The sequence below is a fragment of the Gobio gobio genome, assembly GCF_949357685.1.
Source record: "Gobio gobio genome assembly, chromosome: 21".
In the NCBI taxonomy this organism is placed as follows: domain Eukaryota; kingdom Metazoa; phylum Chordata; class Actinopteri; order Cypriniformes; family Gobionidae; genus Gobio; species Gobio gobio.
In genome coordinates this window covers 49,321,176-49,465,354 of record NC_137117.1, presented here as the reverse complement: position 1 = coordinate 49,465,354, position 144,179 = coordinate 49,321,176, and the positions used below count along the sequence as shown (strand labels likewise).

The 144,179-nt window shown below is 39.5% G+C and overlaps 2 protein-coding genes across 2 annotated transcripts; one reads left to right on the top strand and one right to left on the bottom strand.

Moving 5' to 3' along the window:
* Window positions 1–8,481: 8,481 nt before the first annotated feature.
* LOC307117400 (uncharacterized protein) lies at window positions 8,482–11,944 on the bottom strand. The gene is made up of 5 exons (XM_079802222.1): window positions 11,535–11,944; window positions 11,217–11,365; window positions 10,895–10,939; window positions 10,502–10,534; window positions 8,482–10,261 (listed from the first exon to the last, which is right to left on the bottom strand). The coding sequence occupies exons 1-5, from the start codon at window positions 11,676–11,678 to the stop codon at window positions 9,199–9,201; spliced, it is 1,434 nt and encodes a 477-aa protein (XP_079658348.1). The 5' UTR covers window positions 11,679–11,944; the 3' UTR covers window positions 8,482–9,198.
* A 31,431-nt stretch (window positions 11,945–43,375) lies between these two features.
* On the top strand, window positions 43,376–88,646 carry LOC307117946 (neoverrucotoxin subunit alpha-like). The gene is made up of 6 exons (XM_079803221.1): window positions 43,376–43,626; window positions 59,614–59,726; window positions 71,395–71,487; window positions 71,583–73,286; window positions 75,972–76,007; window positions 87,293–88,646. Exons 2-6 carry the CDS (start codon window positions 59,621–59,623, stop codon window positions 87,913–87,915), a joined length of 2,562 nt encoding a protein of 853 aa, XP_079659347.1. The 5' UTR covers window positions 43,376–43,626; window positions 59,614–59,620; the 3' UTR covers window positions 87,916–88,646.
* The last annotated feature ends 55,533 nt before the right edge of the window (window positions 88,647–144,179 follow it).

Sequence of the window (144,179 nt, the reverse complement as noted above, 5' to 3'; positions counted from 1 at the left end):
TTCTCGCTCTCGTGCAGCCTCCCTCTCCTCCATCTGCCGGATTAGCTCCACAAAACTTTTTCTCTTTACCCCCCTCACTGGCTCAGGGCTCACCGAGGATGAAGAGCCACAGCAACATCCGGGCCAGATGAGGCAATAAGGGCAGTTGGAGTGATGGAGGGTCTGGCCCCAATTGCCTCATCCATGGCACTGAACCACTTCCAGGAGCTTCTGTGGGCTCCCCACCCTCAGTGCTCACCCTTCTGTGGACATTTCAGATCCTGCAGAAATGTTCATACACAATACAAAGTCACTAATTTTAATTACACAATTTAAATAGTCATTAACTGTTGCATTAGTAGTAACAAAAACATTATACTTTATATTTCTGTTTTAGGTTTTCCCTTTTTTTTTTTTTTTTACAAATGTGGCCACTACTTTGCCCTTCAGGCCCTGGTCCACCACAAAAGCTCTGCAACAAGTGATGAGAGATCAAGAATCAAAAAGTGCTGTAATAACTCAAGTGCTGAAATAAATTAAATTATTTTCTATGGTATACTTACTCGAAGCCTTTTATTGCAGCATTTCTCTTTCCAGTGAAGAGGGCTTCATTAGCCACTCTCCACTGGATAAGGCTGCGTGTGTGTTCATCAGTCCCTGTAACATCCAAACAAGATTTAATGTTACATCTGTCATTTATGTGATAAAAAGTAAATATATATCAAAAGGTTGATGTGTATACTTTGATAGCGGACTTGTTATTTTGTATTTCATCCAACACAAACGATCCTAAATTGGTCAATAGACAAATGAAATCTAAAATGCATCTTCAGATGTGTTAATCTGTTTCTTTAAATCAGTAAAATAAGCATATATGTGTGTAATGCAAAGTGCTGACAAAAGCTTAGGCCAATCCATGACACGTCTGACCGTCAAATGTTAAACGCACATTTAGGAAACGTCTATATTGCATATGGTTACGAGTGCATTCACACATTTACTTTAAACAAACGTTTATCAGGTTCTTGTACACAGTTAAAGCAATGCTTTCAAGAAAACGATGATTAACAAATCTTCAGAAGTATGTGTGCTTAATGAAGCACGACTGGTGCGTTAGCTATATGAAAATGAAATGTTTTACAGCTATTTAATATCTTTAATATATCAATATTTACGTTTCCTCGTCGGTTGTCAAATATGTGAAATTTAAATACAATTAACAGCGGTTCAGTTTGTTGTACTTACACTTGAAAACAGCTGCGTCTCCGTCCTCCGACATGTTCGAAAATGATGATTCCCCGTGGCCTCATGGGATATTAAAGTGTCCATCGGATGCACACTTCAGAATCTGGGCGGATGCAGTAGACCATCCGGGGATTTCTCGCCTATACTGTTTTATAAATACTGAGGTTTCGGACATACTACTCCATTCACGTACTGTTTTCTCCTACTATATATTAGGTATGTAGGCATATTCGGACGCAATTTAAGTACACGCGCGTCCGAATCTCGCCAGAATTAGTTCATCCGCCTGGTAGTTCTCGCCTACTCTTTTATGAATACTGAGGATTCGGACATACTATTCGCTCGCCTACTGCTTTTTACATACTATATAGTAGAGAAGTATGCGGTTTCGAACGCAGCCAAGAACACATGAGGGCATGGGCATAACATGACCAGGAAGTGCATGGCACTGAACATGGCAAAATAAGAAACATGACAGTGAAAAAAAACTAATAATTAAATAAATAATAGAGATAAAAGAAGGAAAAAAAGGAGACGACAACAAATGTAAAAGCAGTAGAATTTCAACTATGATATGACGAGTGATCGGCACAGGGTGACAGGATATAGCCCAAGCTACACAAGTTACAAGGAAGGGAACATTTCTCATAATTTATGACAAAGAGGAATCAGTTCTCCTGTTTAGGTATTGAAAAAGAGGGGATCAAGTTTGTTTGAATGAATCAATATTATATGCAAATGCAGTTCATTGCTCCAAGTTTGAGTGTTAACAAGAATGAGCCATTGATTTATTGAGAGTTCTGTTCTGTCTTTCCAATTAAGTAGAATTTGTTTCTTTTCCAAGGTCAGTAGGATGAATAGAAATGGTTTAAATGGTTATAAATCTGTAATGTAGACATGTCTCCCAGCAGAGCTATTATGGGACAAACCGGGATGCTGAGCCCAAGGATATCTGAGAGCCTGTTCATGACCTCCGACCAGAACGACTGAACAAGTGGACACTGCCAGAATGCATGAAAATAATCATCAGTGGAGGCTGGGCTGTGTGGACACTGGTTATTATTAATATATCCTATGCGCTGCAGTTTGGATGTTGTGATGTGTGTTCTATGTATAATCTTATATTGAATCAACTGGATTCTGGTATTGCAAGCCAGAATAAAAATTATTGCAAACTTCTTGCCAGTTGATATTTCGATCTGTACTTATGTCATCTGTAGACTTTAAACATGTTTATATTTATGATAGTATTATAATTGGTTTTAAAGATTTAATAGTTTGGTATATAGAAGAGTTACAATTCTTCAGAGTTCCAGGACCAATTGATTTTCGTATGAATGTAATTCTCTCAGAACTCATGGCCAGGATGGCAGAGATGGGGACTCGAGTTTGAGACTCGGAAGACTTCAGACTCGACTCGGACTCGAGCTGCGGGACTCGTGAACAATGTTTATTTTTAGGAAACATCTGATGAGCTCGCTGTTATTCCCCTCCCTACGGTACCTATAACCAGCCACGTAACACGTGATGTACTTCATATCTGCTGCGCGCGGCCACACATTAGAGGAGAACGGACAGTCATGTCGACGGCACCTGCCGCTGCTGTGCCACTCATCATAAGTTTTGGGTTTAAAAACTTCCAACACGACGGCCCAAACAAAAGAAGCGCTCAATGCAAAATATGCGGTCTCAAGATAAAAGATTCTGGCTCAACCACATCTAATTTTATCAGGCATCTGAAAAGGCACCCTGACAGGTCAGTAAACATGTTTAGCGCATTGCCCATCAACCGTTAGCTTGCTTCTTGCTTTAGCTACTACCTAACATTACGGGAGGTTAACTCGGTTTTCTTTATGAAATATAAATGAGTGTTTGTTTAATGTTAACCCTTGTTGTCCTACAGACCTGTTTTCAAAAAGTGGGGAAAAAACGTTTTTAAAAGTGTGTGTGTGTGTTCTTGTATATGGTTTATGAGGACACAAATGTGTATAATGACATGGGCATTAAAATAAAACGTAATCATGGTTCATAATCCAAACTGCTTAAAAAACTTGGTGCTTGCTGCTTGGTGTTTTTTGAAAAAGTTTTTTGAAAAAGTGTTCTGTGATTGGTAGGTTTAGGGGTAGGGTTAGTGTAGGTGGATGGATTATACCATTTGTACATTAGTAAAACCATTACGCCTATGGAGAGTCCCCGTAAACCACGTGTGGGAAGTGTGTGTTTGCTTGAGTGTGTGTGTGTGTGCTCTTTAAGTGGAAAAAAAGTTTGTTATTGCTTATAAATTTTGCAATGTTTTCGTGATACCCTGAGTACCATTTTTCAGTTCAGAACCTTGTGGTTTCAGATGTGCTTTGTTGCTTGCACATAAACTTGTTAGCTATTAGATAAGCATCTTACTTGTTGTCTTTTCATATTCATTGATCGACATCTGCAGGTTTAATGAGTTCAACAAAGAAAGGGGCCAGTGCTCCTGTTACATGCCATAAGTTAGTCAGTTGCTTCACTCACTCTAAAAATGTTGAGTTTAAAAGTTGTGCTGTCCAGCCACTAAGTAAATAACAAATAATTGAGGATTCTCTATCATAAGGAAGTGTAGTGTGTTAATTTGGTGGATAGTATATTTCAGATTGTTTGATTTGTTGCAAAAGTGTTTTGCATTTAGCTACAATGTGATGTTTTGCACCAAATTTGTTTTACAACTTTACTCATTTTCTATATTTGGTCTTATGGCCCCACAGAGCCAACACAATAGGAGCTTTTCATTATAATTCACGACAGACAAGGGAGTCTTTTTTCTTCAGAACCTACATTTATGGTCTGTACTGTAGGCCAACTGTGCGTTCATGCTACAAGGCAAAATACATATATTATCTTAAAAGTAAAGCATTCTTGGTGTTTTTGTCATGTTGCAATAGCCTGCTTACAGTTATATAGCAAAATCAAAGCTGATACGATATGTTAATAGAGAAAGGTGTCAAAATAATATATTACATGCTTTGAATTCCTTATATAGCTTTGCAGTTTTCTACACAGCCTGGATGGGTCGCCGTACGTGATGCAGCACTTATATAACCAGAGACTTATTATAATTAAGAGACTTGAGACTTGACTTGGACTCTAGCTCAGAGAATTGTGAGCATCTCTGCGGGATGCACAGAACTATTTTTCTCTAATCCTGTTTTACAAACTAACTTTAGCCTATACAGAGAGAGACTTTAGCCTCTCTAAAAAACTATTTTTTTTGTTTATACGAGTTTGTCTTTTTTTGTACACAAAGTAAATGAAAATGAATCAAACTGAAAATAAAATTAAACAAAACAAGTATGATTATAATTTAAAACGAAAATATAAGGTCAATAAAATGATTTTTACAAGCCCTGTTGATGTTTCAGTACGTGCTGCACCTAGGGATGGCAGACGCGAAACAGACGTTTCGGGGCTTTGCCGAGATCCCGAAGCACAGATGTTTTGAAACACTGCTCCGAACTGTGATTCGAAACACCCATGTCACGTGACTATGGCTAAATGAAGCTTCAAGTGTTTCATCAGGTGGCGCCTGTCGAAACTGCGTTGATTAAAGGGGGCGGGAACAAACCACACAGTCACACATCTGTATAAACCTCATTCACCACAGTTTAAAAGTGAAGTAAATCCATCTTCACCTCGTGGGTTTTTGTGAGAGGAGAGAGATTTTGTGATAGCAGTGATTTTGTGATAGCAGTGAGATTTATAGTGCGCTTTGGTTAGTTATATTTAGGCTAGATTTAAATTAGATATATTGACTGATAGGTATAGACAGTGACATATAGTTAGGATAGATATAGTGACACATTCATATAGGCTAAGTTAGAAAGTGACAGATAGATAGCACAGCATAAGTTAGATATATAGAATTATATAGATTCATAGGTGATATATAGATAGATATATTAATAGAATATATAAAAATGGAGGCTCCGCAAGAGATGCCGTACATCTGTGGCGTGGGAGCATTTCCATTTGGAAGCACCAAATAAAGTGAGATGTGTGTATTGTGATAGGCAGCTAGCCTTCTGCAAAAATACATCATCCATGTATTTACATCATCCAAAAATATTTGTGCATGCCAGCAACAAGTGTCCCTTGTGAGAGGATTTTTTCAAAGGCTGGAGAAATTATATGTAAAAAAAGAAGTCAGCTGAGTCCTTCAACAGCAGAGCAATTCATATTTTTGAATAAAAATGTTTTGTGACAAATGTGACACATTGTGGCTTTATTTATTTTATTAATGTTCATTTTGTATAACAAACAAAATATATATAGTTCTTTACAATGACGAGGCTACAGGTTACAAAACCAAGATCATGTAGTTGTCAGACAGATGTTAAAAAATTTTTTTTTACATGGATCATTGTCAAGGTATTTCAGATCAACACATGGAAGTGACCACTAGATGGCGCCGTAGAGACGGGTGTCGGATTGATTCGAAACAATACGCCTTATTCAGCCGGCCGCCATTTTGAATCCAGAACGAGGCTGTGAGGGGAAACCGGAAATATCAACAACAGGACATGGCCGTGTGGACTAGCAATTTAACGTTTCTTCCTCCTCTTACGATCAACCTAGTGGAGTCATGGGCGGACAAAGACTCAAAAATTCCTAGGTCCATCCTCCTGAAGGGATACAGCAATTGGATTGAGGGGTATATCCACGATGTTGAAGGTAAAATCTACTTTTTTGGCTTTCTTGTATACTTAGCGAGCTGACGGAGCTAACAGAGCTAACGTAAATATTGTCTGACGGGATTTAAAATTATGCTGAAAGTATGTAACGTTACCGATTGTATACGTGATGACAATATTAGCCCGTTTATAAACAGTTAACGGTAGTATTTGATGTATGTGATGCATGTGGTTTACAGTGAAGAGAAATGAAGCAGGATCTAGTGTTAGGGCCCGGTCCTTTCGCTCGATGCGAAAGAACGAGGTGCCTTACACCATGAAGGTATTCTGTATTGTTGTTTGCAATGTTCTGCACCCTCCACGTTCAGGATGGGTTATATTAAGTTTATTTGCAATGTTCTGCACCCTCCATGTTCAGGATGGGTCATATGAAGTTCAAAGTTTTAGTTCGTTTTTTCGACCTTTTGTGTTGGTCCGTGCCTAAATACCAGGTTTTTCGGGTATGACGAGTCATTACAGAGTCGAGTGTACAGTTGATATTTAATATAGGTTATTGATATGGATATGTGGTTGTTCCAATGTGGTTTTTACAAGTATTATAAGTAAGTTAGTGGAAAAAACAGGTTAAACTTGAACCAGCTAACTCCAAAACACAAACTATCAGCTGAACTGTTTTTTCCCCCCACACTTATTTTTACTAATATAAATGCATGTACTTGTATACATTTAAACAAACACATACAGTGTAATGTAAATTGTAAACCATTACCAGGGATGTAAACAGTAGCAACAGGCTGGCATTTCCTGTTTTACTATTTTAATTTCTACATTAAAATGATAAAAAAGCTCCACACATTTGATAGTAACGTTATGATAGTCATGTTAATAGAACTGCGTGCCTCCAACTGTTGTTTGGAAAACAAACAGGAAATGTTCATGGGTTAGTGACATAATAATTGTATTAATAACCTAAGTCATTACTCTGAAAAACTCTGATATTTGGCAAGTCCTGAAATGTACTGAAGGGGTGGATTCAAGAATCCATCCCTTCAGTGCTAATACTGACTTTGTTACTAACAATGTTTTTTACTGTTTTTTGTTTTTTTTTGCAGGTGGATCTGTCTTCCGAAAGCCCATATATCCAAGACACCCACTGCACTTGTAAAGCAGGATTGGGGCACTGCAACCACCTACTGGGACTACTGTACACACTGGTTCACTACCTAAAAATGGGGCACAAATCTGTACCGCCCAGAACAAGTAAAACCTCATTGCCTCAAACATGGCATGTGCCATCAAGAGCATTAGGACTGAAGCCAAAGTCAATCAGCAGAGTATCAGTTTCCAAAGTAAAACCACCAAATGCAAATCCCCTAAGAGTTAACCGGACGAGTGCTGGAATTCTCCCAAATGTTTATTGCCCAGTTCCTCTTCCATTGCCCTGTAGTGAATTTGAAGATAACCTGAGGGAAAACCTAAAAGCATTAGGAAGCAGAAGCCATATGTTAAAATTATTAACAGCTGGAAAGCAACAGAAAGAACGGGTCTCCACAGCATTTGGTGAGCTACCTTTAGGGTCTGTTTTAACCTACCAGTTACCCCAGCAGACAGCGTCCTTTGAAGAGCATCCTTCACTGCCTCTGCCTCCACAACCACTCTCATACACAACTGTTTTAAACCAGAGAGAACATGATTTCTATAGTGGTTTGATAATTACACCAGAGGAATCACTACATCTGGAAAGTGGAACCAGGGACCAAAGCAGCACCACTTGGCATCGACTACGTGCAGAGAGGATTACATCAACATCTTTCAAGCAAGTCTGTTCTAGAGTAAAAGACTTTGAAAAGTTAGCTGCTAACATGACTGGTAAACAAACAGTTCAAACAAAAGCAATGAAAAGAGGCATACAACTTGAACCTGTTGCTGCTGCAGAATATGAAAAACTTACTGGCAACAATCTGTTCCCTTGTGGCTTAATTATTAATCATCATGCCCCACACCTAGGAGCCTCTCCTGACAGGAAAGTAGTTGACCTGACAGCAGATCCAGTCCATGGACTTCTTGAGATCAAATGCCCAAACAAAGACAGTTTCAAAGACTGCTCATATTTGAGAAATTCAGCAGGGAACTACACTTTAAAAAGACCCACGAATACTACTATCAAGTTGTTGGACAAATGGGGATTAGTGGGTTTACATGGTGTGATTTTTTTGTCAAATGTAAAAATGATAACCACATTGAACGCATCTATTTCAACAGAGATGAATGGGAGGAGATGAAGGGTAAACTTGATTTTTTCTTTTTCAGCTGTTTCTTACCTGCTTTGTGCAACAAGAGAGTGTAAACAGAATCAAAACAACCTGAACAATCCCTTTTAATGTAAATTATATTGTATTGTATTCTTTGCTAAATACTCACCTTATGCCAGTAACTTCTGTCTGTTAAACAATTTTTTTTACTTAGTGTGTAAATGTTTAAATCTTTACAGTGTAAATGTGATCAAAAAATGAAACCGTCAAGTAGAATGCAGAAATGTTTTTTATTGTTTTAAAATATTTATATTTTCAATTTCAATATTATTTAATATGATTTTATATAATTCTTTAATGCAAAAACGTCCATAGAGAAATGTCTTTACAAAGGGAAAAAAATAAATGAAAGGTAAACATACTCCGTTGAAATGTGTATTCTTTATGTAAACGTACAGGGATAGTTCACCCAAAAGTGAAAATTCTGTCATAATTTACTCACCCTCATGTTGTTCCAAACCTGTATGAGTTTCTTTCTTCTGCAGAACACAAAATAATATATTCTGAAGAATATAGGTAACTAAACATGTGATGGTCCCCATTGACATCCATAGTAAGAAAAAAAAATAGTCAATGGGGTCCATCAACTGTTTGGTTACCTATATTCTTCAGAATATATTATTTTGAGTTCTGCAGAAGAAAGAAACTCATACAGGTTTGGAACAACATGAGGGTGAGTAAATAATGACAGAATTTTTATTTTTGGGTGAACTATCTCTTTAAGAATTCTAAAAAAAAATGTGCATGGCACTAAAGAAAATTTAAAAGGAGGTGAACATTTATTTTATTTTTTTACATACACAGTCTAGTCAAAAAAATAAATAATTTGAATCCATGTGCACTGTCTGCAGAGTTTAGCTCCAACCCTAATTAAACACACATTAACAAGGCAATCGATGTTTTCAGAATTACTAGAGATTTTTATCAGGGCTCAAGCTAAACTGTGCAGGACAGTGGCCCTCCAGGACTGGAGTTGCCCATCCCTGCCTTAAAATGTTCACTCAAAACAATGGGCCATGAAAATTAGTGAGTATAGCACACACTGTCCAGAGCTGATTTACAGAACCAGCCAATGACAGAGGAATCACCCGATCAAAAATGTGAAATTCCTTAATTCGTCGGATGGCCCGTTCAATGTGGATTCTCAAGCGAGCGATGTTTTGTGTGCGTGCAAGTTCCTCATTGTTAAACTGCCCACTTGGGCCAAGAAAAGGTGGAATAACTAGTGTGGCATGAATTTCATCCAGTAGGTCTTTGATTATAAACCCTTTGTCCACCATCACTGCATCACCCTCTTGCAGAAGATCTAGAATGCCAGATGACTTGGTTATCTCTTTATCAGAAATGCATCCAGTGTAAAGACTGCTAACAAAAGTCATGCTTCCATCAGGTGAAATTCCAACCAGTGACTTGAGTGTTGTTGTGCCTTTGTAGTGTGAATATGTTTCGGAGTTCAGTACCTTTGAGCTGGCTGTTTGGACTCGGATTTCAGTACAGTCTAAGATGACTCTGGTTTTGGGATAGAGAGACTTAAAATGTTCCGGCATTAGCTCATTAACTGCAGCTCTACTAGGCCATATTGGCAGACTCCCCAACATGAAATACAAATAATTTGCCCACGTAACACAGGTTCGACTAACTGTACTTTGTGAAACATTGAAACGAACAGCAAGGTCTTGTTCAAGAAGGCCCTGTCTAATGCGGCAAAGAAACATGAAAAACTGATTAAACAGTGAGAGATGTTGTGCTTGGAATCCCAGCCTCAATGTATGTTGGTTGGTTGCACTAATTCTTTGCACTTGAGCCCATGAGGCCATGCTCTCTGCTGTGGGCTGTAGAGCCAAGAAAACAGTTTTCAAAGTGTCATAGTCAGGGAATCCTGTGTAAAACTGGACGAGTTTTTGATTGTGCTGAACATTTTGTATACCAAACTGTTGGCTTTTGAGCATTTCATTTTCAGCAGATAAACGAGAAATTTCCTCCCGTGCCGCCAAAAGTTGCTCCTCAGAAGTCATGGACTCCACAGAGTAGTCGTGATCAGGATGAGGGATCTCTGTAGCATGACTGTGTGTGTGTGTGTGTGTGTGTGTGTGTGTGTGTGTGTGTGTGTGTGTGTGTGTGTGTGTGTGTGTGTGTGTGTGTGTGTGTGTGTGTGTGTGTGTGTGTGTGTGTGTGTGTGTGTGAGAGAGAGAGAGAGAGAGAGAGAGAGAGAGAGAGAGAGAGAGAGAGAGAGAGAGAGAGAGATGAAAGTTAAATCTAATGATCTAGACTATATTTGTCTTTCTAGGATAAATTTGTACTCACCATTCTTCATTGCTTGGTCCATAATTAGTAGAACTGCAGAGAGCAGAAGAGAACATTAACATTAAGACCCGTAAATATAATGGCCTGGTTTCACAGCCAGGGTTTAAATTAAACCGTAGTTAAATTAGGACATTTAACTATGTTTTATAAACGTGCCTTAGAAAAAACATTACTGCTGTGCATCTTGATTTCAGCTAAAACAGCTCAAACATGCATTTTAGCCTGAGACTAGATTTAAGCCTTGTCAATATCAATATAGCATAACTTAATTGTTTTATTTGAAATATACTGCTTATATACCACGTTTACTGACACAAAATTGATCAAAGAAATGCAATTTACATGTTAAAACCACTTAGTAGCAATTCACTCAGTTTCCCTATTTCTGCTTACCTTTCATCTTCCTCACGTTCTTCCTCTAAATTACATTTTCCTTGTCTAGAGCCGAACAGAAAAAGAAGCAGGATTAATTCCTAACAAAATAATAACATCTTGTACATGATTATGAGATTTTACCTCTGACAATGGGTAACGTACACAATAGGCTAAGCTGTCACATTGTTTAAATGATTGATTAAATCGTAAATAAAATGTTTATCTTAATCCCATAAAAGGCATGAACAGCAATAACGATTGTAACTAAATAGTCTTTTAACAAATTATTAAACAACTGTTGCTATATAATATCTTTGTAAAACATATCTTATCTACTTACGATCGCATGGATGTCCTTTCACGCGAATGTCGAGTCCAGGTAAACACTGACGGGACTGAACCGTCTTTTAGCTTCCTGATCCCAGTCAATGTTCTTGAAAAACTTTCCGGAGAAAAATGCTTGGAACACACTCTTGTGTTTTTTGTAATCTATACGAATAGGAGATATTTGCACTTAGTTGTTGTAAAATATAATGTTGTAGCAACTAGCAATGTATTAGTGTTTAACTTAAGGTAAACAGAAATTAGCGATTAAGTTAGCCAACAGGCTAATATGCTGAACTGATATTATATAAACAATTCAGTAACTTAATCTTACCTGAAAATTAGGTCCAATGTCACGTCTGATTTTAATAATCCATGTTTTCCGAAGGTCTTTGTCCTGTGGGAATTTGTGAAAAGATGTGTTTTCTTTATTTTGACGGCTGAACGACCGACAATCAGGTACACAACAGTACGCCATTGCGAATGCTCTATCCCTCACAGCCTCGTTCTGGATTCAAAATGGCGGCCGGCTGAATAAGGCGTATATGGCACATTTGCTTCAACTGCTTCAGTGCTTCACGAAGCCTCGGTCTGCCCATCACTAGCTGCACCTTCTTCAGAAAGGGCTTAAATCAAAACGTGAACATTATTGTGGAAATCTAATGTTTTTTTCTCAAAATGAACTCAATCTCACGGAGGATCTGTTTGGCGTGCCGGCGCGCACTCTGGAATGCAGCGTCTGTGCACGCGCTGAAGGCGCGCCCCCGTATATAGACGAGCTGAGGGGGAAACTAATCAACTAAACATCGCCATAAAAGGCTTACAATAAGTCAAAACTAGAGTTTAAAACAAAGAAAAGTGAGTAAATATGCCCCTTTACATGTGTTTAAAAAGACTGAGTGTTAAAAAAGAAAGATTTAAAAGATATATCGAGTTTTATTCGTAATGACGTCACTCTCTCACTTTTTCAGTGTGTAAACAATATTTTCCCTCAGAGAGTAAAGTATATATTAAATGAAGGCTTTAATGAATAAAAGTCAAAGAAAACGATGATTCCTTGTTCCTTGAACTCCAAACATTTTTTTAAGGGTGAAAATGATTTTTTAGGTGCTGTGAAACGGTAAGTATGAGTCCAAACAATTGTTCAACCTCATGGTCTTTCTAAAATGGCTTCCTAACTTCTACAAAATGGAGAATCTGTACTGAAATGTTAACACTGAAGTCCCATAAAGTGAAATAAAAATATTCCACTTATTATCTTTCCTCCTGGTAAGTATGCGAGTAAGATTAAATCAAAATCATATCAATTTATTATTTTTAGGGTGAAATGTACTTTAAAGGGATCATCAACTGATTTTATATGTTTATTTAATTTACAATCATGATGTAAACCGTATGTTTCTAGATTTTATAATGATTCCCCTTCTGATTTTTAAGTCACAATGTACTTTATCCAACTTTGTAGATTATCTGTCGATGTTATATTATTAATGTGATATAAAATATATGTTTTTAACTTGAATGTTTCTCTCTCTTATATTGAACTTTGAGATGTGGAGGAATCATTAACTTTAATGTGTTTTACTTGTACAATATATGTTTTTTTTTTTTTTTTAGCTCTGATGCTCCCTTTTAAACGTATTTGTATTTACTTCATGTATGTTTTTAATTGTTTTCATGTTGTTTATTTCATATATGACCATCTCATACAGATATGTATGTATTAGTAGCTACATCTTGAAATCAATCTTACTCAAACTCAGAATCATGTGGAAAATCAAATCTGCTTAACTTAAATGCTTCTCTCTCTTATATTGAATTTTAAAATGTGTTTTTTGGAGGAATCATCAACTTTAATGTGTTTTAATTGTATAATATATGTGTTTCTTAGCTCTGATGATCCTTTTTATATGTATTTGTATATACTTCATATATGTTTTTAACTGTTTTCATGTTATTAATTTCATATGTGATAATCATGCATATAGATATTTATGTATTTCATCTGGAAAACAATCTTGCTCAAACTCAGAATCATGTGGAATATCAATTGACTGGTGTATGAATAATCATGTGTATCTTGTATATTTCTCTTTTCTATGTATTAAATGACTTTCTAATGTATATTGTCTTTTCTGAACTCAAATTAATATGGAGCTTTCACACAATGAGGAGAGCGGAGATATGAGTGACCCCAGATCTGACCCATGCCCACCCAAAGCTCAGAGGTGGAGGCACTGGCTGGTTAGCAATGAGAATCTCCAAAGTCCGTCTTCCAGAGGAAGTCAGAAATGGTTAGGCACGGTCCATCCTCCCGCTGACCATTAAAGGCAGTAACAGGACAGAGCTAGGGTCAGGACCCACACCGCTCAATCTATGACTAGTTATTCAATAATATTTATAAGAAAAGAGAAGAGAGAGGGGTGAAAATGAATTTTTAGGTGCTGTGAAACGGTAAGTATGAGTCCAAACAATTATTCAACCTCAGGGCTGTGAACAAAGACACTGGTGCGTTAAGCTTACTTTGAACCAGCATGTCCAGGAAGTTCTTATATCCGGTGTATGCTAGACATTTTCCAAAGTTAGATTTAACCGCTGTGTTCAACTGCCTGCTGAGACTTGAATAGTGTGTCACCAAGGGGATAATCTTGTCCTTTGACCTCGTGTCCTCCGAAGGTTCGACTGCTGGCTGTTCAAAAGTTCTAAATATCTTTCTGAGAAAGGAGTGAGAATATCCACGCCAAACAATTGCTCAACCTCAGAGCTGTGAACAAAGTTTCACATGCTTCAGGAAGGAAGTGTTTTCTGTACAGTTTCTCTTGAACCTCAGTAATTGTGATTTTACTATCCCCTTGAATGTGTGTTTGAAGTGAAAGCTGTGTTTGTGTAACAACGAGTGTCAAGTCAAGTCAACTTTATTTATATTATTTTATATTATTTTACTTTATTTATTTGGTTACTGATTCATAAAGCTTTGAAGCTTCATGATGCTGTTTTTTGAAATCGGTCATCACTATATAAGTCGTTATTTAGGTTTTAGCACAAAAACTATTCTGGTCTCTTCATAAAGTTATTGTAGAGCCGCTGTAGTGAGATGGACTTTGTAACGACGTCTTTAGTGCCTTTTATGGGTCTTGAGAGTGTAAAGTGCATTGAGCCAATGGAGGCCTTTCTGACCCATCGAATTTCAACTAAAATATCTTCATTTGTGTCTGAAGATGAACGGAGGTCTGACGGGTGTCCAACCACATGAGGGTCAGTCATTAATGACAGAATTTTCATTTTTGGCTGAACTAACCCTTTAAGAGATTGCACTTTGTGCATTGGAAGCACTCAAATGTCTGTTTTGTAAAGCTACCTCTGTAAAACAGGAAGTTATTTATTCATTTTTTCAGAAGTTGTAGCATATTCCTTTTGTAAAGCTACAGAACTTGTTTGACTCAATGTTTTGTAAGTTTGAGCCGTGTGTTTATTAAGGTCTTCAATAAAACAAGATGAGAACTTAAATATTCCCAGCACTTTCTGTGATGTAGTGCTTTTTTCTCTTTTTCATCAAACCGCAGTTTTTGCAAGTTCCCGCAATTTTATAGCATAAAATTGCATAAAAATCCCGCATTTTCCATCGCATTTTTTAAGAAAACGTGCCGCATAATCAAGGATTTTTGCCCCCAACAATCACAAAAAAAAAGTCGCATTTTTCTGGAAGGACTGACAAACAGCACTGAATGCTCTTTGGCCGGTTCAACTGAAATATTATTATCATCATAAACCTTAAAGAAAGGATGCAAAATAAAAAAACAGAATAATTAATCTGATGTCATCATCTTTACCTTAAATTCGAAATACAACGTACTTCCCTTAGTTTAAAACAAATTTTTTAAATTTGTAATCCCAAATGTCCTAACTTCAAACCTTTTTGAAATCCAACAATAAAAATCACAGTACAAAAAGCCTTTTTCGAGAATGCCGTTACATGTATTAATTATACAAGACGAAAAGCAGCGACGTTTGATGGTGGAGAGACTTTTGGAGGACCCAGAGGATGTGCTGCGCTTTGATGATAAAACACTCGTAAATTACAGACTTCCACGACAAACGATATTGCAGTTATTTGAGGAATTACAACCAACATTACAGAGGCCAACGAGCCGTCACAGAGCATTACTGGTCATTCTTCAAGTGACTAACACGTTTCTTTTTTGTTTGTTTGTTTTTTTGCATAAGGCGATTTATAAAAAAGGCTTTAACTTTTCAACAGAGCTTCGGAGCAACGGAGTGAAATCACTGAAATTAAAAGCACACCGTTGTTTCTCCATTTTGATTTTAGGTCTACCTCAGAAACAGTTTGCGCGTTGTTTGTTGCCTGATAACAGACCTGACAGTTGATTACTGAATTCGATGGAGCGGTTTAAGAACTACAGAAAAAATGAGATTTTGTAAGATAGGATAAGAATCCTAAATCAAGTTAAGATTTGTTTCTGTAATACAAAATTGTGAAAAATCCTAAATTAACTTGTATCTTAAATTAAGACCTAAGATAGAAAGTTTTTTGTAATATGCCCCCAGATGTCCAAAAATACTTCCATAAAATAAACAGTCAGGGAGGCTCACGGAGAGCCTAACTACCTGACAGCGCTATCAGAGCATGAGCTCAGAGGAAGAGAGAACCTGAGCAAAAACGACACTCAGAGTGAGAGGGCATAACATGCTCCATAGAAGGTCAAGTCACCTTCATTTCTATAGCGCTTTTTACAACACAGATTGCTTCAAAGCAGCTTTACAGTGATGATATGAATTTATTTCGTTTTTGAAGAAAAGTTTCTGATTAATTTCTGTTGTAAAAGCTGATTAGTTATTTAATTTGGTGCCATTTAAACAACACCATCTTCAATTAAAACAGAAAACCCCCAATGCGTTCCAGACCCCATCCACACGGCAACAGCATATGGTGGCCCGAGAACGCAAAATATGAAATAGTTTTGAAACTATACCATCATCTTCCTCTCACAACACCTAAAAAGGCGAATCCGTGAAAACAACGACGACATGTACGCAAGTGTTCAGCCTATAGGCAAGCGTGTTTGGATACGTATGTGTGCATGTGTGTTTTTATCTGTACAGAAGGGAAGAGTCTAGATGACATGGTCTCTGCTGTCACTTTGGCGTTGGTCATGTCTAGGAATAGGTCCACCATCTGATCTGTATCCGGCTGACTACAGTAAACCTTGGGATAAACAGAGTGTCATGATCAACAGTGGGAGCTGCTGTGGTGGTCGTCTGCTCCGCCATGGTGGTTAGCCCTTCTACCCGCTTCATCTGCCTGGCCTGCTCCGCCCAGGCTGCCTGCTCTGCCTCAGTCTCCGGGCCCTCTTCCACTCCATGGGCCAGGCCCTCCATCCCGCCCCTGGGTTCGCCTCCGCTCCACCTCCCTCCAGGATAATTATATGAGTGTCTGGAACCCACTCCTCAGGAGGGGGGCTATGTCACGATCACCAGTGAGAGTGGCCGTGTAGTCCACGAGAGGGCACTCCACCTCAGACTATTGCCATATCACCACAGACTACATTACCCACAATACTCACTGCCCGGACACATCATTCCAGATTACATCCACCTGTCTCATTTAACTTGTTAGCTCACCCTATAAAAGCCTGGTCTATTCTGTCACTCATTGCTAAGTCTTGTCTAGTGTAACACTGCAATTCTGAGCGTTCTTCCCGGTTTCATGTCTTTTGGTTTTTGAATTTCTTGCCTGTTTCTGGATTGTGTGTTTGGACTGCCTGCATGTGTTTTGACCTTGCCTGTACTTTTAACTACGATTGTGGATTACCCTCTTAATAAAGCTGCGTTTGGATCCTCAACCTTTGTCTCTCGGAGCAGTTCCGTTACACAGAGAGACTATCATTAGCGTAGATGCCATTCTTCTGATGATGTAACGAGTACATCAGGTGTTATGGGAAGTGTTCCCGGTTCCGGCTGACCTAGTTAATGCAGCCTAACAATCATTTCATTGAAAAAGTGTTTTATGTGTATGCCACAGTAAAGAGGTGAGTTTTAGTCTAGATTTAAACTTGAGTGTTGAGTGTGTCTGCTTCCCGTACAATGTTAGGAAGACTGTTCCAGAGTTTAGGTGCTAAATAGGAAAAGGATCGAGCGCCTGCAGTTGATTTGGATATTCTCGGTATGATCAACTGGCCAGAGTTTAGAGACCGCAGTAGACCTGATGGAGGATAATGTGTTAAGAGCTCGCTCAAGTACTGGAGCTAAACCATTTAGTGCTTTGTAAGTAATAAGCAAGATTTTAAAATGTATGCGATGTTTAATAATGAGCCAGTGCAGTGTTGACAGAACTGGGCTAATAGGGTCACACTTCCTGGTTCTAGTAAGAACTCGAGCTGCTGCGTTTTGGACCAGCTGGAGTTTATTTATTAAGCGAGCAGGGCAACCACCCAGTAGAGCATTACAATAATCTAACCTTGAGGTCATGAACGCATGAACTAACTGTTCAGCATTTGACACTGAGAGCATGTGCCGTAATTTAGATATATTTTTAAGATGGTAGAATGCAGTTTTACAGATGCTAGAAACGTGGCTATCAAACGAGAGATTGGTATCAAAGAAAGCAGAAACTAAGGAGGCTCACTGAGAGCCTATAACTTACTAAACTGTCCAACGTCAAACAACCAATTCACAACCATCATAGGTCCGACTTCAGGGCCAGATGTAAAAGTGCGTCAGAGCCCCACCTGACCTCAGTCCGGGGATGGAAGGAAGGCAGCAGACGTTACACTGACATGGGGAAACAGCTCAACTATAAACAGGACAGGGCTGCACAGTGCGATGTATATGTTGCACGTGCTACGAAAAAAGTAAATTGGGCTGTACGATGAATATATTTACCACAGTAGCATGCAAGACAGAGCTTGTTTGTGTGAAGTGAGAAATTGTGTTGTGCTTGTGTGAGGTTATCTAGGGCTGCACGATTGCCTGAAATTAAACAAAAAGAGCGTTTTGGCTTAGTGAGATTATGAAATCGCGAAGGAACTGTGCCGAGATTTGTGTGAATGTGACTCGGGTGCGCACTTTTTAGCCGATTACGATGTTTTTGGTTCAATAAAACACATATGGTATGATTTTGGGACAGCAGTGGCTCAGTGGTTCATGTAGGTTGTCTACAAACCGTAAGGTTGGTGGTTCAATCCCCGGTTCCACCTGACCAAGTGTCGAGGTGTCCATGAGCAAGAGACCTAACCCCAGCTGCTCCCGACGAGCTGGATGGAGCCTTGCATGGCTGACACCGCCGTCGGTGTGTGAATGGGTGAATGTGAGGCAATATGTAAGCTTTGGATGGCCATGGATGGTCTGTTGAAAGCGCTATAAATGCAGTCCATTTATAATTTATTTGCCTTGGATATGAGTGTATTCACGCATAGCGATTGCAAACAGGGTGACAAATGAATGGCAATCCACTGTCTCCGCAAAAGAGTTTGCCTGAGCGACACAGGTGAGTAGATATGCTGAAGATGGTTGCCTTGCGTGTTTGTATGCAGGTGCTGAATCGGAGAGGAAGGCCTTCCAGGATGTGACGATGGATGACGGGAATAGTAGATAAGGTAAGTGGTATAGGTAAGTATAGCCACTGGAGTCTGTTGCGTATAGTAAGACGAGACCAGACACTGATGTGAGGAATGGTGGTGAATATACAGGGCGTGTTGATGAGGAAGTGCAGGTGCAGGGAATCAGTATTCTACTGACTGGGAACAAGTGGGCGGAGTCTGGTGATCTGGAGGCGTATTACAGAAATGTTCTATCCTAGGTCTTAACTTAAGATATGATAAGTTCATTTAGGATTTTTCACAATTTCGTATTACAGAAGCAAATCTTAACTTGATTTAGGATTCTTGTCCTATCTTACAAAATCTCATCTTATCTGTAGTTGGGAAATCTTAAACCGCTCCATCGAGTTCGGTAATCAACAGTCAGGTCTGTTACCAAGCAACCGACAACATGCAAACTGCTTCTGAGGTAAACCTAAAATCAAAATGGAGAAACAACGGCGTGCTTTTAATTCCAGCGCGGCAGAAATTTACATTTTGATAAGCTCCATTGAAAAGTTAAAGCCTGTTTTATAAATCGCCTTTTGCAAAAAAAAAAAAAAAAAGTATGAGGCGTTAGTCATATTGGTTTGGTGTTATTAGGCGTTCGATATGCGCATATTTAGGGGCCGTCCCTAAAGTTACATACGACATTGGTATACACGTTTCTAACTTCAATAGCATTTGAACGGAATAATTTATAGTATCAACTGTAAAGTGTTCATCTAGGTGTCAGCTAAGATAAACACATTTTACATATTCCGTTCAAATGCTATTGAAGTTATAATTGTGTAAGTTCCAATGTCGTATGTAGCTTTAGAGACGGCCCTAAATTTGTGCATATCGAACGTCCATCGTCAAACCAACTTTATGCCAGTAAAGAACGAACGGTAATATATATATAATAATAATAACCAGCGCCTCCTCCACCCTCAATACCACGACTGAGGTGAGACCCTTGAGTAGGATGACCCCCAACTGCTCCCCGGGCCATGCAGCAATATGGCTGCCCACTGCGCCGTGTGTGTGTGTGTGTGTGTTCACTACTGTGTGTGTGCACTTGGATGGGTTAAATGCAGAGCACAAATTCCAAGTATGAGTCGCCACACGTCACTTCACTTCACTTCAAAACCCTCTGGAGCACCAGTGCTATGTGCAAAAATAAGTTTATGTACAGCCCTGCAGGACCTAGACCAAAAGGGATTAACGCTCTTCATTCAGCAAACAACATCCTTTCCATCTATTGTTCATTTCCTGAGTCAACATCACCAACAGCCGCTTGGAGATTTCTTTGCAGACTGATGTGCACTTAAGTCCTGTTTCATCTCACACTCACTTCTCCAAAGACTGACCTCTTGGTAGACAAAAATGCTACTGTGAAAGTCTGACCTATTTAGTGTTTCCCTTGCAACTCAATGGCTGTGTGTGTTATGTGCTTGCTGACTGTCTGCTGATTTGTGGCTCACTATTTGTTGAGGGTTAACTTTATAGACATGGCTCATTGAAATATGGAAGTATCTGGCCCCTCAGTTTCTTTAAGCAGCATCATAGCAATGTTCTTAAAGCTGGTGTTACGGTTTGTCATGAAGCTCAGTGAAAATAGTCTATGACTGTGTGTTCTGGGTTCTTCACCTCTGGTCCTCGAGGTCCTCTGTCCTAATCAATCCTTGTGAACTTAGCACTGCAAATGTGTGTTGTGACAGAGAAAAAGATCAATATTTTGCAGAAAACGGGTAAAACATTAACAGAAAAATCGCCTCGGTCACAGAGGACTTACAGGATGAAACATACGGGAATGTGCGGATTATCATAAATACGACACATTTATAGGACATAAAATATCTCTGCAGCCAAAGCTAAAGTACAAGCAGGTGAAATATTTGGAACAGCAAAGCATCAGTTTTACTAAAATGATATATTGAAGTTTATATAGCCCACTTAGCCTTGCTGTTGTAAAAATGTTCAAGCTTCAGCTGCTTGAGTCAGCGCAGGAGCTGTAGGTTTACCACAGAAACGTAAAGGCTGATTTACACTTCCGCGTCGGTCTACGCCGCAAGTTACGTGTTGGTTTTCATTTATACTTCTGCGCCGGCCTACGCCGTATCCTCTACGCTGCAAGTTACGTGCTTACACTCGACGCAGAAGTATAAATTGGGCTTAAGTGGTTTACCTTTGATTGCTCTCGTGACACTCACATAAAGCACTGAATGCTCTTTGGCCGGTTCAACTGGAAAATTATATATTTTCACAAGTTAAGTGTACATTTTGAAAACTCTTAGTACAGAAATCCAAACTGATTACTCATAACACAGCTAGTCATTCTTTCACAACCTGATCTCATGCTTTCATTTTAGTTGTACATGTTTCCATTCTACATAATCAATGTTTCAAACACAAGATTATTGAAATGTGTAACGAGGACATTTGGTTTAAATCACCAAAACACAACAGGATGATCTTCTTTCAACTGAGTACTTTTAACACTCAGTTCCTTTAATAGCAAACAATGCAAGATACATGTTTCAAACCACCCTTGTTGCTGAATTACAGTAACACAGGCTACAGTTGCCACATTAGAAAATACACTTACATTACCTAACTTACATAAATCCATAATGTTTCTAATGGTATCTATTCAGTGTGCCATATGACTGAATCTATACTGTAGTTGACCTTTACACACTTTTGAATTGCTTTGGTGTAATTTTCACAAGCAACTGGTACATTCAGGACCGGCCCGTGGCATAGGCGGAATAGGCATGAGGTGATAGTGATGAGGAGTTTACGGGGAGAGATGAAAAGGAGGAGGAAACTGAGGAGGACGAGGATTAAACAGAATTGGAGGATTTTTTTTTTATAACTTCAAACCAAACGAGACAGGAATGGTTAAACTTTGGAGCGGTAAGGTGTCTGTTGCCTTTTGTTATGAATCAATAACCTAATAATCACCGTGTATGGTTAAGTGTTTACAATGCACTTCCGGTAGCCTATGTTTGCTACGTTTTTGTTACCATATTTCTACACTGGAATTTAGCCTGAATTACCGGTATTTGTTGTTAATGTTCTGTATGCATACCATAATGTTATGCTGTACGTTTTCAATAAATGAGCCTAGTATTTTATAGGTTGAAATAGACGCAAAATCTCATTTTTAGTCATTCTACTGGTAGTTTGATTTGCTCAAATAGAAATTGAGGCCTGCCTCTAATTCTGGCCTCCTTCCAATAAAGGCCTGGACCGCGATGCGCTTGAGTAAAATAAAGGCCCGAGCCTATATTAGAGGATTTACGGTAAGTGCCCCGCCTCTTCCCGGTCCGCCACATCAATCTACCCCGCCAAGCTACTTGAAGTGCGTCAGAAATATAACGCGCGATCAGTTTAACGTTGGGAATTTGTTGTGTCGCGTCGCCTCTCGCCGCATCTAATGTAGACAGGATTGCTTTCATTTTTTAGGGTGCTTGGCCGCTCGCTCCAGGTGTAGACACGGTGAAAGTTTCCTGATAATTTATGACGGATGGCCGAATTGTAGTGTCATAAAAAACAGAAGCCCTCTGATGCAGGCAAGATAAGGGAAACACTGCAAAAATGCTCTTCTTATTTCGTATTTTTGTCTTGTTTCCAGTCTAAATATCTAAAAATTCTTAAACCAAGATGCATCTACTAGATAAGTAAAATAATATTTTTTCTTAAGTGAGTTTATGCTTAAAACAAGCTAAATTAACTGCCAAAGGGGTGAGAAAAATAATCTTGTTTCTGATTGAATTCTTGTTTCTGTCCCAAACAGAAATAAGATAATTTTTCTCACCCCATTTGGCAGATAATTGTGCTAGTTTTAAGCTAAAACTCACTTCATTTTGATTTTTTCCCTCAGAAAACAAGGAAAAAATTATCTAATGTCATTTTACTAGTTAATACATCTTGATTTAAGAATTTTTTGATGTTTGGACTGGACACAAGAAAAAATTACTAAATAAGAAGAGCATTTTTTGGAGTGTAAAGACAGACGTAAAGTGATGCAATGAATGAACAGTTTATTTAATTGCATAGTAGTAAAATACTAATGTACGCTAATTAATTCCTATATATATATATATATATATATATATATATATATATATATATATATATATATATATATATATATATAGTATATAGTTTAAGTTTTACCTTAAACTATATTCAAGCAGCTGTTCTGGGTTCTCCAGTGGCCACAGATAGTGTATTTTGTAAAAAAAAAAAAAAATCATATCTGTTTTTTTTAAACGCATGTAATATCAATTTTTTAATGCCTAATGTTTTTACTCTACAGTTGTGCAGTTTTAAGGGGACATATGGACATTTTAAAATGTATTTGCCGAAATTAGTAATGATATTTATATACAGGTTTATTTAAAATAGCAACATTTTATGTAAATTTCACATTAAATATCTAACTTTCTCAGTTTATTTCATGGTGAAAACATGAATGTGCATATTAGTGGAAGTTTGCTGCCATCTACTGGAAAACAAACACTTTTGCTAGTTCTCAATAGTTCGTTTTTGAAGAAAAGTTTCTGATTAATTTCTGTTGTAAAAGCTGATTAGTTATTTAATTTGGTGCCATTTAAACAACACCATCTTCAATTAAAACAGAAAACCCCCAATGCGTTCCAGACCCCATCCACACGGCAACAGCATATGGTGGCCCGAGAACGCAAAATATGAAATAGTTTTGAAACTATACCATCATCTTCCTCTCACAACACCTAAAAAGGCGAATCCGTGAAAACAACGACGACATGTACGCAAGTGTTCAGCCTATAGGCAAGCGTGTTTGGATACGTATGTGTGCATGTGTGTTTTTATCTGTACAGAAGGGAAGAGTCTAGATGACATGGTCTCTGCTGTCACTTTGGCGTTGGTCATGTCTAGGAATAGGTCCACCATCTGATCTGTATCCGGCTGACTACAGTAAACCTTGGGATAAACAGAGTGTCATGATCAACAGTGGGAGCTGCTGTGGTGGTCGTCTGCTCCGCCATGGTGGTTAGCCCTTCTACCCGCTTCATCTGCCTGGCCTGCTCCGCCCAGGCTGCCTGCTCTGCCTCAGTCTCCGGGCCCTCTTCCACTCCATGGGCCAGGCCCTCCATCCCGCCCCTGGGTTCGCCTCCGCTCCACCTCCCTCCAGGATAATTATATGAGTGTCTGGAACCCACTCCTCAGGAGGGGGGCTATGTCACGATCACCAGTGAGAGTGGCCGTGTAGTCCACGAGAGGGCACTCCACCTCAGACTATTGCCATATCACCACAGACTACATTACCCACAATACTCACTGCCCGGACACATCATTCCAGATTACATCCACCTGTCTCATTTAACTTGTTAGCTCACCCTATAAAAGCCTGGTCTATTCTGTCACTCATTGCTAAGTCTTGTCTAGTGTAACACTGCAATTCTGAGCGTTCTTCCCGGTTTCATGTCTTTTGGTTTTTGAATTTCTTGCCTGTTTCTGGATTGTGTGTTTGGACTGCCTGCATGTGTTTTGACCTTGCCTGTACTTTTAACTACGATTGTGGATTACCCTCTTAATAAAGCTGCGTTTGGATCCTCAACCTTTGTCTCTCGGAGCAGTTCCGTTACACAGAGAGACTATCATTAGCGTAGATGCCATTCTTCTGATGATGTAACGAGTACATCAGGTGTTATGGGAAGTGTTCCCGGTTCCGGCTGACCTAGTTAATGCAGCCTAACAATCATTTCATTGAAAAAGTGTTTTATGTGTATGCCACAGTAAAGAGGTGAGTTTTAGTCTAGATTTAAACTTGAGTGTTGAGTGTGTCTGCTTCCCGTACAATGTTAGGAAGACTGTTCCAGAGTTTAGGTGCTAAATAGGAAAAGGATCGAGCGCCTGCAGTTGATTTGGATATTCTCGGTATGATCAACTGGCCAGAGTTTAGAGACCGCAGTAGACCTGATGGAGGATAATGTGTTAAGAGCTCGCTCAAGTACTGGAGCTAAACCATTTAGTGCTTTGTAAGTAATAAGCAAGATTTTAAAATGTATGCGATGTTTAATAATGAGCCAGTGCAGTGTTGACAGAACTGGGCTAATAGGGTCACACTTCCTGGTTCTAGTAAGAACTCGAGCTGCTGCGTTTTGGACCAGCTGGAGTTTATTTATTAAGCGAGCAGGGCAACCACCCAGTAGAGCATTACAATAATCTAACCTTGAGGTCATGAACGCATGAACTAACTGTTCAGCATTTGACACTGAGAGCATGTGCCGTAATTTAGATATATTTTTAAGATGGTAGAATGCAGTTTTACAGATGCTAGAAACGTGGCTATCAAACGAGAGATTGGTATCAAAGAAAGCAGAAACTAAGGAGGCTCACTGAGAGCCTATAACTTACTAAACTGTCCAACGTCAAACAACCAATTCACAACCATCATAGGTCCGACTTCAGGGCCAGATGTAAAAGTGCGTCAGAGCCCCACCTGACCTCAGTCCGGGGATGGAAGGAAGGCAGCAGACGTTACACTGACATGGGGAAACAGCTCAACTATAAACAGGACAGGGCTGCACAGTGCGATGTATATGTTGCACGTGCTACGAAAAAAGTAAATTGGGCTGTACGATGAATATATTTACCACAGTAGCATGCAAGACAGAGCTTGTTTGTGTGAAGTGAGAAATTGTGTTGTGCTTGTGTGAGGTTATCTAGGGCTGCACGATTGCCTGAAATTAAACAAAAAGAGCGTTTTGGCTTAGTGAGATTATGAAATCGCGAAGGAACTGTGCCGAGATTTGTGTGAATGTGACTCGGGTGCGCACTTTTTAGCCGATTACGATGTTTTTGGTTCAATAAAACACATATGGTATGATTTTGGGACAGCAGTGGCTCAGTGGTTCATGTAGGTTGTCTACAAACCGTAAGGTTGGTGGTTCAATCCCCGGTTCCACCTGACCAAGTGTCGAGGTGTCCATGAGCAAGAGACCTAACCCCAGCTGCTCCCGACGAGCTGGATGGAGCCTTGCATGGCTGACACCGCCGTCGGTGTGTGAATGGGTGAATGTGAGGCAATATGTAAGCTTTGGATGGCCATGGATGGTCTGTTGAAAGCGCTATAAATGCAGTCCATTTATAATTTATTTGCCTTGGATATGAGTGTATTCACGCATAGCGATTGCAAACAGGGTGACAAATGAATGGCAATCCACTGTCTCCGCAAAAGAGTTTGCCTGAGCGACACAGGTGAGTAGATATGCTGAAGATGGTTGCCTTGCGTGTTTGTATGCAGGTGCTGAATCGGAGAGGAAGGCCTTCCAGGATGTGACGATGGATGACGGGAATAGTAGATAAGGTAAGTGGTATAGGTAAGTATAGCCACTGGAGTCTGTTGCGTATAGTAAGACGAGACCAGACACTGATGTGAGGAATGGTGGTGAATATACAGGGCGTGTTGATGAGGAAGTGCAGGTGCAGGGAATCAGTATTCTACTGACTGGGAACAAGTGGGCGGAGTCTGGTGATCTGGAGGCGTATTACAGAAATGTTCTATCCTAGGTCTTAACTTAAGATATGATAAGTTCATTTAGGATTTTTCACAATTTCGTATTACAGAAGCAAATCTTAACTTGATTTAGGATTCTTGTCCTATCTTACAAAATCTCATCTTATCTGTAGTTGGGAAATCTTAAACCGCTCCATCGAGTTCGGTAATCAACAGTCAGGTCTGTTACCAAGCAACCGACAACATGCAAACTGCTTCTGAGGTAAACCTAAAATCAAAATGGAGAAACAACGGCGTGCTTTTAATTCCAGCGCGGCAGAAATTTACATTTTGATAAGCTCCATTGAAAAGTTAAAGCCTGTTTTATAAATCGCCTTTTGCAAAAAAAAAAAAAAAAAGTATGAGGCGTTAGTCATATTGGTTTGGTGTTATTAGGCGTTCGATATGCGCATATTTAGGGGCCGTCCCTAAAGTTACATACGACATTGGTATACACGTTTCTAACTTCAATAGCATTTGAACGGAATAATTTATAGTATCAACTGTAAAGTGTTCATCTAGGTGTCAGCTAAGATAAACACATTTTACATATTCCGTTCAAATGCTATTGAAGTTATAATTGTGTAAGTTCCAATGTCGTATGTAGCTTTAGAGACGGCCCTAAATTTGTGCATATCGAACGTCCATCGTCAAACCAACTTTATGCCAGTAAAGAACGAACGGTAATATATATATAATAATAATAACCAGCGCCTCCTCCACCCTCAATACCACGACTGAGGTGAGACCCTTGAGTAGGATGACCCCCAACTGCTCCCCGGGCCATGCAGCAATATGGCTGCCCACTGCGCCGTGTGTGTGTGTGTGTGTGTTCACTACTGTGTGTGTGCACTTGGATGGGTTAAATGCAGAGCACAAATTCCAAGTATGAGTCGCCACACGTCACTTCACTTCACTTCAAAACCCTCTGGAGCACCAGTGCTATGTGCAAAAATAAGTTTATGTACAGCCCTGCAGGACCTAGACCAAAAGGGATTAACGCTCTTCATTCAGCAAACAACATCCTTTCCATCTATTGTTCATTTCCTGAGTCAACATCACCAACAGCCGCTTGGAGATTTCTTTGCAGACTGATGTGCACTTAAGTCCTGTTTCATCTCACACTCACTTCTCCAAAGACTGACCTCTTGGTAGACAAAAATGCTACTGTGAAAGTCTGACCTATTTAGTGTTTCCCTTGCAACTCAATGGCTGTGTGTGTTATGTGCTTGCTGACTGTCTGCTGATTTGTGGCTCACTATTTGTTGAGGGTTAACTTTATAGACATGGCTCATTGAAATATGGAAGTATCTGGCCCCTCAGTTTCTTTAAGCAGCATCATAGCAATGTTCTTAAAGCTGGTGTTACGGTTTGTCATGAAGCTCAGTGAAAATAGTCTATGACTGTGTGTTCTGGGTTCTTCACCTCTGGTCCTCGAGGTCCTCTGTCCTAATCAATCCTTGTGAACTTAGCACTGCAAATGTGTGTTGTGACAGAGAAAAAGATCAATATTTTGCAGAAAACGGGTAAAACATTAACAGAAAAATCGCCTCGGTCACAGAGGACTTACAGGATGAAACATACGGGAATGTGCGGATTATCATAAATACGACACATTTATAGGACATAAAATATCTCTGCAGCCAAAGCTAAAGTACAAGCAGGTGAAATATTTGGAACAGCAAAGCATCAGTTTTACTAAAATGATATATTGAAGTTTATATAGCCCACTTAGCCTTGCTGTTGTAAAAATGTTCAAGCTTCAGCTGCTTGAGTCAGCGCAGGAGCTGTAGGTTTACCACAGAAACGTAAAGGCTGATTTACACTTCCGCGTCGGTCTACGCCGCAAGTTACGTGTTGGTTTTCATTTATACTTCTGCGCCGGCCTACGCCGTATCCTCTACGCTGCAAGTTACGTGCTTACACTCGACGCAGAAGTATAAATTGGGCTTAAGTGGTTTACCTTTGATTGCTCTCGTGACACTCACATAAAGCACTGAATGCTCTTTGGCCGGTTCAACTGGAAAATTATATATTTTCACAAGTTAAGTGTACATTTTGAAAACTCTTAGTACAGAAATCCAAACTGATTACTCATAACACAGCTAGTCATTCTTTCACAACCTGATCTCATGCTTTCATTTTAGTTGTACATGTTTCCATTCTACATAATCAATGTTTCAAACACAAGATTATTGAAATGTGTAACGAGGACATTTGGTTTAAATCACCAAAACACAACAGGATGATCTTCTTTCAACTGAGTACTTTTAACACTCAGTTCCTTTAATAGCAAACAATGCAAGATACATGTTTCAAACCACCCTTGTTGCTGAATTACAGTAACACAGGCTACAGTTGCCACATTAGAAAATACACTTACATTACCTAACTTACATAAATCCATAATGTTTCTAATGGTATCTATTCAGTGTGCCATATGACTGAATCTATACTGTAGTTGACCTTTACACACTTTTGAATTGCTTTGGTGTAATTTTCACAAGCAACTGGTACATTCAGGACCGGCCCGTGGCATAGGCGGAATAGGCATGAGGTGATAGTGATGAGGAGTTTACGGGGAGAGATGAAAAGGAGGAGGAAACTGAGGAGGACGAGGATTAAACAGAATTGGAGGATTTTTTTTTTATAACTTCAAACCAAACGAGACAGGAATGGTTAAACTTTGGAGCGGTAAGGTGTCTGTTGCCTTTTGTTATGAATCAATAACCTAATAATCACCGTGTATGGTTAAGTGTTTACAATGCACTTCCGGTAGCCTATGTTTGCTACGTTTTTGTTACCATATTTCTACACTGGAATTTAGCCTGAATTACCGGTATTTGTTGTTAATGTTCTGTATGCATACCATAATGTTATGCTGTACGTTTTCAATAAATGAGCCTAGTATTTTATAGGTTGAAATAGACGCAAAATCTCATTTTTAGTCATTCTACTGGTAGTTTGATTTGCTCAAATAGAAATTGAGGCCTGCCTCTAATTCTGGCCTCCTTCCAATAAAGGCCTGGACCGCGATGCGCTTGAGTAAAATAAAGGCCCGAGCCTATATTAGAGGATTTACGGTAAGTGCCCCGCCTCTTCCCGGTCCGCCACATCAATCTACCCCGCCAAGCTACTTGAAGTGCGTCAGAAATATAACGCGCGATCAGTTTAACGTTGGGAATTTGTTGTGTCGCGTCGCCTCTCGCCGCATCTAATGTAGACAGGATTGCTTTCATTTTTTAGGGTGCTTGGCCGCTCGCTCCAGGTGTAGACACGGTGAAAGTTTCCTGATAATTTATGACGGATGGCCGAATTGTAGTGTCATAAAAAACAGAAGCCCTCTGATGCAGGCAAGATAAGGGAAACACTGCAAAAATGCTCTTCTTATTTCGTATTTTTGTCTTGTTTCCAGTCTAAATATCTAAAAATTCTTAAACCAAGATGCATCTACTAGATAAGTAAAATAATATTTTTTCTTAAGTGAGTTTATGCTTAAAACAAGCTAAATTAACTGCCAAAGGGGTGAGAAAAATAATCTTGTTTCTGATTGAATTCTTGTTTCTGTCCCAAACAGAAATAAGATAATTTTTCTCACCCCATTTGGCAGATAATTGTGCTAGTTTTAAGCTAAAACTCACTTCATTTTGATTTTTTCCCTCAGAAAACAAGGAAAAAATTATCTAATGTCATTTTACTAGTTAATACATCTTGATTTAAGAATTTTTTGATGTTTGGACTGGACACAAGAAAAAATTACTAAATAAGAAGAGCATTTTTTGGAGTGTAAAGACAGACGTAAAGTGATGCAATGAATGAACAGTTTATTTAATTGCATAGTAGTAAAATACTAATGTACGCTAATTAATTCCTTTATATATATATATATATATATATATATATATATATATATATATATATATATATATATATATATATATAGTATATAGTTTAAGTTTTACCTTAAACTATATTCAAGCAGCTGTTCTGGGTTCTCCAGTGGCCACAGATAGTGTATTTTGTAAAAAAAAAAAAAAATCATATCTGTTTTTTTTAAACGCATGTAATATCAATTTTTTAATGCCTAATGTTTTTACTCTACAGTTGTGCAGTTTTAAGGGGACATATGGACATTTTAAAATGTATTTGCCGAAATTAGTAATGATATTTATATACAGGTTTATTTAAAATAGCAACATTTTATGTAAATTTCACATTAAATATCTAACTTTCTCAGTTTATTTCATGGTGAAAACATGAATGTGCATATTAGTGGAAGTTTGCTGCCATCTACTGGAAAACAAACACTTTTGCTAGTTCTCAATAGTTCGTTTTTGAAGAAAAGTTTCTGATTAATTTCTGTTGTAAAAGCTGATTAGTTATTTAATTTGGTGCCATTTAAACAACACCATCTTCAATTAAAACAGAAAACCCCCAATGCGTTCCAGACCCCATCCACACGGCAACAGCATATGGTGGCCCGAGAACGCAAAATATGAAATAGTTTTGAAACTATACCATCATCTTCCTCTCACAACACCTAAAAAGGCGAATCCGTGAAAACAACGACGACATGTACGCAAGTGTTCAGCCTATAGGCAAGCGTGTTTGGATACGTATGTGTGCATGTGTGTTTTTATCTGTACAGAAGGGAAGAGTCTAGATGACATGGTCTCTGCTGTCACTTTGGCGTTGGTCATGTCTAGGAATAGGTCCACCATCTGATCTGTATCCGGCTGACTACAGTAAACCTTGGGATAAACAGAGTGTCATGATCAACAGTGGGAGCTGCTGTGGTGGTCGTCTGCTCCGCCATGGTGGTTAGCCCTTCTACCCGCTTCATCTGCCTGGCCTGCTCCGCCCAGGCTGCCTGCTCTGCCTCAGTCTCCGGGCCCTCTTCCACTCCATGGGCCAGGCCCTCCATCCCGCCCCTGGGTTCGCCTCCGCTCCACCTCCCTCCAGGATAATTATATGAGTGTCTGGAACCCACTCCTCAGGAGGGGGGCTATGTCACGATCACCAGTGAGAGTGGCCGTGTAGTCCACGAGAGGGCACTCCACCTCAGACTATTGCCATATCACCACAGACTACATTACCCACAATACTCACTGCCCGGACACATCATTCCAGATTACATCCACCTGTCTCATTTAACTTGTTAGCTCACCCTATAAAAGCCTGGTCTATTCTGTCACTCATTGCTAAGTCTTGTCTAGTGTAACACTGCAATTCTGAGCGTTCTTCCCGGTTTCATGTCTTTTGGTTTTTGAATTTCTTGCCTGTTTCTGGATTGTGTGTTTGGACTGCCTGCATGTGTTTTGACCTTGCCTGTACTTTTAACTACGATTGTGGATTACCCTCTTAATAAAGCTGCGTTTGGATCCTCAACCTTTGTCTCTCGGAGCAGTTCCGTTACACAGAGAGACTATCATTAGCGTAGATGCCATTCTTCTGATGATGTAACGAGTACATCAGGTGTTATGGGAAGTGTTCCCGGTTCCGGCTGACCTAGTTAATGCAGCCTAACAATCATTTCATTGAAAAAGTGTTTTATGTGTATGCCACAGTAAAGAGGTGAGTTTTAGTCTAGATTTAAACTTGAGTGTTGAGTGTGTCTGCTTCCCGTACAATGTTAGGAAGACTGTTCCAGAGTTTAGGTGCTAAATAGGAAAAGGATCGAGCGCCTGCAGTTGATTTGGATATTCTCGGTATGATCAACTGGCCAGAGTTTAGAGACCGCAGTAGACCTGATGGAGGATAATGTGTTAAGAGCTCGCTCAAGTACTGGAGCTAAACCATTTAGTGCTTTGTAAGTAATAAGCAAGATTTTAAAATGTATGCGATGTTTAATAATGAGCCAGTGCAGTGTTGACAGAACTGGGCTAATAGGGTCACACTTCCTGGTTCTAGTAAGAACTCGAGCTGCTGCGTTTTGGACCAGCTGGAGTTTATTTATTAAGCGAGCAGGGCAACCACCCAGTAGAGCATTACAATAATCTAACCTTGAGGTCATGAACGCATGAACTAACTGTTCAGCATTTGACACTGAGAGCATGTGCCGTAATTTAGATATATTTTTAAGATGGTAGAATGCAGTTTTACAGATGCTAGAAACGTGGCTATCAAACGAGAGATTGGTATCAAAGAAAGCAGAAACTAAGGAGGCTCACTGAGAGCCTATAACTTACTAAACTGTCCAACGTCAAACAACCAATTCACAACCATCATAGGTCCGACTTCAGGGCCAGATGTAAAAGTGCGTCAGAGCCCCACCTGACCTCAGTCCGGGGATGGAAGGAAGGCAGCAGACGTTACACTGACATGGGGAAACAGCTCAACTATAAACAGGACAGGGCTGCACAGTGCGATGTATATGTTGCACGTGCTACGAAAAAAGTAAATTGGGCTGTACGATGAATATATTTACCACAGTAGCATGCAAGACAGAGCTTGTTTGTGTGAAGTGAGAAATTGTGTTGTGCTTGTGTGAGGTTATCTAGGGCTGCACGATTGCCTGAAATTAAACAAAAAGAGCGTTTTGGCTTAGTGAGATTATGAAATCGCGAAGGAACTGTGCCGAGATTTGTGTGAATGTGACTCGGGTGCGCACTTTTTAGCCGATTACGATGTTTTTGGTTCAATAAAACACATATGGTATGATTTTAGGACAGCAGTGGCTCAGTGGTTCATGTAGGTTGTCTACAAACCGTAAGGTTGGTGGTTCAATCCCCGGTTCCACCTGACCAAGTGTCGAGGTGTCCATGAGCAAGAGACCTAACCCCAGCTGCTCCCGACGAGCTGGATGGAGCCTTGCATGGCTGACACCGCCGTCGGTGTGTGAATGGGTGAATGTGAGGCAATATGTAAGCTTTGGATGGCCATGGATGGTCTGTTGAAAGCGCTATAAATGCAGTCCATTTATAATTTATTTGCCTTGGATATGAGTGTATTCACGCATAGCGATTGCAAACAGGGTGACAAATGAATGGCAATCCACTGTCTCCGCAAAAGAGTTTGCCTGAGCGACACAGGTGAGTAGATATGCTGAAGATGGTTGCCTTGCGTGTTTGTATGCAGGTGCTGAATCGGAGAGGAAGGCCTTCCAGGATGTGACGATGGATGACGGGAATAGTAGATAAGGTAAGTGGTATAGGTAAGTATAGCCACTGGAGTCTGTTGCGTATAGTAAGACGAGACCAGACACTGATGTGAGGAATGGTGGTGAATATACAGGGCGTGTTGATGAGGAAGTGCAGGTGCAGGGAATCAGTATTCTACTGACTGGGAACAAGTGGGCGGAGTCTGGTGATCTGGAGGCGTATTACAGAAATGTTCTATCCTAGGTCTTAACTTAAGATATGATAAGTTCATTTAGGATTTTTCACAATTTCGTATTACAGAAGCAAATCTTAACTTGATTTAGGATTCTTGTCCTATCTTACAAAATCTCATCTTATCTGTAGTTGGGAAATCTTAAACCGCTCCATCGAGTTCGGTAATCAACAGTCAGGTCTGTTACCAAGCAACCGACAACATGCAAACTGCTTCTGAGGTAAACCTAAAATCAAAATGGAGAAACAACGGCGTGCTTTTAATTCCAGCGCGGCAGAAATTTACATTTTGATAAGCTCCATTGAAAAGTTAAAGCCTGTTTTATAAATCGCCTTTTGCAAAAAAAAAAAAAAAAAGTATGAGGCGTTAGTCATATTGGTTTGGTGTTATTAGGCGTTCGATATGCGCATATTTAGGGGCCGTCCCTAAAGTTACATACGACATTGGTATACACGTTTCTAACTTCAATAGCATTTGAACGGAATAATTTATAGTATCAACTGTAAAGTGTTCATCTAGGTGTCAGCTAAGATAAACACATTTTACATATTCCGTTCAAATGCTATTGAAGTTATAATTGTGTAAGTTCCAATGTCGTATGTAGCTTTAGAGACGGCCCTAAATTTGTGCATATCGAACGTCCATCGTCAAACCAACTTTATGCCAGTAAAGAACGAACGGTAATATATATATAATAATAATAACCAGCGCCTCCTCCACCCTCAATACCACGACTGAGGTGAGACCCTTGAGTAGGATGACCCCCAACTGCTCCCCGGGCCATGCAGCAATATGGCTGCCCACTGCGCCGTGTGTGTGTGTGTGTGTGTTCACTACTGTGTGTGTGCACTTGGATGGGTTAAATGCAGAGCACAAATTCCAAGTATGAGTCGCCACACGTCACTTCACTTCACTTCAAAACCCTCTGGAGCACCAGTGCTATGTGCAAAAATAAGTTTATGTACAGCCCTGCAGGACCTAGACCAAAAGGGATTAACGCTCTTCATTCAGCAAACAACATCCTTTCCATCTATTGTTCATTTCCTGAGTCAACATCACCAACAGCCGCTTGGAGATTTCTTTGCAGACTGATGTGCACTTAAGTCCTGTTTCATCTCACACTCACTTCTCCAAAGACTGACCTCTTGGTAGACAAAAATGCTACTGTGAAAGTCTGACCTATTTAGTGTTTCCCTTGCAACTCAATGGCTGTGTGTGTTATGTGCTTGCTGACTGTCTGCTGATTTGTGGCTCACTATTTGTTGAGGGTTAACTTTATAGACATGGCTCATTGAAATATGGAAGTATCTGGCCCCTCAGTTTCTTTAAGCAGCATCATAGCAATGTTCTTAAAGCTGGTGTTACGGTTTGTCATGAAGCTCAGTGAAAATAGTCTATGACTGTGTGTTCTGGGTTCTTCACCTCTGGTCCTCGAGGTCCTCTGTCCTAATCAATCCTTGTGAACTTAGCACTGCAAATGTGTGTTGTGACAGAGAAAAAGATCAATATTTTGCAGAAAACGGGTAAAACATTAACAGAAAAATCGCCTCGGTCACAGAGGACTTACAGGATGAAACATACGGGAATGTGCGGATTATCATAAATACGACACATTTATAGGACATAAAATATCTCTGCAGCCAAAGCTAAAGTACAAGCAGGTGAAATATTTGGAACAGCAAAGCATCAGTTTTACTAAAATGATATATTGAAGTTTATATAGCCCACTTAGCCTTGCTGTTGTAAAAATGTTCAAGCTTCAGCTGCTTGAGTCAGCGCAGGAGCTGTAGGTTTACCACAGAAACGTAAAGGCTGATTTACACTTCCGCGTCGGTCTACGCCGCAAGTTACGTGTTGGTTTTCATTTATACTTCTGCGCCGGCCTACGCCGTATCCTCTACGCTGCAAGTTACGTGCTTACACTCGACGCAGAAGTATAAATTGGGCTTAAGTGGTTTACCTTTGATTGCTCTCGTGACACTCACATAAAGCACTGAATGCTCTTTGGCCGGTTCAACTGGAAAATTATATATTTTCACAAGTTAAGTGTACATTTTGAAAACTCTTAGTACAGAAATCCAAACTGATTACTCATAACACAGCTAGTCATTCTTTCACAACCTGATCTCATGCTTTCATTTTAGTTGTACATGTTTCCATTCTACATAATCAATGTTTCAAACACAAGATTATTGAAATGTGTAACGAGGACATTTGGTTTAAATCACCAAAACACAACAGGATGATCTTCTTTCAACTGAGTACTTTTAACACTCAGTTCCTTTAATAGCAAACAATGCAAGATACATGTTTCAAACCACCCTTGTTGCTGAATTACAGTAACACAGGCTACAGTTGCCACATTAGAAAATACACTTACATTACCTAACTTACATAAATCCATAATGTTTCTAATGGTATCTATTCAGTGTGCCATATGACTGAATCTATACTGTAGTTGACCTTTACACACTTTTGAATTGCTTTGGTGTAATTTTCACAAGCAACTGGTACATTCAGGACCGGCCCGTGGCATAGGCGGAATAGGCAAATGCTAGGGGTGCCACTCATCCATAGGGGCGCCAAAATGTATTACTGATACTATTTTATTCATATTAATTTGAAATATTACCAAATAAAGCGCAAAAAAACTTAACTACCGTAAATCCTCTAATATTGGCCTGTATTCCATTAGCGGCCGGGTCTCCAACATTGGCCGGTCTCGCTGTCACCGAAGGTAAATAAAGGCCGGTCTCTAATAGAGGCCGGGGCTATTATTAGATCCAACGTTTTTCTGGGCAGGCCTCAACATTATGCTTGCTTGTGATAGTAACATGCAAGTACCACAGGGTACTGGTCATGTCAATCACCCAGACATCCCAAGTCTCCCGCATTTTTATAGCGGCTCCCTGATGCCCGCAAATTAGTAAAATTCTCCCGCAATCTAGAGCGAGCGAGCAAGAGCGCGCATGCGAGACACAAACTGTGCACGCGCGCACGGCAGAGAGAGAGAGAGAGAGCGAGAGACCTTACGTGTGTGTGTGGTGTGTGCTAGTGTGCACCTATTGAAGCGCTTGTAAGACGGAGAGCATCCTGATTGGCTTGTTTCGGTAAGTCAACCAATCAATTGTCAGTGTGGGCGGGCTTTTATCTCTTCTCTCGAACCGAATTAATCAGTTCAGTGTATTTAGAAACTGGAGCGCCATGGCAGAGGGAGAGTGCCCCAAAAAACGAAAGTATAAAGTATAAACATAATGACAATCTTGCACGCTCTACAGTTTGTAACTAACATGTTATGGTTGAGTTAAACAAGTTTCATTTCATGTGCATATTTTTCAGGTCGGCTAGTTGCCAAGGCTACATGAAAACAACAAACTCCTTAGACCTGTTTAAAGTTGCAATGAAATATAAATAAAAGCAGTTTACATAAATAGTATAAGCAGCTTATGTAAATAGTAAAAGTGATCTACATAATTTTAGGAGAGATACCTCCCTGAAATGACTTTTTTCAGGTTGGGATGTCTGATCACCTCACTCTTGACTCGCATGTGAGACTTCAGTCACCGGGTCCGGTAGGCTAACGTTTACGGCGCGAGGATGAGAACAGACGCGCAGCGGTCAGCGGAACATGAGGACGACGAAGAGGAGCTGTACAATAATTAACTTGTAGAGGCTGGCGCGAGTGATGAGGAGTTTACAGGGAGAGATGAAAAGGAGGAGGAAACTGAGGAGGACGAGGATTAAACAGAATTGGAGGATTTTTTTTTTATAACTTCAAACCAAACGAGACAGGAATGGTTAAACTTTGGAGCGGTAAGGTGTCTGTTGCCTTTTGTTATGAATCAATAACCTAATAATCACCGTGTATGGTTAAGTGTTTACAATGCACTTCCGGTAGCCTATGTTTGCTACGTTTTTGTTACCATATTTCTACACTGGAATTTAGCCTGAATTACCGGTATTTGTTGTTAATGTTCTGTATGCATACCATAATGTTATGCTGTACGTTTTCAATAAATGAGCCTAGTATTTTATAGGTTGAAATAGACGCAAAATCTCATTTTTAGTCATTCTACTGGTAGTTTGATTTGCTCAAATAGAAATTGAGGCCTGCCTCTAATTCTGGCCTCCTTCCAATAAAGGCCTGGACCGCGATGCGCTTGAGTAAAATAAAGGCCCGAGCCTATATTAGAGGATTTACGGTAAGTGCCCCGCCTCTTCCCGGTCCGCCACATCAATCTACCCCGCCAAGCTACTTGAAGTGCGTCAGAAATATAACGCGCGATCAGTTTAACGTTGGGAATTTGTTGTGTCGCGTCGCCTCTCGCCGCATCTAATGTAGACAGGATTGCTTTCATTTTTTAGGGTGCTTGGCCGCTCGCTCCAGGTGTAGACACGGTGAAAGTTTCCTGATAATTTATGACGGATGGCCGAATTGTAGTGTCATAAAAAACAGAAGCCCTCTGATGCAGGCAAGATAAGGGAAACACTGCAAAAATGCTCTTCTTATTTCGTATTTTTGTCTTGTTTCCAGTCTAAATATCTAAAAATTCTTAAACCAAGATGCATCTACTAGATAAGTAAAATAATATTTTTTCTTAAGTGAGTTTATGCTTAAAACAAGCTAAATTAACTGCCAAAGGGGTGAGAAAAATAATCTTGTTTCTGATTGAATTCTTGTTTCTGTCCCAAACAGAAATAAGATAATTTTTCTCACCCCATTTGGCAGATAATTGTGCTAGTTTTAAGCTAAAACTCACTTCATTTTGATTTTTTCCCTCAGAAAACAAGGAAAAAATTATCTAATGTCATTTTACTAGTTAATACATCTTGATTTAAGAATTTTTTGATGTTTGGACTGGACACAAGAAAAAATTACTAAATAAGAAGAGCATTTTTTGGAGTGTAAAGACAGACGTAAAGTGATGCAATGAATGAACAGTTTATTTAATTGCATAGTAGTAAAATACTAATGTACGCTAATTAATTCCTTTATATATATATATATATATATATATATATATATATATATATATATATATATATATATATATATATATATATATATATATATATATATATATATAGTATATAGTTTAAGTTTTACCTTAAACTATATTCAAGCAGCTGTTCTGGGTTCTCCAGTGGCCACAGATAGTGTATTTTGTAAAAAAAAAAAAAAATCATATCTGTTTTTTTTAAACGCATGTAATATCAATTTTTTAATGCCTAATGTTTTTACTCTACAGTTGTGCAGTTTTAAGGGGACATATGGACATTTTAAAATGTATTTGCCGAAATTAGTAATGATATTTATATACAGGTTTATTTAAAATAGCAACATTTTATGTAAATTTCACATTAAATATCTAACTTTCTCAGTTTATTTCATGGTGAAAACATGAATGTGCATATTAGTGGAAGTTTGCTGCCATCTACTGGAAAACAAACACTTTTGCTAGTTCTCAATAGTTTGTGCATGAATGCTAGATGCAATTACTTGTTATTTGTGTTTAGGCTGTAATGTGGCGTAGGTGCTATTTTTGTATAGTTTAACTATCATCAGCCTTTAAAAAAAATTAAATAATAATAATATCATGAACATAATGACGGGGTAGAATGGACTGGACATCATATAAAACAACAACAATAAAAATGAAAAAAAAAAAACATCAATGCATTAAAAAAAAACAGTACCAGTGTTTCCGCAACTTAGACTGAAAACATGTAGTGCTAAACCTTGATACACGGGGCACCAAGTAAAATCTTGCCTAGGGCAGCAAATTGGTCAGGGCCGGCCCTGGGTACATTTCCAAAACTCCTAGCACTAAAATCACAACAGATCGCCAAGAGTTAGAACAATACACAAAATTACAAAGTATCCTTTTCACTACACAAAATAAGTGTTTCATCTATATAAATATTTCATTCACAGCAACTGCCTTTCATAAAGATTATTCAACTTGTTTCAATTCACATCTTTAATACAGACCTGCCAACCTGGACACATTTTAACATCAAAGTACATTGGTACGATTTGTCACTCTAAACCAGTGGTTTTCAACCCCTGGGTCGCAAGACCCATTTTAAGGAAAATTTTATTACATTAAAAATTAAAAAATAACATTTGTTTACATAAAATCAGTCTATAGGCAAAATATATTTGACTTAAATAAGATTAACAAAAAGAAAGGAAAAAGTGTGCGACTGTGCTGCTGAGTTTGGTTCATTTATGTGAGGCGCAGCGCTCCTCAAACCAGTTCACGGAAAGAAAACCAGACGACAGAAAGCACTTCTTGTTTTCTTCACAGTCAGTTCATTATCAACATAAAATAGTCAACCTAACATATAAAGAGTTACACAGCTCAGTTTAAATAGTCAATAGTAGCCTACAATTTGTGTCGTTCAGTGTGAGCTCTGCTTCTCCGCTGTGGTGTTTCAAGCTCAGTTTTGCACATGTGAAGAGGATGTTTTTTTCCATCAATATTGGGACGCGAGTGAAGTATAAAGCCTATAATAAAGAATGGTTTAGCATCCAAATACATCGTGAATATGGAAACATTTGGATTGGTATGAGAGAGTTAGGCTATGCTGGTTACTTTCAGTTCCTCATGAAATGATTTCATTTTGGCTTTATAGTTATATTCTTATATTTTTTAATTCTTGATCTGTTCTAAATACCGTTAAATTTAAAGGATGTTGTAATGCGTTGTGTCCAGAGGAAAATAGGGATAGCTCATGTAACTGGAGTTATGGAGGCAATGGACATTTCACAGCTCACACTTTATTCCCTGTGAAACTCGCGTAACAGTCCGTCACAAACGCTATACCGTCTACAGCGCTACTTAATCAACAAAACAACTTGATTTGAGCAACAGAGGAGAGAAAATAGGCCACATATATGGGAGTGCTGGAGTGCAGAGCGCACATACAATGCAGTGCAGAAAGTTCAACAGGGAGTGCGCAGCATTAGGCCGGTTTCACACTGCCCGCGTTAGCAGGGCGTAAGCAGCGCGTGTTTTAACAGATAGGAGCATTCACACCGCACGCAGAGGCGGCGCGGCAGCACTGTAGCAGGAGCAGAAGCAGCAACCGCGATCGTTTCGACGCGCTGCTCACGCTGAATTAAAGCCACAGTGGATTGTTCTTGATCAAAACTGACCTGATTAACATGGAAAATAACAAATTTCACCATGAAATCATATATTGACATTATAACATTTTGCTTTATTTACCGGTATCATTTCTAAATGGAATTAAATGTGACTTATACGTGAGTTGCCTGTTTTTTTTTTTTTTCAATTAAACTAATAATTGGTTAAAATTCTTGTTGGTTAATGGTTAACCAGTTAATTAGCGTCCCATATATAGGCCTAGCTATCAAACTAGTGCAGAATCAATTTTGCGTTGCGAACGCATCAAGGATCAAAAGCGGTTGTGTGGAAAAGTGCTGAGCTGAATTGTTGTGCCATCTAGTGGTTTAATGGAGAATACAGTCACATGGCCCATTGTATATAAGTATTCTTATGCTTGGCTTGACTTGTTTGAATGTAAATGGTTGTTGGCTTATATATGGGTCGCGACAACAACAACAACAACAACAACAACAAAAGAGGGTCACTCTTAAAAAAGTTTGAAAACCACTGCTCTGAATTCCCCCTTCAGTGCAGCGCGAGCTCTCTCACTACACAAACATTGACATGCTAGGTTTAAATTTTGTTCTTGTTTATGTGTGTGAGTGTTTTTTTTTTTTTTTGTCAATGTAAGAAGGCATTTTGTATTATCCATTCATGTTTTTAAAATCCGTTAAATGATGAACCCCTCATTATATGCCGGACTCGGCTAACTCTTACTTGATATTCTGTTTAGAATAAGTGATTAGTTTGGCTCTTATTGGTCCTGTTTATTGTCAGCTGTTTTCATAAACGTGTTTGTATTGCAAACGTTTATTCAGCTAATACTTGTCCTGTTTATAATGTGCACTGATCAAATGCACCATTATATACAAATATAAACCCTTTTCTCTGTGGGATTTAGTGTCATATTTGGATATTGGGATAATAAATTCAATATTTTAAATGAATCACACATAATGTTAATTTTAGACCAGTTTAAAGTAGTAGGCCTAACATTCTTTTTCAATTTTAGGTGTTGAATAACATAATGTGTTTATGTATATAGGTAATAATAATAATAATACATTTTATTTGTAACGCACTTTACATTAAACAAAATCTCAAAGTGCTAGGTGTATGAGTGTATGTATATATGGAGTTGTGAATGTATATATTGTATATTCATACAGAACATTTTTATGTCTTATGTAGTTAGTTGATTACCCAGTTGTTCACTTTGTGCAAAAGTATATTAATCTCTAACAACAGCAGTACACTGTAAAAAATCTAACTCACAAACATTTTGACTAATGATAAAGTTTTAGTTAACTGGACAATTTAATGCAAAAAAGTTGGCTTAACTGGTCAAAATAAGTTGGTTCAACAATTGTTGGACCAACCTAGTATTAATTGTAAATTCGATTTGTAAATGCAAGTTAACAAGCATACAAGTTGCAACAAGTTAACAATGCATTCTGGGTGCATCATGCAAAACTCATCCATGGCTCCCAGAATGCATTGCGGTATGAAGCATGTAACCATTGTTGAGATTCATAGGCTGATTCTTGATGTCTGTGTGAGAACATCTCATAGGAGGTCAAAGTGCTTAATGTACAATCGGTTTTAAACCTTAGTCAACTATTTTGATCAAAACCATATTTGATGTTTTCTAGAATCACAATAAAAAAAGCTAATAGTATATTGCTCATATTAAACTCATAAAATCTGTGAATTAAGCCACTACACAATGATTATATTCTTATCATCGAGCAGCTGACAGCATTTGATTATCTTTTCTTGCCAAACATTAAAAAATTGTCAAACTGCCCAACTAAAGAAAACACTCATCACCATGATGGTGACATAAAACATTCAATAAAATAAAAAACTTAATCAGCTGAACAAAACATCTTAAAGGGTAACTAAACCCTAAACCAACTTTTTTGAGTTAATGATCTGTAATACTGGGGCTTTATTAATGCTGTTCATTGATTCGAGTAAATGTTTTGACATTTGAGTATAAAGTGTTTTAATTCTAAAAAATATGGTATATGCTGTTTGTCAAAAGCCAATACAAAAAAAAAGACCCTGTTTAAACGTCTGACAAATTAGTCGTAGGGCACATCCTTAAATACTCGAAATTGCAAACAAAATAACTAATTCCATTTATATCAAATAATTGAATGTTATTCACTTATGGTTATCAGTTTGTATAAGCACACATTATGTAATGCAATATTAATCATGGTTTTTGAGCAGGTGTATTGACACTGTTGACTTTCACTGTATATTATAATATAGCCCAGTGCAGGGCAAGAGAACTTTATGAAGTGGGTCAAATTCAAGAAACTTTAACAGTCAAAACTAGAATTATGAAGATAGGCGTGTGTGTGTGTGTGTGTGTGTGTGTGTGTGTGTGTGTGTGTGTGTGTGTGTGTGTGTGTGTGTGTGTGTGTGTGTGTGTGTGTGTGTGTGTGTGTGTGTGTGTGTGTCTTGCAGCTGTCCACGTAACGTAGAGGGGAAAAACATTCTTGCTTAAATCACAAGATTTCAGAGTAATTGGGGCAGAAACCCCTCCTGTCAAACCCTGTGTCCTGTCACACTGATGGCGCTCAAAAATCTTTTCCAAAGTGGCAGGTCTGTTAATAAATTCTACTCTGTACTTCACACAAAATGATCGTTTACTGCCAGAAAGCATTTCGAGGTCAAAGGGGCAATGACCTCCCACCTCCAATCTTTCTCAACATTTCCCGACAGCGCTTGTTTGTTTTCCTCAGTAGCAGGGCTATAAATATCACTACAGATTTCTGATCAGCTTCAGACTCACCATATCAAGAACAGAGACTCCAGGTAAGATGTGATTTTAAGACTATATGAACAGGCAGTGTCAGTGTGAACGTGTTGAGTAAAGGTTGAGCAAAGCTTAATACAATGCACAGCAAATCAATCTACATGTTCACTGAAAGGAAAAGTGACGTTTTTCAGAGGATAGGTGTAAGAAGTTGGAAAACCATGAGTCTGAACCAATGAAATGTCATTTTCAAACTCGTGCTGATTTAAACAAAGCAAACGATCCCGATACACTGCAAAAATGCTCTTCTTACTTAGTATTTTTGTCTTGTTTCCAGTCTAAATATCTAAATATTCTTAAATCAAGATGCATTTACTAGATAAGTAAAATGACATATATTTGTTCTTGTTTTCTTGAAAATCAAATCAAAATGTAGCAAGTTTTTGCTTAAAACAAGCCAAATGATCTGCCAATGGAGTGAGGAAAATAATCATGTTTCTGATTGAAATCGTGTTTTTTGTTTCTTTCCCAAACAGAAATAAGATTATTTTCCTCACCCCATTGGCAGATCATTTAGCTTGTTTAAGCAAAAACTCACTTCATTTTGATTTTTTTCCTCCAGAAAACAAGAACAAATATCTTATGTCATTTTTCTTATCTAGTCTATCTTGATTTAAGAATTTTTAGATATTTGGACTGGAAACAAGAAAAAGGAAAGAAAAAAAAAACTAAATAAGAAGAGCATTTTTGCAGTGTATACACAGATACACAGAATTACATTTACTTTCAAAATATCTACTTGGCATGTGTTCATCCAAACATTATCTGTTAGGTCTTAAATGAAACCTTTGGGGGGGAAATATCTGATGTGTAACATTATATCTGTGCATTACAGTAGGTCTTAATATAGACTGTCTGTCTCAAACAATTGTGGTATCATGGGGAAAAAAAGTTGACTACGCTGCAAAAATGCTCTTCTTATTTAGTTGTTTTAGGTTTTTTTTTTTCCTTTTTCTTGTTTCCAGTTCAAATATTAAAAAATTCTTAAATCAAGATAAATTATATAAGTAAAATGACAATCCCGCAAGCGCTTCAGACACAGAGGCTGACCACAGCTCCTCATTGACCTGCAGACTCATTTAAACTCATTTATTCCCTCATTTCAGTCAAATCAAAACGAGGGAACGAATTGTTAAAACGAGGAAATGCATTAATAAAACACGGTAACGAGGAACCGAATTATGAATTGGTCACGATGTAGGCTATATTTCTCTGCATGTTCTTTCCGGGGCTCATAGCTTTGAATTATATGAATACTGTTTATTAATTTTGGTCTATGGCAGTTAGAAAGACTAAGACTACTACTCGACTCAAACACCCATGAGATCTCATTGCTGTGTATGTCAGTAGTCTATATGAGGGGGCTTCTGTCAAAATGATTTATGACCCTGTGATTTATGGCTGGTGTTCAATCAACAGATGTTCATCTTTTGACCTCTGTTTCTGGAAGTCATAAAATGTGACAATGTTTTTATGATGTTTAATGATCAGCAGGTGTGACCTCCGCTTCCGGGGGGCTGTGTGTGTTTATGTTTTTATGTGATCAGGAAGTGTTTGTGCAGGGCTGTTTGTGTTTGACACTGTATATTTGATCTCTGATTTCAGGTTTCTAGCTGGTTCAAGCCCAGCAGGTCGATATGTCGGGATCTTGTTTTCAGCATTCGCATCATCCATGTCTATAAATGAAACAATACAAATTGTGATGTAGATAAAAACAATGTAGATAAAATAGTAAATATATGAAATAAGATGAAATGATATGTTAAGTTTAAGAGAGCATGCATGTCCCTAATACGTTGATTGAACTCTGAAATTGGTTAGAGTAAACTTGTTTCCTCAGTTTAATTGAGTGATGGAATCTCCCAAAACTTGTGTATTTAAGTTCATTATATAATGTACTTAAACTATTAGGTTCACTGAATTTGGTGCTAATTTTAAGTGTACTTACATATTTAAGTTGACTCAACATGGAAATTAAACAGAAATCAGAAATGATTTATAAATTACAATCATAAAGTTCTTATTTTTGACTGTAAGCTTTGTGCAAACATACCAAACTGGAAAAAAATAGTATTAATAAGAATAATACATTCTGACCAGTCAATAAAGTTAGTGTAGATATCCACTGTTCTGCCAGACATAGAGCGCTCCCTCCGATCCGCCTGGGTCCCTGCCCCACCGGTTCCAGGAGATTTATATGAAGACCAGTTAGGAATGGTTTCCAGATTTCAAGAAATGTAGACATAATATTCTTGTTAGTGTGTCATTTTTTTAATGTGATGTATTCTGTAAGAAGATTGGTCCAGTGATTGATATGTATACAATTTTTGGATTTCCAATTTAGCAAAATTATTTTCTTGGCGATAGTTAGTGAAATGAGGAGTGGGTTTTTATATTTGACTGGGGGATTATCGACTTCTCTGCTGTTACTGAGTAAACAGAGTGATGGAGATGGTGGGATTCTACAGCCCATGACCATGTGCAAATATGTGTCCCTCAAGCCCATTTTAAACTTCTTTCTTTCGGTGATGTAAGTCCTGTGAATAATCTTGAACTGTATGAGTTGGAGGCTTGTGTTGTTAGTCAGTGAAAATGTTTTGTTACAGATTTCCTTCCAGAGGTCGGTGTTGAGGGGTCATGGGTAGTACTGTTGATGCATCATTATTTGATATAAGTTTATGTCGTTTGGAAATGAATTTGTTGGAGTTAGTGATTTTCATTATGTGATCTTCCATTAACTGAGTGGGATGAAGTGGGTTATTGATGATCTTGGATTTAACTATAGATTTTATTTGTTGATATTGGAGAAACTGTTCTCCCCAAGACCGTTGTTACAAACTGCTCCGAGACAGAGGTTGAGAATCCAAATGCAGCTTTATTACAGGGCAATCCAAAGGCGTAATCCAAAGTACAGGCAATGGTCATACACAGACAGGCAGTCCAAACAAAGAAACAAACAAACAAACAAAACAGGCAGGGACCAGAGGCAACAGAGTAATCCAGGGAACAAGGCAAGATATCCAAAACCAACAGACAAGAAAAACAGGAGAATGCTCGGAATTGCAGCGTAACACTAAACAAGACTTCGCGGAGTGTGAATGCATGACCATGGTATAAATAGACAGATACTAACAGGATGGTGAGACACAGGTGAATGCAATCAGTGAATGAGGGACAGGTGAATGTGATTAGTGATAAGTGATGATGGGTCCGGGCAGTGAGTTATGGGAAATGTAGTGATATGTTGATATGTGATATGATATTGTTTGCTGAATGAGTGATAATAGTCTTGTGTGTGGAGTGCCCTCTGGTGGCTCTCAAGGGCACTCCAGCTGGTGATCATTACATAGCCCCCCCTTTAAGGAGCGGATTCCAGACGCTCCTAAAACTGACACGGAGGGAGGAAGAGCGGAGGCGGACCCGGGGGCGGGATGGAGGGCCAGGCCCGTGGAGTGGAAGAGGGCCTGGAGACTGAGTCAGAGCAGGAGGCCAGGTTGGAGCAGGCTGGGCAGATAACCACAGCAGCGCAGGTGAGGTTGAAGCCCCCCACGGTGGAGCAGATGACCACCACAGCAGCGGAGACGGGTTTGAAGACCCCCATGGCGGAGCAGACGACCACCATAGCAGCGCAGGTGAGGTTGAAGACCCCCATGGCGGAGCAGACGACCACCACAGCAGCGGAGACGGGTTTGAATACCCCCATGGCGGAGCAGACGACCACCATAGCAGCGGAGACGGGTTTGAAGACCCCCATGGCGGAGCAGACGACCACCATAGCAGCGCAGGTGAGGTTGAAGACCCCCATGGCGGAGCAGACGACCACCACAGCAGCGGAGACGGGTTTGAATACCCCCACGGCGGAGCAGATGACCACCACAGCAGCGGAGACGGGTTTGAAGACCTCCACGGCGGAGCAGTAGGTGGCACGGTTGGAGTCCTCTCTGGACTCGTGACTTGAGGCGGAGTCCTCTCTGGATTCGTGACTGGAGGCGGAGTCCTCTCTGGACTCGTGACTGGAGGCGGAGCCCTCTCTGGACTCGTGACTGGAGGCGGAGTCCTCTCTGGACTCGTGACTGGAGGCGGAGTCCTCTCTGGACTCGTGACTGGAGGCGGAGTCCTCTCTGGACTCGTGACTGGAGGCGGAGCCCTCTCTGGACTCGTGACTGGAGGCGGAGCCCTCTCTGGACTCGTGAATGGAGGCGGAGCCCTCTCTGGACTCGGGACACGGGCCGGAGCCCTCTCTGGACTCGGGACACGGGCCGGAGCCCTCTCTGGACTCGGGACACGGGCCGGAGCCCTCTCTGGACTCGGGACACGGGCCGGAGCCCTCTCTGGACTCGGGACACGGGCCGGAGCCCTCTCTGGACTCGGGACACGGGCCGGAGCCCTCTCTGGACACGGGCCGGAGCCCTCTCTGGACTCGGGACACGGGCCGGAGCCCTCTCTGGACGTTGGTCCGTGGCCGGAGCCATCTCTGGACGCTGGTCAGTGGCCGGAGCCATCTCTGGACGCTGGTCAGTGGCCGGAGCCATCTCTGGACGCTGGTCAGTGGCTGGAGCCATCTCTGGACTCTGGTCAGCGGCTGGAGCCATCTCTGGACTCTGGTCAGCGGCTGGAGCCATCTCTGGACGCTGGTCAGTGGCCGGAGCCATCTCTGGACGCTGGTCAGTGGCCGGAGCCATCTCTGGACGCTGGTCAGTGGCCGGAGCCATCTCTGGACGCTGGTCAGTGGCTGGAGCCATCTCTGGACTCTGGTCAGCGGCTGGAGCCATCTCTGGACTCTGGTCAGCGGCTGGAGCCATCTCTGGACTCTGGTCAGCGGCTGGAGCCATCTCTGGACTCTGGTCAGCGGCTGGAGCCATCTCTGGACTCTGGTCAGCGGCTGGAGCCATCTCTGGACTCTGGTCAGTGGCTGGAGCCATCTCTGGACTCTGGTCAGCGGCTGGAGCCATCTCTGGACTCTGGTCAGCGGCTGGAGCCATCTCTGGACGCTGGTCAGCGGCTGGAGCCATCTCTAGACGCTGGTCAGTGGCTGGAGCCATCTCTGGATCGGCAGACGTGACGTGAAGCTCTGTCTCTGGATCGGCAGAAGTGACGTGAAGCTCTGTCTCTGGATCGGCAGAAGTGACGTGAAGCTCAGTCTCTGGATCGGCAGAAGTGACGTGAAGCTCTGTCTCTGGATCGGCAGACGTGACGTGAAGCTCTGTCTCTGGATCGGCAGACGTGACAAGCTCTGTCTCTGGATCGGCAGACGTGACGTGAAGCTCTGTCTCTGGATCGGCAGACGTGACGTGAAGCTCTGTCTCTGGATCGGCAGACGTGACGTGAAGCTCTGTCTCTGGATCGGCAGACGTGACGTGAAGCTCTGTCTCTGGATCGGCAGACGTGACGTGAAGCTCTGTCTCTGGATCGGCAGACGTGACGTGAAGCTCTGTCTCTGGATCGGCAGACGTGACGTGAAGCTCTGTCTCTGGATCGGCAGACGTGACGTGAAGCTCTGTCTCTGGATCGGCAGACGTGACGTGAAGCTCTGTCTCTGGATCGGCAGACGTGACGTGAAGCTCTGTCTCTGGATCGGCAGACGTGACGTGAAGCTCTGTCTCTGGATCGGCAGAAGTGACGTTAAGCTCTGTCTCTGGATCAGCAAACATGACGTGAATTGCAGGCCCGACTGGACTGGTGGCCATGTCATCCGAAGACACATGCATAGCAGATGCAGTGGGTATGTCACTATCCTTCTCCATTATACCCACTGTAAAAGCAGAGCCGCTCAGTTGCAATGCAATGTCAATGTACTTTTTTAGAGAGCAATTAGGATCATGCAAAGGCATGATAGAACTGAGTGGCTCAGATAGTCCTCCTCTGAAAAATATCATGAGGCATACCTCGTCCATTGAAGTCAAATGGGCCAGCTCAATGAAGTCCTCTACATAGTCCTCGATGGGGCGATCTCCCTGACGGAGACGCATTAACTGTGCTGCTGGATTCATAGCGGCGAAGTCTTCTGTTACAAACTGCTCCGAGACAGAGGTTGAGAATCCAAATGCAGCTTTATTACAGGGCAATCCAAAGGCGTAATCCAAAGTACAGGCAATGGTCATACACAGACAGGCAGTCCAAACAAAGAAACAAACAAACAAACAAAACAGGCAGGGACCAGAGGCAACAGAGTAATCCAGGGAACAAGGCAAGATATCCAAAACCAACAGACAAGAAAAACAGGAGAATGCTCGGAATTGCAGCGTAACACTAAACAAGACTTCGCGGAGTGTGAATGCATGACCATGGTATAAATAGACAGATACTAACAGGATGGTGAGACACAGGTGAATGCAATCAGTGAATGAGGGACAGGTGAATGTGATTAGTGATAAGTGATGATGGGTCCGGGCAGTGAGTTATGGGAAATGTAGTTTGTGAGTGATAATAGTCTTGTGTGTGGAGTGCCCTCTGGTGGCTCTCAAGGGCACTCCAGCTGGTGATCATTACAACCGTACCTCTGGGCTAGTGGTTTAAATGATGCTAATCTGTTATTTTGAATCAAGTGATGGAGGTGAGGAAGTCCTTTTTAGTGCAATGCTGGAAAATTGACAGAATTAGTGAATAGTTGGAAATCAGGGTTGGAGCAGATGGGGGTGTGTCTACATGGTGTTAGTGGTGAATTAGTAACTTTGTTTTCTTTCCACCAGGCTGTCAGAGTTGATGCAATTGTAATATTCTTGAAATTAATTGTGCATTTTCTTGATTGATTTTGGTAGGAAGGCGAGGTCTGAAACTAAATTTGGCCAATTCCATCCATAAATTATTGTGATAGTTTTTGTGATTATTGTGCCTGGTTTGCTAAAGTCTCGATTAATTGAACATTTTACCTCGATTACGATTAACGAACAATTATTTTGTTTTTTTAATTTTTTTGCTTTGATTTTTTGGCCCTCATAGTTCATTGATGAGGTTTGTACTGTAAAAATGTTCATCTATTAAAGGTGGGATTTTTTTGTCTAATGAAAAAGTGCATCTCTTTGTGATTTTAAAATACTTGAAGGAAACGGCTCACTTTCAGCAGTTATTGTCTATGGGGCAGAACATTTCTTTCAGATTTCTGCTTGTTGTACATCAGATACAGATAATCTAGCGCAGTAGGCCTACATTACATTAATTTGAATGCATTAATGAGAGAGTGTGTGTGTGTGTGTGTGTGTGTGTGTGTCTCATTAATTATCTCCGTCTTTATTAATTATGAAGCTGTGGTGTGTAGTTACTTCAAAGGAAGACAAATGTGTAATGGGTGAGTTTCTAAGCTACTTTAGTGATGAATCACAGGACAGCGTTGACACTGCGTTTCTGCGCTGCTCTCTGCGCACGATCTTCATGTGATGTGAGAGCTTCTGTCTGAGTGCTCGTTTGTCACAAAATATCAGGCATGAGTTCAACATAATACACATCTGATGACAACCCACACCTGCTGATCATTAAACATCATAAAAAGGTCATCACATTGTTAACACTTTATAATAACTGCACACTACGAAGCATTAGTTAAGCATTAGTAAATAGTTCATTCATCATTTATAAAGCATTAATAGACATTAATAGGAAGTTTATAAATACAGCTATAAATGCTTATTGTTAACACTTAAAGGTCCCATGGCATGAAATTTTCATTTTATGAGGTATTTCAACATTAATATGAGTTCCCCTAGCCTGAATATTGTCCCCAAGTGGATAGAAATGTTGATCGGTGTAAACCCGAGTTCTGGCTGTCTTTCTCTGCCTTTGAGAAAATGACAGGCCAGACGAGCCAATCCTGAAGTCTCCTGGTTTGACGTCCAAGCAGGAGCGGCTTCCTCCACCCAGAGAATCTGCCACGCCCATGCAAACGCTCGAGAGATCATGGGTTGTGAACGAGTGAACGCTGCAGTTTCTCAGTGTTTGGATGTACAAATGAAAACAGAAGTCTTTTTTCAGTTCCTTCTGATCTGTGATCAGTGATTTCTGATGTGCAGCTAATTATTTATTATTCGTGCACACGCAGCGGCTTCTCTCTCTCCAGACAGAACGGTGTTTTCTATCTGGTGAGTCCATGTTTTTGTACGTCCTCGTCGCGTCTATCGGTTCTAAAATGTGCATTCAGTCGTTTCTGCTCAACATCGGCAGACTGACATCTCTTTAGAGATAAACCTTACACACGCCGAAGCTCGGGCTGCACTGACCGGTCGGCCTTCAACATCCCCGACCCCCAGTACTGCATCTGGCCCACAGCGGAGGCACCAAACGCGGCGTGAGATTAAGCAGAAGGGAGTAAACGTGAGGGTCTCCGGGCTAGCCAGCCTAGCCCACAATAAACTGGATTACATTCGATTACTGCTGTTGTGTCTTTGTTTGCGCTGTGTACTCAATGCGTGTCACTAACGCTTTCCATACGATAGGAACATCTAAAAATAATGGTATTATCAACACTTACTCGTAACTTGTTCATCTCGACAGCTGTAATGGTACTTTGCATGTGTTACAAAGTTGGTAATAATGATGAAGACGGACTCGGTGTGACTGGGACTCGTGTTTATTCAGAACTCTCAGATACAAACACAATTAAAGCTGCAAGCAGCATTTATCGGGGTTCAAGCAGTTAAGGCCTTTAAGGCCTTGAAGCACACAAGCATCAAAAAACATTAAGTTTTATTTAGCAAGCATTTAACAACTGCCGTAATAGATGAAAAAGTCAATTTACAGCCAATACAGGCAGTTTACCATAGGAAATATATGGTTTTAAAGCGTTTTTACAGTTATAGCACGTTTTGCCTGAGTCTTCTTATAGTCTTGCCTGATCTCCACCACTTTTATTGGTAGTACTCCAAGTGTGCCCATATATATGTGTCAAATTTGTTGTAAATATGTAATTTTGATTAGGAGTTTAGACAATTATATTCAGTGGCGTAACGAGCCAACACCGGGCCCTTAAGTAGGATTATCAAGGCGGGCCCCTTGATGACGCAATGTCCGCGAGTAGTCTACCATGAATAGGACAGGATATGATCATACACAGCATATAAGAGATGAGATGACTAACAAAATCAGGAGGAGCCTACGCTCACCAAAAAACAAAAACAAAAAAAAACCCACTGTCACCAGCGCACCATAACACATTGTTAGGCCTAGGTCCAAATACATGAAAAAGATGCTCTCTTAAATTATAGCGGGATTTTCCGGGCTTTACTATGTGCAACTGCAAAGTTGTCGATTAGATCAGGATTGTGCGCACGGGCATTCTCAATTGACCCTTCGCAGGGAGTTTGATTGACAGGTGATCTGACTAATCATAATCCGCCATTTTGTCCAACAAAGCAGTCAGGAGAGTTAGTAGATTAACATAGGAGGATTTAAATTTGAAAAACAAAGTGTACTGACGTCTTAGCACTTTAAAACAGCATTCCTTTTATGTTCCTTCATGTTTATTTTAATTATATAAATTAAGTAGAAGGAAGAGATGATCGGTTCACAAGCAGCTTTAACTGAGCCTCGAGTCTACAGCGATCTCTCAGACACATTAAAGAGACACAAAATGGTATTTATTGTTTAAATGTCTCTAAAAAATGACTACATTTGAAAGGTGAGACTTTGTTTCATATCAAAAGTACTTGTCTGTCAGCGCGCAGTCTTTTCTCTGATCCGCAATGTATTTTTCACTGCGTGAGAACTTGGTGTGGTGTGAGAGTGGCGTCGCTTGTCAGACATAGCAATAGTAACTAAAGTGGGCGGGTCTTTGCAAACGGTTATTGACAGTGTGGACGGGGATTCGCCAGTCCCAATTCAAAACAAATTTCATCACAATCCATCATTGTTCGTTTCAAACATGTGAGAGCATCAAAATGATCCATGGGTGAAATTGATTGGATTTAATTAATTTTTTTGTCAGTTCCGATCATAATTTTAAAATTTTGGCATTATTGTTTAGCCATTTACCTATGTTTTCAAATGTCCTTAGTTTTTTTGTTGTTGTCTCGATCAGACTAACGGCTTTGAAGATAACCACAATTTTTTAAAGCTCTAAATGACACTTAAAACCATAAGGCGAAACCTGGTATGTTTGGTATTGTTGAACTCTGCAAAGATTCTTAGGAGGTCACTCCTGTGAAAAAAACACGGGCTTGAAACTTCTAAGGCTCCTTCAAGGCATTGTGCCAATGACGTATACTGAGTTTTTTTTAGATACACCAATGTTCTCATAGACTATCATGGCACCCTGGACAAAGACACTGCATGCCAATTTTCAGTAGACTAACGGTTGGGTGCGCTTATAGCTATTTTCATGATTTTTTCCACTGTTATAGTGCCACCAAGTTGCCAATTGTCACGATTTTTTTCATGTCAACTCAGATTGAGTTTATGAACATGTGTCCCAAGTTTAGCGAAAATATCTCTTTCCGTTCACAAGTTATAACCATTTTATAGCGCCACCAAGTGGCCAATTGTCATGATTTTTTTTCACGTGACCTCAGAATGAGCTCATGAACATGTGTCCAAAGTTTTGCGAAAATATCTCTTTCCGTTCACAAGTTATAACCGTTTTATAGTGCCACCTAGTGGCCAATTGTTGCGATTTTTTTCAAGTGATCTCAGATTGAGCTCACGAAGATGTATCCCAAGTTTAGCAAAAAAATCTCTTTCCGTTGACAATTTATAACCATTTTAGTAAAAATGGCCCTGGTGCCATCAAAGATTTTGGTTCCCCTTATCGACCGTTAATTGAAATTTTTAATTTTTTGGGTGATTATTGATTGTCAGACTCCAGAGAATAGTCTTGCAGTGGTTTGGTTCCAATCAGGCCAAAAACCTAGGAGAAGTTCGCAAAAATAGGTTTTTCAAAAAAATGCAATTTACTCGAAATTGGCGCCTTAAGGGCGAGCAAATCGGAGATAGCCATTTTGTCTGCCTTGAGCCAAGGATTCCAACGATACAAGACACTTGATCCTGGCACAAACAGTCTAAGAGTTATGAGCAATTTTGAACTTTTGGTTGCTGTAGCGCCACCTATGGGCCATTCGGGGTCATACTCTGATAGGTTGTCCCCAAACTGAGGCCTACCATCTGGCCAGGTTTCAAGTCTCTAGGCCTTACGGTTTGGCCTGCACGATGCGTTTTACGAATCCTTACAATTACAATAGGGTTTCAGCATTTCATGATTGAACCCCTAATAAGAATGAAGGCTTTTTGCCAGTTATAGCGCCACCTATGGTCCGATCTCCGTGAAACTCTGCATGCTTCCTTACCATGTTCTGACACATATGCTCATCAATTTTGGTGAAGTTTTGAGTTTTCCTTTGGGATTTATAGGCTTTTGAGTGTATTTGGCCACGCCTCTTTTCTAAATGACCTTGTTACAGCCACCCAAATGCCAAAGTTCAACTTTTTTTTGATAATTATTGATCTAGAGAGTCCAGAGAATTGTCCTAGACTGGTTTGGTTCCGATCGGGCGAAAAACCAGGGACTAGTTTGCAAAAGTAGATTTTGGACAAAATTCGACATAGAAGAAAATTTTCCCTGCCTACATCAAAATCGGAGATAGCCATTTTTTCCGACTTGAGCCAAGGATTCCTACGATACAAGACACTTGATCCTGGCACAAACAGTCTAAGAGTTATGAGCAATTTTGAACTTTTGGTTGCTGTAGCGCCACCTATGGGCCATTCGGGGTCATACTCTGATAGGTTGTCCCCAAACTGAGGCCTACCATCTGGCCAGGTTTCAAGTCTCTAGGCCTTACGGTTTGGCCTGCACGATGCGTTTTACGAATCCTTACAATTACAATAGGGTTTCAGCATTTCATGCTTGAACCCCTAATAAACTCGCGCTGACTGACAGCACTCTCATAACTCAGTAGTTACTATAAATAACTTTGTTAGCAATCGCTGAGCTCCGTCTCTAGTACGTTAGTGATGTCCGGTTCGCGAACAATCTTTCTTTTGAACCGGTTCTTTTTAGTGAACCGAATCAGTTCACCAAATCGGACTGAATCGTTCTAAACGGTTCGAGTCTCCAGTCAGCGCTGATCCATAATTTACTAAAGTTACTAACTTTCTGACATGAGTGACAGCCCCTCCGACTAGAAATAAACTAATAACCTGAAGTATATGCTGTAACTACAACAGTTCACTGAACTGAGACGTGCTTAGAGAACTGATGTGAAGTGAACTCAGGTCCATCCGTCTCTCTGGCAGCAGCCGTTAAACCACGCCCCCTCCGCTCATTTCAAATGCAAAGATGTCAGCCAATCACAACAGTGAGCGTTTTTACTGAAGTCTCACAGCAGACACGCCTCTTGAAACAGGGCATTCAGCCACAGGGCAAACAGCAGTATAGACAAAAATGCCTTTTATTTCTAAATTATGACATCTTATGATGTAAAAATCATACTAACAATATAAGTACACCTCAGGAAACATTATAAAATAATAGAAAAATGCCATGCCATGGGACCTTTAACAATTAGGTTTTATTAGTTAACATTAGTTAATGCATTAGTTAACATGAACTAACTATGAACAACACCTCTGCTCAGCATTAGTTCATCTTTGTTAATGTTAGTTGATAATAATCCAGCTGTTCATGGTTTGTTCATGTTAGTTCACAGTGCACTAACTAATGTTAGCAATATTTGAATGCAGTAGTAAATGTTGAAATTAACAAAGATTAATAAATGCTTTATAAGTGCAGTTCATTATTTGTTCATGTTAACTAATGTAGTTAACTAATGTTAGCTAATGAACCTTATTGTAAAGTGTTACCGCTTTATTCATGATTTATAAGCATATATATAATGTGTTTAATAATTGTATTTTCATACTTTATAAATGATCAATTTATCATTTCTAAATCATGTATTACATTATTTACAAACCAGTTATTGAGGAGTTGTCAGTAAAGGATTAATAAACTATTTAAATGTACACTTATACATCTTATTATTTAGACATATAGTAATAGTTACTCACTGTGTTAATAAATGCTTTATTATCATGTATACACATTTAGTAGTTATATTCAGTTAATTATTTTTGTGAGTTCATCAATTTATTAATATAGCACGTCATACTCAATGGCAATTCAAAGTCCTGAATCACTAAATTCGGGGAATTGGTCAATTGTTTTATTCAAATGTTATTTGTTGTATTTTGGCACTCCTGTAATCCAGTGTTGACACGGGTAAATGTCTATTCAGCAAAGTTTACACAGAAACCTATTTTTATATCAGATTGCAGAGGCTTAGTTTCATTTGACTGCAGTTATGTTTTCTGGAGGTGTACCGAAATGTTATTTTTTTATGACATTGCAGAAGCTTATTTTTAATTTTATATCAAGTTACCAGTTGGACAGTTTCATTGTTTTGCATTTTCAAATAAATACTTGCAAGTTCTGTATCACTCTGTGTTGTGTTTGTTTCCTTTTTTTGTTTTTGAAGAAAACTGAGCCTTTAAATCTCCTCTGTAAAAGCTTTACGAGGCATAAACCATCCTCACTTTAGATGAGCTCACAGAAATAGTTCACTGACAACTACTAAATGTGTTATAACTACCTGAATTAATCATCAATTACAGTAGGAATATGTTAGTAAAGCATTTATTAACACACTGAGCAACTATTACTATATGTCTAAATAATAAGATGTATAAATGTATATTTAAATAGTTTATTAATCCTTTACTTACACTTTATACATGATCTGATGAACCACTGACAACTCCTAAATAACTGGTTTGTAAATAATGTAATGATTTAGAAATAATAAATTGATCATTTATAAAGTATGAAAATACAATTAATAAAGACAATATAGATATGCTTATAAATAAGAAAAAAGCATTTACAGTTGTATTTATAAACTGCTTATTAATGTCTATTATTGCTAATGTCTATTATGGCACAAAGCAATTTTTGAAAGGGACACAAATAATACAGCCAAAATCGTACTTGTAAGGATGTGTGTACCACAAAAAACCAAACCGCATCATAGCTCATTACCATAAAGTTGAACTGATTTCAACTCTCCTCGACGGCCAAATCTTTCAAGACGCGCCGCGCCGCTCTCGCCGGAGCTCGCCGTCGTCTCCCATTGGAAACGAATGACTTCCGGCCACTTTGATGCTCTCGCCAGAGCTCGCCATCGTCTCCCATTGGAAACGAATGACTTCCGGCCGCTTTGATGCTCTCGCCGGAGCTCGCCGTCGTCTCCCATTGAAAACGAATGACTTCCGGCCGCTTTGATGCTCTCGCCAGAGCTCGCCGTCGTCTCCCATTGAAAACGAATGACTTCCGGCCGCTTTGATGCTCTCGCCGGAGCTCGCCGTCGTCTCCCATTGAAAACGAATGACTTCCGGCCGCTTTGACGCTCTCGCCGGAGCTCGCCGTCGTCTCCCATTGAAAACGAATGACTTCCGGCCGCTTTGATGCTCTCGCCGGAGCTCGCCGTCGTCTCCCATTGAAAACGAATGACTTCCGGCCGCTTTGATGCTCTCGCCGGAGCTCGCCGTCGTCTCCCATTGAAAACGAATGACTTCCGGCCGCTTTGATGCTCTCGCCGGAGCTCGCCGTCGTCTCCCATTGAAAACGAATGACTTCCGGCCGCTTTGATGCTCTCGCCGGAGCTCGCCGTCGTCTCCCATTGAAAGCGAATGACTTCCGGCCGCTTTGATGCTCTCGCCGGAGCTCGCCGTCGTCTCCCATTGAAAACGAATGACTTCCGGCCGCTTTGATGCTCTCGCCGGAGCTCGCCGTCGTCTCCCATTGAAAGCGAATGACTTCCGGCCGCTTTGATGCTCTCGCCGGAGCTCGCCGTCGTCTCCCATTGAAAACGAATGACCTCCGGCCGCTTTGATGCTCTCGCCAGAGCTCGCCGTCGTCTCCCATTGAAAGCGAATGACTTCCGGCCGCTTTGATGCTCTCGCCGGAGCTCGCCGTCGTCTCCCATTGAAAGCGAATGACTTCCGGCCGCTTTGATGCTCTCGCCAGAGCTCGCCGTCGTCTCCCATTGAAAGCGAATGACTTCCGGCCGCTTTGATGCTCTCGCCGGAGCTCGCCGTCGTCTCCCATTGAAAGCGAATGACTTCCGGCCGCTTTGATGCTCTCGCCGGAGCTCGCCGTCGTCTCCCATTGAAAGCGAATGACTTCCGGCCGCTTTGATGCTCTCGCCGGAGCTCGCCGTCGTCTCCCATTGAAAACGAATGACTTCCGGCCGCTTTGATGCTCTCGCCGGAGCTCGCCGTCGTCTCCCATTGAAAGCGAATGACTTCCGGCCGCTTTGATGCTCTCGCCAGAGCTCGCCGTCGTCTCCCATTGGAAACGAATGACTTCCGGCCGCTTTGATGCTCTCGCCAGAGCTCGCCGTCGTCTCCCATTGAAAACGAATGACTTCCGGCCGCTTTGACGCTCTCGCCAGAGCTCGCCGCCGTCTCCCATTGAAAGCGAATGACTTCCGGCCGCTTTGACACTCTCGCCAGAGCTCGCCGTCGTTTCCCATTGGAAACGAATGACTTCCGGCCACTTTGACGCTCTCGGCAGAGCTCGCCGTCGTCTCCCATTGAAAACGAATGACCTCCGGCCGCTTTGACGCTCTCGCCGACGGCGGTGTGAACGCACAGTTACAGGGATTAAAAAAGTAGTGGGTGTATTTTTACCATTATAGGGTGGTTCTGTACACACACTGCCAACACACATTTATGTTCAAACACCATGTAAAAGTGAATTTTGCATAATAGGGGCTCTTTAACATTAACAACACAGAATCTTGAACTAAGGAGAACTGAGTTCTTAAATACACATGGAAATGGAATGATAAACAACAGAACAGGTGTGCACTTTCAGAAACAACAAACAAACAAGGAGAACTAAGGCAAATGGTGAAAGGAAAAGCAGATTGTGACAATGAAACTAAACAAGACACGGTCGTGGTGTTGAACTTCTTCCTCATTGAACTTCACTGACATTCACACAGGTCCAAGATGGCGGCACTTGTGATGTCCCTGAAGCAGCCGAGCTGGATCTACTGTACATGTTTATGGTTGGCAACCCTAGCTGTGGAAGTCAAAGAAAATGCTAAATATCCAGGTATGATTGAAATGGTACTAAATGTGATGAATGTGCTATCAACAATATCACAGGGACAGATTCAAAATCATCAGAAGGAAAAATTGTCTCAGGTCACGTATATGTAACCCGGTTCCCGATATTTCTTCCTTACTTTAATCAGCCAGAATGATCTTATATGTGTTTCATGTAAGGCCAATACACAAAATCAGACCGTTTATGCTACTTTCATACTAAAAAGCACACATAAAACTTGTAGGGGATTTTTAGGTCATGTAAGAATACTGTAAAAATCTTATTTGAGTTTAACATGTCAACAGTATGCAATGGTGTATGGTATTCGTAGAAAATTCCTGATATTCATATACAAATCATATAAAGTTCTTATACTGAATCATATGCTAGTCAAATTAAAATCATATAGGATTTATTGTAATTTGTTTATATGTACAGATTTAATTTTTGCCTGCTCTTCAAGCTACATAATTCCTCATATTACAGCAGTAATATTACTATATCTCTACATATAATCATCATACATGATGTGTAATAGCGCCCCCTACCGTATAACAGTGAAAACACTGATGTGTAACAGCAACCCCTACCGTATAACAGTGAAAACACAGATGTGTAATAGCGCCCTCTACCGTATAACAGTGAAAACACAGATGTGTAACAGCAACCCCTACCGTATAACAGTGAAAACACAGATGTGTAACAGCAACCCCTACCGTATAACAGTGAAAACACAGATGTGTAACAGCGCCCCCTACCGTATAAAAGTGAAAACACAGATGTGTAATAGCGCCCCCTACCGTATAACAGTGAAAACACAGATGTGTAATAGCGCCCCCTACCGTATAAAAGTGAAAACACAGATGTGTAATAGCGCCCCCTACCGTATAACAGTGAAAACACAGATGTGTAATAGCGCCCCCTACCGTATAAAAGTGAAAACACAGATGTGTAATAGCGCCCCCTACCGTATAACAGTGAAAACACAGATGTGTAATAGCGCCCCCTACCGTATAAAAGTGAAAACACAGATGTGTAATAGCGCCCCCTACCGTATAACAGTGAAAACACAGATGTGTAATAGCGCCCCCTACCGTATAAAAGTGAAAACACAGATGTGTAATAGCGCCCCCTACCGTATAAAAGTGAAAACACAGATGTGTAACAGCAACCCATACCGTATAACAGTGAAAACACAGATGTGTAATAGCGCCCCCTACCGTATAAAAGTGAAAACACAGATGTGTAATAGCGCCCCCTACCGTATAAAAGTGAAAACAGAGATGTGTTACAGCGCCCCCTACCGTATAAAAGTGAAAACACAGATGTGTAATAGTGCCCCCTACCGTATAACAGTGAAAACACGGGTGTGTAACAGCATCCCCTACCGTATAACAGTGAAAACACGGATGTGTAATAGCGCCCCCTACCGTATAACAGTGAAAACACGGATGTGTAACAGCAACCCCTACCGTATAACAGTGAAAACACGGATGTGTAATAGTGCCCCCTACCGTATAACAGTGAAAACACGGGTGTGTAACAGCATCCCCTACCGTATAACAGTGAAAACACGGATGTGTAATAGCGCCCCCTACCGTATAACAGTGAAAACACGGATGTGTAACAGCAACCCCTACCGTATAACAGTGAAAACACGGATGTGTAATAGCGCCCCCTACCGTATAACAGTGAAAACACAGATGTGTAACAGCAACCCCTACCGTATAACAGTGAAAACACGGATGTGTAACAGCAACCCCTACCGTATAACAGTGAAAACACAGATGTGTAACAGCAACCCCTACCGTATAACAGTGAAAACACGGATGTGTAACAGCGCCCCCTACCGTATAAAAGTGAAAACACAGATGTGTAATAGCGCCCCCTACCGTATAACAGTGAAAACACAGATGTGTAATAGCGCCCCCTACCGTATAAAAGTGAAAACACAGATGTGTAATAGCGCCCCCTACCGTATAACAGTGAAAACACAGATGTGTAATAGCGCCCCCTACCGTATAAAAGTGAAAACACAGATGTGTAATAGCGCCCCCTACCGTATAACAGTGAAAACACAGATGTGTAATAGCGCCCCCTACCGTATAAAAGTGAAAACACAGATGTGTAATAGCGCCCCCTACCGTATAACAGTGAAAACACAGATGTGTAATAGCGCCCCCTACCGTATAAAAGTGAAAACACAGATGTGTAATAGCGCCCCCTACCGTATAAAAGTGAAAACACAGATGTGTAACAGCAACCCATACCGTATAACAGTGAAAACACAGATGTGTAATAGCGCCCCCTACCGTATAAAAGTGAAAACACAGATGTGTAATAGCGCCCCCTACCGTATAAAAGTGAAAACAGAGATGTGTTACAGCGCCCCCTACCGTATAAAAGTGAAAACACAGATGTGTAATAGTGCCCCCTACCGTATAACAGTGAAAACACGGGTGTGTAACAGCATCCCCTACCGTATAACAGTGAAAACACGGATGTGTAATAGCGCCCCCTACCGTATAACAGTGAAAACACGGATGTGTAACAGCACCCCCTACCGTATAACAGTGAAAACACGGATGTGTAATAGCGCCCCCTACCGTATAACAGTGAAAACACGGATGTGTAACAGCACCCCCTACCGTATAACAGTGAAAACACAGATGTGTAATAGCACCCCTACCGTATAACAGTGAAAACACGGATGTGTAACAGCACCCCCTACCGTATAACAGTGAAAACACGGATGTGTAACAGCACCCCCTACCGTATAACAGTGAAAACACGGATGTGTAATAGCGCCCCCTACCGTATAACAGTGAAAACACAGATGTGTAACAGCGCCCCCTACCGTATAACAGTGAAAACACGGATGTGCAACAGCGCCCCCTACCGTATAACAGTGAAAACACGGATGTGCAACAGCGCCCCCTACCGTATAACAGTGAAAACACGGATGTGCAACAGCGCCCCCTACCGTATAACAGTGAAAACACAGATGTGTAACAGCGCCCCCTACCGTATAACAGTGAAAACACGGATGTGTAATAGCGCCCCCTACCGTATAACAGTGAAAACACAGATGTGTAACAGCGCCCCCTACCGTATAAAAGTGAAAACACAGATGTGTAACAGCACCCCCTACCGTATAACAGTGAAAACACGGATGTGCAACAGCGCCCCCTACCGTATAACAGTGAAAACACAGATGTGTAATAGCACCCCCTACCGTATAACAGTGAAAACACAGATGTCTAACAGCAACCCCTACCGTATAACAGTGAAAACACAGATGTGTAATAGCGCCCCCTACCGTATAACAGTGAAAACACGGATGTCTAACAGCGCCCCCTACCGTATAACAGTGAAAACACAGATGTGTAATAGCGCCCCCTACCGTAAAACAGTGAAAACACGGATGTGTAATAGCGCCCCTTACCGTATAACAGTGAAAACACAGATGTGTAACAGCGCCCCTACCGTATAACAGTGAAAACACAGATGTGTAACAGCGCCCCCTACCGTATAACAGTGAAAACACAGATGTGTAATAGCACCCCCTACCGTATAACAGTGAAAACACAGATGTGTAACAGCGCCCCCTACCGTATAACAGTGAAAACACAGATGTGTAACAGCACCCCTACCGTATAACAGTGAAAACACGGATGTGTAATAGCACCCCCTACCGTATAACAGTGAAAACACAGATGTGTAACAGCGCCCCCTACCGTATAACAGTGAAAACACAGATGTGTAACAGCGCCCCCTACCGTATAACAGTGAAAACACAGATGTGTAACAGCACCCCCTACCGTAAAACAGTGAAAACACAGATGTCTAACAGCACCCCCTACCGTATAATAGTGAAAACACAGATGTGTAATAGCGCCCCCTACCGTATAACAATAAAAACACTGATGTGTAACAGCGCCCCCTACCGTATAACAGTGAAAACACAGATGTCTAACAGCACCCCCTACCGTAAAACAGTGAAAACACAGATGTCTAACAGCACCCCCTACCGTATAATAGTGAAAACACAGATGTGTAATAGCGCCCCTTACCGTATAACAGTGAAAACACTGATGTGTAACAGCGCCCCCTACCGTATAACAGTGAAAACACTGATGTGTAACAGCACCCCAAACCGTATAACAGTGAAAACACAGATGTGTAACAGCGTCCCCTACCGTATAACAGTGAAAACACAGATGTGTAATTGCGCCCCCTACCGTATAACAGTGAAAACACAGATGTCTAACAGCACCCCCTACCGTATAACAGTGAAAACACAAATGTCTAACAGCACCCCCTACCGTAAAACAGTGAAAACACAGATGTCTAACAGCACCCCCTACCGTATAACAGTGAAAACACAGATGTCTAACAGCGCCCCCTACCGTAAAACAGTGAAAACACGGATGTGTAATAGCGCCCCCTACTGTATAACAGTGAAAACACGGATGTGTAATAGCGCCCCCTACCGTATAACAGTGAAAACACGGATGTGTAATAGCGCCCCCTACTGTATAACAGTGAAAACACGGATGTGTAACAGCGCCCCCTACCGTATAACAGTGAAAACACGGATGTCTAACAGCGCCCCCTACCGTATAACAGTGAAAACACAGATGTTTAACAGCGCCCCCTACCGTATAACAGTGAAAACATGGATGTGTAACAGCACCCCCACCGTATAACAGTGAAAACACAGATGTGTAACAGCACCCCCACCGTATAACAGTGAAAACACAGATGTGTAACAGCAACCCCTACCGTATAACAGTGAAAACACAGATGTGTAACAGCAACCCCTACCGTTTAACAGTGAAAACACGGATGTGTAACAGCAACCCCTACCGTATAACAGTGAAAACACGGATGTCTAACAGCGCCCCCTACCGTATAACAGTGAAAACACGGATGTCTAACAGCGCCCCCTACCGTATAACAGTGAAAACACGGATGTCTAACAGCACCCTCTACCGTATAACAGTGAAAACACGGATGTCTAACAGCACCCCCTACCGTATAACAGTGAAAACACGGATGTCCAACAGCACCCTCTACCGTATAACAGTGAAAACACGGATGTCTAACAGCGCCCCCTACCGTATAACAGTGAAAACACGGATGTGTAATAGCGCCCCCTACCGTATAACAGTGAAAACACGGATGTGTAATAGCGCCCCCTACATTATAACAGTGAAAACACGGATGTGTAACAGCACCCCCTACCGTATAACAGTGAAAACACAGATGTGCAACAGCGCCCCCTACCGTATAACAGTGAAAACACGGATGTGTAACAGCGCCCCCTACCGTATAACAGTGAAAACACGGATGTGTAATAGCACCCCCTACCGTATAACAGTGAAAACACAGATGTGTAACAGCGCCCCCTACCGTATAACAGTGAAAACACGGATGTCTAACAGCAACCCCTACCGTATAACAGTGAAAACACGGATGTGTAATAGCACCCCCTACCGTAAAACAGTGAAAACACGGATGTGTAATAGCACCCCCTACCGTATAACAGTGAAAACACGGATGTCTAACAGCAACCCCTACCGTATAACAGTGAAAACACGGATGTGTAATAGCACCCCCTACCGTAAAACAGTGAAAACACGGATGTGTAATAGCACCCCCTACCGTATAACAGTGAAAACACAGATGTGTAAGAGCGCCCCCTACCGTATAACAGTGAAAACACGGATGTCTAACAGCAACCCCTACCGTATAACAGTGAAAACACAGATGTGTAAGAGCGCCCCCTACCGTATAACAGTGAAAACACGGCTGTGTAATAGCGCCCCCTACCATATAACAGTGAAAACACGGATGTGTAATAGCGCCCCCTACTGTATAACAGTGAAAACACGGATGTGTAATAGCGCCCCCAACCGTGTAACAGTGAAAACACGGCTGTGTAATAGCGCCCCCTACCATATAACAGTGAAAACACGGATGTGTAATAGCGCCCCCTACTGTATAACAGTGAAAACACGGATGTGTAATAGCGCCCCCAACCGTGTAACAGTGAAAACACGGCTGTGTAACAGCGCCCCCTGCCATATAACAGTGAAAACATGGATGTGTAATAGCGCCCCCTACCGTATAACAGTGAAAACATGGATGTGTAATAGCGCCCCCTACCATATAACAGTGAAAACACATGTGTGAAAAATAGGGATGTCCCGATCAGGTTTTTTTTGCCTCCGAGTCATTTGAATTTGAGTATCTACAGATACCGAGTCCCGATCCGATACTTCTATAATATAAGTATATACTTCTATATGTTAGTGGGCAGTAGATTATCTGTCATACCTCCTCTCTCCTTTTTTCATCATTCTCTCATTTCTATAAGCCTCCTCTATTACATCACTCTTTCTTTTTGTCTCCTTCTCTTGCCCTGTCTCTTCCCCTCCTAAAGCTGAGCTCTGGTTGATAGTCTTTTCATTGTTTAACATTGTATATATTAAAACAGCTGTCAAATATGAAATGTTTTGTTTGGCTACTTGCATCTTGCACCATTTACTGAAGCGTGTTACTTGCACAGCAGCTTCTGCGTATAAAGCCCGCATACTTTAATTTGATTGGTCATCTCAAATATTTTGATATTGATGAGCGGTGACGGACCACAGGCAGGGCAGCTCAGACAAGAAGATATCCTTGCAGCACTAAAGTAGTGTTAATACTCTATTAGGCAATTATTTCGCAACATTTATTACATTTAACACATATTAACAATTTGTTGCCCTTGATTGTTCTAGTTGCTTTTATTGCTCTCATTTGTAAGTCACTTTGGATAAAAGTGTCTACTAAATGATTAATGTATTATGTACACCTCGGAAAAATACAGAGGTCCAGACCTCATAACATTAGCTGGCTACGGCCATCGTGTAGGCAGCCTAGTTTACCTCAACACTTCAGTTTACATGGTCGGAGATATTCAGTCTTGTTCAGCTAGTTTCTCCACAGAGCCTTTACTGTACACTATATGTTGTGCCTGGTGCTCGTAACTCGTTATCACTTCAATAAAGCGGCAAAATCGCCGAACGAGTTGGTCAGCTCTGCGTGAGACGATCCAGCAGCTCTCGCGCTTTGAGTCTGTTGGATGCGCTCGCGGTTTAATCAGGTAATGCCGTTTCCCTCTGTGCTCGGGCCCTGGGGATTCAGCCCCAGCTAGCCCTTATGTTAATCCAGCCCTGTACATATATACATCCGAGTCCTGATCGGGAGGTAATGTCCGATTCCGATCGAGTCTCAAACCACGTGATCGGGCCCGATTTCTGATCACATGATCGGATCGGGACATCCCTAGTAAAAAACAGTAATATTGTGACACTGAACACAATTCAGTTAGTATTCAGTAAATACAAATAATTGAATAATTGGTAATAATGAATGTTACAAGTAAAATATTTGGGATTTAAAACAACATAATGCAATGCAATTATGATTTCAAAAAGTATATGGTGACTTCAGGTTGATTGGGACACTTTTTCCCAGTCATAACAGCGGGAACAATTTTCGGAATCATTTGATTTCGTAAACTATCTGATTTACACAATACTCAAATATCATTACGAGCTTCAGTTCATTTATGAGACATGCATGCAATGCATGATCGCCAGTGCTAAGGCTATTGTCTGTTATATTTATTAACCCTTATTAAATAAGAAGCAACTATATTAAAAGCATAGATTAAAATTAAGATATAATTTTTATAAAACGAAATTCACTTTAACCTCTTAACTGGCGCCCCTATTTTTGAGAATTCTTTGAAAACGATATACCCAAATGAAAATGTCTGCAGTTCTTAAACCCTATGGTCTATATTCATAAATCTGGTCTTATTTTAAACTAGACACTTTAAATATTGCTACCTAAGAGTCATAATAACTCAAAGTAATATGGGAACAGAGTAATATACATGTAAATATACATGTAAGTGACTCACGTTTTTTTTTATGTTTTACTTAGGGAAAAAAATATGATAATTTAATGTTAAGAGCCTGAAAATAACTTAAATATAAATGTGAATGTGTAATCATGTCATGATTCAAATATGAGGATGATTCTCTCAGTAATGTAGCTTCTGTAAGCTTTTATGTCAAGAAAAGTCTAGGCGTCCTTTCAAAAAGGCCATTTATTTCAGAAGATTTGCTATTGTAAAGAGTAGTTTTTCATTCAAATAAATCTGCAATAAACTGCAATAAACTGCTAATTATAATGGATAAACAGTTACTGAAAAACTAAAGCAACTATTTACAGAAATTACAAAGTGTAAAAAACTCATTTAGCTGATAAGAAGTGTCCGTCATAGAATCTGCGCGCTCCACTGCAGTTTCTGCCCTAAACACTAGCAGGCGCCATAGACAGCGTGCAGACAGACAGCGTGTAGACAGCGTGCCGGTGTTATGAAAGCCTAAGCACTAACAGTCTTCACCAAATCCTACTTACATAAACTGCGCAAGATAATGCCTTTTGCTTGGTTACTAAGTCCATCAATCAAACCTTTGTTGGAAAGGCATTGGCTGGGCACCGAGTGCCTTTATCCAACGAAAACCATGGGCGCAATGATTGACAGCTCACCAAGCCTGTAAGGCGCTTCCTCTATATGATGCATCACATGAGAGACTCTGATTGAAGGAGAGAGACGAGGGAGGTTTCATATTACATGGAAGAGACTATTCTAGCAGGGGGAGTTTGCCAGAAACGGATTAGAATCGATATTTCATTGAAAATGGACATGAATGATTACGCTAACTCAAAACTCTCTTGCAAACAATGGAGGATTTTTTGTTTTTTCCCTATTTTTTCGTCGTTTTGGATTAAAAAATGGGATGCATTTTGAAGAGTAGACTCTTACACGGACATGTATGCGGGGGTTTATTGGATTCGTCCGATCTGATCTGAACGGCAGGAGATGAAAGATGAGTATCGCTGATATTATGCTAATGTTTACATGGCCGGTCCTCTAGCATTTCATTTAACCCTTTCCTCTCTGGTGTATTTATTGCAAAAACAAGTTCAGAACATGAATCTTGAGTGTTTTAGCTTTCAAATGATGCATAGTTTGTGATAGTTGATTGAATATTTTGTATAAAACAAAAGCAAATAAAAGTACAGACACGCCCACTTCCGTCAATCCCCCCGCCCACGAACCGGTGCGGGTTAAGAAGTTAAAGAAAGGCTTTCTACAAAACAAAACTAAATGAATTTGTCAAAATCATTTCTGACAAACTCCATGTCTTCTGATATATTGCACATCTGATGTGTCCTTTATTACTCGTGCTGTTCACTTTTCATAATCAACATATATTAAATTAATAAATAACATTAGGCTATAATATTTAAACATCAATATGAAACAAAATTCATTTTAATGGCTACTGAACACAATACGTTTGACTGGTTCTATATTTATAGCATCTGAGCAAACATTTGCAAATAAAAGCTTTATTGATGCAACACTAGGCTATTTTACAATAAACACGATATAATCTGTCCAAAACTCTCTTGATGTTTTTATTTGAGTTGGTGTGGGCGTGGATTCTGTTCTCATAGATCACGTCAGTATTTGAATCTGAAAAGAATGCGTGCTCCATGGGCGTGGCGCATTAGCTGATAATGAAGAGGCTCAAAGCGACTGACATCTCTCTCTTTTCAAAAAGATTAAATAAACAGAGAATATTTGTTTTCGTTTTGATTTACATTGTTTAAAACTTGTTTCAGCGTTTCTTTAGACATATGCCTCATGTTTGTGAGACAAGTATTCACTAAAATAGAGTTCCTTTTCTGAAGACTATCTGAATGAACATCTTTGACAGAGAGGCTGCAGATTGTGCATCATGTTTGTTTTCTTTATTTTGCAAAAAGCACAACATTTTGTTCTTATTGTGACCATACACAAATAAAAGAAGAAACTTATAATTATAATGATGTATAACACTTGCCTGAAAGAGAAAGTTATTTGAGTCTCTTTGGCACTGATACAGGGTTGCCAACTTTCACGCATTTGGCGTGACACTCACGCTTTCAGGCTCTGTCTCACGCTCTCACGCTGCCCAACTTAATCTCACGCCAAACTGCCAAACCTGCTTTTGATATTAAACAAAGTCTAAGCTTTTAGATTTGTTTAAGTTTTAATGCGAAATTCAAACAATAAATAGCGTTTTGGCGCTAATATGGCATAACAGTTAAAGCCAGAGTGTTGAAAAACGGAGTTGCGGAATGCTCTCTCATCTCGCGGGTGCGCGCGCGGTCACGTGCTCCACGGAGCTCTCAATACTTCTAGCGCTCAATGCATTTGAATGGCTTGATACACAACATCTCCACTTCAGGTGTTTGCAGCAAGTTTTGGTAAACAGTACAGCATAGTGTGCATTGATTATTACGTCAACCATACAGGATCGTTTTATTATAGAGAGTGATGGAGATGCAACATTGTTAACATTAATGTTTTTCCTGTATTTAGCCCTCATACACTCATACACATTGATGGTCAAATGTGACCATACACCTTAACTATTTTTCAATTGAATAAATGTTCTATATTTTAGTTCAAAAATATTATATTATATATATTATATATATATATATATATATATATATATATATATATATATATATATATATATATATATATATATATATATATATATATATATATATATATATATATTTTGGTACTAAATACTATCTGTGCAATAATTATGGTCCTGACCACTTAAAATATTTTTCTTCTAATATTTTTCTTATTTATATTACAATTAGTATTAAGGTTGAATTAGAGAATTCTTATTCAAAGAGGCAAATTAGAGTCATTTTGTGGCTTGAAAAATAATAATTTCCATTTGTAATGCCATTACCCACTGGTGCCTTTATGGCTCTTTAATCAAAATACATGTATCTAATCTAGTTGCTCAAAAAAGTATTGCAGTTTTGCATTTTAATAAATATTTTGATATGATCAAACACTAGATTTCTTTAAATGGGAAATTTTAAAATGTTAATAACGTACATATCCTTATTTCCTTATATGTACAGCAGGCTATGAATTGATACTGAAATCGATATACGATATAATCTTATATGTACAGCAGGCTATGAATTGATACTGAAATCGATATACGATATAATCTTATATGTACAGCAGGCTATGAATTGATACTGAAATCGATATAATCGTACGGTAATTGGTTAAGTACCCCCCCCCCCCCCCCCCCCCCCAAAAAAAAAAGAAAAGAAAATCTCACTCCAACCTGATCTCAAAAGTTGGCAACCCTGCTGATAAGACATAAAGTGTGTTGATGACGCCGGCCGACTCGAGGGGGTTAATCGTGATTAATCTTTTGACAGCCCTACATTGCTAGAATAAAACTTTTTTTAAGTATAGGGTCTGTTCTGTCTTTTGACATATTGCATGTTCAGATATTCATACAGCAAAATATTCTGGGAGTCATAAAACTTTTCTGTAAATGATCAAAAATGCTGGTGGTGGCTGGCAACTCTATAAAAAAAATGCTGGTGGGGAAACAGTGACACATTATTCATTATCACCAGATGTTATTTTGTTCATATATATATATATATATAAATATCATAAATATTTTAAGTATAAATATGACCTTTAATTTGTTATTTATTGCAGCCTTGGCATCAGCGCCCATTGAAGTGGCAGCTCTAGGAAGACCTCTGTTTCCTGGTATGCTGTATGACTGCCGCAAGGATACCTTCATTCCAGGTGTTTTATCAACCTAAAATAAATAAAAGTTTATTTTCCCCTCAAGAGTGCATTGCGTCCTCATACGTGACTGTTAAAGTGATTTCTCATTTCAGGTGTTACTCTGTGGGATAAGAAGTCACTGAGTGAAGATTTGGACACCCGTCCACAGCCCAAGACAGATTTTGACTTCAGTGGCTCCGACTCTTTCTCTAGTAAGGCCAATCTCCTGGATGTAAGTGCTTCCCTGAAGGCCAGCTTCTTAGGAGGGCTGGTGGAGGTGGGAGGATCTGCCAAGTTTCTGCGGGACACCAAATCCTCAAACCAACAGTCCAGAGTAACAATGTATTACAGTGAAACCACCAGATTCGAACAGCTCACTATGAGCCATCTGGGCCAGATCACCTACCCTCAGGTGTTTGACCAGAAAACTGCAACTCATGTGGTCACGGCTGTACAGTACGGAGCTCAGGCCTTCATGGTGTTTGATCGGAGATTTTCAGAAGAGGAAAATAAGCAGGAGATTGAGGGAAAACTGAATATCATGGTCAAGAAGATTCCTCTATTGTCTATTGAGGGAGAAGCAGCTTTAAAAATGACAGATGCTGATAAGCAAAGGGCTGAGAACATTGCTTGCACATTTCATGGTGACTTCCGCCTTGAGCAGAACCCCACCACTTTCATGGAGGCCGTAGAGGTGTACAAGAAGCTCCCCTCTATCCTGAAGGAGAATCCACAGAATGCTGTTCCAATAAGAGTCTGGCTCTATCCTCTTTCTCTACTGGATCCAAAAGCTGCTCAGCTGGACAGAGAAATCACCACACGTCTGGTTTCCAGCACTGAAGATATAATGGAGGAGCTGGGAGAATTAGACAGGACATACAACGACCTCTCCAAAAAAACATTGGTGAATGCTTTCAGTGATATCAAAGAGAGGCTGCATTCATTTCAGAACTCATTTAGCATTTACAAGACAATGCTCCTGAAAGCAGTGGGCAGGGTCTTGCCTGCTATACGAGGAGGAGAGATGGAGGAGAAGTCGCTAGAAGACCTTCAGAAGATCCACTACAGCTCCCCTTTTAATGCTGACAGTCTTAGCCAGTGGTTAGATGGTGCAAAGTCTGAACTTAACCTCTTGACTTCTCACACCAAGATGCTGGAGGGAATCACAACTGAAGACTCAGACCGCCTCAACACCATCCACCTTAATCTTAATATTGATGCTGTGGTGTGCTTGACCTTCACATCCCTGAAGTATGAAGACCCGTATCTTTCAACCCTGAAGAAGTTTCTGAAATCTGACAAGTTTAAAGCGCTAGATGGGGAACAAAGCATGGTTTCTGTGGTATCTGTCAGAAAGTGGTTCAACGATACTGCTGTCATCTCAAAGATAAGAGAGAACTTGTCTCTTTTCAGAAGTTTTTCAGAGGCTAATAAAGATGAGAAGAGATACAGATTCGTTATGTCAGCCATCTCTGATCCATCCAGTCCAGGCTCCTCCATCCGTCTGTATGAAAAAGGGAAGCTGACAGACACTCAGTTCCAGCCCGTGTCAAAGCCTCCTCGACCAGAAGTGAAGAAGGTCCAGGAGAGCAGTGTGTCCCTGAAACTGCAGAAGTCCCCGACTGGAGAAACTGTGCAGTACAGAGTGGAGTACCGGCAGGTGAACAGGGAACAGTGGAATGTCATAAACAAACCTGATGAAAACTTTAATCTGACTGGCTTGGAGTTTGGGAAGCAGTATTTGATCCGCTACAGGATAGTGGGTAAAGTGGGAGTGAGTGAAGCCAGTGACACTATCGGCCCCATACCGTCTTCAGGTAAGTGTCATGTGCACATGTCTTTGCATCTTTATCTCTCTCTCTCTCTCTCTCTCTCTCTCTTTATTTATATATATATATATATATATATATATATATATATATATATATATATATATATAAATATATTAGGGCTGGGCAAATTAACGTGTTAACGCGGGCGATTAATTTTTTCAGCTTAACGCATCAAAAATATTTAACGCAAATAATGCAGCATCCATTTTTATATACATTTTTGCCCAGCGTTACATTATATGATCACGCTCCTATTCATGTAAATGCTTCCAAGCGCGACAAGACACAAGAGAACGCGCTGTATGCCAATGTCCTGTCTGTGTGTGTGTGTGTGTGTGTGTGTGTGTGTGTGTGTGTGTGTGTGTGTGTGTCAGTGTCCTGTCTGTGGCTGCGTCTCATGTCAGCCAATCAAGGGACACTCTGACACACGCACACACTCGACGCACAGACAAATTCGCATCAGTTTCCTGCTCACATCGAGTTCTCTTTTGCTCTTGAACAAACAATAACAACAATACAGAGAATTTGGAGTATTCTCATATCAGGAGTCTTAAATTAGTTAAATAAAGTCTTAAATGAACTTAAAGAGTTGTGAGGAAATGAGATGCGCGGGACAGCGCGTGAGATCCGCGTCATGTTCGTCAGTGGCCGCTCTTAAAGTGACAGGAGCACTGATGGTGCCTGTCATTAAAGGGTTAGTTCACCCAAAAATGAAAATTCTGTCATTAATTACTCACCCTCATGTCGTTCGAGACCCGTCAGACCTCCGTTCATCTTCGGAACACAAATGAAGATATTTTAGTGTAAAGCTGATGCTGAGAAAGGCTTCAGATTGGCCTCCATTGGCATTCAGTACATTTCCTCTCCCAAGACGCATAAAAGGCATTTAAAACGTCGTTACAAAGTCCATCTCACCACAGTGGCTCTACAATAATCTTACGATGCGACGACAATAGTTTTTGTGCGCAAAAAAAAATCAAAATAACACCTTTATCCAACTTGTTCTTGTCTTCCGTGTGTGTCTCCACGACGCATGCGTGAGAATATGACGCAGATCCGGCATTCGGACACATGACCCAGAAGAGATTTGTTTACAAGCAGAGTAAGGCGCGCGTGTCTAAGCTGTTGATTCTACATTGATCGTGCTTTAGGTCTCGGCGTAGTGTTCAAAATCGGACTAAAGTGTGCATTTCATGGATTCCCGAACCCCGGCGCTACGTCATATTCTCGCGCATGCGTCGTGGAGGCACACACGGAAGACAAGAACAAGTTGGATAAAGGTGTTATTTTGATTTTTTTTTGCGCACAAAAACTATTGTCGTCGCATCATAAAATTATTGTAGAGCCACTGTGGTGAGATGGACTTTGTAACAACGTTTTAAATGCCTTTTATGCGTCTTGGGAGAGGAAATGTACTGAATGCCAATGGAGGCCTATCTGAAGCCTTTCTCAGCATCAGCTTTACACTAAAATACCTTCATTTGTGTCTGAAGATGAACGGAGGTCTGACGGGTGTCCAACCACATGAGGGTGAGTAATTAATGACAGAATTTTCATTTTTGGGTGAACTAACCCTTTAATGTTCATCACAGAACAACGGGAACAGAGAAAATTGTAGCTTTAATGAGGATTAATCTATATTTCATTTATTATTTATGCAGTTAAGAAAGGTGTTTGATAACTATTACATTTCTGTATATGTCTAACAGGGAAGGCCACAGGTAAATATAACATTTATTATAATGGGTTTATGTAAAGATTGTTTTAAATTCACTTAAATTAAAAGTAGTTTTTTTTAAAGCCTAATAAATGTTGAGATTGGTAGCTTTGAGTTATACTGTAATGTAACGTCATTAATGTTTCATAGAGACATTAGCATCAGTGATACTGGCCTTCATTCATAAAAACATGACAATACAACACATATTTAAAATATGCTGTCTTTAAATAGTTTCTTCCTTAATTAGTAGAGTAACTGAAATTATTACAATATCAAAAAATTAAAAACGTGAAAACGTTAAAAATGTGATTAATTTTTTTAATCGATTCCCAGCACTATATATATATATATATATATATATATATATATATATATATATATATATATATAACACTCACACAATGAACAAAATTATAAACGCAACACTTTTGTTTTTGTCCCCATTTTTCATGAGTTGAACTCAAAGATCTAAGACTTTTTCTATGTACACAAAAGGCCCATTTCTTTAAAATATTGTTCACAAATCTGTCTAAATCTGTGTTAGTGAGCACTTCTCCTTTGCCGAGATAATCCATCACCTCACAGGTGTGGAGAAGTGCTCACTAACACAGATTTAGACAGATTTGTACTTACACCACTACTTACACCTTTAATCCAAGTCTTATGAAACGATTCGATTACTTTATGTACAAAGTGAAATTTTAATCATATTCCCTCTCAAATCCTTTCTGTGATCAGTTCATGTCTACAAAAGCCAAATCAAATATGGTGAAATGTCAATAGTGTCAAACCCTCAATAGTGCTTGTGTCAGGATTTGTCTGTAAACAGCAGAAAGATTTCTCTAAATATCTTCTGTGTTGGAGGATTTCTGCATGTATTAGCAATGGATGCAGGGATCATTTTCTCTTGTAATGATAATCACACTCTTCATGTCTGTTGATTTCCACAGCCGCAGTTCCCAAGACCAGGAAAGACTTCCTACAATGTAAGTCACTATGAAAACAAGCACAAAAACTCACTGAGTGTGTTCAGGGGAAAGAAAACACGACAGAAGAGTTTTAGAGTTGATCATGTCAATGATGATTAAAGGTGCCATAGAATGGAAAAGCTAAAACACTAAAGATTCAAAACAAAACAACAAAAAAATTGGGAAAAAAACTAAAAATCCTCCATTGTTTGCATGAGCGTTTTGAGTTAGAGTAATTTTCAATGAACTATCGATTTGAATCAGTATTCTTGCGATCTCCCCTGCAGCTTAGTCTCTTCCGCATAATATAAATCCTCCCAGGTCTTTCTCCTTCAGTCACAGGCTTTCTGATGAGTCAATATATACAGGAAGAGCCTTACTGGCTCCAGCAGGTGTCAGTCAAAGCGCCCATGGTTTTCATTGGATAATGTCAGTCAATGCCTAGAGGTTTGATTGATGGACGTAGTAACCAATCAAAATGCATTCTCTTGCACAGTGTTTGTAATAGTAGTGCGAAGTTCGGATCATTTTACTGACTCTGATCTTTGAATCTCGTTCAGCAAAATGATCAAATCTTTTTTCAAGTCATTTCGTTCATTTCAGCAGAATCTAATTAAAATGTTACATGTTACATTTTTCAACACATTTAGTACTTTTGGAATAAAAATTAAAAATAAGCTAATGCAGCCATGGCCAAACTTTGAGAAAGAAATTATTAATTAATTGCTATAGCTTGCTTCAGGCTATGCAGTCTGTTCGTTCACCTCACCTCCCGATGCAAATGCCTCATATATGTAAATACATGCGTACGGAAACAGAAAAGATTAGTTCATCTCTCGAGTCTTCTCGTTCGAGTCGTTCGTTCAAGTCCCCATAGGCTGAATGCAGAAACAGTTCATCTCTCGAGTCTCGTTCTTTTTTCACATGACCGCTTCCCGGTCAGTGTCTCACAACATATACATTTGAAATTACAGTCGTATTATTTTTGTAACAGTTGTAACAATATATTACAGTTGTAATATATTTATTATTATAAAATCATCAGAAGATATGTGCAATAAACATTTCGTTCATTTCGTGCCTATCCGTTCTGACCAACCCAATCTGTCCAGGCTCCATAGAAAAATCAATTATTATACTAGCTAAAAAACTGAAATAAACAAACAAAAAAACTCTGCACTTGTTTGTAAGGAAGGTTGTGAATTAATTCATTTCTGTATCCAACACGACTGTCACGTCACGTGACAAAAGAATGAGACTCGAGAGATAAACTGTTTCTGCATTCAGCTTATAGGGACTTGAACGAACGACTCAAACGAGAAGACTCAATTTTCAAGTGTCTAGTTTAAAATAAGACCAGATTTATGAATATAGACCATAGGCAGGGGCAGACTGGCCATCAGGAGCACCGGGCATTTTCCCGGTGGGCCGCTAGACAAAGTGGGCCGGCCTGTTACTACGTAAATATATATGAAGAATGAATAATAGTACATTTGCGTAGCCTAGTCTATATCCTTCCGTCAGCCCAGACGAATGGCCCACTTGAGGGGAAAACGCTAATCTATTTAGCCTGATCAGTCTCAGTGGTGTAAAAGCGCTCGTCAATGTCAAAATGTTTGAGACATCCAATCAAATCGAAGGAGGCAGGACTTATTGTCCAGACCGAGCAGCACTTGAATGCGAGCCGAGGTGAGATAAACAGCTGAACTTGACGAGTCAATTCAGCAATATTTCCAGACAAAAATGTTAAACAATACACATTCATTTCCAGAGATGCAAACTACTGCTGACCTTCTCGAATTTCTCAGATTGTAATGCCATTTACGTTATTCGACACACAATGCACATTGACGTTAGCCTGGTCCTACCAAACACTCGTACATTTCATTTGTACAGAGAGTCTGGCCGCTCTCCATTGACAAGCGTTTTCTTCCTTGAAGGCGGGAACTCTGTTGAAGTTAAAAACTTTTGGATCTGCCATAACCAATCACTAACGTTTGGTCGTGACGTATGTGATCTCAGACTAGCGCACGACATCAACATCGTCGTTCTCAGCCACTCCCACTGTTCGCTGATTGGACCGGTAAAAATTTGTTTGGAGAAAACCTATAGCGCAGTCCCAGACGGAGTACTGAAGGAAAATGAAAATTGAGCAGAAGTACGTAGGAGGGCGGAGCCAGGCTACATTAACATAGCAGTTTTCAGCATCAGAGTGAATGTATGTGCGTCTTTTTCCAGCTTCAGTAATATCACAGTCATTTGAAAATGATTCATAAAACTCAAAATATTGTTTTCACTAAAACATGGTAAAATTGGCAACTTTCATATTCAAGTATGTCCCGTGAAGGAACGTGTCATATACAAATAAATAAAGGCTATAATTTGCTAGTTAGTTCACATGCATTATTTTACACACTAGCAATAACAGTTTGAAATAATTAAGACTTTTAATAATTAAGAATAATTGTTTTTGAAAGGAGAAGGCTGAATTTATTTGATTAAAAATACAGTAAAAACACAATATTAAGAAATATGAATACTATTTCTAATATCTGTTGTCGCTATATTAGTAAAGTGTCATTTATTCCTGTGATCAAAGCTAATAATTTATCATTATTACTCCAGTCTTCAGAGTCACATGACCCTGCAGAAATCATTCTAATATGCCGTATTTTTCATTAAAAAAACCTTCAGGGACTTCCGGTTTAGTAATGCGGCGGTAGGACGCACAGTGTCTGAGCTCCGCGTTATTCCATGTAATCTTTTCAAAATACATCCTATATTATCAGTACTTTTCAAGTCATTGTATTTTTGGCATGGTACAAACTCTCTGTCTTTGGAATTTTCGTTTAAAATGAGCAAGACTACAAGGACAGGCGGTAAGCAACAGGCTCAAGTTCAACATGCACAGCGCGGTCAAGAGAGCAGCAAAATGGCGGATAACGAGCCTCTATCCGCACAGCTCACAGTGGAGTCTCTAGTCAAAGAGCTCGAAAAATTCAGAAAAGATATGACGGGGGAGTTCGTTACACTTCTGAATAACTCTCTGGAACCAATCTGGTCTTCAATCGAATCGATTGGTGCAACCCTAACAACACAGGCAGCGACCATCAGCGAGATGGAATCGGGTCTCTCAGAGCATAGCGACCGAATCACTCAGCTCGAACACGATGTGAACACTCTTCAATCAAAACTGACAACCATCGGAAGGGAGAACACGGCGCTTAAAGCTAATGTTGAAGATCTGATTTCTCGCTCAAAGCGCCAGAACATACGAGTGGTAGGCCTACCAGAGGGCATAGAAGGAAAAAACGCAAGAGAGTTCATGACTAACCTGCTTTCGGAGCTTCTCGGCGACTCACTTGCAAAGCCACCCGAGTTGGATCGCGCGCACCGCAGCCTGAAGCCCAAACCTCCTACTGGTGAATCCCCGCGTCCGCTGATCATTAGATTTCACCGTTACATTGTTAAGGAAATTGTCATGAGCTGGGCTAAATCCCACAAGGACATTTCCTACAAGGGTCACAAAATCAAGATGTACGAGGACTTCAGCACAGAGGTGGCGAGAAAACGAGCGGCTTTTAACAAGATCAAGAGCCTGCTTTACAAGCAGGGAGTTCGTTTTGGGATGTTGTACCCTGCTCGTCTCAGAGTGAGTTGTAATGGTGTGGAGCGGATCTTCGAGTCCCCAGAGGCAGCGGAGCTGTTTTATCAACAGAACTTTCCTAATTGAGTCGCGGACCTATACTGTGTGTGGAACAATACACATCTCCGAAACGAGTTTGCGAATTCAACAGGTATAAATAGTTGTAAATGAAAAAAGTTAGTATTAAGCTCTCGTTTTACTTGTAACTGAGAGTTAAGGCAGAATAATCTGCTATACTATGAGTACCTCTGCATGACTCTTATGGGGAATTTACTCCCCCAAGTTATATTGTTTAGGGGTTGCATGTTAAGGAAGCTATTTGGGTAATCATTCTAAATTGCCGTGCCACCTGGTCCCCTGTTGGCAGTGCCGCCTTGTGGCGGGTCTTAAGTATAACTTGCCAATTTTAATTGTATCTTTTCTTTCCGTAGTGTTTTACGTTTGCTTATCTCTTCTTCTTCTTCTTCTTCTTATTATTATTATTATTGCTTCTTGGTACATAACTCTAAGTTCCAATAGTTATTTTGGATGTATATTTAAGGTCTAGGAGTGACAGTGTAACATAGTTAATCGGTTGTGTGAAGTGATGTTCAGAGTTGTAAGTATAGGTTTTTTATTATTATTATTATTATAAAAAAAAAATTCTTCTCTCCTCTCCCTTCCTTGTTTTTTTGGGGGGGTTTTGGTCACTTTCTCTCCTTCCCTTGCATACCTTCACGATTCATGTGGCTCAGTCCTTTTATTTTATTTTATCTTTAAAACAACATAAATGACTAGTCCTAAAGTGATTATAGAAGGGCTGGCTGGCCACAATGTCAAATTTGTTACTTGGAATGTGAGGGGCCTAGGTGGTCAAATTAAAAGATCAAGAGTGTTCTCGCACTTAAAAAGCTTGTCTACAGATATTGTTTTTTACAGGAAACTCATCTCAAGATTAGTGATCAGGTTAGACTGCGCAAGCCATGGATTGGTCAAGTTTTTCATTCAAATCTAGCTAATCTAGAGGCACTGCTATTGTAATACACAAACGAATAAAATTTGTCCCACACAATGTATTCTCCGATCCTGATGGCCGGTATGTAATAGTATCTGGAATTCTGTACCAAACACCTGTCATATTAGTGAGCGTTTACGCACCTAATTTTGATAATCCTGCTTTTATGACTGCGCTCTTTTCCCACATTCCAAATCTAGACACTCACTGCCTTATTTTAGGTGGGGATCTTAATTGCACAATCAACCCAAATTTAGACCGCTCACAGCCCAAATCATCTGCCCCTACGTCGATGTCTAGGTCTTTTTCTTCTTTAATAGATCAGCTGGGGTGTGTTGACCCCTGGCGTTTCCTCAATTCAACTGCAAAAGAGTTTTCTTTCTTTTCAAATGTCCACCATGTTTATTTTTATAGATAAATCTCTTCTACCTCTTGTAAAATCCACAGAATATTCAGCTATAATTATTTCAGACCATGCCCCACACATTTTAGACCTTTCTTTTCCCCAAAATTCAGGCAGCCACGCTAGAGGCTGGAAACTCAATATCGGGTTGCTGGCTGATAAAGAATTTTGTGATTATATCTCTAGGAACATAGATTTCTTTTTGGAGACCAACAAATCAGAATCGGTTTCGCCATCACTTCTATGGGAAACATTTAAAGCTTTTATACGTGGAAGGATTATCTCTTTTAACGCATACTGGATTAAAGCCAGAAAATTAAATCAGCAGAGACTCATTGACAAAATTTTAGAGCTAGACAGGCTAAATGCCAGTTCACCAAACCCTGTTTTGGAGACACAGCGTCTAAAACTACAAACCGAGTTTGATCTGTTGACAACCAATAAGGCAGAATTTCTGCTAAAACGAACAAGAGCAACCTACTATGAGCATGGAGACAGAGCTAGCCGTCTTTTAGCTTCTCAGCTCAGACATCAAAAAGCTTCCCAGTTAATCTCACAAGTGTATGACTCCTTAAATAACCTTATTACTGACCCGGTCAAAATAAACACAGAGTTCACTTTGTTTTATTCTAATCTCTACAAATCAGAAGCCTGCTTAGACATTGATACTATTCAGTCTTTCCTTTCTCCTCTGGAAATACCTAAAATAAGCTCTGACACAGCCAGTAGACTAGATGAGCCTCTTTGCTTGGAGGAGATAGCCTCTTGCATTGGGAGCATGAAGAACAACAAAGCTGAATTTTTTAAAAAGTTCTCCATCCAGTTATCCCCCCTATTGCTAGAATTATACAATCACTCCGCGGATCAGGGCTTCTTGTCACCTTCCTTAAATCAAGCTTTGATTTCCTTAATATTAAAGAAAGACAAAGATGCTAAACTGTGTGGCAGCTACAGACCCGTTAGCCTAATTAATCATGACATTAAAGTGTTAGCTAAAGTATTGGCCAAACGTTTAGAGGCTCATCTCCCCTCCATCATATCGGATGATCAAACTAGATTCATACTGGGTCGTCAGTTATCATCTAATATACGTAGACTCCTAAATGTAATCTTTACTCCATCCAAGTCATCAAGGCCTGAAATGGTTATCTCGCTAGACGCAGAGAAGGCTTTTGACCAGGTGGAGTGGGATTATTTATTTATGGTTTTACAAAAATTTGGTTTTGGATCGAAATTAATTTCATGGATTCGTTTACTTTATTCTTCTCCCTCAGCTTGTGTGAAAACAAACTGTGAAACGTCCCCTTATTTCCCTCTTTCTCGTGGCACAGGTCAGGGTTGCCCACTTTCACCTCTCCTTTTTGCTCTGGCTATAGAGCCTCTCTCTATAGCATTAAAATCGTCTTCAGTATTTGCGGGTGTTTGTAGAGGAGAAAGGGAGCATCGTGTCTCATTATATGCAGATGATCTCTTATTATTCGTATCAGACCCTCTCAACTGCATCGATAAAATAATGCATCTGTTGAATGAGTTTGTCTTTATTTCAGGATACAAGATAAACTTGACTAAAAGTGAGTGTTTTCCCATGAATGAATTGGCAAAAATAATTCCTGCAACTATGCTCCCTTTTCGCACATCGTTTTCAGGATTCCGGCATTTAGGGGTTCATATTTCAAACACATTCAAGTGTTTACATAAAGACAATTTTACTAAATTAATGAACAGCATTAAAGTTGATCTTCAGCGATGGAGCAGTCTTCCACTATCATTAGTAGGAAGGATTGAATCAATCAAAATGAACATCCTACCACGAATACTTTTTTTATTTCAGACTTTTCCCATTTTTCTCCCCAAATCTTTTTTTAAATCATTTGATGCCACTATATCTTCATACATTTGGGCTGGAAAGCCTCCACATGTGTACAAGTCAATCCTTCAAAGACCCAAACAAGATGGGGGTCTTGCGCTCCCAAACTTTATTTTTTATTATTGGGCAGCTAATATCCAGAAAATATATGCATGGTGTAACTCCCCGGATATTAATTGGTGTATGATAGAAGCTAATTCTTGTATATCTTCCTCATTACCTGCATTCGTTTTTGATCCCAATTTACGGCGTCCTTCTAAATTTACCACTAACCCGATCGTGCTTTCTTCACTCAAAATCTGGAAACAGTTCCGTCATCATTTTAGATTAAACACATTGTCCACCTTAATGCCTATTGTTGGTAATCATCTTTTCGTGCCCTCTACTTTGGATTCAACATATGCACAGCTCAGGGAGAAGGGCCTAATATTGTTTCAGGATCTGTTTTCTGATAACACATTTGTGTCATTTAATGACCTGATGAGTAGATTTAAAATTTCTAAATCTAATTTATTCCGTTATTTTCAATTACGAGACTTTGCTAAAGCACACTTTGCCACCTTCCCTCACCAGCCAAAGAAAACTTTAATCGATGACATAATGTCTCTTCCAAAATCACATAGTCACATAGCCTCACTTTATGGCCTGTAGCGTTCTTCTCAGCTCCTTCCTCTTTTTGCACTCAAGGGAACCTGGGAGAGAGAGCTAGGACTGGAACTGGATGAGGAACGGTGGAATAGCGCCTTAGCTAAAATTAACTCTGTCTGTATATGTGCTCGTTTAAATCTTGTTCAGTTCAAAGTTGTCCACAGAATTCATTTCACCAAAGCAAAATTGAAGAAACTCTCTCTAACGGAAGATGATAGGTGCAATAGATGTTCGCTTTCCCCAGCAGACCATACTCATACATTTTTCACCTGCCCTAAACTGTATTCATTCTGGTCTTCCTTTTTTTCTACATTGTCAAAGGCTCTTAATGTTTCTGTGAAACCCTGCCCAATACTTGCAATTTTTGGAGTACCCTCTGTTGATGGCTTGTATAGCAAAAGACATGCTGATATTATTGCTTTTGCTTCATTGGTCGCCAAAAGACGAATACTGTTACATTGGAAATCATCATGCCCCCCCTCTAACTCCTCTTGGTTAAAAGACTTAATGTCCTTTTTACACCTGGAAAAAATTAAACACTCAATCAGAGACTCTGTTAATGCATTATATGAAATGTGGAACCCTGTTCTTTCCTTTGTTGAGACTGTACCTTTAACAGAGATTTAACTCCCCCCATCCCTCTTCTCCCTTTTTGTTGTTGTTGTTGTTGTTTGGTTTTGTTTGTTTGTTTGTTTGTTTTTGTTTCCTTGGTTTTTGTGGGATAATTTGGGATGTTTAGGGTCGGGTTGTTGTTCTAGCTATTTGTGCAATTTTTATTTATTTATTTCTGGGGTAAAAAAAAAAAAAAGCAGGATGTGATCTTTCACATATTTGTCATGCACTTACTGTCATTTATCAATCTGCTCAATAAAAAAAAAAAAAAATTTCAGGATCAATATAATTTTTAAACTTGAATTTTTAAACAATTGGAGCTTTATTCCATAAAATGACACATGTCAAGCTCCTCAAAGGACATATAACCACTAGAAAGGCACCATAAAATAGTCCACATTCTGCACTACATACTAAGTCTTAGACCATAGCATTGCTTTATATGGACGGATTTTATCGTAGGTATTGAACGTTAGTGATATTAAACTTCACTGTATGGAAAAGATTTCAAAATGTGTTAAAAAAAATTAAAATCTAAATTATGAATTGCCAAGTGCACCAGGAATGAGCAATTATAACCTAAAGAAGTATGCCTGTCATTCATTAATGTTAATGATAAGCACTTCAATCAAATATAGCATTTATATCTCTGTATAAATAGCATCTATGTTTGTTTGTTAGTAAGTGGTGTTTAAAATTGCTCATTGCATAATGAGCTGGTGAGTTTATGGTGAGATGAAAAACTTTTCTTCAAAAGCAAAATTAATTTCCTATCATCACTGTAAAGCTGCTTTGAAGCTGTATAAATGAAGGTTAGTGATGCACCGATCATGATTTTACATGGCCGATTCCGATACCGATTTTTTTTCAAGAAAACTGGCCGATTCCGATTCCGATTTCCGATTTTAAAAAAAAAAAATTTTTACACAATAAAAGAATGAAAGTATACATGAACAAGATGTTTATTTGGTATTTAACAGGCTAAATTGGCTTTTGGCTAATGAAAACAAGTCCGCAATCTGAAATGAACGGGAAATTGGATTGGAAATGAAAAGGCTGAAAGGTGAAATTAAAGGCAACAACTGAATATTCTGCAATCCAAACAAAGATGTTACTTAAATCAGCATTTGTTTTTAAATTCAGTGTAAAGAAAAAAAGTCTTTACCTGTGAAATTAAATAAAACCAAAGTATATAATTGTTCCAAAATGTTAAATCAAAAAATGTTTAGTGCAACGAAAAAATAAATAAATAAGATGCTACAGCAGGTGCTTTTTAAATCAAATTAAGTCAATGTCATTTTAAGGTAAAATAAAAGGTAACACTTTAGAATAATGGTCATTAGTTAACATTAGTTAATGTATTAACTAACATGAACTAACCATGAGCAGTAAATTAGTTACTGTATTTGTTCATCTTTGTTAACGTTAGTTAATATAAACATCACAGAGCATTAACTAATGTTAACAAGATTTTAATAATGCATTAGTAAATGTTGAAATTAACATTAACAAAGATTAATAAACGCTTTATAAGTGCAGTTCATTATTAGTTAATGTTAACTGATGTAGTTGACTAATGTTAACTAATGACCATTATTCTAAAGTGTTACCAAATTAAAATTATCATCCTATATAGGCTACAGAACTGATAGTATTTCATTTCAAAAGTGCATGCATGTTCTTCTTTAGGCTACAAAAATAAGTATTTCGGCTTTGTCACAAGTTAGTCTGTTTCGTTCTCATCCGATCCAACACGTGAGAAGCTGAGCTGAACAAACGCTCACTGTCTGCGCTTGTGCAGGGCGGAGAGTCAGCTCGCGCAACTTCAGCTCGCGCAGGAAAGCGGCTCTTCATTCCCTTCAGCGTATCTCCTTCCCTCAGTTCTCCAGTTTCCGTTTGTAACACACAAGTGACATGTTCGCGAATGATTGCAATATAGGCGTATGTGCACGCAGGCACACTTCCGGATAAATCGGCAGAAAAATAAAAATAAAACCAGTTCCGGTTTTTGGCTGGTCAACCGTTGTATCCCTAATGAAGGTGACTTGACTTGACGTGTTGCGGACCGGTGTTTATGGGCCGCTTTGTGCCAGAAAGTCCGGGGCCACTTTTTTGCCCCCGTAGGGTTTAAGAGCTGCAGATATTTTTATTTGAATATGTCGTTTTCAGAAAATTCTCAAAAATAGGGGCGCAAGTTAAGAGGTTAACGTGGACCTGCACAGCCGAATCATCAGAAGTTCTGCAGGTATTGTGAAGAAGCAAGCAAGGACAATAGCGGAAATGGCAGATCGTGAATATAAATGTTATGTTCCCGGCTGTGCAGGGGATGAGCACTTTTCATACAATTCCCACAGAACAGAACTGTCAACAGGCATGGTTGATGTTTATCTATAAAAGGATACCGCACCAATTGAATTCAAAGTTGTTAGTTTGCTCTGACTAGTGTTCATTTTCGAATTAAACAAAAACTGTTCAACCTTTTTTTCCATGACTAAGACAAGACAAGATTACACAAACGTACTTAAACGATAACTCTGACTATAAAAAAAACATACAATATCGTTGACGAATCCCCCAATCAGAGCTTTTCTGTTAAAGGAACACATTATATCCGGTGTTTTGATTACAATTTGCAATCTGGCAACCATGCACAGATGATCTGAAAACACCAATAAACAAGTAAGCTGCAATTCTCCATTTGAGATGTTCTGTGTTCTGTCATGACTCACAAGCCGCTTGTGCGACAAAATCTGACATAAAATCTTCTCAGAGATGAACTGTAATGAATTCAAGCATGGATCTCTCCACTATTAGCGATTGTGTTTGCTGAATAACTGTGAGCTACTGAAATGAGCCTTGCTGTGAAACAGCCAATCAGAGCAGAGCAGAGCTCAACATTATTATTCATGACCCTTCCAAATAAGGTAATAACAGCCCATTTCATTCTAGGGATAAATCCTTGGGTTGTAAATGGACATGTAAAACCGTATCTGGAGTATTTTGACCTTACCTAAGCCCCATACCTTCTATGTTGATATCAGAGAACAATTTAAAATATTGTATCAATGCATTCTATAGCACCTTTAAACTTTTTAAATTCATAATTCCTGATTCTGATTTGTTTATCCATCAGATTCCCAACAGTTGACGGTGGATACGAACACAGTGAATCCATACCTCTTTCTGTCTGAGTGGAACAGAGTTATTACTGCCTATTCAACGGCTGAGCCATATCCTGATCATCCAGACAGATTTAATCATCATTGGCAGGTGTTGTGTAGAGAGAGTGTGAGTGGACGCTCTTACTGGGAGGTTGAGTGGAGCGGAACGGATGATGGTGTGTATATATCACTGTCATATAAGAGTATCAGCAGGAAGGGACAGGGTAATGAGTGTGTGTATGGACATAATGATCAGTCCTGGAGTTTGTCCGGCTCTTCCTCCAGTTACTCATTCTGGCACAATAACATAGAGACTGTTCTCCCTGCGAAGCCCATCGCCAGTAAATTCAGTAGACTAACAACGTATGAGAGTCACATTAGAGTAGGAGAGAGTGTGGTTATCCATGGTGAAGGAGTGTCTGTGGATATCTATAGAGTAGGAGTGTATGTGGATCGCGATGCAGGAACTCTGTCCTTCTACAGCATCTCTGGAGACTCAATGAGCCTCATCCACACAGTCCAGACCACATTCACTAAACCGCTCTATCCTGGGTTTGGGGTTTGGTCTAAATCATCATTGAGACTGTGTTGGTGAATCAGAATAAATTGTAGAGAGATTCTACTCATAATGCTTTGAGCTGTATGATAACAGTGATATAGAGTCTCTTCATTATATTAATAATAAAGCTGAACTTCCGTCACTGAAATAACGTGTGTTGTTTTATGGTGCAAACTTTCTTAACACCTTCTACCTTATTTTACTTATTATCAGTTAAGGTAAAGCAAGTCAAATCTGCCCTAACTTCAAAGCATTCAAAATCCTCATACATACAATATATACTGTATGTCACAGAAGACTTCTCCGTGGTTTGAGCTGCTCAAGACTAGAAATCAGAGGCTTTAAAACGTAAAAGTGCATACAAAAATAAACTGTTTACAAGTGTTGTTCAATAAAGACATCAAGGCATCTAACATCGGAGAGGCCGTTCCACGGAATCAGCGTCTGAAGCTCTCATTGCATTTCAGTCTTTTATAGACAGCTTCTACATTCCACACATTCTTGAGACGTCATCAACTGTGGAAACCCCCTCAAAACTTGTCTATATAAAGACCTTCTCCTCTTTGCCGTTTTTCTCTGCATTCTTCTCCTTTGCTGCCGTCTTCTGCTCATCCGCAATATAACATTCTTCTTGCATTACTTTCTGATCTATGCTCTTTCTAATGCAGCTTTTCTTCTCTCTCTACTCAATCATTATATACTTAACATTTTTGACAGTAAGTATGTTTCTTTATTATTTGATTAAATACCTTTCTTAATAAAATACTAAATACAGTTGTGGTGTCCCTTTATTTAACCCCTTTGCAGTCAAAGATCTCAGACGGCCCCAGATTACTGTCGTTCAACATTCACTGCTCATTAAAACATCACACTCTAACTTCATCTGGACAAACTCAGTATCATTAGGCAGATTAAAGGCTCCCGCTTCGATATTTGACCACTGTTTATGATAACATTTTCCTGGGATTTAATAATTTTATTGGGAATTTTACGAATTTTACTTAAGTGTAAAATAACCGATCTGAAATGAACTATATTTTGAATTGAATAATCACACTCAAATTAATTATCTCTCATGTGCTGCAGTTACGCTGTGTCCGCACAGCTCGCAAATAACACATTTCAGTTCAGCTCTTAGTTCAAAAGTGCACATATTAGGAGAATTATTGATTTATCACGTTTGCAAAATATTTCGCCATACAGAATACCATTTCTATTAATTTCTCACTGAATTATCCAATCTCCATTCAGCTGAAACATGAACACAGCTTTCTCTGTGTCTCCTCTTCATGATTTGTGTCAGATATGAGTCATCACGCAGTCATTGGTTCTCTACTGCTGTCAATCATCTTACCTGCTCGATCAACTATGGCATAAGGTTTTTGTGTGATTTTTTGTGATTTTGGCTATTTTATATCAATAATGGATGTTTACATTATAACTGCTAGCAAGTGTAGCGATTAGCTCCATTTAAAATGCTAAATATAACATGTTTTTAACATCCCCATTATATCGCCACAGGAAGCTAATACAAACACTCGATGGTGCTCTAAGTCAGGGGTTTTCAAACTGTCAAGGACCCCCAAATACGATGAATGTTTTATGAGGGACCCCCTTCCAAATCTATATATTTTTATGTATGAAAAACATTCAAACTGTTAGAATGAAGAACATTTTCAATTAAAAATGATTTATATAAGCAACTTTCACAATACATTTATGTAAGCAGCATACGTACTGCGTTAAGGATACTGCTTTACAACCCAGTGAGCAAGATAAAGGGGACTATAGTGAGAAAAACTCACTAAAGATACAAAGCAAACATATATAATTCTGGAAAGTATGTATACGGCAAGAAAGGAGAGAAACATTTAGAAATTAAAAAGTTAGAATGTGTGGTAGACTTTAACCATTTTTGCTTTGTCTTTTTATTCTCTGAACTTTTCTGGGGACCCCTTAGAACCATCTGGAGGACCCCTGGGGGTCCCCGGACCCCAGTTTGAAAACCCCTGCTCTAAGAGACATTTTGAGTGAAAGTGTAATTTTAATCTTTTAAATTGTGTTATGTAGCGTAATGCTAACTATACCTCTAATGCACCTGTTGGACCAGGAGCTTTGTCTATTTTGTTACAATAATTCACAAAAGGTTCCAATGATGCGCTTTTATAATTTAGAAAGACTTCAGATAATATGTGGATTGCTGTAAATGGATTACTGTACAGTTAATGGGCCATTAATGCCAGCATAAATTATATAATGGCTTTTAATAATGGCTATAAACAAACAAAAGAATAATGATAAAAGGATAATGAGGATTACGTCTCATGCACTCAAAGGAGTAAAACGATCATCATTATAGCATGAATTGAGCTGTTCTCCTCGCCAGACATTAGACAAAAGACTGTAAATGGGTGTTTGCAGGCCAACAGCATGTTTGATACATGTTGATAGCATCCTGACATGGTCTTAAAAAATATTTAATAAAATTCATAGTTTTGGACATAACATTTTAAATGAAGCATGACCACCCTTGTGGCTTTACTTTAGTTGTGGTTATAAAATGTTATACTACATTCACATACTATTTTTATACATTTATCTCCATATTAATAACTGTCTGAGTAATTCTGAGTATTCAGCTGTAAACTCTCAAGTGTTGGCTTTCTAGAAATATATTTGTTATGCGTCTATACAGAATAACTTGTGAGCAGCAGCCTTTTTACTATGGGTATGTCAAAATGCTCCACTTGCCAAAATGGGGGGTTGTGGGTGACAGGCAAGGGGTTAATGTTTTATGGGAAAAGTGTTCAAACTGTTGAAGTAAACTAAGGTTGAAAAGAAAAAGAAAAAGACAGGACATCTAAAACAAACCAGTCAAAGAAGGGGAAAAAAATTATTTGTTTAATACAAGTACAATTTTCCTTTTCTTACTTCAAACCTGTTTTTGAGTATTCGCTGCTGTTCCAACATCTCTCTCCTTGGTCGAATTTGAGCCCACTGGTCTATGGATAGTCATCCGATGTCATCAGATGGTAACCCGGGTCCCCAGGCAAACTCCTTCTGTAACTTGTAGCTGGAGAAATAACTTTTATATGGGTCTTTGGGCAGCAGTAAAGGACTAAATCTCCCCGTCGGGGAATCAAACGCTGCAGAGATTGGTCATCGCCCCGATCAGCACAACTGCTGCTCAGCCTTCCCAATTGCAGGCACGGCCTAATTCGTCATTTTAGGTTATTGGTTCACAGAAGCCAGAGAAGCCAACAAATCATCTAATACCATTAAATATGAAGTGTCTGTATAAAATGTGGAATGTCACTAAACTAGAGAGCTTGTTTTTCAATGGAGAGCTTGGTAGGTCAGATCAATAGATTCATTTTTTTTTTAGTGCTGGGTCCAAACAGAGAGAGTTTTGATTCCTCTGCACATGGTTGCTGCTAATGTGTTGCGAGCATTGACCGCACAAGACGGCATCCAGGCAACAATAAAAACACCTGCGTTGGTGGTATAGTGTTCGATATAGGGTTCGATTCCCGGCCAACGCATTTCTTTTGATCAAAACAGTAATCTGGGGACCCTGGCGAACTCCTTCTGTGACTTGTAGCTGGAGCAATAACTTTTATATGGGTCTTTGGGCAGCGGTAAAGGACTAGGCCTCAGTTTTGATCCGTGACTATGCCGTCTCACAGTCACCCAGTTGCCCTTCTGCCCGGGCTCTACACATACCTGTCAAGTTTTGGATTTGAAAATAAGGGAAATTTTTCGGCGCCCACCGCAAGCAGTCCCACCACCCCAACCAAGCTCCAGTATCCCTAACATTTTAAGACAGGTGTTATAGCCCAAATGAAAACACAAAAGGGTATATATAATGAGCATTTATTTAAAGGCTTATTTGCATATTTTCTGTTCATTTAAAATTGCTTGTCTTTAGATTTTATTTTCATTCCACACATTCTTTTCATTTCATATTGCTTTTCTTTTACAGTTTTTCTTTTCTTTTCATTTCACACAACTTTTCTTTACTCTTTTAGTGAGTTATTGTACACATTTGTTGCAGACTTTGCATTCTTTAAGACTGTTTTGGAAGGAGTGTATTTGTGGGCTGGGCCAGAGTGGTTCATTTTACATGAGAGTAGAGCACAAACAGTTAAGTTGTCTAATGTCATCCTATTCTCTGTAACAATCTTTCGTACCATGCTAAATACCCTCTCTGAACTTGCATTGCTATGGACAGGGCTCGACATGAACGCTTGTACGCTTGTCCAAGTGGACAAGTGGATTTTTTGAAGGGGCAAGTGAAAAATTATTTTACTTGCCCAACAGACAAGTATCCTGAGTAAAATGTCAAAACAAAAAAATAACTAGGGAATCACCAAAGTGCAATAATGATTCTGCATTCAGTTAGTGTAAGTGGCAATCGATAGTGGATAATAATATCAAACGAACTGACAACAATGTTGAGTGGTTGAGGCTCGCGCAGCCTCTCGAAGAGAAAATCGAAAACAAATGAGCGGCACTCACACACAGAAACTCAGTTAACATACACGGTTAAAATGGTGTAGTTATTATATTTATAACATATGATACAGTTAAGCAACATTACACTAACAAGAGTGTTGTTTTCCAGAATACCATCACGACTGGAAATGACACTGATTTCATACGCCAGTTCCATAAACAATTAATTAACATTAAGTCACTTACATTTTATAATTAAATTCGCTGTCCCATTGATCACGGTATTTACACGAGGGTTTTTTTGTGTGATTGTTTTGGCAGGAGTGCCTTAATCCGTCTCTAACGTTACGTCCATCATCATCCGTCTCTGTTTTGTTTTTTTTCCCGCGTTGTCACTCGTCATCTGACCTCAGTCACACACTAGCCTCGCGACAACTGACACCTATACTGTAGGCTACTGCAGATGCCAGTTATCGCGAAAACGGGATACTTGACAGGTATGGCTCTACAGCTCAAAGCAGTGTCTAAAGTTTGGATGAGTGTCTCTAATTCTGAAATCTTCTCTGTCAGCCTGACTATCTCCCTGCATTTATCACATGTGTAGTCCTCACCGCTGACAGAGAAGGTTATACTAAACATGTGACAGGCAGATTCTTCTGTGAGGGCACGCGCGCGGCCACAGATAAACTGATATGGATTTGAAATTATTTTATCAACTTGGAATACAGGCAAGGCATATTTTTGTATATGCATATTTTTAGGAACACATCTACAATATACATGCATATATTGTTTATATATAGGCCTATATTCGTTACACGTTTAAAACCCCTGTTTAGACCCGTGTTTCTCCCTTGTCCGACCCGCACCCGTATCCGACACAGTAGGATGTTTTTCACCCGTTTCAGCAATATTCAAGGGTCACCCATCGGGTACCCGCACCCGTGCAGGACTCTGATCCAGCTCACCCGAATTGATTGATGGACTTATAAAAGGTGCAAAAGAGAAAAACAGGAGACTCGGATGGCAGGCTAAAAGGCTACCGAAATGCTAACGCATTGTGATAGTGATTTAGATTAAAAGCTAGCGATGTCAGATTTAAAGTGATAGGCAATATTAGACAATATGGTGGTGAGTAAGTTATATTTAGCAGTATAAACAACAGGGAATTATATCAAAGATTCAAAAGCAAAGCTGTACTGAGCTACAGACGCAAACACTCATGCTGGGTACACACCAAAAGATTTTTTACATCTTATAAGATTTTCAAAATGTGATAGACCACACACATGAGGACAAATAATCCTAGATTTGACCGTTTTGCTCCTATAGCACACCACACACAAACAGATTTTCAACCAGAGTTCCGACTGTAAACACAGGAAATCTCGCAAAATCTCGCGAGACTTCAGAATAAGCATGGCGGTGATTGGCACAAATTTCGATTTCGATCTCGATTCAATATCAATTCATATAGCCTACTGTACATATAAGGAAAGTTTGCCTTTTTAGCACTATTTTAAACTTTTCTTGGGTAAATTATATTTGCTTGCATTCATTAATATTCACTTGTGTATGCTTATATAAGTATCATTAAAAATATTAGGATGTGAATTGTTAACATTTTAAAATTTCACTTTTAATGAAATCTAGTGTTTGATCATAAATATGTATTTAAATGCAAAACCTAAAAATAAGTAAGCAGTTATGATCTGCAATACTTATTCTTGTTCTTTACTGTATTAAAGAGCCATCCACCTGGTGGGTAATGACATTACAAATAAAAATAATTTTGCCTCTTTGCATTGGAATTCTCTATTTTAACCTTAATTACTACACTAATTGTAATATAAATAATACAATATATATATATATATATATATATATATATATATATATATATATATATATATATATATATATATATATATATTTAAGTGGTCATTAATTGACCATAATTATTGCACAAATAGGCCTATATAGTACCAAAATATATCCTCAAAATATTAAATAAATATTATTAAACTAAAATATAGAACATTTATTTAATTGAAATATAATGTAAAAAGGTTTATGGTCACATTTGATGACCAATGAGTATGAGTGCGACCAATTAGGAATACCTGAGGGCTAAATACAAGAAAAACATTAACATTAATGTAACAATGTTGCGTATATCATCACTCTCCATAATGATACTGTAAAAGTAGTTGACGTAATAATCAATGCAAACTGTACTGTTTACCAAAACTTGCTGCAAACCCCTGTATAGTGATATGAAGCTGTTGTGCATTCAAATGTATCAGCGCAGCTTTGTGTGGAACTATTGAGCGCTCCGTGAACCACGTACGTGAGAGTGCGCGCCGCCGGGAAATGAGAGCATGTCGCAACTCTGTTTTTCCACGCCTCTGGTTTTAACTTTTATGCCACATTAGCGCCAAAACGCTATATTTATTGTTTGAATTTTGTATGCAATTTTAAAAGCTTAGACTTTCAAGTTTCATATCAAAAGCATGGTTGAGAGAAAGAGACGCATGAGTGACAGAGAGATGGAGAGAGAGAGCAGGGAAAGGAAATGAACGAATACACTGCGTGTTTTAAATAGCGTTAAAAAGTTAATGAATAACAACGCGCAATATGTGGTGGCCGGTTGATTCTGTGGCTCACCGATGTTTTTTAGATGTTTGTCATGTTGCCAAGAATGCACATATTCTTCATTCTCTCCACCTTTATCTACTCCTCCCCTCCTTCATCTACTCCTCTCCTCCTTCATCTACACCCTTCAGGATCTGTTTTCTTTAGTGGATGAAGTGAAAGGTGACGACAACTTGTTTCCTTTTTACTTAGTTACAGATGGATTGCTCTGTAGGAAACAACCTATGCGTTATGACGTTTCTTTAGACCCCAGGATTCAAATTGTGATTCCTCTTACTTTTCGTCAAGCCGTCCTGCAGCTGTCTCATGAGGGCATCGCTGGTCACATGGGTGTACGAAAGACCTATGACAGAATTCTGAGAAAATTCTATTGGCCTAGAATCAAACGAGACGCGAGAAGTCAAACCAGAAAATTCTGTTGGCTCCTTTACAGCCTATTGCTGCACTTACCACTCCTTTTGAACATTTGATTATCGACCGCGTTGGTCCTTTGCCACAATCTAAGGCTGGACATGCTTATTTACTTACTGTAATGTGTCAGTCCACACACTATCCTGCAGCCTATCCCTTGCGATCGATTTCTACTAATTAGCGATTTTAAAAGCTTTGGCAAGTTTTATGTCCATTTTCGGCATTCCGAAAACCCTTCAGTCTGATCAAGGCTCAAACTTCATGTCTCAACACTTCGCTAAAGTCATGCGACAGCTTAAAGTCACACATAACATCTCAAGTGCTTATCATCCTCAGAGTCAGGGGGGACTAGAAAGATTCCATCAGACCCTGAAGTCACTTTTGAGATCATATTGGCCCTCATTTATCAAAAGTGCGTACACCAAATTTCCAGCGTACACCTGGCGTACACCCAAAACCACGGTGAATTTGAGATTTATCAATATGAACGTTGGCGTACGTCACGCTCAAATCCTACGCCAGCTCAGGAGGTGGTGTACGCACGTTTTGAGTTAGTGCGAAAATGCGCAGAAAAACAATTCCTAACACCACAAAACGCACTGACAAAGATATGCTATATTATGACCCACTGTAAAAACAACAACAACAACAACAACAACAACATAGTAATTATAAACTTCAGTGTTTATTTTTGTGCAACATGGACTTCAATGTTTAATTTGTGTGACTTTACCAAAGCATTTGATTTGTAGGCATATGTATTCCTCCAGTTGCGAGCCTGTGCGCTTTACCTGACGTTTCAGGGTTAGGCCCGGCAGCTGCGCACGGACTGGGACTGAAAATAATTCAGACTGACAAAATAATAAAAATGACATTCTTCTTTTAAATAATAATAATAATAAAATAAATAATAATAATTTAAGAATGAATAATAAATAAATAACTGAATAATGAATAATCATAAATAACAATAAGCATCATTAATAATAAAAATCATAATAATAATAAGTAGAAGAAGAATCTTACAAATTGTCATGCAATTATTAATGTGAATGAATGGTACTCCACATCACATCATCATCACTATTGTACACCCCAATACATGTGATGTGATACGAAATTAAATGCTGATTATTTCAAAACACGTGCTGTAAAATAATGCAGGTAATTTCTCATCCAAACAGCTATTTAAACTGGATTTCCACCGTACACCAATTGTCAATGATGGCTGACTCTGGCTCCTCTTCAGTGCCGAGACGCGCCTCTTTGTGGCGATCTTTATATCTGACCACTTTTTTTTCACCTACAATAAACAAGAAAACTCATACTTAACTTGATCACTATTGGTCTATATGAAGCAATAAAACATTATTACCTCTGCTGGAGTGCGCTTCTCAACCCCCACACTATTAACAGTACTCGTAATTTGGGTCCATATTTAGTTTTTGTGGGCACCTTTAATCCCACTCTTTAAACTCCCAAATAAAACAATTTAGTTTTTTCCACTTCCCTGGTGAAGTTTCTCTTCTTTGCCGTCTTCCGTGTGTCCATGGCGTAAAATGAGGGCGTGGGGGAGGCGGAGATTTGAATATATAGGGGCGTGTTATTCTAATGACGATCGTTTTCAGCCGCGGCATTTATCAAGGGCAGGTTTTGCGTACACCTGGATTTCAGAGGTGCGCACAGCTTCATAAATCAGGCGGTGAGAGGAGTGTAAGCATAATCTTACGGCAACATATACGCCCGTTTCTACGCAAGATTGACAAATGAGGGCCATTATGTTGAGCTTGACTCTGACTGGGAAGAGGGATTTCCTTGGATGTTATGTTATTAGCTAGTTGTACAAGAGAGCATGGGTTTCATTCCTAACGAATTAGTGTTCGGACACACTGTCAGGGGACCTGTTGCTGTCTTAGCTGATGAATGGACGACCTCTGACCCACCAGAGAATGTGTTAGACTATGTAAGTAGTTTTCACTATCGACTCTATGAAGCTAGAGCTATTGCCCAATGTAAATTAGGTAAGTCTCAGGGGAAGATGCAGAAATTTTTTAACCGCAAGGTCAAATCCAGAGAATTGGTCGGTGACCAAGTGTTAGCATTGTAACCCGTTTTGACGAGTCCTTTCCAGGCTAGGTTTACTGGACCGTATTCGATTGCAAAGTGTTTCTCCAATAACAACTATCAAATAAATACGCCTGACCGCCGAAAGAAACTAGAGGTTTGTCATATTAATTTATTAAAACCTTATATGACTCCTGTGACTTTTTTGTCTGTTGATGTTGTGTCACCTACTGCGTCTTTTGGTCAACACTTCAGATGTATTTGAAAAAGTGGGGGAAAATTCAGATCAAATCGCTACGGACGAAATGAACGGTCCTTCTCGAGGAGTAGTGGAAGGAAGACTCAAAAATTCTGAAGTTCTTGCTAATTTGACTTCTCAGTTGTCTCAGTTGTCTCATTTATCTGACTCCGAGAAGATAGATGTCATTAAGTTGGTAAGTTTGTTCCCCTCTCTCTTTTCTGATGTTCCTACCCAAATTCATGTCATTGAGCATGACATTGATGTTGGTACGGCTTACCTGTGAAACAACATGCATATAGAGTAAACCCTATAAAAAGGGAATTGCTTCAGAAAGAGGTGGATTATTTACCTTCTCATCAGTTGGCAGAACCCAGTTTCAGTTCATGGAGCTCTCCTTGTATTCTAGTGAGTAAGCCTGATAATTCTTATCACTTTTGCAATGACTACAGGAAACTCAATTCTTTGACCAAACCTGACTGTTACCCCTTACCTAGGATTGATGATTGCGTTGATCGTGTTGGCTCTGCACAATTCGTTAGTAAATTCAACCTTCTGAAAGGCTATTGGCAAGTGCCATTGACCTCCCGTACTAAGGAATTGTGTAAATTTCCATCCATTTAGGCCAAAAACCGGATACTAATGGCTTCGTCAAAAGGAATTCTGCGTGTAAGCCTTTTCAGCCTTTCGGTGAAGTTCTCTTAAGTTATTGATATCTCATTTTAAATCTGACTCCATTAATAATTTTATCTGACTCCAATTCTATGTGACTCCATAAAGTGTGTTACGTTTAGAGTTTATCCGCTGATTTTAAGATTAGTTGCGATTTAATTTAGATCGTTGATTTTCTTTGTATCTTTCTAGTTTTCATATTCGTTCATCGAGAGACCCAATATCGCAGAGAGACAGACACGTCCGGTTTGCGCGCTCACGGGCACAAAATGAATACTTCTGTAATTAGTCAGAGGATGCAGAGTGAATATTTTACCTTTAAGTGGTTGCACATGCTCACTCAACAAAAAGTGTAATTTTAATAATATTTACAAACTGCAACTTGCCAATCCAGCGATAGTCAGGAATCGGAATATCGCGCACGCTGCGCCCCATGCTTCAGTCGTGGCGTCATCGGTGTGATCTATCATAACCCTAGATTTTGTGGTAATTAAGGAGTATACATCGATCCATACAAGAATAATGATTTCAGAATCATACAAGATAAATCAAGATTAACATTTATTTTGGCCAGACAGGAAAAGTAAATAAGTAAACAAGAATCCATGGTACACAACTGATCAGCGTAAAAACATAAAACACAATTGCAAAGCAATATGAAAATAATTTAAAAGAGTCATCATGTCTGGCACAATACATGCAGTTTGCACCGCACGGGAGGTTCTGACTACAGAATATTCCCCCTGAGAGTTAGATTATCCAGCCTTAAATACTCCAATTAGAACAAAAGGGTTGTAAATATTTGCAACACCCCCACCTGGTTTTGGGGGAGTGGATCAGATATCTTTGAAGAAATTCCTCAAAAGGAGGACTGAATTCTCATTAGTTTTCCAATCTTTCTAATACTACCAGTCACTGCAGTGAAACTGAGACCATTTTACCAGATACATCATCAATGGTATATCTGCATTTGGTGACTTGGAAACAGGGCAAGGAGAGGGCAAAATGGGGAGGGGGGAGGAATGTTTGTCAGGGTGTTGTCACAGTTTCTGTGAGATCTTTCTCTCAAGATTAGTGACTTTTATTGTTCAATTGCTGGGGTGTGTTTCTCAGCTTTTGTCTTAGCACCAAAACCGATCCTTACAATTGTCTGCCTTTGTTACACCTGACAGGTTCCTGCAGTACACCGTTATGCCTTTTGGGGTCAGAAATGCACCTGCAACATTTCAGCGATTGGTAAATCGGGTACTGCCTGGGTTGTCAAGGTGTGGGGCCTATTTAGACGATGTTGTTTTGTTTAGTTCTTCCTGGTCCGAACATCTTGAACAAATAAGAGAACTTTTTGTACGTCTGGCCGAAGCCAATTTAACTATTAACCTTGCCAAGTGTAAGTTTGGAAAAGCCACCGTGCATGCTTAGGTAAAGTGGTTGGTAGGGGTTGTGTAAGGCCAATCGACGCTAAAGTCGTCGCTATTAGTAGTTTTCCTACCCCTGCTACCCGTCGTAAGCTTCGTAGATTCCTAGGAATGGTAGGTTACTATCGAGGGTTTTGTCAGAATTTTGCAAGTGTGGTTACTCCTTTGACTGATTTTGTTGAGTCCAAAGAATCCATTCAAATGGACAGAACAATGCCAGTCTGCTATTGATACTGCTTAAGCACTGTTAGCCAATGCTCCCGTTTTGGTTACACCTAATTTTCAGACACCGTTTCTTCTTGCAGTTGATGCCAGTGCCTGTGGTGCTGGTGCGGTTCTTTTACAGGAAGATGCTGATGGAATTGAACATCCGGTTAGCTATTTAAAAAAAAAGAATCTAATCGCCATCAGCTGGCATATTCCACCATTAAAAAAGAGGTTAGCCCTTGTGTTGGCTGTCCAACATTTCAAAGTCTACCTGAGCTCAATTTGTGGTCCCATTATTGTGTACACTGATCACAACCCTTTGACATTTTCAGACCGAATGCGTGGTAAAAATTAGAGAATTATGAGATGGAGTCTTGCCTTACAACCTTTTCATTTGCTGATCAAACATATCCGTGGCAAGGATAACTTGATTGCAGATGCTCTTTCACGTGTCTAAAAGTTTTTGCATGGGCTGTGCCTTTCTTTCCCTCTCCCTCTCTCTTATCTCTCTTTGAAACCCTAGGCCCCAGGGGATCATGGGATCATGAGAAACCAAATTCTCTGTGACAGCAAATAATGCCTTTCACATTGTTAATTTCTGTTACCACACCTCACAAACACTGACTTCTCTGATCAACAAACTTGTTAACACAGCTCAACTATTGTTAACTTTCCTTTGCAAGAAACAGAGGACAACTCAAATATTAACTAAATGCTAATCTTCCCTGCCTAAAACAGAGGCAAAACAATTATTAGCATGTTATGCTAACCTTCTCTATGACGAGGCAAAACAATTATTAGCATGTTTATGCTAACCTTCTCTATGAAGAGGCAAACAACTTCTCTGCTTGAAAACAGGGTAACTCATTTCTAAAACAAACTTTTTAGAGGATAACTTTAGTTAACCAGACCCTACAGCTGTCTGATAACTCTTCCCTGGCAGCGCAGAGAAAAACAAATTTGTACTGGTCTTAGGTTATTTTGGATTAGAGAGCAGCACTCACCACAACCCTTGGTTGAGAGAAACATTCGGTCTGGAGATCTTTGTCCAGCTGGAAGTTTCGCTCTGGATTCCAGTCTGGAACGTAGGCAGATCTTTATCTTTGAGCTTGAAGTTCAATCTGGATTTCAGGTGAGGAAGCTGGAACTCTATCCGGGTCACGGCCCCATCTGTTAGGAACTTCTTATGTTTCTTGAAGAAGAGACCAGGAGACGTTGGGATATCTTTAAAGCAGACGTTACTCGTTTATTGAGAACCGTGCTGTTCTTCGGCTGAGGTTCCAAGTCTCACTAAAGGAGTTGTACATTGTATTTTATCTACATTTCAGGGGGAGGGATTATACAGCAGGGGAGGAGACACTCTGAACAATACAATGCAAATGTTGTATAGGTAAAAGGACACACCCTACTATGAAAGCCCTACCAGTCCCATTGAATCAGCATAGCTATTTGCATGCTGATACTGGCCAGGGACTCCAATTCCAAGAGCCATCCCAGAGCCATTAAAGACAACAGGTGCAAAGTCTGGGCTCCGAAAGGTGGAATCCCAGTGATCTGACTCATTTAAAACACAATAGAGAAAACAGGTCTGGCGGGAAAGGAGACTCTTGCTAGAGCCTCTGAAATCAGTAAAACAGGTCTGGAAGATTTGCATAGCAGACTAATTCATCTGATATCATCATTTTTACCTTTAATGCTAAATGCAGTGTACTTTATTAAATTTGTAATCCCACAGTATCAACGGCCTCAATGTTTTTTTTTTTCGTTGTGTAAAATTTGTATACATCAATTTTTGCTATGTCGTTTACTTCTGTGCTCTATGTTTTCTGTTGGGTTAGCACTCTCCGTGGGAAAGTTTCTCACGGGAGCAGCTCTTTATGTCTCATTGATTTTCTTTCTCATACATTTCTTATATCATGTAGCTTTAATATTTTGTTATGGTTATTTTGTTTATTTCTTTGTTTCTTTATTTTTCCTAGACTTCTGTTTGTTATTTGTGGTCATTGTGATATTTGTTAAAGAAAAAAAATTTATTTGTATTGATTAAACGTCTGTGTTTGATCCCTCTTTTATGTTGCGGCTCAAAACGAGCTGGCCGTAACAATAGAATAACCAGAAGGTGGGAGTATAGCCTTACTTATGAACCAAGTTGGATAAGTCCTTGAAAACACTGTTTTACAGATTAAACTCTTGTTGCAAAATTGTGTTTTCAGAGAGTGAAATAAAAACAACTTTCTCCTACCATTTAGATTTTATTTCTTTTTTTGTTGTTTAAAATCTTGTTCAATGTGAATCTCACTCTGCATCATGTTGTTTCGAATACTGACAAGACATTCAAATTAGATGTGAAGTATATAAATGCAGAGAAAGGTAAGGTTGTGTATTGTGTGATTTATCAGTCAATAATTACTATCATACGCATTTCCTGACCTCAATCTTATGAGTATGTAATCTGGGTACATTAATTAGGCACCTGGTTGCAACTAGTTTAAAAGAGTTCCTTTTGCAAAGGTGATTTTGTTGTTGAGTACAGTGGAGATATGATAAGTGATGCAGAACTGCAGAGGAGACGAAAACGTTACCATGCATCCTGTGCTGCGTTTATGTTTGATTCAAGTGGCGAGGGAAAACATGGGGGTAAGATGTCAAGTTGCACAAAAGCTATTTACCTTATGTTGTACTATAGTAAAAAAGACATTTGTGGTGGTCTATTGTAATACTTGTATTTATAATTTTCTTATGTTTTTCATATTTTTAAGTATTGATGCCTCAAGAGAAGATGGATCCTTTGGGCGGATAGTTAATGATGACCACAAACATCCAAGATGTTGTAAGATGAAGAAAATTGACGTGAATGGAAAGCCACACCTTTGTCTGTTTGCCTTTAATGACATTAAAGAAGGAGAAGAAATGACCTATGATTATGGAGGAGAAGACTACCCATGGAGAACACAAGTATGTTGCAAGACACTGTACAGAATAGCTCATTGTTGCAACATGTGTCAAGCAAGTTGGTGGTTAATTAGATTAAAATTGTAATCTATTAGAAATATATTAATCTAATTTATCAGTATTACTATTTAAATAAAACTTGTAATAGGCATACACCAATAAATGATATCCAAATCTCAGAAAGCTTCAATCAAAGTTAAGTGACTTTTAGGTCAATGATCACAAACAATGATCCATGTTCTAATATCTTGTCATTATGAATGTTGTCTCTTTACAGATGAGCAGCATTGCTGTTAATACCAGCACAGGTGATTCTGATCCTTCACTTCGGTCAGAGACTCAGATGGACGATGAATCTGCTCAAATCATTCATGTTCATCACTAAAGATTTAACTCTGCTGTCTCACTTTGCCATATTTCAGTGTGTTTAAAGCATATTTTGATGCGTATCAGGTGTAAATCAGTGTTAATTTTGACAGCAAATTTTGATTTAGTTTTAGTCACCTGAATTGTTTTTAGTTTTAGTCTAGTTTTAGTCTCCTAAAATCTAATGAGTTTAGTTAAATTGCAATACATTAAGCATTTAAGCATTACATAACTGACTGTCACTTGAATTGACATTTTGACATCATTTTGTTTTTGACATTAAAAATACATGAAAGATTTCAATTCACTTTTTTTGTCTGTTTTTTAAAAACATCTATATAGTTTTTATAACTTTGTATTTCTGTTTTAGTTAGTAGGCCATATCGAGCCACGAACGCTGTGCTAAGCTGCGATAATACCTATCGACCAGCTCACTTAGCACAGCGTTCGTGGCTCGACTCGTTGTATACATGTTTTTCCAAGATGGCTCCTGTCTGTATACGTGTAATGTACTGTCTTTATAAAGTATCTTCTTAGTAAACTGTTTGTACACTTACAAAGTTCTCAATGCTTCGGTTTGCATGTAGGGACCCTCATTATGCTCCCATGTTAGTGTGAGGCTATTTTGAGCCTTGTTAGTGGTATTAACTAGCTATTTAATTTGACTTATTCTGTGCCCCATTTACTCTCGTTATAAGCTAATCTGTTTTTAGAGATAAAACTCTTTACACTCGATTTTCATGAAAACGCATCCCAGAGAACGATCTACTCGGTAACCATGTGTTAATTACCCCTATGTTCATTTTTCACCGTAGTTGTCCTTTAAAGGGTTAGTTCACCCAAAACTGAAAATTCTGTCATTAATGACTTACCCTCATGTCGTTCGACACCCGTAAGACCTCCGTTCATCTTCAGACACAAATGAAGATATTTTAGTTGAAATCTGATGGCTCTGAAAGGCCTCCATTGGCACAATGCACTTTTCAAGACCCTTAAAAGGTACTAAAGACGTCGTTACAAAGTCCATCTCACTACAGTGGTTCTAAAATAACTTTATGAATCGGCGAGAATATTTTTTGTGCGCAAAAAACCCCCTAAAAAACGACTTATATAGTGATGACGATTTCAAAACACGGCATCATGAAGCTTAGAAGCGTTATGAATCAGTGAGTCGATTCAGCGGTTTGGATCGCCAAATTTCAGCAGTTTGACACGCGATCCGAATCATGAATTGAACCTTGTATAACTTTTAAAAACAGTTGAAAATTGTTTAACTTATTTTGATGAGTTAAAACAATGTAAAAGCAAACGATGTGATAACTTTTTGATCATATAATTTTTACAGTTGTTCCCTGTATGAAATAAAATAAATAAACCAATAAATAATAAATGGTTTTATTCACTTAAATTGAAAGTGAATAAAACCATATATTGCTATTATTACCTTCTTTAATATTTTTCACATGCAAGATGCAAGGGTGCAACATAACATTCTTATCATAATTAACATGAAGCTTCATAGGGCACTAATGAAATCAATGAATCAACCAATCAGGTAAATAAATTGTGTTATAAATTGGGGAGATGAACACACAACATTTTCACCTGAATTTCTTTTCTTGCTGGCGGACTCCAACAATGGATCCAAAAATGTATGAAGAGAAAATGAATTCTATAACTCGAGGCACTTACCCATTTGGCATTAAAAAAAGAACAGAAATATGTCATCCAGAGACGTTGCTCCAATTTTCAAGTTGATGGTGAGCAAAATTCAAAATACTCTAAATGATAACTGCTCTTGACAGATAACTCCACAGACACGGGTGAGGTATAGTGTTAAACCAAGACTTGATACAAACAAAAAGTAAAGACTTTTCAATTAACTATATTCATAATTTACTTTCCAGCAACTAGAACATTAAAAATAAAATGTTCTTTAATTTAATCAAACCTATTTCTTCCATTGGGCCTTCAAAACCTCTTTGCAGGTTACCTGTTTAGATTTTACTAACAATAAAGCTATTTCAATACATGGCAAACTTTGCCACATTTCCTCAAAAAATCTGAGAAGAAAAGTGGTTGTTGGACAAAAAGAGGCCAACCAAATATTCTCCGAATTCCACGCCAGCCCCTACGGAGCGCACTGTGGAACAGAGAAGACAAAGCTTGCCATTTCAGCAAGGCTTTACTGGCCTGGAATGGGGGTGGACATTGATAAATGGGTAAATACTAAATTATTCCCTTTCAACTTTGCTGTGTGAGACATACAAATGGATTATGTTCTGGAATGCATGTCTTTATGCTTATTTCTGAAAATCAGGTTTTACAGTGTGCCCAGTGCCAGTTCAGCAGACTGTCCATCAAGCAGGAGCCCAAGTACATCCCAATATGTGTAAGCTTGTCCACAGATGTGCATGGGGTTTGAGATGGGTAAATGTTGAGGTCACAGAATTTAAATGTATTAATTGTGCTATTTTTAATTTTAAGGTGGACAAACCTCTGGAACTGTTGGGAATGGATTTGGTGGGTAAAGTCACCAGGACCAACCAGGGAAACGAGTACATTTGTGTGCTCGTAGACTACTATACAAAATGGTCCGAGGCTTACGCAATCCCCAACAAATCTGCAGCAGTTGTGTCGCGCTGCATCCATTTTTCTACAGGTTTGGGGCACCAAAGAGGATACCCACTGACCAAGGCACTGAGTGTGTAAACCAGGTTTGTGGAATGAACCAAATTCAGTATGCATGAGAAATTTCATGTGTGCACAACATTTGTTGGATTCTGATTTGCACACATTTATGGTTCCTTGTAGATTAATTGTAATGCATGTTTTGCAAACAGATCAATGAAGAACTGTGTGCCTTCCTCAATGTGGAGAGAAGCCTCTGTCCCCATACCATCCACAATCAAACAGGCTTGTTGAAAAACTAAATGGAACCATTCAGAGGGAAACCTTCAGAAATATTGCTGTCTTGGCAATTGGTTACCCCTAAATTTCAACTTCTTTTGGTTCTGACTCTAGAGCCCTGTGTAAACTAGTGGATTCAAGGCCTGGAAAATGGGACGAGTACCTAGATGCTGTAATGTTTGGTCTTAGAACCGAGACGCAGCTGACAACTAGGTTCTCACCCTTTTTCTTAATGTTTGGCATGGAGGCACGATATCCGTGTGAGGTTCCTGAGACGTATGAGGTATGCTATTATTTACAACATTCTATATAAATATAATTTATCAATGACAAGTTTAAAAAATAACATTTAAATCTTCAATGTTTCTGAAAAGGTCAACAGCACAGGGGAATCTTTGATCGCAGAGGACAGCATTTCCAAGGCCATTTCTTTAAAGGAGAAAATGGATGACATTATACAATAAAAAAATAAAAAATACAGGACAGGAGACAGAAGGTGGCAAATCAGGCCCCATTCTCTGTAGGCCAGAAGGTCCTACGGAAAAACATAAGGTCCCAGCAGAGGAAAGGCGGCAAGCTTGAGCGGAGCTGGTTGGGACCTTATGAAATAACCCATGTACAAGAGAAAAGCGCTGATTTAAGGGATGAAAAGGGGAAGACATTCCCTAAAATAAACACCGACCATATCAAACCATTTAAAGAAGACACCCCCCAGAATTACCCAAGAACCACAACGTAAAAGACCACATGAAGAAACTGGACCATGCCCTTCACTCACACCTGTAGACCTGTGACACCATGTCACAAGAAAACCAGCCCCCACCATCACCTCCTTCCACACAATCTACCAGATCATCTCCCCGGTCTCCATTGGGCTTGTCAAAACCATCAATACTGCAAATGCCACTTTCCTCACCGGTGTCCCACACCACTTCAGTGGTACCAGCTGACACCACAGACACAGTGCATGGCTGTAAGTGCTGATGTAAAGTCAGATCTTATAAAAGATCAATATTAGTCTGAACTGCAATATTTGTGAGGTGGTAGGTGCAATGCTGTTTTTGGTTATCCTCTGTAGATATCAAAAGTGCCTGGGCTGGAAACGACAGATACGTACTGCTGTCTAGAGTGGGACCCTATACATTATTTTGCAAGGACCTACAGATCGGCCCTGGGAAGGAGTTGGAGAGTGAGGTGCACATTTAATTGATTTTGACAGAAGCCTTTCATCTGCTACATTAATATTTTGTATTAATGTTTAATCTTGCTATGTTTGTCAAGGTTATAAATGCGCATCTGTCCCTGAAGGTGAGGCAGCACAATTTGACCTCACCGGGAAAAGCCTTCCATATGGACACGTTTGCCATGACGGACATGTGGGAGGAAAAGTATCGAAGGCTCGAGGTGTCCTGTGAATTTGAATACTCCGTTATTGTGCATTTTATTACTGGTGCTAATATCCATTTTTGCTTGGGATTGTGTGAACATTCATTTGTGTCATTGGTACATACTCAAGGCTTTAGTGAGCAAGGTATAGATCATCTTTTTTTTTCTTTCAGGTGGACCCAGCAAACTATGAAGTCAGAGTGGGCATTGGAAACGAGGGCAACCACTGGTTCCTAGTTGTAAGTAATTGTGGTAGTAATAGTTTTCCGTCAATTCTTTTTTTTCTTTTCTTATCCCCTTAGTGTTGATTTACTCCAACATTCCCCCATCGCGTTTTCTGGATATTTTAGCTTTTTACTCTGTAAAAGGCTGTATACCCATCCCCAAAAAAAAACATTCTACTTGACTCAATTGGAGAGTTCAACATCAAGAAGAAAAAGTGTTTGGAGACAACAGGGTATTTTTCATGCACCACAGTCAGATATAGTGTTATTGTGAAATTATGCATGCTTGAAAGAAAATCATACTATCATGCTTGTAGAGTTTCTGTCCTGATGACAGAAAAACGCTGTTTCCGTTGCACAATGGGTGTGTGAAAGCCTGCCTCACCCACTTCAGAGGGATGTTACATCATGTGGTGTATTCGCTTTGAAGGTGTGATTTATAGCGGAAAATAATGTTCATTAAAATGGGATAATACTTTGCAGTTAACTTCTTACTTCCTAAATTCCAAAAGTGAGTTCTCCAGCGAGCCACAAGATGTAACCCGATACAGATGGAGATTGCGTTAACTTTGCTTCGCCAATCTGGTATGGCTTTATAAGCTCTTGAATGTTACTGACCTGTGCTTTTTCATGTGCATCACTTTCATTAGTGTTGTACTGTACCTTGTAACCACCCAAAGTTTGGTTACTGTTTTTTTTGTAGTACCACTACTCTGCAGTAGGGGGCTCTATGGGTCATACTCCCTTGTATATAGCTATGTGGGAGAAGAAGTCAGGTTATGGTGTGGAGAGGGAAGTATGGTTCTTCTCTCCTAGTTCACCCAATCTGTTAAGAGTCCAGGTTGAGAAACTTGTTTTAAGCTCAATCATGTAAGTGTTTATCTTTGTCTGATTTATGTCATCTGTGGTTATTTCTTGTGTAAGCTGTATTTAGTTTGTTGGGTTTTATGGTTGTTGTTTGTTTTGAAGCCAGCGTGCTAATGCTAGTTTGTATGTTTTGTTTGTAGAAGGACTTTTTGAGTATCATCTATTGTCCTTTTGTCAATGGGGCTCAAGATTGAAGTTCGAATAGGGACATGAATTCCAAATGGACAGGGGCATCCAAGCCCAACTGCATTCAATTGGGATTTGGAGCCATTGTGGATGGTTACTAATTGCAGCTTCACCTCTGTCACGGGACTAATATTCTATTCCTCTCCATCACTGCAAATGGAACAAATGATGCTAAGGCACAAAACATTGGATGAACTCTGAATCACAGGACAATGAAAAACTAATATTATCAGTTCTTTTTACTATTGCTACCCATCAATGACAGTCTTGTTTCTCTGTGAATCTTTGGGGTTTATATTATTGTATATTGAGTGTTTGCTGGGTGGTGTCTATACTTGTATGAGTCATCTGATATAAATTGAAAGCATTCTATTGGTGTGTTGAGGTTTATCTTTGAGCTGTTTCCACTCTTTATATTCTTAAAACCAGTTTGGTCTGTGAGTCCCTCCCTCAAAATTATCTTGTAGCCTGTCTCACTAGGAGTGGATAGGGAGACGGTTACAACCTCATAGATGACCTAAGTGACCTTTGCCACTGTTGTGGGGAGGCAGAAACCTTTGAAGATGAAGATTCAGATGTTCATTGGGTAACTATGGCTGCATCTTTGGTTGGTGTTGCATACACAAAGTAATAATAAATTGACCAATGCTTAGAACTAGTTTTTTCTCTTATTTTTACAGATTTCCTGTGATTACTGTCGGCGGTGGTTCCACATGAAATGTGTGGGCAATCCATCCACAGATGAATAAAAATGTGCTTCTTGCAATAAATGATTCAATTATGAAGCCTTTGTTTTTGGATTTTGAGTTTCACTTTGGGTAAACCGATACACCTGAAAATCACTACTTAAAGATCTGTGTCTGAAAACAAGCAGTATGTCTTTTTCTTTCAAAATATAAAATGTGACCTCAAACACCAGTGACTGTCTAACTAAAGCCTTAATAAACATTACATTAACCCTCTTGAGTCGGCAGTCGCGTCGGCGCGATCGGCTCGCTTTTTTCTTATCAGTGCCAAAGAGACTTAAATAACTGTCATTTTTTATCATTCAGGCAAGTGTTATACATCATTATAACAAATTGTTGTGCTTTTTGCAAAATAAAGAAAACACACATGATGCGCGATCTGCAGCCTCTCTCTCAAAGACGTTCATTCAGATAGTCTTCAGAAAATGAACTCTAGCTTAGTGAATACTTGTCTCACAAACATGAGACATATGTCTAAAGAAACGCTGAAATGTCAGGTTTTAAACACTGTAAACCAAATCGAAAACAAATATTCTGTGTTTATGTAATCCGTTTGAAAGCAGAGAGATGTAAGTCGTTCCTGAGCGGCTCATTATACACGAATGCGCCCACGCCCACGGAGCGCACGCTCTATTGAAATTCAAATACTGAGGCTCCGGAGGCGACGTCCACACATCAACTCAAACAAACACATCAAGTACTGCATTCTTACTTCAACTACATCATTTTGAGACACGTTTAATAATCCTGGAATAATTATCCATGAAAAGCTGTTCATTTCTGAAAGCAGCGGATTCCACCACTGTGTGTAAGTAGGCTAATGCTGCATTCACACCAAACGTGAATAGAGCATCTGGCGCGAGTGATTTCAATGTTAAGTCAATGGAAAGGCGCGTTGACGCGCGCCTGGAGGTCCCACAGCATGGAAGGAGCGTTTCGCGCAGCGTGAAGGACGCGAATCGGCCTCATTCGCGCGAATGACGCAAATTGAGCGTCTTGCGCAATACGCGTGTTACACACGAGTGGTGCTTTTGTGCATTCACGCGTTTGAAGCGAATTCGCTTCTGACGCCCGAGTTGAAAAATGTTAACTTTGCCGTCAATTCGCGCCGCGTTAACCAACCAGGAGCCTGCTCGCTGCGGTCACGTGGTAAAGTGACGTGATGAGAAACCACATAATTTAAAAATACTACTATTGTGTCACAAAAGGTAGTTTTAAGACTTTTTCAGGTGAGAATGTAGTTGTTTAAAGCTCAAATCTGTGGTTTATTTATTTAAAAATAAAATCTTGTGTTTTTGGAGTTGTGAGATCCAGGCGATCACCGGGCAATCACTGCTCAAAACCCCGGCAAGGGCAGCCTTTCCTCGGCCAGTCCTTCAGACATTTGCCGCTGGCTCTGATGTCCTGTGCGTCTGGTGTGGATCTAACGGGCGATCTTTGGTGTCATCTATCATTTGTTGTCTGCCAAATTGTTTTGACTGAGGGCAAAGAGAAGTTTCATAACTTTATTTTTTAAGGATATTCAAATATACTTGCAGTGAAGATAATGTAGGCGTTGCCTGAACCACATTTGTGTGGTTATTTATGTTTAATATATATTTTTAATGAAAATGAAAAGAGGCAGAGTGGTGTTTTATGACATATTTCTCCTGGAGCGCCTTGAACGCGCGTCTATTTCGATTCTAATGCTCGATTTCTTCGCGGGTCCAATTCTCCGCGGACGCACGAATGGATTCAAACTGTTCATGCGTCAAACTAGACGCGGTAGACGCGATTTTGACGCTCTATTCGCGTTTGGTGTGAACGCAGCATAAGTTTGCTATGTAAGCATCTGTGAATATTAAACGCAAAAACCTGCGCGTGGACGCACTGAAGCTTTCTTTGTTTAAATTAGCTCAAAATTACTGTCAGATGTGAGTAATTACCTTGACAAACTCTACATCATTAAAAAGATCTAAAGACTCAAGCTTCCATTTTTGACCTCTGTTTTATTCCCAAAGTCTTATAGTAATTTGTTACCTTTTGAGTGTAATATGAGCGTCAGCTGATCTCATTCATAAAAAACTCCTCTATTCTCGTCATGAAGACTCACGACAAAACAACATCCCTCAGGGCTTTTAGTTCAAAAGTGTGCAGATGAGGAGAAATATTGATAGATTCTCATATGTCTGTGTCAAATTTCTATACAGAGAAGTGTTATTTCAATGTGTTGTGTTTTCAGTTCATACTGGCAGCCGGAGAGCGCTCTGTGCATATGTAGTCCATATATAGCACGCATGAAGAAGATACCATGTGACGTTAGCTGTGTCCCAATTCAAGGGCTGCGTCCTTTAAAGGCTGTGTCCTTTGAAGTGCGCGGCCGACGCAGCCTTCAAAGGACGCTCCGAGACTCGTTTACAGTGGAAGGTATAGCGGATTGCGTCACCGCGGCGCGACGAAGGCTGTCCCAATTCGTAGGTCCTTCGAAGGCTCCTTCAAAATACGGCCTGCAAATGCGTCCTTCTTTTCCCATGAAATGAAGGATACTCGGATGGATGCTTCGCAGCCTTGCCTACCCCAGAATTCATTGCGCGCCGCGACGTCAGATTTTTTAAGAGAAATTGCCAGATTACACTTTTAAATGCAAGTATTGGGTTTCAATTTACTCCAGTAATCTAATGTATCTACTGATAAAAATAAAATGTTGACTAATATGTTACCAACATACGATTTTATATAGTTTATACTCTTTATTATGTGCATAAATGGGCTGAGGTAAACATCTTTAGTTGTTTTGTTTTTAGGCAGTTGAATATAACTTTAAAGTCCAGTATAAATGTTCATTTCAGTTCTCTTCAATGGCAGCTGTCAACAGTTGCTAAATATTACAAATAATGTAACGAAATGCATTTACTCTGTATTTGAGTAAAATTGTGAAGTAGGCTACCTCAGATTTTTATTCAACTTCATCTCAGAGGCAAATATTGTGGGTTTTATGAAAAACTGAATTTTTACACATGGATATTAGATTTTGATATTAGTTATTGTTTAAAAAAGAATCTAAAAATAAAATACACCAGAAATATGTCTTCTAGATGAGGGATAGGCACCGTTGGTCTTAGAGGGCCGCTGTCCTGCAGAGTTCAGCTCATAGAAAAGTTATGCATGTTAAAATATTTTATTGTTTGATTTGAGAATGTGAGTTAATTTAATTTATTCTTTCCCTCTTTCTGAAAACATCTTAGCAACATGGCAGCCGGTGAATAAGTCAGCACTGTAAACCTGTTGGTAGACAGTGTAAATATGCCCTGATCCAGATGATGTCCCGCTGACAGAGGCTTCGCCAGGGTCAATAAAGCCCAGCTCAATAAAAGTCTACATAAAAACATTTTCTTCCATCTGTTTTATGTACTGTTAATTTTAAAATGTATTTAGTTTTTCTAATCTTAAACTTAACTTATGTAAATAGTTGTAAAAAGTCCTGTAAATAAAAATGTATAGAACAATTTATTTTTTCATTTACAAATTAATTGACATGACAAAAATAAATGTACAGAATTATTTATTTTATCTACAAATTATAACTTGCATAACAAAAATAATGTGTAGAACGGTAATATTTCATTTACACATTTTAATTTACAAAACCAAAATTTTAGTTCTCAACAATCTCTCAAGGAGGAAAACAATCAGTCCATTCTCTCCCTGCTCTCCTCTGTCTCTCGCTGAAACTTCCTGTCCTCCCTCAGTCTCTCCATCAGCTCATCCTCTCTGTCTCGTCTCCTGTTGGCTGGAGTTGCTCCTCATCTCGGTCATCCACTGCTGAACTTGGCCCTGGTGTGTCCTCAGGGATGGAGTGGGGTTGTCCCAACACCTCATTCATGAAGACAAACCATGGCCAAGTTCCCCACTCCCTCACCTGTCCCAGGACACTTTCAATCCTAAGGCAGAGAAAATAAACATGTCTGTCAACAACAAACACAACAGCACAATACATTAAAGATGTGTCTATTAACTTGCATACTTTTTATTTATTTTTTAAGTTGTAATAAGTTTTTTTTTTACCTGCAAGGCAGGGGTGCAATCTTAAGAAAATTAACAAATATGATGCATCAGTAGCCTACAAACATACACAATACTCCAGAAATCATATTTATAGATACTCAAATTCTATATTCTCGATTTTTCCGGCCTGGTAAATAAATACTCATTTGCTGCCCTTATTTTAATAAAGCTGCTAAAAGTAACTTGATCCATAAAACAAAACGAAATATTACATCAGATCACCTAACGAATAAAGCTGTGCCGTGGTAACACAGAAATAAAGACCACCGGCTTTTAAAACGTTTTGTTGGTTATTTTAGTAAATTAAAACACGATAGGCTACTTACATGTATAAGTGTATTCCTCGGCCGCGGGATGGGCAGAGGAATACACAGCGAAGGATCCACTTGTTCTGGTTGGTTCTATCCTTCGCGGCCGGGGAGACGGATGGGTTGGGTTGCCAGGTCTCTGCAACAAAAGTAGTCCAAAACTCCCAATGCGATTTTCTCCATCGAGCGGCCGAATTCTCCACTGCAGTTGTACGTTTGGGGGTGTTGGAGCGGCGAAAATGTACTTATGGGGTAGAAACAAACCCGCGGAAATAATTTTTCACCCGCGGCAACAACTGAAATAGGAGCCTAATTCGGATGAAAAAACGGGGACTTGGCAACACGGACGGCAGGCTGCATTTGAAGGCCCCTTCGAATTGAGACAGCCTTCGTCGCGCTGCGGTGACGCAATCGGCCTTCAAATGCGGCCTTTGAAGGATGCAGCCCCCGAATTGGGACACAGCTATTCTCTCTGACATAAACAGCTTCCAGAAATCGTTATAACATGCAGATAGACACGTTTGAAGATAATAAACACACAATCGCGATGATGTATGGTTTATCTATGTTATTTATACCATGTTGGGTGTTTTCATAATAGATTATATTTTTAATGCAATGCTATTCAAGCTTTTATAATTATGCAGAATATTGTAAAATGATATATTTTCTGTCTGAATTTTTGATTCAAAGCCAAATGAGATCACATAAGGTTATTTAAAGGTCCCACGGCATGGCATTTTTCTATTATTTTATAATGTTTCCTGATGTGTACTTATATTGTTAGTATGATTTTTACATCATAAAATGTCAATTTAGAAATAAAAGGCATTTTTTCAATACTGATGTTTGCCCTCTGGCTGAATGCCCTGTTTCAAGAGGCGTGTCTGCTGTGAGACTTCAGTAAAAACGCCCACTGTTGTGATTGGCTGACATCTTTGCATTTGAAATGAGCGGAGGGGGCGTGGTTTAACGAGGTCTACCAGGCACGAGCTGCAGCCAGATCTCATCAGTTCTCTCAGCATGTCTCAGTTCAGTGAACCGTTGTAGTTACAGCATATACTTCAGGTTATTAGTTTATTTCTAGTCGGAGGGACTGTCACTCATGTCAGAAAGTTAGTAACTTTAGTAAATTATGGATCAGCGCTGACTGGAGACGCGAACTGTTTAGAACGATTCAGTCCGATTTGGTGAACTGATTCGGTTCACTAAAAAGAACCGGTTCAAAAGAATGATTAGTTCGCGAAACGGACTTCACTAATGTACCAGAAGACGGAGATCAGCGATTGCTAACAAAGTTATTTATAGTAACTACTGAGTTATGAGAGCGCTGTCTGTCAGCGCGAGTTTATTGTGTTAAACAATAAACAAGAGTCTCAGTCACGCCGAGTCCGTCTTCATCATTATTCTACCAACTTTCTAACACATGCAATGTACCAGAGATGAACGAGTTAGTAAGTGTTGATTATAGCATTATTTTTAGATATTTTCCTATCATATGAAAAGTATCAGTGACGCGCATTGAGTACACAGCGCAAACAAAGACACAACAGCAGTAATCGAATGTAATCCAGTTTATTGTGGGGCTAAGCTGGCTAGCCCGGATATGCTCATGCTTACCCTCCGTCTGCTTAATCTCACCCTGCGTATGGTGCCTCTGCTGTGGGCCAGATGCAGTACTGGAGGTCGGGATGTTGAAGGCCGACCAGTCAGCCCGAGCTTCGGCGTGTGCATGAAGTTTATCTCTAAAGATGTGACTCTGCCGATATTGAGCAGAAACTCACAACTGTATGCACAGTATGCACATTTTAGAACAGATAGACGCAACGAGGACGTACAAAAACATGGACTCACCAGATAGAAAACACCGTTCTGTCGGGAGAGAGAGAAGCCGCTGCGTGTGCACGAATAATAAATAATTAGCTGCACATCAGAAATCACTGATCACAGATCAGAAGGAACTGAATAAAAGACTTCTGTTTTCATTTGTACATCCAAACACTGAGAAACTGCCAGCATTCACTCGTTCATAAGCCATGATCTCTCGTGGACAAATATAGCGCTTGCATGGGCGTGCCAGATTCTCTGGGCGGAGGAAAGGGAGGAAACCGTTCCTGTTATGACTTCATAACAGGAGACTTCAGGATTGGCTCGTCTGGCCTGTCATTTTCTCAAAGGCAGAGAAAGACAGCCAGAACTCGGGTTTACACCGATCAACATTTCTATCCACTTGGGGACAATATTCAGGCTAGGGGAACTCATATTAATGTTGAAAAACCTCATAAAATGAACATTTCATGGCATGGGACCTTTAAAACATTTGATTTGTGATATAAAGTTAGTTTGGAGTTTTAATCTCATTAATTGTTGTGTTTTAATAAATTGGTGTAATAAATCATAAATTATGGTTTTAATAAATCATAAATTGTTGTGGCATATAATATAGATTGTTTTAAGCAAAAACTCACTTCATTTTGATTTTCCCCCCAGAAATTTTTACTTATCTAGTAAATGAATCTTGATTTAAGAATTTTAAATATTTGGACTGGAAACAAGAAAAAATACCAAATAAGAAGAGCATTTTCTGAAGTGTAGTCAAATCTTTGAACATTTAAAATATGATAGGCCTTTGTTGATTACATTCCAAATAAAATAAACTACAAAAAATATATATTTCCTTTGCTCTGTTGCTCTCTGTCACATAGGCCTACCTGAAGCTCATTCATTATGCAGCTCATTATGCGGGTTATTATGTCCTCTCAGATGATCTCCAGCATTATTCATTAGCTATCACGCCTCCTCGCATATTGGCTTTGAGAAGAAAAACTTTGATTTTGCCTGGCAACTCAGTCTGGAAAACCCGTACACTCATTTCTACTGCTTCTGTTACACTTTTGTGGGAACCAATCACAGACTGGCTTATCCACCTGGCCCGCTATTGGAGGGATTATCACGATGACGGATAGAGAAGCGATGGGTCATGCCCATTGATCACGCCTCTTGTGGTCTGATTGGTTGAAGGACTATCCAATTGCGTACAGAGTCATTTAATTTATGCGCGTATATACTCGCGTGTGCAGTAGAAAATACAGAGCAGACTCCCCAGACCAATGTTCAATCTTAAATTGAGCTTGGTCTGGTGATAGCCAGACAAGTTTTATCTGAATGAGTAGGCTCAATGATTCTCACATCAGTTTGAAGAAAAACTCTATGCAAATACACCCATTATTCAAAAGTCTTATGGACACATAGCTATTGTGTGTTTTGAGACCTTAATTTCAAAAACTGTGCATAAACATTTTTCTCTCAGAAAATACAAGCATGCACATACATGTTGCTCAGATATTATGGTAGCCCAGTTTGTGCTGAATACAGTGTAATGACACTTTTGCCATTAATGCGTTTATAAGCAACTGAAAAAAACACAAATGTCAGAGCATGTCAAAACTTCTAAAGGGCCCCAAAACAGCTCAGACTCCAGAGGGTTAAACATTACAATTGTTTAATTGGCAGCTGAAAAAAACCTTGCTTCTAAAAACAAAACAAAAAAGTTTGCAAAAGTCAGTACTTTTGAACCTTTTGGCTTCCCGTACATCCAGTTGTGCTTCTTGCTCACGTTAGTTCTGATGATAAGCATGGTAACTCTGCAACTACGCAAGACTTTCAGTATGATTTCGTAAAGGGAAACATTCCGAAGGGAACAGAATCGACTGCTTCACCGGTAACGTAGTTGTTAGCTTTCTCTTCTGCTTATGATTAATTGATTAATTTAGTGTCATACAGAACGCAAAACTCTTATTGCAATTGTGTTTCCATAATACTGATGTTAGCTATATATTGTGTGTTGTTAGATAAAAGTCGGTAACATATTCATTGTTAATGTTGTGCCATTTCACCAAAACATTGCTTTGGAATAGTTTTGAATGTAGTTGTCGATGAGGTGACAGTGAGAGGGTGTTGTCACAGGTCCATGCGGAAAAATGAGGAGGCTCATCACCTTCAGGTTTTTCTGATTGTTGTGTTATGCTGCGGCTGCAGAGAAGTTCCATTGTGGTTCTGGATGTTTCTCAGTCTGATGTCAATTATTTTGTGGCTAAAAACTTCAAGCGACAACTTTACATATATTTACAGACAGAAGAGGGTTGTTTGTGAACAACAATGACTGACAAATATTCTGTGTGATAAGTACAAAAATGTATGTTTAAAGCTAAAAACGTAACTTAATGCTTTTATTAACAGGTTACATTTCTGCTAAAGAGGTTCCTGTGGTACTGAAATGCATGTCATGTACCTGCTCTGCTGGGAAAGCACTGTGCCATCACATTGTGGCATTACTGTTTCAAAGCGTTCACTACAGTACCATGGGCTTCAAGACATTGCCACTGTCATGCACCAGCTCACTGCAGACCTGGCACCGGCCTAGGACACAGGTGAGACATTAATATTCATTACATTTACTGATGTTGGACTAGCGGCTTGTAATGACTTTTGTCAATTAATAGTTTATCATCATTATGTTACAGGGAATTGCACCTGAAGCAACAAATGACATGGTAGTGCGTAAACCAGTACCAAAGAAGACCAAGAATCGTGCCCATACTGGTGTGAAATGTACACTGTACAAAGCATATGCCGGTAAGACTGAAACATTTAAATTTATAATACTAAACAATTAGTATTTTGCACTTTTCAGGCTGAGCTCAATTTTGAGTGTCAGGGCAAAGGCTGTGAATACATATGTTTTTTATTATTAATAAATTTGAAAAGATTTCAAACAAACTTTTTTGACATTGTCATTTTTTTGTAAAATTGAGGAAAATAATGAATTTAATCTATTTTGGAATAAGGCTGTGTCGGTATCTGCTAAAATATGAAAGGTTGGGTGAAATAGTAATCTCGCTTTTATGTCAGGGCCTCTCCCAGATCCTCACATCATGGCCATTGGTGAGAAACTGCAAGACATACGCCCTCAACCAGGCATTTGCAAATTGCTGCACGGGTTTGAGGGCCTTCATTTTGACGACTCTAAATTTGGCCCTGTGCCATTTGGGTCTGTGCTCTCTTACCAGTGCCCTCCTGAGATAAGTAGAGACATTATTAAACACCATGGTGCCCCTGAATTTCCTCAGTTGCCTGTTGATGGTTACAAATTTAATTTTCAAATACATTTTGAGCCCAACTACAAGCAACAGTGCCACTTAGAGAGCCTCAAGGTGTCAAGGGAGATCTCTGCTGCAGTGGCGGTTCTAGACCACGGTAACTAGGGGGGCCAGGCAGGGGCCACTTGTGCTTTTAGGGGCCACACGTTAACATTTATCATTACCAGTAGTTATATAGTTAGTTCACCTAAAAAATTTAATTCTCTCACCATTTACTCACCCCCATGTCATTCCAAATATGACTTTCTTATGTTGAACACAATATTAACTTATTTATTTTATTAAACTGTTGTATAAGATCAGTATCGAATTTGCACTCATGCTATTCTGGGTAGAAAAACAGAACTCGTGTGATATTGCACTCGTTACTCGTGTTATATTGCTTATACTGTAGTCTATATCATGATGATAATGTGAGGGCGTTTTCACACTGGCAGTTTAGTTGGAATAATTGGTAATGTGAAAGTTGTCATGTGGACCCGGGGGAGCTGAGCTCAGGGGAACTGAATTCGAGACTGCCTGAAGGAGCTGGCCTGAGTTCAGTTGCGCAGATTGCGCTCGAGCTGTGTCGCGATTCATGTGAATGTGAAAACAACAAGGACTCGGGTGCACAAGAAAAGTAACCTGTGCATGCATTTTATAAGATGACGATGTATTTACTTCAATAAAACACATGTAAGGGATGATAGTGTTGATGATTTACCTTGGATACGAGCGAGAGGGACCCTGTGGTGTATTCGCGCATAGAACCCGCGGGAACGCGCTCTGACGCGGACCACAACAAACGTGCCCAGTGTAAAAACGCTCAGACTAAAACTCAAACAGAGGCATTTTTGCAGCATATCTTGAATTTTATGGACATTCTAACTAAGAAGCACTGAAATGGTTTGGTTAACGACATTCTAACTAATACAGGTTTTAGGAACAACATGAGGGTGAGACCTTGCAAAGTTAGCATAGGCATAAAAACAAACATCTGATACTCAATAGGCTAAGCAACACTGGACAATTGGATAAAATAATATTATTTCTCGCTATATGTGAACAAGACTGAAATTATATTATTTTCTGTATCTCGGGTGTGCCCATCTCTGTGGTGAAACATGTCTCTGTCAGAGTCGCACATGAACGGTTCTTTCATTGCGTTGGTCATAATTTATCTTTGGTTGGATCTTCCTAATTCAGAATATGATCCAAGATTACATATGTGGACGTGTTCGGAGAAATTAGCCATTGAAAAAATATATTTTAACTACCAGTATGTTTAAATGAACGAAATGACTGAATGGAATTCAAAGTCGTCAAGTCAGTAAAATTAATCTACAGTATCACACTGCTTATGGGTGAAATTACACACAACACAACGTGTATAAAGAGAGCTTATATTATCTATAATCAAGCACGAAGCAATCATTATAGCCCACGTTTTACAACTATTTGAGCGAATGCAGACTGAGTGACGAATCATTCATAAACAGACTACTTGCTCTCCTCATTGCTTCTCTGCATTGGTTATTGGTTATGACACAATAAAGTACTCTTTTCATCACATACCGCCACAGCAAAAACTGCACATTGCAACCAGTTTCAGAAAATGATTCCAAATTTAGGGGGGCCAGAGAGGGGGCCAAGCTTGTTGACACGGGGGCACTGGCCCCTGGCCCCTGGCCCCTGGCCTCCCCCTAGAACCGCCACTGCTCTGCTGCTATTGAGGCAGAAACACTACTGCAGTCAGGATGCCAGCTGTGGAACCAGGTACGCAAACCCCGACTTACAGCCAGCAGATTTGGAGAAATATGCCATGTCCGCGGCGAATCTACTGCCAAAGCCTTAGCTGCTCGCATTCTGAAAGGAACTCCCCAGACAGCTGCTATGAAAAGAGGGCTGGATCTGGAACCTGACATACTTAGTGTAGCAACAATGAGTTTCGGGGAATAATTAATTCAAATGGTATTAATATTCATGAGTCTATGAATATGATTTTCTTGTTGTACAGACAATATTACGTATAACGGAACCTTTAATCATTTAAAAGTAACCTTTATCCAAATTGATTTCTTCATCAATTATCAATCTTACAAACCTTAAGAAACATTGATCTGTTTGATCAGGACAAATAATATTTCTTATGTTTGTACAATTTTGTATTACTGAAGTAGTAATACAGGAAAATCAAGCTTAAATGGGTAGCTAAAATCTTACGTCTCATTGACTTTGAATTTGTGAGCAAAACAATACAGATTCAATTTAATGCAATCATTGGGTTTTAATAAAACAACTACAGTTTACAAAGCTACGATTCATACGGGGGAAATATGCATATATATGTAGGAGAAAACAAACAATATGGTACAAACAAGGAAACATGAAACTTAACGAGTAATAAAAAGGGAAGAAGAATTAACAAGAGAGAGAGAGACAGAGAGACCGAGACAGCTTCACAGTCTTTTCGCAAGAGCTCACAAGAAATTCATATAAATTCATAATTCAGACAACCTTTTCCAAGCAGTTTGATTGTGAAATAGAATACTTGCGTTACTACGGCTTCTCGTGTAAGTGTCTGAGTTCGAATCGTCGGGGAAGTTCGCTAAGGATTTGCGAGTCCCAGGTGAACTTCTTTGAAGTTTAGGAAAGTCGCTCCAGAAGTCTGCCGGTTTCTCTCTCCGTGCGGGGAGGCCTTCTCTCAGGATTGGGAAGACCAGGGTTGGTCTTCCCCTCCATGGCGAAATGCCAAGAGGTCCGTTCCTTGTGGTGGCGAGAATGCAAAGAGCTGATGGTCGGTTCCAGTTTTTATAGAGGGGAAGGCCGACGCCCAAAGAGTTCAACGCTCCAATCTCTTGCGGCTACATGATGTGGTTCGGATCTAATCAGCGTAACACACAGGCCCTTTGTTTAAGTATGATTTGATTAGACAAGTCACGAGGGCTGTGAGGTGTTCAGACTTTGGTCTGTCCTGCCACATGACTGATTGAATCATTACTGTTACACTTAGGCAATATTCAGATTTTTGTGACGTCTCTGTGACTGTGTGGTATAATCATCCACCCTAATGCACCTCACCTTGCAGCCAGCCCTGATGCTAAAGTCTTCAACCCAAGAGAAACACCCCCATTTGGGATGGCAGAGGTAAAGAGTTGCGCTGTTGATGATGTCTGTTGAAAATGACAGTAGGTTTTCGTCAGAGTTTTTGTCATCCAACACTAGTTTTTATTTAGTTATCGTCTAGTTTTCGTCAGGGACAAAAGTTGTTATATATATATATATATTTATATATAGTTACATTATTCTATTTTTGTAATATTATATATTGTGTCTTTCAGGTTTTTTTAAGAGACACTGCCCCTTTTGCCTCATTCTTGACAGTCTACATTTCGAATAATAGTTTTGATAAATGATGAAAAAGGTTTCAAAATCGTGATTGTTTTTCCAGCCGTCGAGCCACAGGCGTTCACTGAATGACCATATGACCCTTGAGCCTAGAGGTTCCCGACCGCTGTTGTAAGCAGACAGTTTGGTCATAATTATGAATATGGGATTACAGATACAAATTTATTGTATTTTACAATGAGCAGAATAATTACAACAAAAACAAAAACATATAGAAGAGGCCGTGTCAGAATGAGCAGTCAAGCAAGACACACACCATAGCAACACGTCATGGCAACGACATTTCACACTGACAGATACATAAAATATAAACAACATTTGAGCGCTTTGTTACTGTTTTGTACGTGTCGTTACATTAATTATAATTCAAATCTGTTTTATTGGCCACAATATTATTGATGATTGTTGAGAGGGGCACTTTTGATTAATTTTTAAAAAGGGCAGGGACGAGCCCCCAAAGCCATCCCCTCTGCACTTGCCTGGTGTGTGTGTGTGTGTGTGTGTGTGTGTGTGTCCTGTCACAAAATGCGGCGAAAACTCCTACACAACGTTAATAGTTAGATTAAGGTGTACATGTCTGTAATGTTCTCCTATAATGCGACTCAAATAGGCATACTCCACATGTCTTCATTTCGATTTGCGTTTAATTCGAGTATAACTTTAACCGGATTAAGGTCATTAGAAATCGCTGTTTACATGGTAGCTTCTTAATCAGAGTATTGTCTTAATCAGATTAATATCGGAGTATTGTTGTCCATGTAAACGTACTGAATGAAAAGACCCCGACCGGAAACAATGCCTATACTTTGGTTCCTAAAACGCTAGTCATGGTCAAGATCATCCTATAGCTGCATTAAATCTTTATCATGACACCCACAGTATAAAACCACGAAACCAATAAGATTTATACCCGAGTAAGAAACACAAAATATATTAATAATGAAAGGCATTTGGACACCAACTGACAACCTCAACACTATAGAGATATTTACCTCACAGCAGAAAATGCACACATAATCTCTAGCATTGTGTGTTGTGTTTTTATGAATCACGATTTCTCAAAATACTACAAATATATGCATTTTCTCCACGTGCTATAGCGGCATAATGCTTTATCACAGCTTATAAATGACACCAGGAGTAAAAATATGACTAATATTCAAGTAAAAACAACACTTTTATGCAAAAATAAGCATAAAAACATATTCATCAAACATCAAATACTTGAAATATATCAGAAATATTATCCATGATCAGTTATACAATACAGAGTAATAACATTACGCAGCCGAAACAGAAAAACGTGTCTTACCGTTTCGGAGATCAGGACAAAATTGCGTCTACTAAATGACAAAGGTGCTGTTTGCAAACACGTCACAGCGCCCCTAGTGTTTAGGCACGATACCCTCCTTCAACAACTGTATATACCACACATTTATTAGATCTATTATTTATTATTTAATACTTTTGCCCTAACTCGTTTATCCCATTGTACCCTAATGATGTAAAGAGCTTACAAAAAGCTTACAAAGAGTAAGAAAATATATTTCATTTATTGTAATTAACGACATGAAGCGTATTAAACATTATAATTACATCAATGGTTCCAAAACTGGTTTCATGAAAACCAGGGTGACTTTAATAAAAAGCTTACAATTAATTTAAAACATAAATCATGTAACATAAAAATAAATGATTTAAAATAACAATCAAATTAAAACACTTCCTAAAAAAAGTTAACATTTGACTTTTAATGGCATATCAAATGACCGTCAGAGAACTATGACCATACAAATGTGATACTTAATTATTAAAATATTTATTTTAAAATATCAGAAGTAGTTAAAGAGTTCCTTCGTTATAACTTCGTTATGTTCCTGTTTAAACATCAGCAAAGTTCAATGCAGAGGGAGATATTTTCTTTTATAGGATTAGCTTTTTTAAGGCATGAAAGAAATGGCTGGTAGGGACTAAAACAAGCTTCTTCCTTGGTTTCTGATATCACAAACTCTAAAATATATAATCTAAATGATATAAACTCTGCCACCAGGAGCACAGAATCACAACACACTGGGTCAACTAACCATTTTGAGCCAATTGTATATTTCTGAAGAAGGGGCTTCATAGAACCAGGAAGTCAACAGACCATTTGAACACAAACAGCAGTAAAATATATTAACAATAATGCAACTAAAAAAAGAAAATCGAGCATGAACAAATGCTCTGTTCATGCTGTTACACTGCCCCCATAAACACAATCAAGCCTAAAAATATCTAGTTGCCACCCCTTTAAAGTAAATACATTAAAGGCGGCATGAAATCAAATTTTACAATTTGTATTTTTATATTAATATTGTAGTGTTTACTATAACTGATTTATCTGTGCACTACATTATTTTTTTTAAATTCATTTACCCTTATAATCTTTAATCAAATATGTTAACTTTCCCTCCGCCCATCGAAACGACCTCTCTTCTCTCCCGGTCATGTGCTATGGCATGAGGGCGTGGCTATGGCGTGAGGGCGTGGCTATGGTGTGAGGGCGGGGCTATGGTATGAGGGCGGGGCTATGGTGTGAGGGCGGGGCTATGGCGTGAGGGCGGGGTTATCGCCCCGTCTCGTTTCTGCACCGCCTCTCAGAAACATGTCACTGATTGTGGTTTGGTGCATTTTTCTCGGTATACACAATACCTTCTTCAAGAAGGACTTGAGGCAAAAAGAGAAAAATATATGAGAAATAAAAGCTTTTTTTTAATGTAAAAATTACTCAATATAGTCGGACGAACAGCTTATCGTGACGACTCGCACTGAGGAATGCAGCGTGTGAACGCGCTTACGGCGCGCCCCCCTTATAAGAGCTGAGAAAAAAGCTTTACAGAAATAAAGTAATAAAAGGCTTAAAATAAGTAAAATCTGTAGCATAAACCAGCGAAAAGTGAGTAAATATTCTTAGTAACATTATGTAGAAAAGATTTAGAGAGAAAATACATTTATTTAAGAGATAGATCGAGTTTTTCTCCACAACTGAGTGCAAACTTCAAATCTGCCTCCATTTTGTTAGCAACGCCCAACTTCCAATGATCCAATCAATTCCCGAAGGACGAAATCAAGCCTCGCCCTACATTTTTTCTAATTTCAGAAGCCGTTTCACTCAGATATAAGTCACAATAAGGAGAAAAAGACGATCTCAACTTCCGTTTCATGCCGACTTTAAGTGAAAGATGTTCAGATGAGGAAAAAGTTTGGGAATGCGTATAAATAATGACTTCAAAAGACAAAAGCCTTTCAATAATAAATAATAATAGTTAAAAAGCCTACTGATTGATAATTCAATTAAAAATTAAAGTTGTTAAAAACAGATGTTAGTCAAATGTTTAAACACTTCTTAAGCACCTTTACTTTTAAGAGTAAATACAAGTAAAAAAATATTTTACAGTTAAAAAATTTACATGCACCTATACTGCCGTCCAAAGGCAAAGTGCAGTAACTACACATTTGGTCAAAATTGAGTTAAGACTTGAAATGGGCTTTGTGACATCTGTTCTGTCTTGTGACAAAGTTTGCTGGTTCAATTTTGTCCAGTTTTAGAGAAACGAGCGTGTCAAAATTGCAGTAACTACAAAATCCAAGCCAATACCAAGGAAAACCGCAGTAAGTGATGTTACTGCATTCTAGCTTTGTTTCCCCGTTCTTGACACAGCAGATACTGCGGTTTCAGCATTGTCACGAATGGGGATTGTATGCGGTTTACCCAGATCGTAATACACACAAACAATCCTGCAGCCATATGATGGTTGAACTCGCGTTAAAACGCAAATATTCAAAGACTGGTAAGGAAGATAGCAAAATAATAACTCATAGTAAGGCAACTGACGGCTTTATAATCAGTTAACATTTACTAGCCAGCCGCTAGCAAATTTTGACTAACCTGTGCTGCTCTATTAAAGGCATTATCCTCTGATAATGTAAAGATAATCCAATTTAATCACGTTGGTGTTTGTTGAATCGGACATCTCTCCGTTTCATGCAGCTAATCCAATTGTATTGACAGGGGTTACTCCTTCAAAAGTTAGCTGGGTCTGGTAAAGATATCTTGTTAGACAAAGTTACTCTAGAAGTTAGCGGCGCCAGTCAGCAGGTGACAACCGGACGAGCGCAGCCGGCCGACAGCAAGCACACTAGGTGAAAAAGTACACTTGCATAATGTACTGAAAGTACTCTATTTCACACACTAATTTCGTAGGCTACTTAATATACAAAAAAGGTGCCAATCAGTTTTTTGGATTTCACAGATAGGCTAGCTAAGAATACATAATAATTATATTTTAATTATTAATTATAGCTTTAAGGGTGTAGATAGCATAAATAGGAAATGCACATGTTTGAGAATAGCTTAGAAGTTAGGCTAAAGGGAGAAGAAATACGTAAGTTAACTTACTCTCTAACCTCTAATTCTAGGAAATGATGTATGGCCATATTAAAGGGATAGTTCAACCGAAAATGAAAAATCTGTATTATATAAAAGTTTATTATTACTATAAACATGTATTAAGAAGCATGAAAAAAGTTGGATGAACACATTTAGTTTGTAGATACTGCACTCTGCCTTTGGATGACCTTAAACAACTAAAACACTATTGCAAAGGTCATCCAAAGGCAGAGTGCAGTATCTGCATTTTGGGGGTCAAAGATCACATCGGTGGTCATGGTTTTTACCTATAAAAAATCTATTCCTAAGAAGGCAATACATGAATGCATTACCACTAATCTACCCACAACATGTTTGACTGGCTAGTGTAAAAACTTTAAAGCCATTTTTTTCAGTCAGTTTCAGTGTTTGCGTAGTTACTGCACTTAGCCTTTGTAGGGCAGTATACTTTCCTACAAACTCACTAGAGTGTGAAACACACACTGTCCAGCCAAATTAATTGTAGATAAAACACTGGAAATTTAACAATTAGATGTTAAGTAATGAAAATGATGTACATTAAAAAACATTGTGAGCTCAAACTTGATTTTTACCCCTATTTTGAAGTTAATGTAGGCTACCTTTGCATTATCTGCAAACCATGAGAGTTCACACCAAGGCAAAAGGCAGTAACTTCCACATTATCAATATTTCATTTCTGATCATCAGAAGCGATTAGATGTTATTTACAATAAAAAAAAATAGCATATTTTCTTATCAATAGATACTATTAACACTAAATGTAAATAACAATCAATTGCATTTACACTAACTAAAAATAACAAGATGATGAGCATTTTATAGGCTAATACTGATATCCTGATAGATATAGTGGCAATTATCTGCACCTCAGAGAACTAACCACGTACACCTGTCCCCAATCAGCACCCTCATCACCAGCCCTACAAAAGACATCCCCTTTAGCTTCCACACCACAGAAGCTAGCATTAAAGTCAAAATTCATAAATAACTTGTATAAAATCATTCAAATGAATAACTTTTCCCATATTTCTTAATCATAATGAAGTATAATGAATATCACAATCATACACTTACGTTAACCTAAAGATTTTTTTCATACATATTAATCTTCAGCTATTATTTATTTTTTAAACATTACAAATGAATTGAAACATAAAGCCTATTAAATACACCAATTCAACTATATTTATTAAAAATAAGATGCATCTTATGTAGAGCATGTATTTACACAAACTCTTACATGTAAAATCAAGCCAACTAATAACTTTAAATATAATAATGTTCTCACATTGTTTTAATAATCACTGTTGATAACTTAAACACTGATTAATCCATTAAATAGTATAGCATCTATTTTATTCATTGCTACTGTTACAAAACTACTTCTGATACTCATTCAAATTTTTTAGTTTCTTAAAATAATTTACTTAAGCAACACAAATTAAATATTCATAAAAAACAGTATAAATGAGAAGCACTAATATTTTATGTCTGATAACGGCAAAATATTACTTCAATTGTCAAATACAACATGCACCACTTATGTACTAAAGTTTAACAATCAACAACTTAACACATCATTAACCAAGAACATAAATATATCAAAAACCAATCATTCAATACATAATTACCCAATATAAAAGGTATGAAAATAGTTTAATTGAACTCTAAAGTACAGATTCCACAAAATTCGCTTTAGACATCATAATTGAAGAAATGTTGAATGTAGTATACATCGGAGAGTCACATGCGACCGCCGAGGAAGATGGCAGCACAGTTGTGTAGCTCCGTAGGCCCACCAATATTTTCAATATATTCGAACATATTTACTCCACATTTATCTCTCAAAACTAGTGTCGCTGGTGAGATTAAACACTTGTGGGACGAAAAAAGTGATCTAGATCGCAAATGTCGACCTCCACATCTAAATATTTTAAGGGGACAGCGAGCATCTCTAGTATGGAATACATCCCCTCGAAGCTCGTTGGTGACGGCGAGCGGCATGATAAACACCTGGAAGTGCTGGCTAAACACTACTCTAATGATTTATATCAAGATATTTGTAAATACAAATTTCAATTACATGATATATATAATAAAAAAGCTGAATATGCACAATTCAGGCTACGGACCAGGTTTTATGAAGGAGGTGAAAAAGCAGGCAAGCTCCTGTCCAGACAATTAAAACAACAAAATGCTGCTAACATTATTCCGGCAATTAAGAAAGGAGATACCATGGTATCACTGACAAAATAAATAAATTAGGTTTTTCAGAAGTTTTATAAACATTTGTGACCCGTCCCGGGAACCAGTGACACAAGTCGGCAGCACAAGTTTCGAGCAAAATGAGATAGAAGCATTTTTTTTCAAAATTGGTGATTTTCGCTTTTTTGCAGAATCTGTTAGTTGAGATCATGAAGAAGCCTCTCTGTGTTTGAGATAGCAGTATTGGTATGTTTAAAAGCATTCACTTTGAGGTTGAAATCGGCTTGTTTTTAGGAGATTCTAGCATGCAGCAGAGGCATGTTTCTCTTGTTATTGTCCCGCCCTCTAAGGGAAGCGTGGCTCAGTGTTGCCAAGTCCGCGGTTGGGCTACTTCAACACTGTTGCTACGGGCTGTTTTTCAGGTCCGCAGGTTGAAGCGACCCCAATTATGTGATATTTAGCCCCGGGAATGCAAATTTTACCGGAGAATTTTACCCCCCTGAAACGCGATTGGGCTTGTTTTGGCCTAGTTTTGAGTAGCAATTGTGCGGGTTTTGTTGTGAAAACCTGGCAACCCTGGTGGCTGATACACGAGCAGATCTCTGCTGGCAGACGAGCAGCTGATGTGAAGTGCAAACCTCCCAGATAACACAATGTCTGAAGCAGTAAAGAACCAACACGATCATCTTTCCCTTGTGCAGAAAGAGAGGGCTGAGTACAATGACATGACTGAAAATAAACATACATACAGGTCCTTGAAAGTGCTTGAATTTATTTTGTGCAAGAAGTTTTCTGGAAGAAATTCCATATTATTCTCTCCGGTCCGATAATGTGTTATTTCGCCAACACTTCGTGGACTATGCTTGATTTACGTTTGTTACTTGCATTTATGCATTACATTAAGTGTTTCCCGCGTGAGGTACTTTGTGTTGTACGTTGCCATGATGTTCACGCGCGCACAAAACCACTACGGTACCTCAGCGTTTCACAGACACACCGTGAAATATTGCAAAAATAGACTGGTTACATGAGCCTAAGCTCTTTTCAATAAAATCCATGCAAAAGTTAATATCAGATCATTTTAGAATACAGTATAGGATGTACCGAATATTCTTCAGTTTTATGCAAAACAGAAATATGACAAATAGAATATCAGACCTCTGTCATATGGCGAAAAATAAATGCATGTAGAAAACCAGCAAATAACAAATGAAATTAGCATCAATGTGTACTTTTTGTTTCCATAAACATTAAAATAATAACATTAAAAATGATGGCCAGATTTTAAAAGAGTGTCTTGCAACATGTTATCTACAATGCACAAGTTCAAATAGAGTTTTGACAAAAAAGGTTTTAAAAAAAGATAAAACTCATTTCAGCCTCTAAATCATTTTTAGTCAAAAAAGATAAATTACTGACATTTACAATGCACATTATCCTTTATTATTAATAGTATGCGGTCCGATTGCAACCATGCAGCTTTACAGGGGGTGTGGCTTATCTAAATGAGATGTAAATGAGCCCTATTGTCTCTCCCAGCAGGTGAGAACAGGTGAGAACGGCACAATCTTTAGAGGTCGTTTCTCCCTATTAAGCTTTTTTGAGTGCCTACTTTCAAATGGCCACAACTTCTCCAAATATTATTCCATGTGTCACACATTGTTGGAAAGCTTGGAGACTACACTTTCAGAATCTGTGAATAACTCAAAATGCCCTAGAACCAACTTTTGTCCCTATTTTCTGTGATTGGTCACATTTATATACATTTTCAGGTAGTCTAGATGGAGAAAAACTGAAGCGATTTTTTTCTAATATAGAATTACCTAAATTAGATGTATTGCAATCTGAGTCTCTAGACCTTCCCATTACAGAAGAGGAGGTCAAAGCTGCAATAACATCTATGACATCTGGTAAATCACCAGGGGTGGACGGGTTTCCAGCTGAATATTATAGCAAATATGTTGACATAATGGCCCCAATTCTAAAAGAAGTTTATATAGAGGCGTTTGAAGCTGAAGAATTGCCTAAGACTTTCATGGAAGCATTGATAACATTGATACTAAAAAAGATAGGGATCTAACTGACCCGGCTAATTTTAGGTCAGTAAGTCTTATTAATGTGGACTGTAAGGTGTTGGCAAAAATTTTAGCACTACGATTAGAAAAGGTTCTACCAAGTATAATTCAAAGGGTTCAAGTGGGCTTCATTAAAGGAAGATCATCAGCCGATAATATGAGAAGGCTAATTCATCTGATGTGGCTAAATTCTTCAGAAAACAACCCAATCGCGGCTATATCCTTAGAAGCCCAAAAGGCTTTCGACAGGGTGGAGTGGGGCTTTTTGGCCGCAGCCCTGTCGAATTTCGGGTTTGGTCATATATTTAGGTCCTGGGTTAGTTTATTATATAAAAATCCTAGAGCAGCAGTGATGACAAATGGCATGACTTCCTCATATTTTACAATCTCAAGAGGTACCCGTCAGAGATGCCCATTGTCCTCGTTGTTATTTACAATAGTTATAGAGCCTCTGGCCATTATGTTAAGGGCAGACCCAAACATTATGGGAGTAAGGGGGGGTAGAGGAAGGTATAGAGCACAAGTCAATGTTATATGCGGATGATATTTTGTTGTTATCTCATGATCCTCTCAAATCACTACCTCCATTAATGAGCATTATTCAATTATATTCAAGTGTATCAGGATACAAAATAAATTGGGAGAAATCTGAGGCTACGCCAGTATCTAGAACATGTCATTCCCACACAGTGACACAATTCGGCTTTAAATGGATTCCAAAAGGTATGAAGTACCTTGGGGTTAAACTAACACAGAACTTGGAGGATATAATGATGTTGAACTATGAACCATTGCTGTCAAAGATTAAAAGTAATGTGGACAAATGGGAACAGCTGAAACTCTCTCTGTGGGGGAAAGTAAACATTGTCAAAATGGTTATTGCTCCACAGTTCAATCATATATCGATGATGATACCTGTAAACATCCCAGACTCTATCTTTAAAAGATATGACAAAATGATCAAGGACTTTTTATGGGAAGGAAAAAGACTGAGGCTTAAAATGAGTAAATTGACCTCCCCAAGGGACAAGGGGGGCCTTGGATTACCCGATGTGAGGATGCACAATCTCTCTTTCGAAATGGCCAAACTGGCCAAACATTGGGACGAGACAGATTCTGAGTTGGACTGATCAAGATAGAACAGAAACTGGCCTGCCCATTTCATCCCATTAACATTCTTTCACAATGCTCTGGAGCTAAACGGGACTCAAATCCAGTGACAATTGAAGGGTCAAGGGTCAAGCCAAACATCACTTGTCTCTTCATCAGACACATATCCTTCAAGAATGATTTTATGATCTAATATCAAAATAAGAATTAATGACAATCAATTTATAACCATTTCCTACATTTACTAAATCAATTCACATATAACCTCTTTATATTTAATCCTCTCTGTATTCAATGAGTGATTTTGATGATTGAAGTGTTTTTGCTGTGCTTATGAATTCCTATTGTTGAGGTGCTGCTCTGATGTCTGTGTCAAGACGTGCTGGCAGGCAGATGCCCTTGGTGTAGTAATAACACTCCAGGGAGTCAAACGAGATCAGCATGTGTTAACTATATGTCTTCCTGAGGTGAAGACATGACTGAGGTGACCCCCCCGATAGTTGATAGTTGATAGTTGATAGTTAGTTAAGTTTTTCTGGGAAACTTTGTGTGTGCGTCTCATGATTCTGTGCAGATCCAGTATTGGAGATGGTCCTTTCGGCAGACGATTCCAGACTTTGAGGCGTCTTTTCTATGACCTCCGAGGTCACTGTGGACTAATCTGGGCCTGGGCGACATCAAGTCTACGCATTTTTAGAGATATATGCTCCTATCTGTCTACGTGTGGAAAGTTGCTTACGTTGCATGTTGTTAGAACGAATCAGAATCATTCCACATGGCAGTAATGACGTGTCTAGACCTTGAAAACCGTATAACTGTTCAGAAAATTGTATGTACGTTAGACGGAGGCGGGGAGACTGTTAGAGGGAGCGCGGCCTACGAACTCCTCTTGAAGCTGGCTTCTGCTGATGAAACTGCAAACTATTCTTCAGTAAATTTTCTTTAATTAATCTGACTCCTGACTCCTGGTCTTCATTTTTCACTACTGGTCCTGGGTCCTAAGCTGTTACCCCAACACAATACACTCAAGACTTTGTTTGGATGTTTGGAGCAAAATTCATAAAGTGTGCAGGACATCACATCATAGACAGTCATATGCATCTTTGTAGAAGAATCCTGAAATTTGCATAGGTAAATCAGGGGTGTTTTGGAAACAATGGCATATTAAAGGAATAACTGTAATTGGTGATCTGTATGAGAATGCAATTTTTATGTCATACTCTGAATTGGTGGAAAAATATAATATTGAGGGCCAGGGAAATTTTTGGAAATATCTGCAGATTAGACACTGTACCAAAAACAAATTCAATACAAGTGATAACCCTGTTTATGCCCATCTTCAGCTGCCACGTGAAGCTCAGACTGCTTCTATGTGTTACAAATCACACTTTTGTGTTATTTTCCAAGTGAAAACATTTCTACTAATGTAGTGAGTATTTGAAAAAAAAAAACATCTCTGCTATAAAGTCCAGTAGACACAAGTATATATACACCTGTGAGAAAAAAAAGTAACTCACTTCACATGTTGTACTTATATTTCGCAAATATATACATTGCAACTAATACAACTTCACCTTATCACAAACTTTCAAAAAAAATAATGAAAAGAAAGAAATACAGCCCCCTATCCATTCTAGTACTCAAGTTCTTCCAAATCCAAGTCCATGTCATCAAAATTGTCTTCAACATCTAGACCCTCGTTCTCATTAGTACAGGTAGTAGTACAACGAGTACAAAGCACACTGTCCTTCTCACTGTGGACATCACACTGCAAAGATTGACTGAGTCCAGATTCACTGCCTCTCCTAGCATAAACACTAGCAGAAGTAGTACAAGGCACACTGTCCTTCTCAAAGTGAACATCAGATTGCACAGCTTTACTATGACCACATTCACTGCTGCTTACAGCACAAGCACTGGCAGTGGAAGTGCAAGGCATACTGGGCTTTTCCATTTCAACATTAGAGTGCACACGTTTGTGGCATCCAGTCACACAACTGCTTCTGGCCTCACACATGGACTTTTCTGCAGCATTGTCTACAAACTGTACATTCATCATGACTTCACCACACATATCAATCTGCAGTTTTTCATAGCCAAGTACCTTTGAAACCAATTCATTGGAGTCATACCTACCACGTGTTGGCAAACCTAATAGGTTGCAGAAATTGTCATGGTCCATATGAATTTTCTTGTTTTGCGCTCCTATTTCAACTGTGATGTGTCCACGTTGTTACGGTTCATCAATTCGTCGTCTTTGTTATGTGCGGTTGTGTTGGAGGAGTGGTCATGGTTTCCACCTGCTGCACTCATTAACCAGCCTTCATATACGTGTCTCTCACCTGCACTTGTCAGATCGCTCAGGCTGTCCGTGGTGTTTGTTCCTGCTGCTTTCCTCCGTTCTGGGTTCCGCTGTGTCTGTGTTTGCCCACTGCATCCCTGTATCACAGCCTAGCCTGGATTCATCTGCCTGCTTCTGCCTTCTTCTCCGTGGACTGCCTGTCTTTTCGCCTGGGACCTGCCTGACCTGTTGCTGTGGCTTCCTGCTTCTGTTTATTGTTTCTCAGCGATCTGTCTTATCTGAATAAAGAGTTATTTGCATTCGCTATTGGATCCTCCTGTCCCTCTTTCAGAACGGTCTGACCAACAGAATGGATCCAGCGAGGATGACTGAGCTGCAGGACAATCTCACTTCCAGCAACCAGAGAACAGATTGGCAGGACTAAAAGGTAACTAAAAGGACTAAAAGGTAACCACCTCTGGTCTCTGGTTGCTCAGGCGACGCAGGTGTCCGGATTCAAACCGAATGACCGTGGGGAACCACTTAACCTGAGCGAGCCGGTATGTCGCATTTGTTGTAAAACAGGAGCAACTAAAAGCGGTAACACAACAAACAGGCATATGCACCTACAACACAATCCTCCGTTGCAGTTTTCCCAGTTGGGAAAAAAAACTACAACAGACAGGACATCTCCGTCTTCCCAATCTCTGGGGCGTTTAGTCGACAAACAGGACAGTGCAAAATGGTGTTAACAGACTGAGTCCACTGCTTTTATTGTTTTTGGTTGTTTTGTTCATTTACTGTGGATATTTAAAATGTTTTTAGTGTTAAATAGTCTTTAGAAATAAAAGTTTATTGATCTTTGAAAAGGTGGCAGGTAGCATTATGCCATTATCATTATTTTAGATAAAAATGGTCTCAGAATGACAATATTATCGTTTATTGCAATAATTTCTTGGCCAATTTATCATCCAGCAAAATTTGTTATTGTGACAGGCCTAATTTAGCGCTTAAAAAACGTTAGCTGATATCTTCAAAACCGCTAGTCCGATCGAGACGAAACCAGCGTTAGCAGTTCGGAAACATAGGTCGATAGCTATATGCTAATTCCCAAATGTCAAAATATTGATAGTAAAGGGGAGTAAAATCCAATCAAAGTCAGGTGTCAGGCATTTTTTACGAGTTTTTTCATATAAATGTCTTTAACTCCAAAACGAAATGAGAGATTTTCACCAAAATTGACACACACATGTATGGGCTCACTCCGAGGACACATCCAAAAAATGGTAGGATTGTGCCTCTTGGTGGTGCTATAATGGAACAAAACATGAAATTCCCATTGACTACAATGCATTTTTCAGCCTTTTTGCCTAAAATCATTTTATCTGACACTCCCAGCCATTTGGCATGTCTTATCTTCTTCTTTGCGCTTGGCCCCAGTATTGCTGCTTGCAGCTATATTTTTTTTTTATATGATGAAAGTGTTCGGCTGTAGTTTGCCGCCCTCTGATCTAACACAAACACTTTTTTTTTTTTTGGTTCCATGTTCTTCAAAATATTGGTTGACAATCTTTTTAATAACTCTGAATCTGAATTACCATAATCAGTGTACATACTACCGTTAAATTATTATTTTTAAAAAATCATTAAAATGATGTATTGTATAAATACATTTAATCAAAATGTTATTTATTAATTGTTGTTTGTTTTATAGGGACTAAAATTGCCTGTGAGAAGCACAACTGAAAAAGACGTTATTCATTGTTACTCTGTAAAACAATTTTAAAATATTTATTTAAAAAAATACAAATCTAAAAATTCCATTCATTCAACACAATTTGTCATGATACATTTTTCCTGATAAATAGGCTACGTGCACAAGCGCAGTGACGAACTTCCGCTATTGTCAGAAGTCGGCATATCTGTTTCCGGTTTACTTGCATCGCTCAAAATGGCTTGTTTTACTAGATGTCTCCAGGACCTACCAAAAATAAGTGTTAGCGATGTGCATCGCATCGTTGATGCCTGGTCCCCAAGCAAGAGGGACAAGCGATTTAAACTATATATATCCAGTTACCTGCACAACTGCGAGGGTAAGTAGTTTAATCTAAGATGGTGTGCCGGCAGATAGCGGCTAAGCTAATTAGCGACATGTTCATTTTTAGTGTAACGTTAGTATAGAAGCTTGGTTTTCTTAATTTTAAACGCAGATGGCTACTGCAAGGGACCCGTCAGAGGGCAGCTATGAAGAGGGGGCTCGAATTGGAGGCAGATGCTATGTGGCAATATTGCCAAATTAAAAGGGTCAATCACTACCCCTGTGGATTGGTAATTCACCCTGACGCTCCTTGGCTGGGTGCGTCCCCACACGGGTTAATCTTTGACCCTTCAGAGTCATGTCAGTTTGGGCTGGTTGAGATGAAATGCCCAAACGTTAAAAGCTACGTCGACTGCCCATAACTGAAAATGAAGGAAGGAAAATTGGAGCTAAAACAAACGCATGCTTACTACTGGCAAGTACAGGGGCAAATGTTAATAACAGGAATGAATTGGTGTGATTTTGTATATTCAGCCGAGGAAGACGTACTCCTCCAAAGAATTTACAGAGACAGTGATGTCTTGGATGCGATCAGAGAGAAAGTAGACAGGTTTTATTTCTATGTCTACATACAGAAATGTCTAATGCTTCAGTAGGGCTTCAACGAATGATTTTCAGTCAGTGTTTCCAATTAAATGTTTTATGCATCTGTGTTACCATTAAAAGTGAAAATTAAAGCTGTTTTTATGATTAAGCACAAACTGCAAATGATTACATGACCATGCCTGTGATTTTTAGGTTGCACCTTCAAGTGTATACAAATATTTACAAATTATATCAGAGGCAATTTACAAAGTGATAGTTATTCTTATGGATTTAAGTTGAACACTAAAATAGTTTATATCAAGCTCTTTAGAATATGGCTACAGTATCTCACTTCATAATCTCCATATTTTGACCAGAGGTCCATTTTGGTAGTTTGAGAGGAGACAAGCAACTGTGAAGATTTGATTTATGCTCCCTGCAATGGAGAGGGGGATAGTAGTATCAAAGAGTTTATTCTCTTTAACTCTTCTGATTAACCTTTCGATGTGCACCCTCAAACGGGCAATGCTGCGTCTTCAGAACATCGACCTCTGACACAGTTGTGCCTTCTTGGAGAGGAAGGCAGGACGATGAACAGGCCCAGGTACAAGGTCATCCACCAAGAATCCCTTGTCAATAATGATGGCCATGTCGGGTGTTAAGAGCGACGTAATTCCTGACTGACGAAACACCTCCCTGTCACTCATGGAACCCTCAAAGAGTGCGGACTCAAAAGTTAGGGCTCCGTGAGGGGACAGGCCCACCATAGCCTTAAAGGTGCAGTGGGACTTGTAGTTTGAAAAAACTTTGCTCTGAAGGAGCTGGGATGAAGGTGTTTGACACCATAGCTCTGTACAATCAAGCACTACATGTGTGTCGCTGTAGCTGCCATCAAAGTTTCGAGGAAGACTGGCCTTCACAGCTGCAGGTGACATCCATATACAGACTGAGCCCAGTAAGCTGTAGAGGAAGATGGCCCAGGTCACGATGATTCGCTGACTGTCGCTCTGTGGATGTTGAATCTGTGAGCCAACTCTCTCTGGGTAAGGCCAGTGGACAGGTATGTGAGGAAGAGGAAAAGCTCATCTCTCTGCAGCAGTTTCTGGGGGAGATGAGTAATGAGATGTGTGTACCAATACAGAGCAATACAAACATGCTACAATATGTATCGTGGATGGTAACAACCTGTATTGTGTGTAATACAGATTTTCACCCAAAATGAAAATTACTGTGATAAGTTTCACAGAGTTTTAGTGTCAGTACTACATTAAACTACTATATATAATGTATAATAATACAATGGGGGAATATTTTAGGGCCCTTATAATGCCAAATGTCTTGTGTCACTAATAAAAGTGGCCTACATTACTTTAAATATATCTAGTCCATGACAGAGTGCAAGCATATCCGTGTGCGTGAGAGAGAGAAAAAAGACTTACAGTTGGTCTGGTTAACTTAAGGAGTTAGCTTAAGGAGGGCTTTCAATTGTTGTGCTAGTAGCATAGGTTTTCTTTGCCCTGGTGACCCTAACGATTTTTGCTGTTGCTGCCTCGATCAGGTTCCAGAACGCCATCAGATGCTCGTATGAGGGGAGTCTAAAATACAATATTACAATTAAAATTAGCTTTAGCCTATTCCATGAACTGTATGTTCGTTCTAGCCTGGTCCTACCAGACTCTCTTACATTTCATTGACAAGCGTTTACTTCCTTGAAGGCGGGTACTCTGTTGAAGTTTAAAACTACTGGATCTGCCATAACCAATCGCTAACGTTTGGTCGTGACGTATGTCATGTGTTCGCCTTAGCCAACTCCTTCACCACTAATGGAGCGAGCTGGAAAATCAAACTTTTCCCGAACCCTGTGGGGAGGAGGGCCACAACATCATGGCCAGCAAAGATTGTTCTTGCTCCGGCTTTAACTTCTGGATATTCAGCAGCGGTGCCAGAATAGAATGAATGGCTTCCCTCACATCTTTTCTCCGCCACCATTACTGAACTACAACTCAAACTAGCGCACAACATCAACGCCATCGCTCTCAGCCACTCCCTCTGTTCGCTGATTGGACCGGTAAAAATTTGGCTGTAGAAAACCAGCGAATATACCATAAAGCCAGACGACGTACTGAAGGAAAATGAAAATTGAGCGGAAGTACGTGGTAGATAGATAATCGAAACTGAAATTTAGAACCTGTAACCGACGTTATTTTCCCATGTTGGTTATTAGGGTTTTCACCGTCAGTCATCAAGTGCAGTTTGCAGGCACACGGAGAGAGGCAGGAGCAGTTATCTTTGTTTATAGATGATCAGTATTAATCTAGTAATTGCGTGTTTTACACAGTTTTTACAGGTCAGTTAATCGCCGTTCTTATATGCGCTGATACACACACACAGACGGCGCGTGCAACCCTCACTTTCACTTGCGTCCTCATGAAGTTTGTCAATTAAATGCGTTTAAAAGCTTGCCAGTTTGAATATTAAAGTGACTGTGCACTATTCAAGAACAACGTTCTGGAAAACTTCTCCGTTCAGTGCTCTTTTCTGATCAGATGTGTATTATGTTGAACTAATGCCTGATATATTGTGACACACGAGCACTCAGACAGAAGCTCGCACATCCCGTGAAGATCGCGCGCAGAGAGCGACGCAGAAACGCAGTGTCAACGCTGTCCTGTGATTCATCACTAAAGTAGCTTAGAAACTCACCCGTTATACATTTGTCTTCCTTTGAAGTAACTACACACCACAGCTTCATAATGAATAGAGTTGGTATGCAGTGTTGCCAGATTGGGTTGACAATTTCCAGCCCAAAAGCTCACTAAAACCTGCCCAATCTAAGAAAGAAACGCCCAAAATTTGAACTGCCAAAATAATGTGATTATAATTTTATTGCCATGTCAATCAAGGCTGATTAGCACCATTTTATCTCCTTAAAAGAAAATAATGATGACAAAATAAAATGAAAATAAATACATTTTCCAGGAAAATGGATCAAAACAGGGCAAATACATTCAAATCAGTCATGCATGACTAAAATGTCCAAGTGGAAACTGTCAAAATCACGAAATTAACCGATGACTTTAACCCACAGAAAAACACATGCATCATTTTTTTTATGTCAAAAAGTGCCCAATATAAGTGACCACAATAAACAACGTAATTAGCAGTCATTACACACACACCACAGCCAAAATGTCATTCACTGATACATACTGTACAAAAAATGAACAAGAATGTGTTCATCTTTGTGTTGTGCTTTAACTTCAGACAGAACCACAGTAACGTAATGTCTTTCGTGAAGTACATTTGTAGAACATAACACCGAACTTAGCACCGTCAGAATGGATTAATCGTTGATTCAAACCTCTTTCAGCAGCTGTCGGGCGAGTACAGCGCAGTCTAGATGTTGACACCACTAAAGAAAGTCCAAAGGTGAAGGAACTGAGAGCCAAGCTCTTAAACAGGATCAAAGAGTAAGTGAGCAATGTTTAAGTGTTACATCTGCAGAGATGCACCCAGTGCATTCATTCAGCACCTCACATTGTTAAATGGCTTATATCCAGGCAGAGTGTTCACTACAGTTTAAAAGTTTTAGAAAGCGTTTAAATAGTTGTCATAATACTTTTGGCATGAACACAAGCAGCGATATTATGCAAATGTCACATCAGTCAGACGTTGGTGAACAGTGTTTACAAGAAGATGCCTCTGAAGACCAGGCAAAAGATATGTGTGCATCGATTACAGTAAAGTCACAGGCAGTGGTGTTGCCAACAGTCTTGTGTTATCTGTTGTTGAAAGTATGGAGGAGTATGTTGATGAAGTCCAAGCAAGTCTTAAAAAACAAGTGCCTCCAATCCATGCAGAAATACAGTTGAAGAGGTTTTCAGCAATACTTTCCATCCATTTTGTGAATTAAACACAACCTGTAAAAGTGTTTTAGTGAACAATGGGGTGTGTTGAACCGGTGGAAATTAATTTAGGAGTGAGGTTTAATTCAAAGAGAAACACAATATCTGGAGTATATGAACAGGTGCCAGTAAATTACACTTTCATATATATACTCCCTGTTAAAAACTTTGGAGTTGACTTACGAGAATGAAGAAGTGTGTTGTCAAATGAACAAATCTGCTGCCCTTGGCCACATCTGCCAAGACTTCTGTGATGGAAAACACTACAAACATCATCCATTGTATTCAAAATTTAAAAAATCCTTGCAAATACAAGTTTATTAAGATGACTTTGAAACGGCAAACCCTCTCGGGTCAAAGCAAGGCATTCGTAAGAGTGATGTTTATATTTTACACTCCGTAATTTATCACCATGTTTACATTCTTCTTTGTTTCACTCCCAAGATGCCAAGAAATATGGAATTGACAAAATCCTTACTCCATTTGTAGAAGATGTTTAGAGCAAAATGCTGAACAACCGCTCTATGGAACCGTTGCTCAAGTAACGGGTGATAATTTAGGTCTTAACTCAATTCTTGGTTCTGTTGAATCTTTCTCTGAAGATCGTGTCTTGTTGACAAAGCATTGGCTCAAACAGTGTATAGCGAAAATGATCCACGCGTAGTATTGTGCACCAGATTAACCAATGAGGAGCTTTACAGTTATCTTTGTGAGAATTGTAGCGCAGTACGTAGTAAAGATGTTGTTTGTATATTTGAATGAGAACTTCATTTCTAATGAAAACATACACCAGCGTGTATACGCATTCAACTATGGATACATGGGGGAAAAAAGAATCGCCCAACGAGCATAAACATGTTATGTGGCAGCAATGGGTTTGGACTTAATGCCAGTCAAACATTATGCCTTATCCGGAACCTCCCGCTCATATTTGGTGAAATTCTCCCTGAAGGTGACCAACACTGGCATTTGCTGTTACTTTTATTACACATTGTTAAGATTGTATGTTCTCCATGTATTACAGAAGGCATGACTGTATTTTTGAAACATCTCATTCAAGAGCATCATAGGTTATTTAAAAATTTGTATCCCCCAAAAAAATTTAATTCCGAAGCATAATTTCATGATTCATCTGAGTTTCCTGCAGAGCCTGCTGCCTCATTTTTTTTAAAGGTTACTGTGTTGGGGGTCCAATTGATCCAAATTTAGCACAATGGTGCTGTTTTCCATAGCCAATTTATACATTTGAAATTGAATAATTTCTTTTCTCTGAGGCGGCATGCTCTGCAGAAAAGGCAGAAGGCTGAGGAGGAAGTGCTCATCAGCGGACTGTGGTGGGGTGGGGGTGGTGGTGGTGCTGGAGGTCACCTATGGAGCTCCATCAGGGTCAAAAACACAACACAGTGCAATGAGAAGGCAGAACAAAGATACCTGCTTGTCATGGTCACAGCGACGGTTCAAAATTTCAATTTAAATATCACATTTGTCTACATATTGGCCGAATAATATATGTGCCTGTGTGAGTGACGTGCTTACATCCAAGTGTGAATTGGTTTCAACATGCGTTAACATATATTAAGTAATTAAAGTTATACTTCAGACATATACATATATAAACACGTAAATGAACAGTAGCTAAAAAGTATGTATGCAGTTGATTGGTGGCATACACTGCAATGGAATTGTATCGCTATTTACAAATACAATGATTACTAGTAAGGGGACTCATTCACCAGCTTCTGTGACTTTGTGTGAATGATGAGTGTATACTGTACTAATGTTGAAATATTGCTTGTACTATTTCCTTCACACACCTGTGGGTTCAGCAGCAGGGGCAGAGGGACCAGGGAGTGGGGAGACAGGAGAAGAGGCAGGGGATGTTGGATCAGCCTCTTCATGATCATTTGGCTCTGTCAAGACCTTATGAAATGTTAAAACAACACGTTGGTAACAGTAGTCATAGAGAGATTGCATTATACTGTTGATCTGTAAACAATGACAGCATATATGCCTTGTAATGTGTCTTCACTGGGAACACACCTGCCTCCGTCTCCCCTGAGATTGGTTCAGACTCTCCCTGGTCCTCGGGGTGGCTGTCCTCTCTGATCCGGGCCTAGGAATCCCAGGATTGTTGAGTATTTCCACCTCTTCCCCGACCCTGCTGCTGACCCACTCCTCTTCTCCATGTCCTTCCTCTTCTCCTTGAGGTACGTGTCCCTGAGGCTTCTCCACTTTTTCCTGCAATAGTCCTCTGAATAAACACAATATGTGGTTAGTGAAAAGTAGCTGTATATTAGTGGGAAATTAGTTGCAATCTCCTCACTGACAGTCTTCCAAGCGAGATACTTTTTATTCCTGTCTCTGTAGAAATATGAAGTACTATTATATAGCTCAGTGTGACTGGTCACCGCCGAAATCAAACGTTCCTCCATGATTCCTTCAATGAATGACAAATTAATTAATGAATGAGTCCAGGCGGGCCTGCCCCTGTGAACCACGAGCAGGCTCCTGATTGGTTAACGCGGCGCGAATTGACGCCAAAGTTCAGATTTTTCAACTCGGGCGTCAGCCGCGAATTCACTTCAAACGCGTGAATGCACAAAAACCACCACTTGCGCATGACGCTCAATAGGCCCTTTTCACATGACGTCATGCAACTTCCGTTCCGACACAGAGCCGTGTATGATTACTTCCGCCAGCATAGTGAAACGTTATGGAGTTTTATGCTGCGTTCACACCAAACGCGAATATAGCGTCAAAATTGCGTCTACCGCGTCTAGTTTGACGCGGGAATATTTTGAATCCATTCACGCATCCGCAGCGAATTGGACGCTCATAGAAATCGAGCGTTTGAAGCGAAATAGACGCGCGTTCAAGGCGCTCCAGGAGCTGCGCTTGGATGACAGCTCGCTCTTACTCCTGAACAATAAAACAAAATATGTCATAAAACACCACTCTGCATCTTTTCATTTGCATAAAAAATATATTAAACATTAATA

Bases quoted from the DNA above. Each gene is read 5' to 3' on its own strand.
- LOC307117400 (XM_079802222.1), bottom strand. From the start codon at position 11,678: ATGGCGTACTGTTGTGTACCTGATTGTCGGTCGTTCAGCCGTCAAAAT. The intron at 11,366-11,534 runs GTAAGATTAAGT...CTATTCGTATAG, and splicing joins ACATTGGACCTAATTTTCAG to ATTACAAAAAACACAAGAGT. The intron at 10,535-10,894 runs GTAAGCAGAAAT...TGCTCTCTGCAG, and splicing joins GAACGTGAGGAAGATGAAAG to TTCTACTAATTATGGACCAA.
- LOC307117946 (XM_079803221.1), top strand. From the start codon at position 59,621: ATGGCGGCACTTGTGATGTCCCTGAAGCAGCCGAGCTGGATCTACTGT. The intron at 73,287-75,971 runs GTAAGTGTCATG...TGATTTCCACAG, and splicing joins CGGCCCCATACCGTCTTCAG to CCGCAGTTCCCAAGACCAGG. The intron at 76,008-87,292 runs GTAAGTCACTAT...TTTATCCATCAG, and splicing joins CAGGAAAGACTTCCTACAAT to ATTCCCAACAGTTGACGGTG.